Source organism: Bos indicus, chromosome 10 (genome assembly GCF_029378745.1).
Source record: "Bos indicus isolate NIAB-ARS_2022 breed Sahiwal x Tharparkar chromosome 10, NIAB-ARS_B.indTharparkar_mat_pri_1.0, whole genome shotgun sequence".
Taxonomy (NCBI): domain Eukaryota; kingdom Metazoa; phylum Chordata; class Mammalia; order Artiodactyla; family Bovidae; genus Bos; species Bos indicus.
This window is the reverse complement of record NC_091769.1, coordinates 80482669-80624218: the sequence shown is the minus strand read 5'-3', so window position 1 is coordinate 80624218 and position 141550 is coordinate 80482669. Positions and strand designations below refer to the sequence as shown.

At 50.0% G+C, this 141550-nt stretch overlaps 1 protein-coding gene, 1 long non-coding RNA gene and 2 other non-coding genes across 7 annotated transcripts; 3 read left to right on the top strand and 1 right to left on the bottom strand.

The window, feature by feature from the left end:
- The first annotated feature begins 21201 nt into the window (after nucleotides 1-21201).
- Nucleotides 21202-21311, top strand: LOC139185475 (U6 spliceosomal RNA). Its single transcript, XR_011569062.1, has one exon. It is a non-coding gene; the product is annotated as a U6 spliceosomal RNA (small nuclear RNA).
- A 12631-nt stretch (nucleotides 21312-33942) lies between these two features.
- Nucleotides 33943-43012, bottom strand: LOC139185349 (uncharacterized). Its single transcript, XR_011568975.1, has 3 exons — nucleotides 42167-43012; nucleotides 35970-36153; nucleotides 33943-34412 (listed from the first exon to the last, which is right to left on the bottom strand). It is a non-coding gene; the product is annotated as an uncharacterized lncRNA (long non-coding RNA).
- Nucleotides 43013-43211: 199 nt separating this feature from the next.
- On the top strand, nucleotides 43212-141316 carry ACTN1 (actinin alpha 1). Of its 4 annotated transcripts, XM_070797758.1 has the most exons (22): nucleotides 43212-43604; nucleotides 97771-97885; nucleotides 102145-102264; nucleotides 110431-110517; nucleotides 112352-112439; nucleotides 112952-113030; nucleotides 116582-116663; nucleotides 117884-117969; nucleotides 124793-124885; nucleotides 126134-126364; nucleotides 128085-128232; nucleotides 131441-131591; nucleotides 132037-132145; nucleotides 132642-132782; nucleotides 133534-133716; nucleotides 133986-134120; nucleotides 135114-135293; nucleotides 136046-136192; nucleotides 137140-137220; nucleotides 137733-137798; nucleotides 138944-139102; nucleotides 140571-141316. In XM_070797758.1, exons 1-22 carry the CDS (start codon nucleotides 43500-43502, stop codon nucleotides 140727-140729), a joined length of 2745 nt encoding a protein of 914 aa, XP_070653859.1. In that variant the 5' UTR covers nucleotides 43212-43499; the 3' UTR covers nucleotides 140730-141316. The 4 variants fall into 4 exon arrangements, with proteins under 4 accessions (XP_070653859.1, XP_070653858.1, XP_070653857.1 ...); XM_070797757.1 differs by lacking the exon at nucleotides 137140-137220 and having other exon boundaries at nucleotides 137736-137798; XM_070797756.1 differs by lacking the exon at nucleotides 137140-137220.
- LOC139185479 (U6 spliceosomal RNA) lies at nucleotides 66066-66172 on the top strand. The gene has a single exon (XR_011569064.1). It is a non-coding gene; the product is annotated as a U6 spliceosomal RNA (small nuclear RNA).
- Nucleotides 141317-141550: the final 234 nt, after the last annotated feature.

The following is a 141550-nucleotide window of genomic DNA, read 5'->3' as shown; positions in this document are numbered from 1 at the left end:
CAAATGGCAAATGTTTCATAAACCCTTCAGGCTAAAGAAGCCTCACTTCAAAGAATGTAGAGTCAACCCTGTGGCAAGTGAGATGGTGGTCAACTCAGAGTGGGTAGTATTTGGAAGGCCCCAGACTTCCGCCTAAGGACCTGCCTTTCTCTCATTCAGCGATTCTCAAACTGAAGTGAATACAGAATCACTCCAGGGAATTAATAGTTAGGCATGTAATTTAATACGAAATGGAGGAAAACGACAAGCCTATTAAACTAGGGATGGTACAGCGCTCTCCACGGCAGGTCCTTTGGGACAGCGCTGGGCCCCACCACCGCAGGCAGGGAGCTCCAGCCCCGTGTCCATCTTTCAGTCAGTCCACTCCGGGCCCAGAGTCCTGGGGGAGGGAGCTGGACTGACATCCCCACCAAGACGCCCATGAGGAGAGACATTCCTCCTAAAAAGAAAATGTGGGTGCTGCTTTCAGAAGCAGGGCAGAATATATGCTGGACAGATGGATAACGGCAAATGTCCTCAACTGGTTTCTGTGAGAGGAGGGTGGTGCTATAGAAATTTCAACATGGACTCCAGGGCAGAGACACCTGGTTAAGACCCCAGCCTTGGCACGTCTGCCCTGTAACTGTGGGCACCCACCACTCATAACTGCACCCAGACTTTGGCTGCCCCTAGGAAAAAGCCCCAGATATGTTCAAGGTTTGGTGTGATCATGTTTCATGTCTCTCATCTGTCCCTGGACGCACGGCCTGGGCCTGAGCCGTCACTTCTCCCTGCAAAGCTCTTCCTCTCCCTCTGTCCCTCTCTCGTGTAATTAATGTGTCCTCAGCCTTCAGACCCACTCAAACACCCAGCTGCCTGAGGAAGCCCTCTGTATGAGTCAGGGTTCTTCAAAGAAACAGAGTGTCTCTGTCATCCCCATCTCTATCTCTATAGATATATAGAGAGATTTAAGGAATTCGCTCACATGGTTGTAGAGACAGATAAGTCTAAAATTTGTAGGGCAGGTCGGCCAACTGGAAATTCTCATAAGAGTTCACATGGCAGTCTTGAGTCCGAAATCCACAGGGAAGCAAGTTGGAAACTCAGAAAAGGAAGGTTTCTATGTTACAGTCTTGAAGCAGAATTCCTCCTTCTGAAACCACAGCCTTTGCTTGTAAAGGCTTCAATTAATTAGATGAGGCCCACCCACAGTGTGAAGTGCTGCTTTCCTTAAAATTCACTGATGGTAAATGTTTGTTTTTTTTTCTTTTTGGGCCACACCTTGTGGCCTGTGGGATCAATGTGCCGACCAGGCATTGAACCTATGCCCCCTGCAGTGGAAGTGGGGAGTCTTAACCACTGAACTGCCAGGGAAGTCCCTGTAAATATTAATCACATCTTCACTGAAACATCTAAGCTGATATTTGACCAAACAACTGGGTACCATAGCCTAGCCAAGTTAACATGTAAAATTAATCATCACGCTTTTCCTGACCTCTAGGCAAGATCAGCACCCTCTGCCCTGTTCTACTTCCTACTTACATGCTATTCTAGGAGTGTGAATTCCTCTTCAGAGAACTATGACATTTTCTAATATTATCTGCTTAGCTTTGCTGTTCTCTTCATTTTCCACTGTGTGCTTAAGGTGTGAATTTGTGTTATTCTCAGAAATTGGGTTGGGGTGCTTATCTGAATTTCAGGTTTTTCTTCAATTCTGGTCAATTCTCAGCCATTGTTTGGGCTCCCCAGGTGGCTCAGTGGTAAAGAATCCACTTACCAAGCAGGAGACCCAGTTTCAATCCCTGGGTCGGAAAGATGCCCTGGAGAAGGACATGACAACCCACTCCAGTATTCCTGCCTGGGAAATCCCATGGACAGAGGAGCCTGGCAAGCTCCATGGGGTTCATGGAGTTGCAAAGAGTCGGACATGACTTAGCGACTAAATAGCAGGAGCCACTGTTTCTTCAAGCATTGCTTGTCTCCCATCCGCTCTGTTCTTCTGAGTACGCTAGCTAACGTGTTCTAGATCTTGTCATTTTCCCCCTCTGTGTCTCTTAGCCGTGGCTGGTTCTCTATTTTTCTTTTTCTCACTGTAATACTGTCAGAGTGGTTTTTTCCCAAAGGTATCATCCAACTTGCTAAATGTCTCTTTTTAGCTGTGCCTTACTCTGATGTTTAGTCTACCCATTTTAATAAATGATTTGTTAAAACTGTGTTTTTCTTTCTAAAACTTCTATTTGGCTTGTGTTCCATCAATTTTTCCCCCATAGTATCCTATTCTTTGTAATTATTTCTTTTCTTTAAAAAATTCTTAATAATTACTTCAAGTGTGTATGTTTTCAAGTTTTTTTGTATTATTACCATTTCTTAGGGGGTGAATTTTTTTTTTTTAATGTTTTTGTATTTACTGTTAATTTCTTATGGTGGCTTGTTTCCATGTGGGAACTGTAATTTTTGAGTGGGATCTCATCTTTAGTGGGAGTTGTTTTGTTGTGGGATGTCTGTGAAAATATCCTCACGGAGTACTTTAGATTTTACTTCTGTCAGGACCCTAAGTTCTGGACTAACCTTTATGTTAACTTTTTGGCACAGGAGTCCCAGGACCAGGGCACACCAAGGAGGGGATACAGTGGGAGCAGTCTGGCTATCCCCGCTATGTGGGGCACGCCTGGACCCTCCACCTTTCCCAGGAAATTTTCTCCCACCCAAGCTCATGACAATGAGAAAATCTTGTTGCTCCTCCTACAGGCCTGGTTGCTAGAGTTTTCCCAGCCTTCTTTTTTCCTGACTGGTTCTCCCTTTAAGTCGCTAAGCCTTTAAAGGATAAGTTTAAAGGGATAAGTTCCTGCCTCAAACAGCCTAGGGCTGCCTCCTATCTTTAAATGGGCCTTAGAAGTCCAGGCTCCAGGACTTAAATGGCCTTTATCTAGTCAAAACCCCATGAATAGGCTTGACTCTCCCTCCTCAGGCTGGCTTGGAGTTCTCACACTATCTCTGGAATTCCTTTCTTCTTTTTGAAATCAGCTGTGTATTTCCAAGTGTTTCACTTATATTTTATGCAGCTATTTTATACGATAGCAAGAGGAGGGGTGCCTGAAATCCTTCAATCTGGCATGAGGCCAAAATTGTTCTAATATGTTGATCTGTGTGTTATCTATGCACTATCAGTCTGTCTCCCAACTAGATGGTCAACTCCATGAGACAAGGATTGTGTTAGATTTACTCTCAAAAAAAGACTGAGCATATGGTGGGAGTTCAATAGAGTCTTGAATGGGACTTCCCTGGTGGTCCAGAGCTTAAGATTCCACGTTCCTGATCCCAGGGTCATGGGTTCAATCCCTTGTCAGGAACTAAGATTCCACATACCATACGGTGTGGCCTAAGGGGGAAAAAAAAAAAGTCTTAAGTGAATGAAGATACTGTCTCTCGAGACATTAGTACCTAATTCATAGGGCTGTTGGGAGAACTTGGCAAGACAAAGTATATCAAACGCTTGGCATATCTTAGGAGCTCAGAGAGGTTATTTATTAATCATGTCTATTAAGGCAAAGGTTCTACCATGATGTGATGTGTGAAAGTCGCTCAGTCGTGTCCGACTCTTTGTGACCCCATGGACTGTCCATGGAATTCTCTAGGCCAGAATACTGAAGTGGGTAGCTTTTCCCTTCTCTGGGGATCTTCCCAACCCAGGGATCGAACCCAGGTCTCCCATATTGCAGGTGGATTCTTTACCAGCTGAGCCACAAGGGAAGCCCTCTACCATGATGGTTTCCCTGTAATTCAGCTCTCACCCCTCCTCAGACTCTAATCCTGGCCTAGGATGGCAGACAGGTTCTGTGGGCATGACTTCCTGATTTCCTCAGAGTACAAAGGTCAGCCCTTCCCATCAGAACACCCCTAGAACTAGGTTTTAACCTGAGTCCTGAGGCCTGAATATGAATTAGGTCAAGTCCTGTCTTGTCCAAGGACTGACCACCCATTACCAGTGATCCCCTGTACAGCTGATTTTCTCTGGAAATCTCAGCTTTGAGAGGTTTGTTGAAGAAAAATGCACTTAATAGGTAATCATTAATTGATTTTTGCATTTTAATTAACCAAAGGCATTCAACTGCCAGGGCTTCCAATCAGCATGATAGGGTGAGATAATTTTAGCCCAAAGCAAAGAAACATAGTATTGATATTTTAATCAGACTATGCTGCTTTTCCTGGGTGAAAAGCATTGAGGACACTCTCCTCCCATTTCTAAGCCAGGAATTTGAAGATTCCAAATGAGGAAGTCCTGCCCCATTGGAGCCCACCCACAGCAGCAGTGCCTTGCAAATCAGAACCAAAAAGGACAGGCAGGGACTTCTAAGATGGCATCCAAGGGCAACCTTTTAAGCATTATAATTTCAAAAACTAGGTGACCATGGTGAGACTCAAGAGGGGAACTGACAAGGCTTACAGTACAATTTATGTAGCCTCAGAAAAGTAATTAAAAATGTGATGTGGGTTGGGGGTGGGTTCCACCTCCTTGGGCATATTGGAAAGTGTACTCAATCAACAAGGGCAACTTTGAGCTATGGACTAAAAATAATAAGCTATATTAAGTGCCTATTACGTATCAGCCTATTTAACTTAATGAAATTCCTCAAAACCTCACTGAGAGCTTGAAACCATCCCCCACTTTACAAGTGAAGAAACTGAGTCAGCAGGATCTTGAGGAACTTGCCCAAGGTCATGTAGCTGGTAGGTCAAGAGTCAAATTGGTTTGAATCTCATGCTGAGTCTCTGGCCACCAGACAACTGCCTCTCCTGTGCATAAGGAATGAGTTTCAAGCACTGGTTCCCAACTTGAGCAGCTTGCTGGAATTTCAAAAAGTTCCACAGGAGATTCTAACATGCAACCAAGGCTGGCTTCCTGGGTACCATGTTTTCTGGGTCATTGGCTGTAAAAGTCACCTGCCTGACCCTCCCAGAACTAAGAAAGGGCAAGAGAAGTCCAGATCAAGAGCCTAAGCTCAGAGTCAGGGCTGGCCCAGAGCCTAAATGGGCAATTCCTATGTTGCTGTTGCTAAGTCGCTTCAGTTGTGTCCGACTCTGTGCGACCCCATAGACGGCAGCCCACCAGGCTCCCCCGTCCCTGGGATTCTCCAGGCAAGAACACTGGACTGGGTCAAGATGACAAGAACAATAGCAATGGTTAGAACAAAATTTTGATAGTTTATTGTGCTGCTCCAGTCTCTCTACGTGCTTTATCTCAGAGCAACACTCCTCATAGAAATGAAGTAGGCGCAATAGTGCCATTTTATAGTCTCCATTTTATAAACAAGGATGCAAAAATCCCTGGTGGTCCAGTGGTTAGGACTCCATGCTCTCACTGCCAAGGACCTAGCAATCCTTGGTCCAGGAACTAAAATCTCACAAGCCACGAAGGGCAGCCCCAAAATAAAATGTATAACTAGATGAGGATGCTGAGACACAGACAGGCTGAGTCCAGGGTCATTCAGCTAATCTGGGCTGGGCTATTTGCTCCTGGCTTCTCTGTTTTTGTTGTTGTTCAGTCACTAAGTCATGTCTGACTCTTTGAGACCCCATGGATCGTAGCACACCAGGCTCCCCTGAGGTGTCCCTGGTGGCTCAGATAGTAAACAATCTGCCTGCAATGCAGGAGACCTGGGTTCAATCCCTGGGTTGGGAAGATGCCCCGGAGAAGGGAATACTACCCACTCTAGTATTCTTGCCTGGAGAATTCCATGGACAGAGAAGCTTGGTGGGCTATAGTTCCATGGGGTTCAAAGAGTTGGACATGACTTAGCAACAGAACAGCAGGCTCCTTTGTCCTTCACCATCTCCCAGAGTTTGCTTAGATTCATGTCCATTGAGTCCATGATGCTATCTAACTATCTTATGCTCTGCCGCCCCCTTCTCCTCCTGCCCTCAATCTTTCTCATCATCAAGGTCTTTTCCAATGTCAGCTCTTCACATCAGGCGGCCAAAGTATTGGAGCTTCAGCTTCAGCATCAGTCCTTCCAATGAATATTCAGGGTTGATTTTCTTTACAATTGACTGGTTTGATCGCCTTGCTATCCAATGGACTCTTAAGAGTCTTCTCCAGCACCACAGTTTGAAAGCATCAATTCTTTGGCACTCAGCCTTCTTTATGGTCCAACCCTCACATCCATACACAACTACTGGAAAAACCATAGCTTTGACTATATGGACCTTTGTTGGCAAAGTGAAGTCTCTGCTTTTTAATATGCTGTCTAGGTTTGTCATAGCTTTTCTTCCAAAGAGCAAGCATCTTTTAATTTCATGGCTACAGTCACCATCTGCAGTGATTTTGGAGCCCAAGAAAAGAAAATCTGTCACTGCTTCCACTTTTTCCCCATCTATTTGCCATGAAGTGATGGGGCTGGATGCCAAGATCTTAGTTTTTTTAATGGTGAGTTTTAAGCCAGCTTTTTCACTTTCCTCTTTCACCCTTATCAAGAGGTTCTTTAGTTCCTCTTCACTTTATGCCTTTAGAGTGGTATCGTTTGCATATCTGAGGTTATTGACATTTCTCTCAGCAATCTTGATTCCAGCTTGTGATCCATCTAGCCTGGCATATCACATGATGTGCTCTGAATAGAAGTTAAATAAGCAGGTGACAATATACAGGCTTGACATACTCCTTCCCCAATTTTGAACCAGTTGGTTTTTCCACGTTCAGTTCTAACTGTTGCTTCTTGACCTGCATACAGGTTTCTCAAGAGATAGATAAGGTGATCTGGTATTCCCGTCTCTTTTAGAATTGTACACAGTTTGTTAGGATCCACACTGTCAAAGCCTCTCAATACCACCCCTCCAACAAGGGCCCACCTCCAACTGTGAGTCCCCAGGCCCCCTCAGAACTCCCGCACCACCAACAGCTCTCTGGTGCCTGATGTGGTGGGGCTTGCTCTGCACTGGGGGAGTGCAATAAAGTGCATAGGGGTATCCTGTCCCCTACTCCCATCAGGTCTCAAAGTCTGGTAGGGGAGGTAAAGCCAGAGCACCCAGGCTCTTGGAGCAGGTAGAGAGCAAGGGTCTTAGGTGGATAGGAGGGCACATGGACCCGGAGAATTTGTCGGGGTGGGGAGTTCTCCCCCTCAACCCCCAGATGATGGAGGGATTCTAATTCCTGGGTAGCAAGTATCCAAGGCCTCCCGAGCCCTCAAGGGGCTCCCTGGGCCCTGTTTCTGCCCCTATATAGCTCTTAGATGGAGACAGTATAGTACTTAAGATTTGGGTTCAAGGCCAGACACTCCAGCTCTGTGGGCCTCACTTCCTTACCTGTAACAAGCCTTACTGGAAGGTTTGCCATGAAGACTGAACCAGCCTGACACAGTCAGCTCCAGAGCTGGCCTGGTTCTGGGTGATGCCCCTCATCAGCAGCCACTTCTTGCCTTTCATCACCAGAGCCCAGCGTGAGGCAGAGGGAGGTGAGAGAGGAGGGGTGATTGGAAGAACTGAGTGTTTTGCTTGGAAGGAAGACTTTTTTTTTTAATTGAAGCAAAATTGCTTTACAGAATTTTGTTGTTTTCTGTCAAACCTCAACATAATCAGCCATAGGTATACATATATCCCCTCCCTTTTGAACCTCCCTCTCATCACCCTCCCCATCCCATCTCTCTAGGTTGATACAGAGCCCCTGTTTGAGTTTCCTGAGCCATACAGCAAATTCCCATTGGCTATCTATTTACATATGGTAATGTAAGTTTCCATGTTACTCTTCCCATACATCTCACTCTCTCCTTCCCTCTCCCCATGTCTGTAAGTCTATTCTTTATGTCTGTTTCTCCATTGCTTCCCTATAAATAAATTCTTCAGTACCATTTTTCTAGATTCCATATATATATGTTAGAATATGATATTTCTCTTTCTCTTTCTGACTCACTGCACTCTGTGTTATAGGTTCTAGGTTCATCCACGTCATCAGAACTGACTCAAATGCATTCCTTTTTATGGCTGAGTGATATTCCACTGTGTACATGTACCACAACTTCTTAATCCATTCATCTGTCATTGGGCATCTAGGTTGCTTCCATGTTGTAGCTATTGTACATGGTGCTGCAGTGAACAATCAGATACATGTATCTTTTTCAATTTTTGTTTCCTCAGGGTATATGCCTAGGAGTGGGATTGCTGGGTCATATGGTGGTTTTATTCCCAGTTTTTTAAGGAATCTTCATACCGTCTTCCACAGTGGCTATATCAATTTACATTCCCACCAACAGTGCAAGAGCACTCCCTTTCTCCACACCCTCTCCAGCATTTATTGCTTGTAGACCTTTTGATGCTGGCCATTCTGACCCGTGTGTGGTGATACCTCATTGTGGTTTTGATTTGCATTTCTCTAATAATGAGTGATGTTGCACATCTTTTCGTGTGTTTGTTAGCCATCTGTATATCTTCTTTGGAGAAATGTCTGTTTAGGTCTTTTCCCCACTTTTGGATTGGGTTGTTTGCTTTTCTGGCATTGAGTTGTATGAGCTGTTTGTATATTTTGGTACTCCTGCTTTCTTTTGGTCCCTATTTGCATGGAAAATCTTTTTCCAGCCCTTCACTTTCAGTCTGTATGTGTCCCCTGTTTTGAGGTGGGTCTCTTGTAGACAACATATGTAGGGGTCTTGTTTTTGTATCCATTCAGCCAGTCTTTGTCTTTTGGTTGGGGCATTCAACCCATTTACGTTTAAGGTAATTACTGATAAGTATGATCCCGTTGCCATTTACTTTATTGTTTTGAGTTCGAGTTTATACACCGTTTTTGTGTTTCCTGTCTAGAGAGTATCCTTTAGTATTTGTTGGAGAGCTGGTTTGGTGGTGCAGAATTCTCTCAGCTTTTGCTTGTCTGAAAAGCTTTTGATTTCTCCTTCATACTTGAATGAGATCCTTGCTGGGTACAATAATCTGGGCTGTAGGTTATTTTCTTTCATCATTTTAAGTATGTCTTGCCATTCCCTCCTGGCTTGAAGAGTTTCTATTGAAAGATCAGCTGTTATCCTTATGGGAATTCCCTTGTGTGTTATTTGTTGTTTTTCCCTTGCTGCTTTTAATATTTGTTCTTTGTGTTTGATCTTTGTTAATTTGATTAATATGTGTCTTGGGGTGTTTCTCCTTGGGTTTATACTGTTTGGGACTCTCTGGGTTTCTTGGACTTGGGTGATTATTTCCTTCCCCATTTTAGGGAAGTTTTCAACTATTATCTCCTCAAGTATTTTCTCATGGTCTTTCTTTTTGTCTTCTTCTTCTGGAACCCCTGTGATTCGAGTGTTGTAGCGTTTAATATTGTCCTGGAGGTCTCTGAGATTGTCCTCATTTCTTTTAATTCGTTTTTCTTTTATCCTCTCTTATTCATTTATTTCTACCATTCTATCTTCTAATTCACTAATCCTATCTTCTGCAATTAATCTTTTGTCAGTTGTTTCATTTGCTATTATTTTCTCCCTTTCTGAGGGTCATCTTTTCACCTTGCTTATAGTTTCCTTTGCTGTGCAAAAGCTTTTAAGTTTAATCAGGTCCCACTTGTTTACTTTTGTTTTTATTTCCATTACTCTAGGAGGTGGGTTGTAGAGGATCTTGCTTTGATTTATGTCATCAAGTGTTCTGCCTATGTTTTCCTCTAAGAGTTTTATAGTTTCTGGTCTTACATTTACATCTTTAATTCGTTTTAAGTTTATCTTTGTGTGTGGTGTTAGGAAGTGTTCTAATTTCATTCTTTTACATGTAGCTGTCCTGTTTTCCCAGCACCATTTACTGAAGAGGCTGTCTTTGCCCCACTGTATATTCTTGCCTTCTTTGTCAAAAATAAGGTACCCATAGATGCATGGTTTATTTCTGGGCTTTCTATCTTGTTCCATTGGTCTATATTTCGGTTTTTGTGCCAGTACCATACTGTCTTGATGACTGCAGTTTTGTAGTATAATCTGAAGTCAGGAAGGTTGATTCCTCCAGCTCCATTTTTCTTTCTCAGGACTGCTTTGGCTATTCAGGGTCTTTTGTGTTTCCCTATGAATTATGAAATTTTTTGTTCTGTGAAAAATGCCACTGGTAATTTGATAGGCATCACATTGTATCTGTAGATTGGATTTGGCACTATAGTTATTTTCACAATATTGATTCTTCCTACCCAGGAACTGGAATATATCTCCATCTGTTTATGTTATCTTTGATTTCTTTCATTAGTGTCTTATAATTTTCCGTGTACAGTTCTTTTGTCTCCTTAGGCAAGTTTATTCCTAGACATTTAATTCTTTTTGTTGCAATGGTGAATGGGATTCATTCCTTAATTTCTCTTTCTGATTTTTCATTGTTAGCACATAGAAATGCAAGTGATTTCTGTGTATTGATTTTGTATCCTGCCACTTTGCTAAATTTGCTGATTAGCTCTAGTAATTTTCAGATACTATCTTTAGGGTTTTCTGTGTACAGTATCATGTCTTCTGTGAACAGTGAGAGTTTTACTTCTTCTTTTCTGATCTGGATTCCTTTTATTTCTTTTTCTTCTCTGATTGCTGTAGCTAGGACTTCCAGAACTATGTTGAATAATAGTGGTGAAAGTGGGCACACTTGTCCTGTTCCTAATCTTAGGGGGAAGGCTTTCAGGTTTTCACCATTGAGATTAATGTTTACTATAGGCTTAACATATATGGCCTTTACTATGCTGAGGTAGGTTCCTTCTATGCCCATTTTTTGAAGCCTTTTAATCATAAATGGGTGCTGAATTTCGTCAAAGGCTTCTCCTGCATCTATTGAGATTATCATATGGTTTTTATCTTTCAATCTGTTAATGTGGTGTATCACATTGATTGATTTGCATATATTGAAGAATCCTTGCATTCCTGGGATACACCCAACTTGATCATGGTTTATGAACTTTTTGATGTGTTGCTGAATTCTGTTTGCTAAAATTTTGTTGAAGATTTTGGCATCTATGTTCATCAGTGATATTGGTCTGTAGTTTTCTTTTTTTGTGTTGTCTTTGTCTGGCTTTGGTATCAGGCTGATGGTGGCCTCACAGAATGAGTTTGGAAGTGCTCCTTCCTCAGCAATTTTTTGGAAAGAGTTTTAGAAGGATAGGCACTAGCCTTTCTCTAAATGTTTGATAGAATTCTCCTGTGAAGCTATCTGGTCCTGGTTTTTTTGGGGAGATTTTGGATCACAGCTTCAATTTCAGTGCTTGTAATTGGGTTGCTCATAATTTCTATTTCCTCTTGGTTCAGTTTTGGAAGATTGAACTTTTCTAAGAATCTGTCCATCCTTTCAGGTTATCTATTTTATTGCCATATATTTGTTCATAATAGTGTCTCACAATCCTTTGTATTTCTGCATTGCCTGTTGTAACCTCTCCTTTTTCATTTCTAATTTTGTTCATTTGATTCTGCTCTCTTTTTTTCTTGATGAGTCCAGCTAAAGGTTTGTCAATTTTGTTTATCTTCTCAAAGAAACAGCTTTCAGTTTTACTAATCTTTACTATTGTTTCTTTAATTTCTTTTTCATTTATTTCCATTCGGATCTTTATGATTTCTTTCCTTCTACTAATTTTGGGGTTTTTTGTTCTTCTTTTTCCAGTTGTTTTAGGTGTAAAGTCAGGTTGTCTATTCAATGTTTTCTTGTTTCTTGAGGTAGGATTGTACTGCTGTAAACTTCCCTCTTAGAACTGCTTTTGCTGCATCCCATAGGTCTTGAGTTGTCGTATTTTCACTGTCATTTGTTTCTATAAATATTTTGATTTCCCTTTTGATTTCTTCAGTAACCTGTTTGTTATTTAGAAACGTGTTGTTTAATCTCCATGTGTTTGTGTTTCTTGCAGTTTTTTTTTTTCCTTGTAATTGATGTCTAGTCTCACAGCGTTGTGGTCAGAGAAGATGCTTGATACAATTTCAATTTTCTTAAATTTACTGAGGTTTGATTTGTGACCCAGGATGTGGTCTATCCTGGAGAGTATTCCATGTGCACTTGAGAAGAAGGTGTATTCTTCTGCATTTGGATGGAATGTCCTAAGGATATCAATGAGATCCATCTCATCTAATGTATCATTTAAGTCTTGTGCTTCCTTATTAATTTTCTGTTTGATGATCTGGCCATTGGTGTGAGTGGGGTGTTAAAGTCTCTTACTATTATTGTGTTACTGTCCATTTCTCCTTTTATGTCTATTAATGTTTGTCTTATGTATTGAGGTGCTCCTATGTTGGGTCATAGGTATTTACAATTGTTATGTCTTTCTCTTGGATTGACCCCTTGATCATTATGTAGTGTTCTTCCTTATCTCTTGTAATAGTCTTTATTTTAAGGTCTATTTTGTCTGGTATAAGGATTGCTACTCCAGCTTTCTTTTGCATCCCGTTTGCATGGGATATATTTTTCCATCCTCTCACTTTCAGGCTATATGTGTCTTGAGGTCTGAAGTGGGCTTCTTGTAGACAGCATATATATATATATATGTCTTGTTTTTGTATCTATTCAACTAGTCTGTGTCTTTGTTGGAGCATTTAATCCATTTACCTTTAAAGTAATTATTGATATATATGTTCCTATTGCCATTTTCTTAATTGTTTGGGGTTGATTTTGTAGATCTTTTTTCTTCTCTTATATTTCTTGACTATATAAGTCCCTTTAACATTTGTTGTAAAGCTGGTTTGATGGTACTAAATTATCTTCACTTTTGTTTGTCTGAAAAGTTTTTATTTCTCCACCAATTTTGAATGAGATCCTTGCCAGGTACAGTATTCTTGGTTGTAGATTTTTTTTCAGTATTTTAAATATATCCTGCCATTCCCTTCTGGCCCACAGAGTTTCTGCTGAAAGATCAGCTGTTAAGTCTATGGGGTTTCCCTTGTATATCACTTGTTGTTTCTCCATTGCTGCTTTTAATATTCTTTCTTTGTGTTTAGTCTTTGTTAGTTTGATTAGTATGTGTCTTGGTGTGTTTCTCCTTGGGTTTATCCTATATGGGACTCTTTGCGCCTCTTGGACTTGACTGACTATTTCCTTTTCTTGTTGGGGAAATTTTCAATTATAATCTCTTCAATTATTTTCTCATATGCTTTCTTTTTCTCTTCCTCTTCTGGGACCCCTATAATTTGAATGTTGGTGTGTTTGATATTGTGACAATATCAAACACACCAACATTCAAATTTCCTGGCAGTCTACAGGGTCTACAGGGTCTCAAAGAGTCAGACTATACTGAAGCGACCCTGCATGCGTAGATGCAAGACTATTTTTGCTTGTGGCAGCTCTGCCACAGTGAGAGTTGAGCGTAAAAGTGGCTCAAGCTGCTTGGCTTGTGGGGACTCTGGTGGTGCCTGGTGTGCAGGGACACGGACTGCCTTCGCCGCAGGAGTTATGGCCCTATCAGAGGTTTTTTCTGAGCCTCTTGTAGCTGGTGATCGGAAGGCCTCTTTGGCCACCCTTTCTCCGTAGCTCTGCCCATTCAGGCAATTAGAGGGCTCCCTTGCCTGGGGTCCTTCTCTGTTGTTCCGCACATCAGGCACATAGAGGGGGGCCCCCTGGCTGGGGTCCTACTCTGTAAATTGGCAGGTCAGGCACTTAAAGGGGCACCCTGGGTGGGGTCCTGCTCTGTAATTCAGTGCATCAGGTGTTTGATGGGCCAGCCTCTCTACTGTTCAGCTGCTGATGCTGGCAGTGATGGGAGAGAGAGACTATGGTGGTGGCTCCACCCCCAACACGTGACTCAGCTGTATCACCTTGCTTCCATGGCTGCCGGAGTTTTTTCCACAGATATTTCCCACCACCATCTCCTCCCTCACATCCCCTAGATCCATCTCTCCGCAGTCAACAGCAGCCCTTGCCCTGGGATCGCTCCACAATTCCTAAACTCCAGCTCCCAGCCACCAAACCTTCCAGGGGACCAGCGTCCCTGTCTGGGGTATGTATGGCTGCGGCAAGGACTGTCTGATTCTCATTCCATTTAGGCTGCTACAGATTAACCATTTCACTCTCAGCCGTAAATGTTTCTCCTCTAACTCAAACAATTGCCCCCATGTGGGGATCAGACCCCTGCTTCAGTTCCTCCACCCTCTGAGGGCAGGTCCAGTCTTACTAACACTCCTGTTTTTTCCCCTAGTTCCTTCATCCTACCAAGTTTTGCATGGTTCTGTATGTGCTTTTCCACTGGTCAGATACTCCTGTCCGCTCTCAGCTGGTGTTCTGCATGCACTTCTGTGTCTGAAGGTGTATTTCTGATATACCATGAAGAGAGATGTACTAGACGTCCACCTACTTCTCCGCTATCTTGTTATCCAAGCCTGCGGAGGAAGACTTTTAAAGTAGGGGAGGGGACTTCTCCAGTAGTCCAGAGGTTAGGACTCGGCGCTTTCACTGCCATGGCCCTGGGTTTAGTCTCTGGTTGGGGATCTAAGATTCCACAAGCTGCATGGTGTGGCCTAAAATAAAATAAAGACAGTGAGCAGAAGCCTGAGGGAAGGAAGTGGGCCATGCGGATCTGGGGAAGGTGTGGAGGTTCTGCCAACAGAAGAAATTCGGCATGTCTGAGGCATAATGAGGAGGCCAGGATGGCTCCAGTGGAGGGAAGCAGAGTGTGGTAGCCCATGGGGGTGGAGAGATAGGCAGGGCCGCATCACTGGGCATCTGGAGCCTGACCTTTTTCTGTGTGTTTGTCCAGAGGTTCTGGACAGAGGAGTGCCAAGAGCTGGCTTAGGTTTGCAAAGATATTTCTGGCTGCCATTTAGAGAACAGACGACTGGCAGGTACACCCTGCCAGGAGGCCACTGTTGTGGGTCAGGGATAGAGAGGTTAGAGTAGGGAATTCAATTAGGACGTGCTAGTAAGAATGCATTGGAAAGTTGCTGATGTATTTCGAAAGTTGAGCTGACAGGATTTGATAATAAAATGGAGGTGAGCAAGAACAAAGAGTCCCATCACTTCATGGCAAATAGACGGGGAAAAAATGGAAACAGTGACAGACTTTATTTTCTTGGGCTCCAAAATCACTGAGGACAGTGACTACAGCCATGAAATTAAGACACTTGCTCCTTGGAAGAACAGCTCTGACAAACCTAGACAGCGTATTAAAAAGCAGAGATATCACTTTGCCAACAAGGATCTGTCTAGTCAAAGCTATTGGAGAAGGAAATGGCAACCCACTCCAGTATTCTTGCCTGGAGAATCCTGTGGACGGCGGAGCCTGGTGGGCTGCTGTCCCTAGGGTCACACAGAGTTGGACACGACTAAATCAACTTAGCATGCATGCATGGATTGGAGAAGGAAATGGCAACCCACTCCAGTATTCTTGTCTAGAGAATCTTAGGGACAGAGGAGCCTGGTGGGCTGCCGTCTATGGGTCGCACAGAGTTGGACACGACTTCATGGGAAATAGATGGGGAAACAGTGGAAACAGTGTCAAACTTTATTTTTGGGGGCTCCAAAATCACAGTAGATGGTGATTGCAGCCATGAAATTAAAGATGCTTACTCCTTGGAAGGAAAGTTATGACCAACCTAGATAGCATATTCAAAAGCAGAGACATTACCTTGCCAACAAAGGTCCATCTAGTCAAGGCTATGGTTTTTCCAGTGGTTATGTATGGATGTGAGAGTTGGACTGTGAAGAAAGCTGAGGGCCGAAGAACTGATGCTTTTGAACTGTGGTGTTGGAGAAGACTCTTTAGTGTCCCTTGGACTGCAAGGAGATCCAACCAGTCCATTCTAAAGGAGATCAGTCCTGGGTGTTCTTTGGAAGGACTGATGCTAAAGCTGAAACTCCAGTACTTTGGCCACCTCATGAGAAGAGTTGACTCATTGGAAAAGACTCTGATGCTGGGAGGGATTGGGGGCAGGAGGAGAAGGGGTCGACAGAGGATGAGATGGCTGGATGGCATCACTGACTCAATGGACATGAGTTTGAGTGAACTCTGGGAGTTGATGATGGACAGGGAGGCCTGGCATGCTGCAATTCATGGGGTCGCAAAGAGTCGGACATAACTGAGCGACTGAACTGAACTGAAGCACCTTAGCAGCAGCAGCAGCAGCAGTCAAAGCTATGCGTTTTCCAGTAGTCAGGTATGGATGTGAGAGTTGGACCATAAAGAAGGCTGAGTGCCAAAGAATAGAAGCTTTCGAACTGTGGTGTTGGAGAAGACTCTTGAGAGTCCCTTGGACAACAAGAACATCAAACCAGTCAATCCTAAAGGAAATCAATCCTGAATATTCAATGGAAGGGCTGATACTGAAGCTGGACCTCCAATACCTTGGCCACCTGATGAGAAGAGCCGACTCATTGGAAAAGACCAAGATGCTGGGAAAGATTGAAGGCAAAAGAAGTTGGTGGTAGAAGATGAGAGAGTTGGATAGCATCACCGATACAATGGATACAAGTTTGAGCAAATTCCAGGAGAGAATGAATGACAGGGAAGCTTGGCATGCTGCAATTCATGGGGTTGCAAAGAGTCAGACACAACTAAGCTACTGAACGATAACAGATGAACAAAGAGAAGGCAATGTGATTCCTAGGTCTGCCACGTGAGCTTCTAAGTCAATGGTGCAGGTGAGGGGAAGTTAAAAATTCTGTTTGGGGGGTTTCTCTGGCAGTCCAGAGGTTAAAACTTCACCTTTCAATGCAGGAGGTCTGGGAGCTAAGATCCCACATGCCTCATGGCCAAAAAATCAAAAACAAAAAACAGAAGCAATGTTGTAACAAATTCAATAAAGACTTTAAAAATGGTCCACATTAAAAAAAAAAAAAAAAGGAAAACAAAAAAGAACTCTGTTTGGCACACATGAAGTTTGAGGTGCCCATTAGCTAGCTACCCCAGTGGAGGTGTCGGGTGGGCCATTGAAGATATAAGGCTATGAGTCTGGACCAGGGGCGGGGCCAGGGTTGGGAGGTAAGGGTGGAGATAAATTTCATCAGCTGTAGAGGGAACTGACAGCCATGGGAGAAGTGGGATCCGGGAGAAACTTAGAAGGGAGGGAAGGGGAGTGAGGACTGGGGCCCAGGCTTCTACCGTGGAGAGGTCTCCAGGAAGAGGAGGCTGAACCAGCCTGGGAGACTGTAAAAGAGGAGCCAGTGAGTAAAGGTGAAATCAGTGGGGTGTGCTGATGTGAGTAAGCTCAGACAGGCAGGAAAGAGGGAGGGCTTAACTGTGCCACAAACTGTGATGATTGGCCGGTAAGATAGGGACCAACCTAAAATTCTTCGATTGCTAAGTTGCAGGTCACGGGCCACCTTGGCAAGAGAGCTGAGAGGAGTGATGGGGACTTAGGCCTCACAAAAGTGCGCTGGGAAGGAGATGGAGGTGCAAGGGCAGGCCAATATACCTAGGGATTTTGCTGTAGAAGGGAATAGAGAAACAGGATGACAAACTAGCCCACTGGACCCGCAGGGAGAAGGAGAACTGGAACGGTCACGGATGACCTTGCCGAGAGTTTTCAGCGCAGCAGAGGTGACAGACGGGACTGCTGTGTCAGGCAGGAGGCTGGCATGTCTTCCCTGAGATTGGAAGGAAAGGGTAAACATGTAGATAACCTGAAGGAAATGGAGGGCTTCTGCCAGCATTCTTTCTCTGTGGCCTCGACTTTTCACCATCACTGTTTTCAGAAGCCTGACTTTAGCAACCAAAGAGAAAGATGTTACCTGAACAGTAGAGCCACGATGGCAGCAGGTTGAGGAAGGTCCTGAAGGAAAGGGTGAGCTCTAGTTACAGCCCCTGTTTCTAAGGCTAAATCTGTCTAGGTGGGTCTGGTCAGAAAAGCCTGTCTGTCCAGGACAGCAAGTGCAAGACAGCACATCTGAAAACAGTCCACAGCTTCAGGACCCAGGACTTCACTCCTGGATGTTGCATTAATTTAGGAATCCTCCAGTCCTGACTGAGGAGCTGGTGATTCACAGGGGCTAATGGACCCTCAGCAGGAAAGAATTCTTCCTTCCATTTCATTGTTTCCAAAGCCACACCTGTGAAATAATGAGGGTGATCTTTGAACCCAGAAAAAGGATGTACCAATTAAGAAGCCTCATGCCAATAAAATGGTGATGCTGTGCTACTCAAAGTGTGGTCCCTGAACCAGCAGCATCAGTATCAACTGGGATCTTGATAAAAATACAGAATCTCAAACCTATGGAATCAGTCTTACTTTAACAAAATTCCCAACTGATTCTGATGTGCTAATTTAACCACTAATGTTGAGAACCATTAACTTAAGCCATGAAGATATTTATCTGGAGAGTTAAATCTACGGTATATTCAACAGACTCCCTGATATAATTGAGGACCAACCATTATTAGAGTTGTTTTTTTTTTTTCTGATGCTGTTTGCCTCATGGTTATAAATGGCTGCCACAGCTCCTAGAGTCTTATGCACCAATGTGACAATATTCAATGACTGGGAATGGGGTTCAGGGCGAAGGTGATAAGAACTTGTTTTGTGAACTCTCTCCTTTTGTCAAACAGGGGAAAAACTTTCCCTGCAAGAGATGTCCCCTTGCTTCTTACTGGGCAAAAATTTGTCACCCTCTCCTGCTAGGGAGTCTGGGATGTTTTGGCTTTTTCATTGTCCATAGTAGGAAGCAGAAAATAAGAAGGAGGTTGGAAAGGGCTACTGGGCAACCAGTCATTAGCGATGCCATAAAAGGCAAACATGAAACATAAATGTACATATGGCAAAGTTAACACATTAATTAAGTAATTAGTTAAGTAATGAGAGAAAACAAGGAAGATCAGGGTCTCCCATTTATTTTCTGTCTTTAATTTATCTGATCAATTAATAAATCATTTTTTTCTGTTTAATTGATTTGCTTCATGTTTGTCCAGGTCAAAAATGAAAAGGTTTTCTTTAAAATATAAGTTCCTTTGAAGACAGAAATTCCCATCTGAATGTAAACTTTGTGTACTGTTCGTAGCTCACTGTCACTACATTCTGTAAAAATAGAGATGAAGAGACCAAAAATAAGGTAGTCAACCACATTTATTAATGCTCTTCAACATATAAATGTACTGTCCACAGCAGTTGTGTATAAAAACTCTTAGAATTTTACATACCCTTTAACACAGAAATCCCACTTCTGGGAATTAGTCCTAAGGAAATAATCAAGGATGCATTTCAAAAACAGCCATTAACAAGCCTCCTATAAAAACAGGGGACAACCTAAATCTCCAATGACAGGGTGCTGGTTGATGATACAGCCGTACAATGAGATACTAAACAGCTGTAAAAAAAAAAAAAACACAGTGTTGAGTAGTATTGGATGTCATGGGAAAATGTTCACAATATATTATTAAGTGAAAAAAGCAGTTTATAAGGCAGTAAGTATATAGCATAACCACATGTAAGTTTTTAAAAATATAATTATGCTAAAGAAAAAAAAACAAAACAAAACACTGCACACTACAAAATATTGCTTTCTGGATGGCCCGATTATGTGAGGTTTGATTTTTCTTTTGACTCCTCTATAGTAAATATGCTTTACTTTGCTGTGAGAAAAAAAGAGGGTTTGCGGTACTAGATTAAGATCTAGGCTTCCCTTTCTCACCTCTTCTCCCTACCTCCCTACCCCCAGGCTAAGCAAGACATTCCACCCCCCACCCCCAACTCAGAATGCTGTGGAGGCTTCTGGGGCTCCCTCCCACTTGGCCAACTTTCTGTTTTTGTGGAAACTCTTAATGTTTCCATTGTCTGATTTGAGAGTGTTCAAATTATTCATCGTAATTAAGTAGGACTAGGTGTTGTTTTGACAGAGACTCTCACCCTGCAGATATTCTTTACCACTTGTTTGTTTTAGAAGCCAAGAAAGAACAGGATTGAGAGGGAGGGCAGATGGCCCACCATGCACTATCTACATCTGAAAGGCAGCCTTTCAGATGCTGGAAGAAAGGACCGGATGGCCCCTGGCTGGTGCTTCCCACACTGCCAGTATCTTAAGAGTCTTGAAACCCCCTGCAAGGAGAGTTTCTTTGCAGAAGTGGCTTCCTGGGTTCCAAAGTGAGTCAGGTAATACTCCCTATCTAAGTAGTCTGGTGGTGGCTTCACGACTGCACATTTCTCCTCTCAACTCGAAATGTACGTTCCTACTCTGTGCCACTTGATTCTGCGGAGTGATGGAGCCAGTCTAGAGAGTGACCACCAGCAACCTGTCAGAGGCGTTGACATCAAGCGGAGACTCGAAGGGCTTCCAACCGTGAGCAAGTCTGGAGGGACCGGCTTCCAGACAGAGAAAATAACAAGGGCAAGGACTTGTGTGGGAATGAGCTTGGCCCTTTCTAGGAAAGAAGGGCATCCTGAGAGGTCTTTTCCTGAGATAAGTGCCTACAGTGGGGTGATGGGACCAAAAGTTAGACATTTTTATGACTCTTGATATATATATATGGATTGTTTCCAGAATGAATGTAATTAAGATTTTGTGTCCAATTGTTGACAGCAGTTATCCTTGGAGAGTGGGATTCAGAGGTTGACAGGATGAGAAAAGAAACTTAAAAATTTCCATCTTCTGGGTGATTTAAATTTTGAGCCAAGAGTATGTCATTTTTATAGCTTGAAGCGACCTATTGTTTTAGAACGCTGGACATAAGCAGGGTGGTAGATACAGTGTTTTATTATTCTAAATATCATATATGTGTATTTAAGCTCCATTATATGTATGAAGTATTTCATACTAAAAACCTGATTTTTATAAAATGTATTAATTTATAGACTGCCAGCTAGCTCTAAATATGATAGTTTCACCACCATTGCACAAATATCGACCATTATTCCTCTTTAACATTTTTGCCTCTTTGAGTTCAGGCTCTGGCCTGCTCTGATGTTTTACAAGTCACTTCATCTTCTGTAGGTTTCAGTCTTTTGTCCAATGAGAAGGAAGATCTGACTAAGTTCTCAATTCCCTAATAGAATTGTTCAGGAAGTTAAATGAAATAGTACATGGAAAGGCACTTAGCAAATTTTTTAATGTAATAGACTAGTGAATTCCCTGGTGGTCCAGTGGTTAAGATTTCATGGTTTCACTGCTGAGGGCCTGTATTCGATCTCTGGTCCAGGAACCAAGATCCCACAAGCTGTGCAACTTGGCCAGAAAACAAAACAAAACTGAAATGGATTAGAACAAAGGAATGAGAACTAAAGAAAGAATTTCCATCTGAAATGAATTCCCTCTTTATCCACATCTCAAACAAGCTAGTGGCTTCTCAAGACAGATTTTCTAGACTCTCTCATTCACCCTGCTCTGCCTGTTATCTATATTTTGTCTCAAATGTTCCTCACTTCAGCAGCACATATACTAAAATTGGAATAACATAGAGAAGATTAGCATGGTCCCTGGACAAGGGTGACGTGCAAGTTTGTCAAGCGTTCCATGATTTTTATGGGCATCAAGAGGGAAGAGGGGCCCTGTACGTGAGACAGCAAAAGAGACACAGATGTATGGAACAGTCTTTTGGATCCTGTGGGAGAAGGCAAGGGTGGTATGATTTGAGAGAATAGCAGTGAAATATGTATATTATCATATGTGAAACAGATCGGCAGTCCAGGTTTGACGCATGAAACAGGGTGCTCAAGGCTGGGGCCCTGGGATGACTCTGAGGGATGGGCTGGGGATGGAGGTTGGAGGGGGGTTCAGGATGGGGAACACATGTACGCCCATGGCTAATTCATGTCTATGTATGGCAAAAACCACTACAATATTGTAAAGTAATTAGCCTCCATTTTAAATAAATTAAATTTTGTTTTAAAAATAGGGAAGAGGGGAGTGGGAGGAATTGGGATTGACATACATACACTGTTGATTTTATGTATAAAATAGATAATTAATGAGAACCCACTGGATAGCACAGGGCACTCTACTCAATGCTCTGTGGTGACCTAATGGGAAGGGAGTCCAGAAAAGAGGGGACATGTGTATACATACAGTTGATTCACCTTGCTGTACAGCAGAAACTAAGACAACATTCTAAAGCAACTATACTCCAGTGAAAATTGAAAAGTTAATTCTGTCTCAAATGCTCTTAACCCTAAGTCTGCACAGTGTGACACATTCATTGTCTCGCATGCATTAATGACGAAATCCCCCAGAGGAGGGTCCAGTGAGGGTGTGGTGTCCTGAGAGCAGCATTTTAGAGGAGAGGAGACAGTCTGGATGGAGAGGAGGGATCTTTCCAGACTGAAGTTACTGAGAGCAGGATGGATTGGGAAGAGCTTCAAATGAGCTTGTATATAAATTAAGTTCTAGTCTGGGTTTTTCAATGACTAGCTCTGAGTATGTCCAGTTTCTTTTTGGTTTCAGTTTCTTGAGAAGTGGGGATACAAAATTTTCCCTTTTTGTTTGGTTATGTTGTTTTAAGGATTTGATGAACCAACATACTTTAAGAAGCCTTGAAAACCGGGGAGGCTTTGTACAAATACAAGGACCTATTACTGCTATTTAAGGCAATGGTTTTTTCCAGTAGTCATGTATGGATGTGAGAGTTGGACTGTGAAGAAAGCTGAGCGCCGAAGAATTGATGCTTTTGAACTGTGGTGTTGGAGAAGACTCTTGAGAGTCCCTTGGACTGAAAGGAGATCCAACCAGTCCATTCTGAAGGAGCTCAGTCCTGGGTGTTCTTTGGAAGGACTGATGCTAAAACTGAAACTCCAGTACTTTGGCCACCTCATGTGAAGAGTTGACCCATTGGAAAAGACTGTGATGCTGGGAGGGATTGGGGGCAGGAGGAGAAGGGGACGACAGAGGATGAGATGGCTGGATGGCATCATTGACTCGATAGACGTGAGTTTGAGTGGACTCCGGGAGTTGGTGATGGACAGGCAGGCCTGGCGTGCTGCAATTCATGGTGTCGCAGAGTTGGACACGACTGAGAGACTGAACTGAACTGAATGACTGCCTTTGGGCATCCCTTGTGGCTCAGTTGGTAAAGAATCTGCCTGCAATGCGGGAGACCTGGGTTTGATCCCTGAGTTGGGAAGAAAATCCCTGAGTTGGGAGAAGGGAAAGGCTCCCACTCCAGTATTCTGGCCTGGAGAATTCCATGGACGATACAGTCCATGGGGTCACAAAGAGCTGGACACAACTGAGTGACTTTCACTTTCACTTTTGTCCCCAGCAGGTTATGCAAGGGTGCTCACACAGGCCCGCTTGCTAACTGGGCCTGGAGGGAAGGAGTCCTCTTACTGGCTCCAAGTGTCATGGACAGAGTTTGAGCTTTGATTCCAGGCAGAGCTCACTTGATACCTGAGTTCTGCCAGCTGCTACCCTGTGCTTGGTTGCTCAGTTGTGTCCAACTCTTTGTGACCCTTTTGACTGCAGCCACCAGGCTCTTCTGTTCATAGGATTTCCCAGGCAAGAATACTGGAGTGGGTTTGCCATTTCCTCCTCCAGGGGATCTTTCTGACCCAGGGATCAAACCCGCATCTCCTGTGTCTCCTGCATTGCAGGCAAATTCTTCATCCATTGAGACATCAGGGAAGCCTCACTACTTCCTGCTAGGTATTAAACCTGCCTGTGGTCAGCATCGCCTATGCTCACCGCTATCCTGTGCGCCTCCCATTCCTGGCACACAGAAGACTCAGTAGGCGCGTGGGGACAAGGTACTAGTTCTGGCAAATGAACTGACAGCAGAAGTTCACTTCTGGGCTGAAGGGGAAACTCATGCACAATCTTCCAGTCTCTCTCTTCCCCTGCCATGGCAATTGCAGTGGAGGCCTTGAGTTGACATGGTGGGGCAAAAGATCAAAGCAGTCAGCGTTTTGGAGCAACTGCACGGAAGGCTTCTGTGAGTGGCAAATACACTCTAATTGCATAGAACCACTGAGATTCTTCAGACTGTTTGGTACTACAGCACAGCCTTGCCTCTCCTGACCAACACGCAACGAGTCTCGGTTTCCCCTCCCCTGTCTCACATGGCTGTAGCGAAGATTTACTAAGAGAACTTGTGTCAAGTTGTTAGCTCAATGTTGGCTCCTGGAAGGGACACTCTAAATGTTTGATTCTTGCCCACCGCTAGCAAGATGGTTATTCTTGGCAAAATCACACAAGGCTACCTGACTAGGCCTTCCCATGGACCTCTGGAGCATAGCAGTGATGTCAGTAGTTTCTCACGGAAGCACACAATCCTTATTAAGCAGCAGGTATTATGTATTATGAGTTCTCTCTCTCCACACTTCCCAGTTCTTTCCATGGCAATCCCAGGGCGGTAACGTGGGTTTGTTGAGCGATACGGCACTGACAGCCCCTGGCACCCACCTTCTGCTTACAAGCTGTGACAGCTCCACTCTCCCTGAAGCATTGCCACCAGCAGCCTCCATCCACAGCAGGGAGAGGGGAGAGATGGGGCTTGGGGTTGGGGTGCTGGGGGGAAACTACCCTTGCCTCTCAGTGCCAAGCGGCACGAAAGAAACCTTTGGGAATATCAACACGCAGTAGCACCTCTGAACCTCACTTGGTCTGTGCTTTGACTCTAACAACAGCAAATAAGAAAGCAAATTCCAAACAAAATTCTGAGCTGTGGGTGCCCCCCCCTTTTTGAGTGAAGTTTACTGAAATGATGGTGGTTCTAGAAGCAAAACATGAATCTGAATGCTGAAGGAGGAGAAACAAAACGCCTATGGAAAATCACCTTTCCCTTCTCAGTGTTGGCTGGGTGTATTTGGGGGGTGGTTCTGTGTGGGGGTTTCTGCAACCAGGCTGATACTTTTAGCTCCATCAGGAAAGCAGTTTCTTGAATCCCACAGTGAGGGAGAGGAGCCTTTAGAAAGTTATATCCGGGCTCTGGTGGTATTTTCCAGAGCCAATGACTCAGGATTGCTCACCTGGACACCTTCCCCAGCAGTATTTCCCCTACACACATACTGTGTTTCACACATACACACACACACACGCACGCACGCACGCACTCATCCAGTTATGAAGAAGAAGATGGGAGCAAGCAACTTGGAGATGTTTTTAGCCTAACCTTGGAAAACACAAAAGATATGTAAGTCCATTTTCAAAATCTAGGTCTGGTTGTGGAGGGCCCTGGTCCTCCCTCCGCCCCTCTCCTGACCCACAGGAGCTGTGCAAGAAAGCTGAGGAAAATGGACTCCGCTTCACCACTTTATCTTATGAGAAACTAATGACTCCTTCCTCGGAAATGGCGAGTGCCTCCAGAAACCCATCCTCGTTCCTTTGTTCCAAAGCAAACACTTGCCTTGGCTTCTGTTCTTGTGCTCAGACAAGATATACAGGAGTGGAGCTCCTGAGCCAAAGGCCTGGGACTTGAATGGAAATCAACACACTTTCCGGAAGCTGTGACCACAGAGAGGTGGGGCAAGTTTTCTAACAAACCTTCCAAGACTTTTACACATCCACGTAAGCCTGGTCTCCTTCAAAACAGTCAAAATGTAGGGATTTACTTCAAGGGTGATAATGATTAACAAGGTATCAATACGTATGGAGCATTTGCCAAATGTCAGACTTTTTGCTAAGATCTGTGTAAGTATTTCCCGGTTGATCCTCCCAATTCCATTAATAGATGAGGAAACTGCGATCCAGGGAGGTCAAGTCAGGTCAGTATTGGGCGATGATGCTGGAGTCCAACCCAGGCCCAGAGCTCTCCAGTCCAGGCTTAGAGCTACTTTCAGAACCAGGAATGAATGCCATTTTTCAGGTCCTCACCGATGGCATGAGGATTCACCTTCATTTAGTTTCAATCAGCAGAATCTGGAGCATTCACATTCCTTTCTTATTTCACTGAAATCTCACCCAGGTGAGGCAAGTGGGTGAGCCTCACAGTCCTCTTAGGGCGGGGAGCCCCGGACACTCAGAGTTACGGAACTTGTGGGAAGTGACTCTGTGATCGCTCTTGGGGATGGGTTTGATTTTTTGGAAACAATCAAAAGCTATTTGGAGTAAAGTCTGCTAAGCTAGCTAATTTATCTCTGCAAAATCAGGCATGTTCAATATAAATTTACACATGGTGGATCATCTTATGTGGTTCATAGACTGATCATTATGAAGCCAATTCCAGAAAAGGCATTTCATGAATGGTCAGAAATTTCTTCTGAGTCTCATCCTAAATCTGCCTCCTTGTAATTTGCTCCTGTGACTCCAATTTGAATTCTGGAGCCATGTAAATCGGTCTCATCACTACCCATCTCCATGCCACTCCATCCTAGAAGCTTGGCTATCTGATTGCCAAACCAGTAGATTAGAAACTGGGAAAGAGAAAAGATGGGCGTGCACATTAGAATCACCTGGAATGTTTCTAACTTACCGGTTCATGGGTTCTACCCCCAGGGAGTCTAATTTCCTCCATCTGGCTCAGGGTCCAGGTGTGGTTGTCTTTTTGAAGTTCATCAAGTGATTTTAGCCAAGGATGAGAAAGATTGTCTTCAGAAGAGAGGATAAATTAGACCCTGAGAGGCTGGGGAACTAGCCCAGGGTGGCACAGGAACCATACTCTAGAGCTGAGCGTTAAGCCCCTGCCCACCTGCCCCTTGCTTCCTCTGGTCATGCTCATCCGACCTCACCCAGATGGCTTTCCTGAGTGTGGGGTCCCAGCAGGGACAGCAGGGGAATGACAGTGTTTGCATTCTGCCCAGTTCTCAAGCGTTGCTCATCACCCACAGTAAATTCGTTTTTTTTTTTTTGGCTGCACTGGGTCTTTGTTGCAGCATGCCGGGGCTTTTCTCTAGCTGAAGTGTGCGGGAGCTTTTCTAGTTGTGGTGCACAGGCTCACTTGCCCCGGGGCATGTGGGGTCCTAGTTCCTGATCAGGGATCCAACCTGTGTTCCCCCCTGCAGCCTCCTGCACTGAAGGCGGATTCTTAACCACATGACCACCAGGGAAGTCTCCACCCACAATAATGTATGATTTCTTGTGACAAAGGAATGCTGGCAAGCCAGGCACAGGTGAAGCCTGGGGACTCCTGGGTGTTGACTCTGCTTAGCTCCACATGAGGATGTGGCCTTGGGGCTGTGGAGTCTGGTCCAGAACCAGGAGAGGCCTGTCCATGTTTGTGAATATTTCTCTCGACTTGCACTTACCTTGTCAGAAGTACATGCTTCTGGAACCATGACCCCAGCCCTACTATAATGGAGTGAGAAATCCAACCTTCTAGGGGATCCTGGAAGGGATTAAGGCAGGTGCCCTGTGCATCTCCTCCAGAATTTTGAGGAAGCTTGTGGAGTGAGGCTGCCTCTGGCTGGCTAGCTTCTGATAAGAAGGACTTTGTATCCTCATCTAATTTAATTTAATCTAAACTTATAATCTAACCTCACAGGGACTGTGTATGTATGATGATGACGTTTTATGGAGGACGTGTGGAGGTTCCTTAAAATAACTAAAAATACAGCTATCATATGACTCTGAAATCCCACTCCTGGGCATATATCCAGAGAAAAATATGGCCTGAAAAGATACATGCATCCCAGTATTCATTGCAATACCATTTACAATAGCCAAGACATGGAAGCAACCTAGATGTCCATTGACAGATGAATGGGTGAAGATGGTGCATACATCACACCACGTCTCCTTTACCCATCCACACACACACACACATGTATACACGCACACACACATATATGAATGTTACTCAGCCATTAAAAAGAATGTGATAAGGCCATTTGCAGCGACATGGATGGACCTAGACAGTGTCATACTCAGTGAATCAGTCAGAGGAGAAGGATCATATGACATCCCTTATATGTGGAATCTAAAAAGAAAAGATATAAATGGACTTGCAAAACAGAAAGAGACTCACAGACTTAGAAAAGGAACTCATAGTTGCTCGGGGGCAGTGATGGTGGGGAAGGGATAGTTAAGGACTTTGGGAACGTCATATACACACTATATTTCAGTTCAGTTCAGTTCAGTCGCTCAGTCGTGTCCGACTCTTTGCGACCCCATGAATTGCAGCACACTATATTTAGTACATACTATATTTAAAAGGATAACCAACAAAAACCTATTGTATAGCACTTGGAACTCTGCTCAATGTTATGTGCCAGCCTGAATGGGAGCGGGGTCTGGGGGAATAGACACATGTATATGCATGACTCAGCTCCTTCTCTGTTCACCTGAACTATCACTACATTGTTAATGGGCTATACCCCAATACAAAGTGTTTTTGGTGTTAAAAAAATTAAAATTAAATATGTATATATAAAACCTTATAGAACTGTGTGTGTATGATGCTGATGTTTTATATAATGTTAAAGGTACTGTGTACGCATGATGCTGATGTTTTATATAACCTTATGGGGACTGTGTATGTATGATACTGATGCTTTGTATAACCTGTAGCTGGGGATATGAGCATAGGTGGCCCTCCTGGCTGGCCCTGACACTGAGACTGAAACAAGCAGGCCTCAAGGAACCAAGGCAGGGGTTGTCGCCACTGGGACTTGCTGGGGGAGAGTCCACCAACTTGCCAAGGCCTGACCTCAGTCCCCCTCCCTAGGAGCCCTGTATTTCAGCTTCTCTAGTTGTCTCTTTTTCTGTTTAAATATTTATTTGGTTGCACTGGGTCTTAGTTGCAGCACGTGGGATCTTTAGTTGCTGCACGCAAAATCTTAGTTGTGCCATGCGAGATCTAGTTCTTTGATCAGGGATTGAAACCCAGCCCCTTACATTGGGAGCACAGAGTGTTAGCCACTAGATCGCCAGGCAAGTCTCAGGTTATTTCCCAGATGCTGTGGTCCCAGCTCTGTTACCCTCTGCCACTAACAGAAACACTTCCCTGGTTGCTATTCCCCTTAGCTTTCCCTTCCATGACTCTTTCCACCCCCTCAGTTCCAGGGTGTACTTTACTTAGAAAACAACAGGGAATTTCAGGTCAAAGAACAAGGTACAGTTGTAGTGATTAACTCAATTGGGTACCATCTATGCCCCTGAATTCAAATATATTGATTCACAGATGCAAGTTCATTTGGTTCAGCCTCAAGGTAACCTTGTATGATGGTTAATTTTATGGGTTGAGTTGAGAGGGCCTCAAGTGCCCAGACATTTGTCAAGAATTATTCTGGAGATGTCCGTGAAAGTGTTTTTCAGATGAGATTAACATCTAAATGACCTGACAAGTGAAGCAGCTTGCCTTCTTTAATGTGAGTGGGCCTCATCCAGTCAATTGAAGGCCAAATAGAGTAGAAAAACCTGACCTCCTCTGCATGAGAATTCTTCCTTCCTGATGGCCTTCAAACAGCAATGTTGGCCCTCTTTTTCTGCCCTTGGACTCACGCCGAAGCATCGGCCCTTCCTGGATCTTGAGCTGCTGGCCTTCAGACTGGAACTACACCATCATCTCTCCAGCTTGCCAACTCACTCTGTAGATCTTGGGACTTGCTCACTTCCTTAATCACGTGAACCAATTCCTTGTAACAAGTCTCTTTCTCTCTATATATACATCTTACCGGTTCTGTTTCCCTGAAGAACCCTGACTCATCACCACCTTGCCTCAGAGATATTGCCAATATCCCCATTTTGCAGATGGAGAACGTGTGTGAGAGTCAGGGCCACCACCAGCCCTCTCTGAATCTTGATCATACTAGCTCTGCTCACCTCCTTTCTCCCTTTCTCCCCATGTCATGCTCCCTTCTGGCTCATTCTAGTTCTGCTCACTTCTTTTTCTCCCTTCCTCCCCGTGTCATTCTCCCTTCTGCAGCCTACCTTGTCCAGGTGGCAGCTCTGTCTCTAACCCCTTCCCCATCTGGGCCAGCAGGTACCTCAATCTCGGAGCTGTGATTCTTTTTCTGGTTCTTTCACAGGGAGTTGAGCAAATCGATATTTATGGGGGAGTTAAACACACATGCTGGTCTTCCCTGATTCTGCAGTCACTTCTTTTTTTAAACACTTGAAAATATCTCAGAACCCACATTATTCCATTTGGTTGTCAAGCCACACCATGGTTTTGTAGAGAAGGCTGTATATCCTGGAGACTCTAATCTTCATTTCTTTTCCTACCACTTTGCATTTTCCTTTCTCACTTCAGATAATCTTCTCCTGCAGGTTTATTTTCAAGATAATTCAGGGAAAGGTGTTTGGCTCACACATTTTGACCTGCTGTAGTTTCCAAAATATTTTGGAGAGATCTAGGGGGTAGGTCGGAGAAGGCTATGGCACCCCACTCCAGTACTCTTGCCTGGAAAATCCCATGGACGGAGGAGCCTGGTAGGCTGCTGTCCATGGGGTCATGAAGAGTCGGCCATGACTGAGCGACTTCACTTACACTTTCCACTTTCATGCATTGGAGAAGGAAATGGCAACCCACTCCAGTGTTCTTGCCTGGAGAATCCCAGGGACGGGGGAGCCTGGTGGGCTGCTGTGTATGGGGTCACACAGAGTCGGACACGACTGAAGCGACTTAGCAGCAGCAGCAGCGGAGGGTAAGTTAACTTCTTTTTGGCCTAGTCTGAGTAGTTTTGATGTGACAGTGAATGTATTCTGACTTGCAGATGGTAGAAAGAAAGGAAGGAAGAATAAAAGAAATGAAAGAAAATAAAGATATCAATAGCAGCGCCCAACAGCTAAATTTATATGAATAATTCTCTAAGGATAACTTGTACTTTACCTTGGGCCCCTGATAGCTCAGTTGGTAAAGAATCCACATGCAATGAAGGAGACCCCAGTTTGATTCCTGGGTCAGGAAGATCCCCTGGAGAAGGGATGGGCTACCCACTCCAGTATTCGTGGGCTTCCCTTGTGGCTTAGCTGGTAAAGAATCCACCTGCAATGCAGGAGACCTGGGATCAATCCCTGGGTTGGGAAGATCCTCTAGAGAAGGGAAAGGCTACCCACTCCAGTATTCTGGCCTGGAGGTTTCCATGGACTGTATGGTCCATGGGGTCTCAAATAGACATGTCTGAACGACTTTCACTTTCAGCCAGGAGCAGTGGGAACCAACAGCCACAGGGAGGAATATACTAGCTTCAAGATTACGTTCACCCTAGGTTCTTTTTCCATCCTTCAATTGCCCCCCACCTACCCACCCTTGAGCGGCTTGTGGGATCGATCTTAGTTCCCCAACCAGGGATTGAACCTGTGCTTCCTGCAGAGGAAGTATGGAGTCTTAACCACTGGACCACCTTGGAAGTCTCTATCTTTAGTTTGAAAACACTTCAACACATTCACTATTAATAATTCTTCTTTCTTCTGAGCATCTAGAGAAACAGGTCAGTAAGAGATTTATGTGAGATGATGAGGCAAATGGGAGCCAGGAAGATCTTTGAGTCCTGGATAGTGTCCTTGATGAGGCTTCTCCTCCACACTGGAACCTGGGAACATGGTATTAAGCTAGAGCCAAAATAGAGTGAGAGGGAATGTGGAGAAGGGCTTCCCAGAAGACAGAATGTGGAAGAGAGACTTGAAGAAAAGGCTGGTGGGAAGGTGCCAGGAGGGCCATGAGGTCATGGTTTCAGCGTCCTCCAGCCCTCTGGCTAAAGAACCATTTCACTGTGAATTGTTATCCCTATTTGTTTGTGTCTTTAATAATAGCCATAACAATGGATGCCACGAAGGTCAACCCTGGGGCTCCTGTTGGGCTAATGCATTTAGTAAGGGTTGGAGGCGGAAATAAGTTGATGAAATTGTTGTTGATCCAAACACAGTTTGGCTGGCCTAGGCGGCGGAGGCCTGTGAGAAACTCCAGATGGACTTCATCTCCTCTGGGGTCCTAGGCAAGGACAAGAATGGCAGCTAGAATTTAACTTGAACACATTTAAGGTGAGGCATATGGGATGAAAGCTCATCTCAGCTTCTTATATGAGATGGAAGACTCTGAGTGGTGCCCCGAGAAGCTGGGCTGGCCCACAGGCGGTGGATACTCATTCAGTCTAGGGCAGAGGCCCACCTTGGTAGCCAGAGCAAGCATCATGCCAGTTGTAGAGGAGTCCTAGGCCCCACAGGGGTCTGGACTGCCCCTTGCTGTGTGGGGTAATCTCAAATCCCATCTGGCATGGCTTGCTGGGATCTTACCACTTTCCCTTCAAACGACATTAGGAAAGGAGGCCCCATGGGGTGGAAAGACCCACCCAAGGTCACTTGGTTGGATGGAAGCTGAGTCAGCACCAGAATCCGGCCCTTGGCTTCCCGTTGGAGTATTTCCACTTGTCTGTAAGCCCCCGACTCCTCCAACCCCAGCTCAACCAGAGGCAGGTAAACAGCAGCCTCCCAGGCTGGAGATGGTGGGGGATGGGGTGCCTGGGGGCTGGCCAGTTTTTAGTCGTGCCCTCCGATGAATGCACACCAGGAGCTATGCCTCATGCACTGTTATCTATAAGGGCATGAATCCTAGAGTCAGACCTCAATCATTTAATTCCTCTGAGGCTTTCTTTCCTTATCTGGAAAATGGACAACATTAATAAGTGTGTCTAACACATAAAGTGAAATGCTCCATGAAGGATCACTGTACAAGATGAGGGACCCAGGACCCCAAAGAAGTTCATGGTATCTCAGGAGAGCCAGAGTCACCTATAACTGTATTCAGGGTATATGAACATGGTGGTTTAGGAGAAGGGGAAGGAATAACTAACTAACTAGAGTGTACCAGGAGAAGGCAATGGCAACTCACTCCAGTAGTCTTGCCTGGAAAATCCCATGGACAGAGAAGCCTGGTAGGCTGCAGTCCATGGGATCGCTAAGAGTCGGACACTGAGCGACTTCACTTTCACTTTTCACTTTCATGCATTGGAGAAGGAAATGGCAACCCACTCCAGTGTTCTTGCCTGGAGAATCCCAGGGACAGGGGAGCCTGGTGGGCTGCCGTCGATGGGATCGCACAGAGTCGGACACGACTGAAGCGCCTTAGCAGCAGCAGCAGCAGGGTGTACCAATGTCTGTCCTACTACTTATCAGCTAGATGACCATAAACACATTTCTCAACCTCTCTGGAGGTGACTGAACTTCTTATGTGTAATACGGGAAGATTGAAACAGCACATACATTCAGGGGTATGGATTTAAGAACTGGATATAACAAATACGAAGCACCTGACTCTTGCCTGGAGAACTCCATGGACAGAGGAACCTGGTGGGCTACAGTCCATGGGATCACAAAGAGTTGTAAACGACTGAGCGACTAACATGGACATCCATAATGTAATATTATCCTTTTGGGAAATAAAGCCAAAGAAATCTTGACAGAGGAGGTGATGTTTGAGTTGGGTTTGAGAGATGAGCAGAGTTCTACAGAGAGAACTTAGAGCAGCATGGACAAGGGGATAGAGACATGGAAATATGGCTTATTCAAAAGAGAGCAAGCAGCCTGGAGATTCTGTGGCAGGGAGTTTGTGGGAGTGAGGATACAGGGACAGGTTTTTGTGGACTTTATGCCTGATGTAAAGAAATTTAGACTTTAGGACAATGAGGGCCTTTGGAGATTTTTGAGCCTAGGTAGGACAGGATCAAATTGGCATTTATAAGATATGCTTAGTTGCCACTTTCTTAGATACTGGTTTTTTGTTCGTTTGTTTTGCCACAAGCCATGTTACAACAGCACTAAAACAATAGTGTTAAACTCCTGAATATCTATGAGAAGCCTATTGGTTGCAAGTGACAGAAAACCAAACTCAAACTAGGTGTGGTGGTTTTAAAATAGGTCCACATTCTTTGGTGGTCCTCCTCCCTTCAAGAGGTAAAGACTGATACCCTCCCTTTGAGTGGGAGGGAATCAGTAACTTAGTAATGATTCTAACTGGACCGGACTTAGTAACTCACTGCTAACAAAGAGAATAAGTGGAAGTGACAATGTGCAATTCAGAATTGAGGTAATAAAAAGCCCTTCTCACTTGCTCTTTTGAGTAACTCATTCTGGAGGAAGTCAGCTACCATGTTCTAAGGACAAGCAATCAGCCTATGGAGAGCTCAATGACAAAGAACTGAGGCCTCCTGCCAACAGCCACATGGGTGAAAGCCCAGTCAGGCCTTCAGAGTCTTTGCTAACATCCAGACTGAAATCCAGTGAGAGACCCTGAGCCAGAATCATCCAGCTTATACCACTCCCAACCCTCGACCTATAGAAACTGTGAGATAGTTAATGTTTATTGTTTTCATCCAGTTTCACAGTTATTATGCATCAATAAATAATCCGATAGGCCAACTCAAGCCAAAAAAAGGAAATTAATTAATAAACACAACTGAGAAGTCCGGAAGTAGTACAACTTCATACAGGGAATCAAGAGATGTCACCAGAACTCAGTTTTTCTTCACTCCTTAGAGCTGCCATCCTCTGCACTGGCTTTTTCGTTTAGGTTCCATGTAGCTCCCGAAAGCTCCAGGCTGCAGTTATCCTCACTGCTGGGATCTCCAGGGGAAAAGACTGTGTGCCTCTCTCCCGGCAGTGCCTGCAACAGGCTTATTGCCAGTCATGCATTCTGATTGGCTCTCATGTCCAGCCCAAACCAATCGTTGTGCTCTGATTGGCCCTTTGTTGCTCAGCCTTGGTGGTTAGGGGTGTGGTCAACTCTACCTGCAGAACAGGGCCTGCGGTAGAGGAGGTATCTCCCTAGAGGAAAGTCAAGGTACAGTTGCCAGGAGAGGAAATGGTTTCTGGGCAGTGAAACAATGAATATCTATTATGCCCACACTTGCCCTGTACTTTTCCTCATGTGTCTCACACGCATTGTTCCATGCCAGCCTCCTGGCTGTTCCTCAAATGCTTTTCCTTTTTCATGTTATTTAGGTCTTAAATATTCTCTACTCAATGAAACCTTCCCCAAACACCCCATTTAAAAGAGTAACTGCCCTCTACGTCTCCCCTGTGATGTTGTGATTTATAATAAGAAATATATATTTGCTCTTTGTCCTGTTTTTGGCACAGAGCTCCTAAACCCCTCAAAATTTCCTAAGTGGTAAGAGCAATAAAGATGTCTTTATATTCATAACAAACCCCTTTCAACCACACTAGAGTTTATGTTAATTGTATGACTTTTGGAAAGCACCTAAGGATGGGGGCTGGTTGCCAGGGGAACCAACTGTGTTATTGCAGGGTTGGAACTTTCAGCCCCATTCCTGTGACCTCCAGGGAAGTGGGAGCTGTTGGAGGTTGAATCAATCACCAGTGGCCAATGATCTAATCAATCATGTCTATGTAATGAAGCCTCCACAAAATCCCAATAAGGACAGGGTGTCGGGGTGTGTTTCTGGACGGTTTCTGGGTTGGCGGACATATGGAGATTTGGGGAGAACGACGTGCCCCAAAGAGGACTTTAAAAACTCTGTACCCGTTCCTGCATACCTTGCCGTATGCACCTCTTCCATCTAGTTATTCCTGAATTATATCCATAGGGTCGCAGAGTCAGACATGACCTAGCGACTAAACAGCAGCAGCAGTAGCGGCGTAATAAACTGGTAATCTAGTAAGTAAAATGTTTTCTCTGAGCCACTCTAGGTCAGAGGGGGTCGTGACAATCTCAGAATTAATAGCCAGTGTGTCAGAAACACAGGTGGCAACCCAGACTTTTGTTTGGCATCCGAAGTCATGTAGGATTGAGCCTTGACCTGTGGGATACGATGCTGTTTACAGGTAGGTAGTGTCAGAATTGAGGTAAATTATGTGGAGGACATCCAGCTGGTGTTGAAGAATCGTCTGGTAGTGTTGGAAAACCCATGTATCAGATCCCTACACTCTCTATTCCCCTTCCCTGCTTAATTTTTTTCCCCTGAATAATATCATATTATTTTCCTCATTTATCTTAGTCTCTCCCTTTGGAATGTGAGTTTCAAAGGCAGAGATATTGTCCATTCTGGTTCCTGCTATATCCTCTGTGTCTAGAACAGTATCTGGCCCAGAGTGGGTACTCAGTACATAATGGTTGGATAAATGAATGAATGGGGTTCCCTGGTAGCTCAGCTGGTAAAGAATCTGCTTGCAATGCAGGAGTGCAGGAGACCCAGGTTCGATTCCTGAGTTGAGAAGTTCCCCTGGAGCAGGGATTCTTGGGCTTCCCCTGTGGCTCAGATGGTAAAGAATTTGTCTGTAATGCGGGAGACCTGGGTTTGATCCCTGGGTTGGGAAGATCCCCTGAGAGGAGGGCATGGTAACCTACTCCAGTATACTTGCCTGGAAAATCTCATGTCCAGAAGAGCCTGGTGGGCTACAGTCCATGGGATCGCAAAGTCAGACATGACTGAGCGATTAAGCACAGCAAATGGATGTTCACAGCCATCCTGGGAAATAGGTGGGATGAAGGTGATTCTTCTTCTGTTAGAGGTAAGGACATTGAAACTCGAGAGATGGCTCCTGTTGGCAAAAAGATTAAAAAGAATTTTTTGGAAACGTTAATTGTAGAGTGCTAATGAGAAAACAGCAGAGGGGAACTTAGTGGATTACAGTGTGTTCCCACCAAATGAAGGTTAAATGATGCCCTGATCAGTGGTTCAAGTAGAGAAACTAGTAGAACTGAGTCATCCTCTGGCACTGTGGCGATACAGGCCTCCTGAAAGCAAAAGAAACACCTGCTCTATCACAGTCAGAACTTACATCATGCTGGGAGTCGCAGTTTAATTTCAGCAAATAGCAACAGTCACATTTAAATGAAAATGGTTCGTTTAAATCTTATTGGTTTTGCCATTTCTGTTAAATAGAATCTGTAACCTTGTTTTGATTTTATCTTGGTGGTAAACCTTAAGAAGATTGTACCTAGTTTTATATTTGTGCACATTTAAGGACCATTAAAACAAAAATTAAGTAATTTTGTGAGAATTTGTATCCTTTATAAAGGGACTTACTTTGTATTTCAGATCGTGAAACACTGTTTCCCAAGGCTCAAACCCTCTTGTCATTGAAGATCTGAAGGAGGAGCCTAAGGATGTTCTTAGCACAGTTCTTAGAACTTAAAGACCATCTGGCAAAGTCCAGCTCTCTCAATTTGCAGGCGAATAAACTGAGGAGCTTGGAGAAGGAAATGGCAACCCACTCCAGTGTTCTTGCCTGGAGAATCCCAGGGAAGGGGGAGCCTGGTGGGCTGCCGTCTCTGGGGTCGCACAGAGTCGGACACGACTGAAGTGACTTAGCAGCAGCAGCAAACTGAGGAGCTCAGGTCTTTTGACACCCCACCCCCACCCCTGGGGCTCTTCCTTTGATGTTATCCTGTGCTCAGTTAAGGACACCTGCTCTCCAAAAGCTATACCATTATTTCCACGGAGTGACCTGAGCAGGCCTCTAAGGATGAGCTTCTATGGAAGACCAGTGGGGTAAGCTGGGATTGATAAGACCCCTGAGGAACTCACTCCCCTAGCCTGGGGTCTGCCTGTCCCTACCAAGGAGGTGGGGGTGGGAGGGTACTAGTCACCAGGAATTTCCCAGTTGTGACTTGGGTGTTTCACTCTGGTAGTTGCTGGGAACTAGAGGTAGCTGGGGAGAGACCCCCACCCTCCTCAGAGGGCTCAGGTTGGGGAACCCACCAGGCACAACTGTCCCCTGATTGGAGCTGACCTCAGGGTGACTCTCTGAAGAGGAGATTTCTGAGGTTTCTATTTGGATTGACCCCTGGACTTTGGGGTAGCTCCCACGTAGCTCAGTGGGTAAAGAATCCACCTGCAATGCAGGAGACCTGGGTTCGATTCCTGAGTCAGGAAGATTCCCTGGAGAAGGAAATGGCAACCCACTCTGGTATTCTTGCCTGGAGAATCCCATGGGTAGAGTAGAGGAGCCTGGCGGGCTACAGTCCATGGTATCGCAAGGGTCGGACATGACTTAGCAACTAAACCACTACCACCTGGACTTTGGGGGAGAGATATATGCAAAAAAAGATGAAAACAAGGGCACCAAACCAGCTAGATGTTCCACCACCCGAGATCTAAAACCTGAGAGCTGGGCAGAGCATGAGAACCAAAGAAACATTTCTGCCTGCTCCAGGCCAGTCTTTTAGTAAAGATTCTGCAAGAGGGACCCTGCCCATCTTCTTCTTTCCTCCCCTGATGAGCCTGTGGTGGGAGGGCCAGGAACTGGGTGCGGGTGGCTAAGGACTTGGGCCTGAGGGCTGAGAGCTGCCCGCAGGGATGAGAAGGATGATGACCTGGTCAGTTTCTCCAGCGCTGGTTTCTGGGGGAGGTCCAGGACTGACGAAATGCTTATGTGGATGATGGCAAAGCCTCCCACAGGTTGAAGGGGGAAAGGGAGGCCCAGAGATGAAATCTGACTCAGGTCATTTTTCATTCAACAAAGACTGCATTGGATCTTTTGTGTTCTAGGTGCTGTGGTAGGTGGGGGGTGGGGGCGGAGTAGAAGGGTAAGACTGCATAAGGGCTGTAGGAGATGAAATGTGGGCAAAGGACTACAACAAAGCAAAGCAAAGCAAAAAAGAAAAAAAAGCTCTTTTCACTTACAACTGATGTGCTGTAGAAGCTCAGGGGAGAGTGACTTAATGCATTCAATTGCTGATGAGTGATATCCCCTCTCCTCTAGCCTTCTACAAATACAATCATTCCTTATGAGAAGCCCATAAGGAACCTTAGTCTGTAAGTCAGAGGTTCAGGACACAGTGAAGGAAACCCCCAGATCTCTGGGCTTGTGAAATCCGTGGTGCTTTTGGTTTCCAGAATCTTACAGATCCTACTTGCGTGTTTCCCCACAGGGCCTTGTGTGGTCATTTCCAGACTTAGGAGAAGATGGGCCTGAGGAGCACTGGAGTGGCCGTGGCAGCAGGACAGGCTCCCGGCTAGAACTCTGCATTCTTTACGTTCCTGGCATATGTCAATCCAGTTCATTTTTATCAGAAGACTGTGTTATTGGTAACTATCTGTTGGATGGATGCATTTTAGGGGATAAAGCCTATGGTTTGGTCCCAGCTAGACCAAGAGGCTTGGGAACGCCAGGACTCTTCTTGGTGCTGCCTGGCACAAAGTGGGGGCTTGGTAAGTACTCCCAGAACTCATAGACATACCATTCCTCCCTCTTTCCAAGGGAAAATGGGTCATCACCACCAGAGCTAGGTTCTTTCAGCTACAAAGCACTTGTGGCTTTCTGGGTGACTCATCACTGGCTGGAGTGGGGCTGCCTGCAGGGCTGGTAATGGACTAAACTAGCCTCTCAGAGCTGGTACTGAGCCAGGAGTTCCATTCCTCGAGGAGCTGGGGAGAGAAAGCCCCAACTGGTGGAAAGGACCTGAGTGTTTTCCTGACCACTGACTTGAGACTCCTGCAGTCTCGATTCACACCCACTGGCCTATAGAATGGCAAGACCTCTGCCCACAATCACAGTTCCTTTGTCATCGCATCCAGAGAAATCCAAAAGGACGGAAAAGGGGCTGGAAAGGCTGAGCCTCTGGGGAGAAAGGAATCAGTGCTGTTCCAGATGAACCCTCCCATTTTCCTTCATGATCTTGCCTTACTCTACTTGGGTTGCTGATGTGACCCCAGGGATTATTTCTTTTTCGTTATTAAAAAAATATTTATGTGGCTGTGCCAGTCTTCTTTGATCTTTGTTGCAGCATGTGAATTTTTTTTTTTTTTTTTTTTTCAGTTGTGGCATGTGAATTCTTAATTGCAGCTTGTGGAATCTATTTCCTTGGCCAGGGATCAAATCTGGGTTCCCTGAATTGGGAACATGGAGTCTTATCGGCTGGACCAATGGGAAGTCCCTATTTCTTTTTAAAGGAGCTGCTTTTCTTAAACATTTTTATTGAAAAGTCATAATGGACCTGTACCAATGCAAAACAAAACAGCTCCCACAAGGGGCCAAACAGCCTCCCCAAACAAGCATTTCTGGAATATTTGCTAAGCATCTTCTACCTCCTCTAAGAGAGGACCACATCTTTCTTCTTTGCTTTTATATCTTCATAGAGCAATTGCTTGATAAATATTTGTTGAATGAACTAATTAATTAAATTTGGGGAAATTAATAAAATATGCATGTCATCATCTGTTATCTCAAGCAGCTAAAAAATAAATTGCTGGGACTTCCCTGGCAGTCCAGTGGTTAAAACTTCACCTTCCAATGCAGGGGGTGTATGTTCGATCCAGGGCCAGGGAGCTAAGGCCCACATGCCTTGCAACCAAAAAACCAAAACATAAAACAGAAACAATATTGTAACATATTCCATAAAGCCTCTACAAATGATGCACATCAAAATCTTTAAAAAAAATAAATAAATTGCTATTATCAATGGCAGTGGGAATGAGAGTTATTGATTCAAATGGTCAATAGGTATAGGACAGATTAAACCCATAAAAACAGACCACTACTCACCAATCTTCATGACTAAAATTTAAAAAAATAACACTGAGTGGTGGGAGAACATGGAGCAACTGAAATTCTCACATTCTGCTGCTTGGAGAGTAAATTCTTAGTTGGTTTGAAAAATTAGCAATATCCACTAAAATGAAACATATACCTCTACAATAGGATGACATAATTCTCTTCCTAGGTATACATGTATAATTTCTCTTGTATGTGATATATATGTGATATCTCCAGGAGAAATTATTTTCCAAGAGAAATATGTTCACCAAAAGCACACATAAAAATATAAAACTTTATAGCAGTTTTATTCAAGTTTCAAACTGTAAACAGTACAAATGACAGGAGAGTAGGTAAATTACTTAGCATATACTTATACAATGGAATACTGCACAGGAAGAAAACAAACAAACAAAAATCAACTGCTGATACAAGCCACGACATAAACAAATCTCACAGACATTAAACTTAGTGAAAAATCCAGAAACCAAAGTATGCATACTGCCTGATTTCAGAGACAACTTTTCAGGCCTTACTTTCCAGGCCTTTCTGCCACATCTGATGTTGCTGATGCCCCTCACTTTGATGTTTCATTCTGGATTTTCAGGACACCATGTTGTCCAGGCTCCCTGCGCTTCTGCGGACCATTTCCTGTCTGTCTCCCCCAGGGGTCCTTGTTCTTTACAGTTCCTTTCTAAGTCCTGCTCCTCTGGGCGCTCTTAGCTCCACCGAGGCATTCTCCCTGGAGTTCCTCATGGTGTCCATGCTATCCGTAGTCAGATGACTCTCAGATTCTGTTTCCCCTCAAGTCAGGGCTGTGCCATCACCTACTTACTGGACAGCTGACTCCGGACAGAGCACTTCCGGTTCCAGCACTACCTGGATTATTCCAACTCCTTTTTTTAAAATTTCATTTTATTTAATTTTTGGCCACACCGCACAGCATGTGGGATCTTAGTTCCCTAAGGACTGAACCCATGTCCCCTGCATTGAAAGTGCAGAGTGTTAACCACTGGACCACCAGGGAAGTTCCCTCCAACTCCTTTGCAACTGGTTGTCACAGCTTCCAGCCAGCCTTGCTCCCCTCAGAGAGGCATGTGGCTGAGAAGGCCTTCACTGCCTGGCTGCTGCCCACCTCTCCAGCCCTGTCTCTGGTCCCTCCTGGCCTTGAATTTCTAGTCTGGCCATGTTGAAAGCTAGCATTCCCTTTATACCATGCAGCTTCCTGCCCCCATGTATCAGCTCACACTGCTTCTTCTGCCTGGAATAATCTCCCACTCTCCTCTTTGTCTGGCTGGCTCTTGTTCTTTAAGGCTCACTTGAATTCCCCCTCCTCCAAAAAGTGATACCTGGAGCTTCCTTTCCTACACTGGGCTCAAAGTCCACCCTCTCTACCTACCTCCCTACAGTTCCCTGGCTGAGGAAGTATCTATCTCCTTGCAGAATATTTTTATTTCTGTGTGTCTCTGGTGGACTGCCAGAGGCAAGGAGTGTCTTTTTCATCTCTAGATACATAACATCTAGCATGTCCCCTGACACATGGATGCGGCTCCACACATATTTATTGAGAGAATGAATGGCTGCAGCACCATCATTACCCTCGATATCAGGTTTAGAGCCATAGTTTAGAAGTGGATATAAAATAGTCTATAAATCTGCTGTCTCCGTGGCTCAGAAGCAGTGCTTCCTCAGCCAGGGACTTGTGGAGGGCACAGTGCTGACCAGTGACACTTGTATAAATGTGCGAGATTGAATGGTGCAGGCAGTGACACATCACCCATATCTGCTTAGGACAGCAGCAGCTGGCTCTCCTGGGAGTCACAGGCACTTTTTTCAACTTTCCCATCTGTTGGCCTTTCAGGTAACCTAATTCATTGCCCTTTCTAACTCCTTCAGTCACCTCTGAACTGACAGTTGTTTTCACAGTAAACCCAGCCATCCTTCAGGAGCATACATGGATTAAGCACTACTCTGTGCAGACGCTACTGGAGGCCTCTGGCTCCCGTTCTTGAGTCCCGGAGCTCTCAGAGGAGCCCACCAGGGTGTGAGCCCACTGGGGAGATCCGCCACTTACTAGGACAGGCGTAGAGCAGGCAGGCTCCACGAACTTAAAGGTGTTTCTTCGCTCTTGCCCTCCTTCCTCCAATAACAATAAGGCTTTGTTTGTCAGGCATAAGGTTACCGGGTTGGCTTGTGGAGCTCTGAGAACCCGAAAAGTCCCCGTTTTAAGCTCATCTTCGGGAAATTCAGTTTCTCCGTCGGGTCAGGGGTGTGTATTGAGGGGGCGTGGAGTAGGTAGATCGCTCAGAGCTATTAGGGTGCTGCCCAGGTGTGTATAAGGATAGCTCGGCCCTGCCAGCCCGCGGGAACCCGCAGCGGAACCCGGGAAGCTGGGCGACTTAGACCCTGAGCCCAAGGGAGGGCGGCAAAGGAGCCTGGGGCGAGGCGGGAAAGCTGTGTGGCTTCGGAGGCCGATGGCTGGTTAGAAACCTGGCTCCGGGAGGGCAGGGGTCCGCCGGGTCGCGCCGCGCGGGGCGGGGCCGGGGGCGGAATCAGGAAATTCCCAGGAAATTCCTTAACATTCCGGCACTCCCCGCCCCCCTTCCCCGGGTGCCGATCTCTCCGGACCCTGGGAAACAGAAAATGAAATGCTTTTCGGGTTTCTTCGCGTCGGTCCTCCAGCCCCTGGCAGTTGTGGGCTCTGGAGCGCGTGGGAGCGCAGGACGCCGCAGCAACGGAGTACCGGGCCTTCCTGCGGGCTGGGAGCGTGTCCAATGCCCCGGCGGTTCCTCCTGGGGCTCCCGAGCGCGCGGCCGCTCGGTCCCCGAGCTCGGGGAGGCGTCCGCCGGCTTCGGTCCCGTTCAGCTTAAGCTGGTGTCACATGAGCCGCGCGGGGGAGTGGGAACCCGGGGAGTGGGCGGGGGCGTGTGCGCCGGGAGGGGGCCGCCCAGTCCACCTATATGCGCCGCGGCCCGGCTGACGGATGCCAGGAATTCCCAATGAGAGGCGAAGGGGGGAAGTTTGGGCAACTCGGCCTGGCCAATGGAGAGCCTCCGGAGGGCTCTGCCCCTGCCCCTCGCCCCCGCCCGCCTGTGCGCCCGCAGCGCTAGTGTGTCCGCCTCGCTCAGTGTGCGTAGAGATTAGGTCTGAGCGCCGGCGCGAGGTAGGCAGTCCGCGAGCTCCAGCCGCCGCCGCCGACGCCCCCCAGCAGCCGCCTTCGCTAGCAGCGCCGTGGTGGAACCGGGCGCAGGGGAGCTAGCCCGGCCCCGCCAGCCCAGCCCAGCCCCAGCCCCAGCTCAGACCGTCCCGACTCCCTCCCCACGCCGGGGCAGCAAGCCGCAGCCGCCGCCGCCCGGAGAGAAGGTGGAGGAAGAAATCCAGCCCCTAGCACGCGCGCACCATCCATCATGGACCATTATGATTCCCAGCAAACCAATGACTACATGCAGCCCGAAGAGGACTGGGATCGAGACCTGCTCTTGGACCCAGCGTGGGAGAAGCAGCAGAGAAAGGTAAGCAACCTCCCCGGCCCGTCGCAGCCCCCCGCCCGGGGCAGCTCGGCTTGCGGGGCTCTGGGGTTCTGGGCTGCGAACCGGTTCCAGGCGCGCACGAGCGGGGGCGGGGGATGCGCGGCCGCAGCGAGGTGGGGTGTTGGGTTACAGGCGCGGGGAGGAAGGGGGAGCGCCCCGGCCCCAGAGCCCGCGAACGCCGAGGCTGAGCGCTGGGAGGTGGGGCCGCCCGCGGGCAGGTCGCCTTGGGGCGGGCTACCCAGGCTGCCCGGCTGTAGTCCCCGCGGCCCCGCGAAGGCAAGGCGCGGGGGCGGTCCTCTGGAGGCTGGGGCTGAGCCCTGGGCTCGGTGGCAGTTAGCTCCGGATCGATTTTCTCTTTCCTTCCCCGCCCCTTGACCGCCTTTCCATATGGCGTGCGGTGGCAGCGCGCTTCCTGGGTCGCCTTGGTACCTGAAGGGGACAAGCTGCATGGGTCCTCCCAGCCTCAGTCCGCCGGCCGAGGGGGCAGCGGGCGTGGCGGGATTGGCACCCACCTCTGGGTCTGTGTGGATGTGGACCTGCCGGAGTGGGGTTAGGGCCGAGAGAACCCGGGACCAAAGCGGGCTCCCCAACGGGCCCTGTGGAGGCGGGGTCAGGGCGGCAAACCGTTTTATTGCTTAACTCGGTGCTTGGTAGCTGCGAACCGACATGAGCTTGCGTCTGCGTCCTGCCTCTCCGATCCCTGCTCATTCCTGGCAGATGGCGAATTTGGGCAACTTGATCTGAGTTGAGGGGCTCGGTAGGGCAAGGCATTGTCTCTGGGGATATTTGGGGTCAGTCCTTGGGGTTCCATGCTTAGCCACCGAGGCGCGTCCCAGTGCCGGGTGCGCGCTCTCCCACGGGCGCTGGGCTCAAAGCTGGCGAGGCGACCCGGGCACAGCGGCCGGTGGCAGGAAGAGGTCAGAAACCACTCTTGTTGGGGGGGAGGGCGCCCCAACCGTGCCTTTGCTTCCTGCCTGCGCGGTGAGCTCTTGCCCCAGGCGGCCACGTACCCTGAACACCCTTTTCCCTCCTCCCCCGCGGCCCGCTCCCATCCGGTCCCTTCTTAACCCCCACCCCCACCTCCACCCCTCCGCAGATCTGGGAATGGGGTGGGGGGGACACACAGGATGGCGCGTCCCCCTGGATAGTGCGGTTAGGGCTGGGCTTGAGGGAGAACGCTTATGTCCAAAAATGGTAACATTCATTCCCTTTTTTAAACTTAAAAGGGGGGGAGTTTAGGGAGCCGACTGAAGTTTTTTTTCAGCCAAAGGCATCCTGTATTAGCTCACTCAGGAATCCTAAGCCCTGAAACTGGCGCCCTTTTACTCACTTCATCAGACAAGCAGAGGTAATTTAAAACAGCGCACAAAGGGCTTCCCAAAGCAGGGCGACCTGAGCCCCAGGGTCTTGGCTTCTGCTGGGCCCAGCCCTCTGCAGCCGCACCAGAAGGTTGCCCTGCTTCTAGCAGACTTCTTTGCCTTGCGGCCGTTACTTAAACACCCCTCCCCCTCTACCTGTCGGGCCCCTCGGGGAGGGCTGGGGGAGAGGTGAGTCCCTCCCTCACCTGGTTTATCTCCTGGGTCAGTTGTACTGTTGGGGAGTTGAGAATGGAGTAATCTGGAGATTCTCATGGGGGTAAAGGTTGGGGAGTTTCAAGGTGCACCTTCCTTGAGAATAGGTTTTAAATTGGACAGGAGGAGTGGGATTAGTGTAGAAATTTCTGTTTGCCTAGCACCTACTGTGTGCCTGGTGGGGTGGAGTGACAGGACTACCCAAGAATTAGGAATTAGGTCCTTTTAAGGATTGTGGGACTAAGCATTGGACCTGCACATGGTTTCATTATTATCAAATGAATGAGTGAGTATATTAAAAGCAGTGGGGGAGAAAAATTAGTGTCTCTCTTTCCCTACACACACACTCAGAACTCTGACCTGGGTAGTAATGGATGTGTACCAGGCTTTTGGGCAGCCAGGTGGGAACAGGGTCACCTGGGAAGGTTGGTTACCCAGGGACAAACCCCACAGTTCCAAGAGCTGGGACTGGCTGATGTACGCTGGGACTGTTCTAATGGTATATGTGGTTTCAGTTGTTACTCCCAGCAGCAGTGGGAGCTGGGCAACGGGAGGATGAGGAAATGAGGGCAGAGGTGGAAGTAACCAGCCTAGCGTCCAGACAGCTGCATGGTGGGGCTGGGTTGCAGCTGTGCTCCAGCAGGCAGCTTCCCCTCACTTGTTCCTTAGTTGGTGAAAGAGGCCGGAAAGCTGGGTCTGGCACTCAGAGCCTGCAAAGATCTTGGACCAAGGGGAGCCAACCCCTGCTTTGGTGGGGTTGATGGAGAAGGCCCACAAGCTCTGAGCCTTGATTGAATCTGGTCCACAGCTTTTTTTTTTGTTTTTTCTGGGCCATTAAGTCTCTGTAATCTCAGTTTCTGCATATTTCCCCTAGTTCTCAGCAGGCTGGTCGGGATCTAAATTGGTATTATAACGGGAAGATCAGATTTAAAGTAACTTGGTGCTTTTGACAGTCTCCCTGCTGAGGTGAGGTGAGGGTTGAGTGGGTCAGAGGCTGACGGTTCCAAATGGAGGCGGGAGAGTGAGGGTGGGGGGAGGAGGGGCGGAAGGAGGTCACAGTGCTATGAGATACAAAAGCCACTGGGCAGGAGGCTGAAGACCCCCGTGTTCTGTCCTGGACTAGACAACCTGGACTGCGGGTAAGACTTCGGGCCAGTCATTTCGCTTCTCTGAGCTTTTATTAGTTCAGCAAGTACTTTTGGAACCCCTACTCTGGGCCAGGCTGGTATCCCGGTGCAGAGGGTGGAACGTGAACTAGGCAGGCCAGGTCTCTGTCCCCGCCGGCCTTCCATTCTGTTTCCTCCTTCGGCCTGCCCTGCCCACCCCTCAGGGCTCCTTACAAGCATCAGATTAAATGACTTCTTGGGTGACGCCAAGGCTGATGCAGATGCTGGTAAAAGTCTGTGCAGGTAGCAGGCATGACTCAAGAGCCTGCCCTGGGTTGGCCACGGCTTGTTCCTTCAAAGAGTGCTTCAGTGCAGAGTTCATCATGCTGGGCTCCTTGCCTCAAAGACACAAAATGCCGTGGCTTGGGGGAGTTTACTGGATTTCACAGTCTTTCCGATGTTGGAGGCTGAGAACTGAAGCCGTCTTTTCTAGGGGCCCCAGCTCTGAACGCCCATCTTTGGGGAATGGCCAGAGTCCTCAGTTTATTCCCTTATGTGACTCTCACCCACGTCCTCATGTGTGCTCATGTGTGCCTGGAGTCAGCTTGGCTAGATTTTGAGTAAAATCCTGGCTCTACACTTGTATGCTTGCAGCCCTGGGCAAGTTACTTATCCTTTCTCAGCCTCCAATTTCTTATTTATAAAAAGATGCTAATACCTCCACCCTACCCCACCCCCTCCACCGACCCTCTTCACTGCTAGGTCGACAGCAGAGGATATGTAAAAGGGCCTCTTCTGCTGTTAAGTTTTATTCTCTCTCTTCCCTCTAAATCTGGGAGGCTCTGGTGTACTGTGTATTCCCACAGGTGCCAGCCCTGCGTTTTTGTTCTGTTTTTCACATGTAGGACCTTAATTAATATTTGTTGAGCTGATGGATGTTCAAACAGAGAGATGGCCCTGGCAGGTGAAAGAAGGTAGTTGTAAATAAGCCCAGATCCTGATTCCATATCTACGTCAAGCCAGGTTGTCAAGCTATGTGGCAGGAAGAGAGGCTGCTTTATTTACATTTGCTTCTGGACTTTGAGGGGCTTCCTGGTGGCTCAGCGGTAAAGTGTCTGCCTGCAATACAGGAGCCACTGGACACATGGGAGGAGAGCATGGCAACCCATTCCAGTATTCTTGCCTGGAGAATCCCCATGGACAGAGGGAGCCTGGCAGGCCATGGTCCATGGGGTCACAAAGAGTCAGACTGAGCATGCACGCATCCATGTCCTGGACTGTGAGATCATCATCAGAGGAGCTACCAAGGTTACCCACCAAGGTGGAGGATTGCAAAAGGGGAGAGTCTGCCATAGGTGGGTTTATCTGGGGAGGATCAGGATGTCTGCCTACCTGAAGGCAGGAGGTTAGGAGTGAGTGATGCCTGGTAGCAATAAAGCCTGAGAGAGAAGAGAATTGGCCTTCATCTCCATCCTCATACCGCTAGGGTTCTTCCCAATTCATTCCTTGTCAGTGTCCATGGGGGCAGGACCCAATCTGTCCTGTGCTCTGCAGAATCCCTAGTGCCTAGCACAGAGTCAGACCTATTGCATGTGGTCCAGAAATGATGATGAAATAATTGGATAAACATCATGCATGGCTTCTAACTCCAAGCCAGGGCAGTAGAGATTGGGATGAAATGCTTTACATTCCAGATAAACCATCCCTTTCTGGGACTGGATTCTGGCTCCAGCCTCTGCAGGTGGACATGCTCTGGGGACCCTGGTTCAAGTCTTCACCCCTCCACTGGCTAGCAGTGTGATCCAGGGTGAGTCACTTACCTGCTGTGTGCCTGATGATGCCAAGAGGGAAATGGAGATAATAATTGTTCCTGCCTGAAATAGCTGAGTAGAAGCTTAAAAACCCAGTAAGGTATACAGGGAATTTAGCATAGCACATGGGGTATAGCGAGTGCTCAGTAAATGTTAACTATTTTGAGGAACCAGAGCTGCTATGGCCTTTTTACGGTGATGCTTTGAGATAAGATGTAGTATATAAATCTGCTTCTGAAGGAGGCCAGAAGTGTGTTGGAGTTGTGTTGTCCTTGACCTTTGACCCCAAATTCAGTGCTGGCTCATTGAGTGTCACCCGACCTTTCCGTTTGCTCAATCCCTTGACCTATAGAATGGTATAAAATCCTTTGCCTACCCTTTTCCTACTTCCTGGGAATCCAGGATGAAGAGGTGAATGCCGAAGTGCTTAAAAAACATTGTCAGCTGGTTGTAATACAGGTAAAATGACCTCAGAGTGTCTTCAGGCCCCTCTGATAATTAACTGATGAATGCCAAAGTGCTTAAAAACATTGTCGGCTGGTGGTAATACAGGTAAAATGACCTCGGAGTGTCTTCAGGCCCTTCTGATAATTAACAGCGCGTTCTGCAGGCCCTGCTCACACCCTCAGCAGCTCGCCCAGCCCCGCTTGGCTCCAGATTGCAGCTGCTTCCTCTCTGAAACCCGGCCCACGTGGGTGCTCTGAGTGCAGGTGTTCCGCTAGTTGGTGAAGTGGTGGACAGAACCTGGAAGAGAGATGGGAGAGATGGACGGGCTGGGAGCCTCAGGGCTGCCCTGGAGAGATAGGTATGAGAGGGCCTGGGGCAGAGGGCTGGCCAGACTCTTCAGTTCTGAGCAATGATGAGACCTTGAGGGGCTGCTGAGATGGGCTTTAGGATTCAGCCTCTTCAAAAGGAGGAATCTCGCTTCCTGAAGTCTGACTTCTTGAGGAGGGCTGCCAAGGCCTCCTTGCTCAGTGGGATGGGGCCTGGGAGAGGACCTTAACCCTGGGACTGTCCCTGGGGACGGTGGGCGGTTCTGTGCGAGGAGGTCACACCAAATGGGCGTCCTGTCCCCTGGGATTTGTGGTTGGGATTTGGGGCTCCTCTTTCCAGCTTCTCGAGGAAGGCCTGGGGCTGGGCGCCTGGCCAGTGGCCACAAACCATAAACTTGGCTTGAGGACTTGTCACATGAGACCTGGCACCTCCTGCCTTGCCAGGGTGGGGCAGCCTGAGACATGGCCCGGCCACAGACCTGCTACTGTGTGCCTGCTTCTCACCTTCTAGTCCCTGCATAGTGTGAGAACAGTGGCGAGGTCTCCTTGTGGAGGCAGTCTGAGTGCTGATTGAACCCCCTGTTAGGTAGCAGATGCTCCATCCAGGTGGGGCTGTGACAATGACAGGTTAGATGCAGACAGACAGAAAATCCCCCCAGGCCATACCAGTCACAGCCAGGGGCATGGCACTGACCACTGCGGGGCAGGAGGTGACAGGGAAGGTTCTGCTGGGAAGCCTTTCCTTTCCCTGGCAAATATCAGGGGTGATGGTGGTGGGGGCGTGTGTGTGTGTGTGTACAGGGGGGTAGGGCTTCCCCTACTGGAGGGGAAAGACTGGGAGGAGCAGGGGTGCCAGTGAGTCCACCTGCCATTGTTTCCCTCCTTGTCCTCCTTCCCCATTCCCTCTACCCCTCCCAGAGCTGACCTCTCACCTTGCTAAGAGGCCAGGCTGTTTGTACAGCTCATAGGTTGGACTCTGGAGCCCCACACCTCCGCACAGGTGTTGTCGTGCAGGTGTTGGGACTGTCCAGCACCTGAGCTGCCCCCATGTGTGACCCACCCCCACTTTTCCTGGGGCCTGGTGTGCAGCTCAGGGTTGAAGTGTCAGGGCATGTTTCTGGGACCCTGCTTTTATCCCCTGAGTGTGGTCAAAGGGCCCATGTTGCTGCAGGAAGGATCTGGGGAGCCAGGCTGAGTTACTCACCTGGGGTACTGAAAGGGTCCCAGAGTCCACCAGCAGCTGGATATGGTTTGGACAGTCCAGTCAGCAGCTCCCCAGAGGGGTCACAGCTAAAAGGCAGTAGGCAGAGGGACCCTGTAACCTGGGTTCCATAGTCCTGGTCACACTGGGTCACCTTGCCGGGACTGGGGATTTAGCCCAGGGTGTGCTGGCTCCTTTGGCAGTGGCACAGTATCCTAAGTCCTGATTGCCCAATCTGAGGCAAACCTGGGGAGTGGCCAGGGCAGGGGGTCCAGCAAGGGGGGGCTCAGCCATCCTGGGAGCCCCTAACACAGGGCCAGGATTCCTTCTGGTTCTTGGGCCGAGCATCAGGTCGGGGAACCCTCCCTCCTCAGGGGGTAGAGGGTCACCTTGGGGAGAGGGCTAGTCCTTCGCTCTCCTGCTTGTCCCTCCTGGTCTTCCTTCGCCCGTATCACCCCCATCCTGGCTGGGGGTTACTGGCAGGATCTTGCCGTGCAGGGCACCTTGTGAGTCTGGAGTAGTCACACTTGGCCGCAAAGATACGGCGACGACAGTCACAACCTCACTCTGCCCCCTCCTCATGCTTGTTCGGCCACCCCAGGTGGTGCCATTGCTTGCAAAGGGGTTGGGTGGGTGTAGCAGGGCCTCCAACTCTTCCCAGACAGAAACTGGCTGTCCCAGCTGCCTGCTAGCAGAGCTAGGAACGGACTGGATTTTTTTTTTTTTAAGTTGAAGAAATTCTTTTTCTTATGATAATCACAGTGGCTCACCCTTTCTGAGCATGTGCTCAGCATTCCGCCCTGTGCTAAGGACTCCACATGCATTAACACATCTAATCCTGCGAGGGGGATACTCTGACCCTGTTTCGCAGAGGAGAGAACCGGCTCAGAGCAGTCACATACTTATCCAAGAACCCACAGCCGGCGAGAGGTGGAGCTGGGGTCTGAAGCCGGGTGGCGTTGCCTCCTCAGATTTTGCTCTGCTGCTTATAAAGCAAATGCTTGCATTTCTAGCAACATTTACCCAAAGCCAAAACATATACAAAACAAAACCCAGTGATGAAAGTGTTCTGGAATTAGATAGCGGTGGCGGTTGCACAACCTTGTGGATATACTAAAAACTGCTGAACTGTAGGCTTTAAACTGGGTGACTGACGGTTTAAGAATTATATCTCAACTTTAAAAACCCTCAGCTAATGCTAATTTAGGAAGAGAATGACAGTTTCCTGTCAGCCCACCTCCCAGAGGTGAGCTCTCTCCATCCTCGCCCCTCTTTCTCTCACTGTGAGTCCACCTTTTCTCTCTCGCTCACTGTTTATGAAAAGGTCAGGGATCCTGGTTCATTGCGAATGAGTGGGAGAACAGAAGAGAAAAATAATCAAGAAGGATAGCTTTCATAAAAAGCCTGATGTGGCCCTTTTCTTGGAAACTGCTTAAGACTAGAGCCCAGATAAGCACAGGCAAACAGAATCCTGGGGTGGAGGTGTGTCCTTCCTCATTGATCAAAGGCTGAGCCAGTCCCATGGGACCTGCCTGCTTGGCCTGGGATTACTTCCCACCTTCTGCCATCCCATGGTTAACAGGGAGGGTCTAAGTGGGGCAAATTTCCCTAAGTCCTGAGGCATGAAGAGGGGAGGGTAGGGCCAGGGTCCTCCCCCAGGAGACAGCTGCCCATTCTCAGAGGTTGCCTAGCAATAGTGGGAACAGGTGACTTAGCCCACTACAGAGGTGGGAGGAGAATAAAAGGCAGCTGGGATGGAAATCGGGAGTAGATGCAGAGGATGCTGTTACCCTGGAAACCGCCTGCTTGGTCCTTGGCTGCAGTGGGCTACTTCTGGGCTGGGATCCATTCTTCATTGAGAGATTGCGGGGACCTCTCCAGGCCTGTCACCCACAGGGTTGGGGCGGGGGAAGGGGATGTAGAGAAACCTCTTGCACATGGCCTCTGTGGGGGATATGTTCTCTGCAGCCTCGTTTAACATTCACAAGAGCCTTGTAAGGCATGTCGGATGATCACACTTGATAGATGAAGATGCTGAGCTTAGAAATATAGAATAACAGGCTCACACCCAAAGGCTCACAGTGAGAAGGGGCTGGTACCCTTGGTCCTTAAAGCAAACATTTCATTTTGGCTTAAAGCATTTCACGTGCCCAAGATCTGGGAAGGAATGTAAACACTATCCACCTTCAGGGAAGGGAAGAGAAGAAGATGAGAGAAGCGAAGGCTAGAAAGACGAGTTGTCTGTTTTATATCCAGTGATCAACCAATAATATTTAATAAGATGTCTTGGTTCTCCAAATAAGTAAAAAAGACCGTAGTTTACACTGATTGAAGTTTGCATGGTTTAGATTATCTCAATCTTAAAAAAAAAACCCTTTGAGAAAGATACTGTTAACTTCCCTTGTTACTATAGATGGGGAGATTGAAGCTCAGGGGGTTTAAGTAGGTTTCCAAAGATTGACCAGCTAATAAACAAGTTTATGAATGAACCCAGGCAGACTGACCTTGAAATGCCATCCTTCACCAGAAGTACAGATGCACCCATTGCTATCTTGGAGTTTATGTTTTGAGACAAGGCTTACATATATAAAATAATATGGAATAGCTTAAGATGGAATATAGTGATTCCCTGGTGGCTCAGACCATAAAGAGTCTGCCTGCAATGCAGGAAACCCAGGTTTGATCTCTGGGTTGGGAAGATCCCCTGGAGAAGGAAAGGGCAACCCACTCCAGTATTCTTGCCTGGAAAATCCCATGGATGGAGGAGCCTGGTGGGCTGCAGTCCATAGGGTCGCAAAGAGTCGGACACGACTGAGCGACTTCACTTTTAAGATGGAATATAACCGAATACTCATTAGATGGTTCATGATTTTTAACATTTATGCTTTCACATGTGTCCTCTCCTTTCACTGTGATAAAAAGACTTGTGAGGTCTTATTCCCATTTTATAGACAGAGAATGTAAGGCTCAGAAAGGGGGAGTGGTTTAACCAGGGTCTCTTGAAGTCCAAATGGGGTAGAGTTGGTTTTGAATCCAGGTCTTTGACTAGAGGGTCTGTGACACTAAAGGGGTGCAGGCCTTTCTGAAGTTCCTTTTCTGGGTTGAAAGGTCGCGGAGGATTCTAGTTGTATTTCTCCCCACTTTTCAGTAGAAGGAGTAACTTCGGGGAATAGACTCCTGAGCCTGGTGGCCTCTCCTGAAGCTGACTCCAGCTGTGGAGGGCTGGCTTCCCTGCGATGAGAGTCATCCATGCCCCCTCCTTCTCTCCTCCTTGGGACCCTTCAGCTTCAGCGGCTCCTGCGGGCCCCTCTGTTTGGTCTCCAGGGACACCCAGCACCTTTGAACCAGGTAGCTGATGCTCAGTGTTTATTTTGACTTTAGAAGCCTGTGCCTGTAAATACAAAGTTGCAGGTTCTGATTTGAGCCTTGAGGCTGTTAAGAAAGGGGGTGAGGGTGAGTCTGAGAGCTTAGGTTGGGGTGAGCTGTTTTGGTTTTCAGTGCTGCAGGCCCGGCTAGGGGACAGCATTGAGGGCGGGGAAAGACCATGCCCTTCCTGTCCCATCCCATCACCTTGCAGCTGAGGGTCTAAATCAAAGGCCATGATGGTGGAAAAGTGATGGGGGTGGGGAGGGTAAGGAGCCTGGTCTCTACCTTGTTTTTCCTGTTCTGTGGTGGTTGGTACTTGGGGGCTGCGGAGTGTGGTTGCAGGCCTGTGATTTGAGGCCAGGGCTTACAGGGGAGCATTTTTATGGGCCTGAAGATTTATTTTTTAAAAGTCATCTGCAAAGCTGATTATAACCAAGAGGAATAGAACAGAGTGGTGCCGGGCTCCGTTTTCAAATCGTCTGTAGGTGAAGTGACCGGAGGGGAGGGTACGGCAACGTGGGTGGCCCCCTTCAGGCAGGTCTCCTAATGGAACTTGGCTTTCGATCTTGCAAGAGAGGCGGCCAGTCCTGCCTGTGGGTGGGAGGGGGCTTGTTACTGTCAGGCTCTGTCTTTCTCCTTATGTCCCATGTGGAAATGTGCACATGTCACAGCCTGTGGTTTGAGGATGGAGAGAGAAGTGGCACTTTTAATTCTTCTAAGTCCCCAAACCAGAAAATGGGATCTGTGCCTCCCCAGTGTGAGGCTGTACTGGGGGCAGGGCCAGTAGCTCTGAGATCCCAGGTCTGTTTTGACTTCCGGGTCTGTTTTGACCTCCAGGTCTGTGAGCGAGGATGTGTGTGTTGGTGTGAATGGAGGTGTATGTACGTGGGTGTGTGTATATATATGTATGTGTGTGTGTTTGTGTATGTGTGTATGTGAGTGTGTGTGTGTATGTGTGTACATGTGTGAGTGGGTATGTGTATTTGTATGTGTGTTTGTGTATATGTGTGTATAACAAGTGTATGTGAGTGTGTATATATGTATATTTGTGTTTGTGTTTATGTGTGTATAACAAGTGTATGTGAGTGTGTATATATGTATATTTGTGTATGTGTGTACACGTGTGTTTGTATGTCGGTGTGTATGTCTGTGTGTGTGTGTGTACATGTGTGTGGTGTGTGTCTAGCTCTGAGGAGCCCCTCTGTTATTTTTGGCCACTGCCTTGACTTTGGCAGGGGAGTGGCTCCCTTTCAAACACCACAGACATCCTCCAGATAATGTCTAATGGCACTTTCCAGTAGAGTTCCCGATATTCGGAAAGGCCTTTCCAGGAACCCAGAGTGCTTTTCCAGACTTGGCCCTGGGAGCTAGGAGCTGGGAGCTGGAGGAGGTGGAGCAGGGGAAGCGGGGGTGGGGGTGGGGGCCCAGACCCCTGGTTTCCTGCCCTTCATCCTGGATGCTGTGCTAGCTGGGCTCTTTGGAGGTGTCTTTCATGAGTCCTGAGGACTCACTTTAGAAATCTGGATAATTTTCCAAACTCTAGCCACCTAGCTTTTCTTTTTTTTTTGGTAAGTTAAGCAGTGGTAAACTTAGAGATTCATTGTGTATAATTAGCTTTCAGCTTTTTTACAATGAAAGAACTCCACATTGGGATTTTAATTCCCTGGGCCTGTCTGGATAACTGCCCCCGCCCCCGCACCTTTTCCTTTCCCCCTTAACGGTCTGCTTGGTGCAGGCAGCAAGGCCATATTGGGGCCCAGGGGTGTCCAGTTAGGGCACTTGCTCCCAGTCCCTTTCCATGGAAGCTGCTGGCTCAGGACAAGGCCAGCTTAGGTCCACCTTATGGCTCAGGGAGTGTGTTTGGAGTTACAGAGCTGAGCACCCACCCCCTCCCCTGAGCAGGAGCCAAGCCTGGGCTATGCTGTGGACCAGGCACATCTCTGAGTGTTTCACAGATATTAATTCATTTAATCCTCAGAACACCCGTGTGAAATGATTTGGCTGGGAGAGTAAGGAAATTTAGACCTGCAAAGGCTCAGGCGGTTACAGCTGTTATTTCTATATTTTCTGCTCTGAGGCCCGTTTGCAAAGAAGATGAACATTGCAGATTGGAGACCCTGGCCTTCTTCTCCCCAGTCCTGTTCCTGTCCCCCAGTGGAACTGATGACTATCGAGCTTGGTGGTTTTCATTCCTAAGCATCCATTTATACAGTTCCTACCTGTCTGGCTGTGTGCATAACAGATGGTGTCACACCCAGCGTATCACCGTGCACACTGCTGTTTCTGTGCTTGTCTGTCCCACACCCCACTCGGTAGGAGCTCTGACCCCATACCATTGATGAGACGGCTGAGACCAGGAGGGGTTGGAGGATTTGGGGGATGTTTACAGGTGGCAGGTGGGGCCAGAAGCCAGGCTTCCTGCCTTTGCGGGTGGCTCTTTGTGTTCACCTGCTGCTCCTGCCACATCGGAGTTCAAAGACTGACTGGTATTTGGTGAGGGAGGGCAGGGGCAGAGAGTCTGTTTTTTATTTTCTTCCCTCCCACGTGTGTTTTTGACACCTGGTTCTCATCCCCTGGGGCATGTGCTCGTTTGCCCGCTGCCCTGGACTCACAGTACTTTGCCATTTTTTTCTCTTCCCAGGAGGGAGCCCTTCTGCTTTTATTGTTCCTGGATGAAGTAAATATGCAATGACAGAAAAGCTACTGTGAATTAAGGCATGCTTCTAAATGAATTTGTATTGTATGTCTCACAGTGGCTTCTTGCAACATTTGGAAGTTAGTTGTTCTTGCACATAGTTTTGGAAGAGGCGGGAGGTGGGAAGCCGTGGCTGGCTGAGTCCATCTTGGCTGGGTCCCAGGGGCAGCCAGTGGGATTCCAGTTATGTCTGTCTGTGCATGCTTGGTTTCCTGGCTCTGGCCCTTTCTTCCTTCTGCCCTGGCTCTGGGCCACTCAGCCCCTTGCCTTGCTCACTTAGCGCCTGGGTAGAAGATGGGTTGGAGAGAGCTGGAGAGGACAGACATGTTGGCAGCCTCTTGACAGCCTTTGCCACACTTGCTTAGGGCACTGTTGTGAGACTCTTAGCTCTGAGGACATTTGGAAGGTTCTCAGGGGGTGTCACTCATCTATGACTGACTGGGGACTCCTTGGATGAGTGAAGGTGAGTCTGTAGGGTCTCCTGGGGCTTCCTAGTAAGGAGTCCATTGCCTGGGGCTCCTGAAGCCTGCGGCACTGGCATCTGGACACTCATGCCACCTCATCCCAGAACCTTGAAGCCTAGAAGGATAGGAGTGGTTTAACAGTGGTTCTCACTTAAATGCATCAGCGTCACCTGGAGGATTTGTTACAGCACTGGTTGCGGAGCCTCATCCTCAGGGTTGGTCATTCACTGGGTCTGGGGTGGGGCCTGAGAAATTACGTTTTTAGCAAGTGAGATGACACTTTAAGATGACTTGCAGAGGCGGGTAGATGTAGGCAGGGGTGAGGAACTGGGGCTCCTTTTGCAGTCTGCTACTGAGATCTTGAACCAGACTGTGACTTTGCTGGTAATTTCTGCCTCGTACCTCCTGACTCTCCCCCAGAATAAAGACCACGTTCTTTTTCTCTTTGGGAGGTCCAAGTTTGGGGAGGGAGGTGTGCTCTTGCACCCCGAGAAAAGGGGACTCCTCAGGGAGCTCCGATGGGCACGTGGTAGTCGGTGGTCACCAAATGTTGGACGGACAGTGTCAGCGGATGCCTTTTGAGGGGGTGTGGGAGCCACAGTCCAGCAAGAGACGTCTGCAGATGAGAAGGTACTGGGGGTGATGTCCCTTTGAGTCACCAAGGTTCACTCCAGTGATGGGGCTGAATCCGGGGCACAGAGCAGGGCTGGGGAGGCTCCTGAGATTCAGAAGGGTGCCCTGGAGTCAGGAGGAGGCCGGAGGCTGGGGAAGCTGGCCTCTAGCTCGGGATGGGCTCTGAGCCTGCCACGCCACCTGGCACCCTTCCCTGCGTGTCCTGTTGCGGGCTGGTGGGAGCCAGCACAGGCCTCCAGCTCCCTATTAGGTAGTCCAGCTGCGTTTCTTCCTCTTTTGGCCAGCGGCCCACTTCACATTCCTCTCCCGAGGTGCTGGCCCAGCTGACACGTCTCTCCACTCCCTGCCCTATTGCATTTGGCGGAGGCCTCTACTTCAGAAATTCTTAGGGAGTTTCTGGTCCTCTTGTGAGGGTTTGGGACCTCAAAGGAAGTAAACTTGGCCCTCGGTTTTCCTTCTCTTTCCAGTCCCAGGGCCGAGGGAGTTCTCAAGTATTGGACATGGGTGGCCTGCTCTGCTGTCTTTAGGCTCAGCCTCCTGAGGGTGTGGAACCAGACAGAACCTGGGGCTCTGCATCTATCAGGATGTGGGGTCCAGTAGGACCTTGGTCTGCTTGCCTTCTCCTCCCTTTCAGCTTGGACCTTGGAGGGGTGTCATTTAGGAGAAGAATCGGTATGGAGATACTGCTCCTTTTTTTTGCATTGTTAGGCCAGACAGCTGCTTTGGGAGACCCTGTCCTCTTTCCTCAGAGCAGAGAGAACAGTTGTGCGTTAGGTTCCGGGGCTGTGGGAGACCCGAGGTCTCTTAGAGCTTCCTGTGGCCACTGTGTGACGCTGGACAAGTCACAGCGGATTGTTACCTATAAAATGAGTTGTGTTAGTCGCTCAGTTGTGTCCGACTCTTTGCAGCCCCATGAGTGTATAGCCCACGAGGCTCCTCCGTCCATGGAATTTTCCAGGCAAGAATAGGAGTGGGTTGCCATTTCCTTCTCCAGGGGATCTTCCCGACCCGGGGATCATAAAATGAGGGGACTGGGTTATAGGGTGACAGTGGGGCTCTGTTGTAAGTGTCCTGCTTGGATTATCGCGTGGAGATGATCTTTAGGGTCTGGGTCAACGCCAGTATCCTGTGTTCTTGTCCTCTTTGTGGGGACGGGTTACTCTGCAGTCTAATACTTCTTGAGGTGACCTTGAGGTCGATCCCTGGGCTTGCAGTCTGGCCCTGAAATAACCTGCTAAAACACTGTCTCATATCTGTAGGAGTCTTCTGTGTCCTCATCCTTCAGGAATTTGTTCCCACCCTCTAGGGAGGGTATGGGTGGGGCCAGGTGAATGAACTTCCCTTAGGGACCCACAGTGCTCTGTGTCTTGGGCCCTGCATGGACTCTCTTGCTCTGGAAATACCTGCTTGGGGTGTGGCCGAGTGGGAAGCCCAGGTGCCTGGGGAGGGGAGAGTGGAGAGCCTTGTTTAGGGTGGAGATGGGTTTCTTAGCTTTGCCTAAGGATGCGCCAGGTGTGGTCGGGGGGTGGGAATGCTGGGGGTGGCTCTGGAGGGGTGGGAGGGCATCTGTGCCCTCTGCAAGGTGGGCCACTCATAATCAGCCCTTTGTGTGGCTTGGCTGACCCACGGCCTGGTGGGAGGGAGGCGGCCTGCCCGTGGGTTCTGTGGGTAGAAGAAACTCCAAACTCCTGCCGGAGCCAGGGAACAAGGGTTTCAGCCTGGAATCTGCCCAAGGGACTGGTGTCAATGGGCAGCCTTGTGTTTCACTTTGTTTACTCCCAGAACCCAGCTCTATCCTTTCCCTGGTAGCAGTCTGAAGAAATCAAATCACAGGAGGCCCAACCAGAAGGGAACCCGTGCTGTCACCTGACTTCTGCACATCAGATAAAGAGACTGAGGTCCATGGTGGTGATCTGTCTTGTCCAAGGACACACTGCTTTGAGTTCATTCCTTGTGGGGCTGGTTTAAGTAAAAAAATTATTCTGGGGACATATAAATCAACAACTGAAGTCATCCTTGCCAGTGGGCTCCAGAACACCTGCCGACAGATAGACGAGGTGAGCCTCTGTGCTCTGAAGGCAGGTGGGGCTGCTGGGGATCTGTGTGGGTGGTGGTCAAGTTCAGGTGAATTTCACACATGCTGACAGCTGTGCTCTACTGGGTGGAGGTGGTGATGGATAGACAGGTGGGCCCTTTGCATGGCTGCCCTTACGCTCAGATGTTCCTGGCACCGGCTTCTGATTTTGCAGTTGAGGAGGGAGCCAGAAATGGTCAGAGGGACCAGTGCTGGTGATGCTAGTGGTCCTGATGTTAGCACTTAGCACTGAATCGTCATAACCACCCGTAAGATCTAGGTGCTAATACATTTTCATCTCCACTTTACAGAAACACTTAAGCATTATTGAGATTAAATAATTTGCCCAAGCCATAGACAGAGAGGGGCTTGGCGGGCTACAGTTCATGGGGTCGAAAAGAAGCAGACATGACTGAGCACACAGCATGCACACCCAAGTTCTTGCGTGGCATTCTGGCCTGTGAAGCCAGAGTTGCCCAGCCACAGCCTGCAGTCCTAACCACCACTTTGACCATCTCCTTTCCTCTCTGCCAGGGCATGCTGCTTGATGGCAAGTCGGCCTGATTGGAGAAGGGGAACCCCTCGCTAGAGAAGGAGCTGGGTCTCCACCCTCCCTAGGCCCCAAATACCTCTCTCCTGACACACACATTCCTGTGCATTCCTGAGGAGCCAGGAAGTGACTGTCTCTGGTCCCTGCAGGTCCCAGCGCTGAGGCAGCAGTGGAGGTGGGGCAGCTCAGCCCAGATGGGGGCTTTTTATGAACCCCTCCATGCTTCTCTCTGCCTCCCTCTTTTCTTCTCCTCGTCTGTTGTCTCTCCCTCCTGCCCCGCAGTGGCACCCCAGGCACTGGCCACTCCTGAGATTGGCCTTGGGAGGTAGGCTTCGCCAGAGGGATGGCTTTCTTTGCCTTTCTCGGGGTGCAAGGTGCTGGCTGCCTTTGCGGGCTGCCCTGGAGCAGGGCTATGTCAGGGTTGGGCTGCTCCTGTGTCTGCAGGGGGCTCCAGGCTCCCACCCTCTGAAACAGCCACGGTCGTGTTTCCCTGTCTCTCTTGCAGCTACCATGCTGGCTGTTACACATCCTGAATCTTATTTCATCCCAACAACAAGGTAGGAGGTATCAGCCCTGTTTACAGGCGAGGGAATCAAAACCCTGCAAAGTCAGAGACTGCACTGAGGCTAGTTTATGGCAGATAGGGGTTAATGCCCAGGTCTGTGGACCCAAGTGTCCACGTCCACTGATGCCCAGCATGAGCAGAGAGTGGCAGCAGAACAGAACCCCTGTCAGACAACAACAGTAAAACGCTTCCCAGCCAGGCTAGAGTATCCTGGGTCCGGGTGGGCTGGGTGTCTCCCTCATGAAGGCGCCTTGCTGGTCTCCTCTGAGAGTAGAGGCCAGATGGAAAGCATTTACAGGCTCATGGGCACTTCTTACTCATGAGTCTGTGGCCGAGGCATTGCTCAGAAAAACTCAGGCAGGAGAACACGTGATGCACAGGCAGCCAGAAGCCAGTCGGAGCCTGTCCCTCGCATCTGGCCCGGTTCTGTGATTCCTTCTTTTCAGAGAGTTTCAGCGCCCATTGTCATTGGAACTTGTTAATAGCGGCTGTGGGAGCCTAGTGAATGATAATAATAATGATATGATAATACTGTGAGAGCTATATGCACTAACTCTTCTAATGCTCTGCCTCGCTGTGTCCTTAGCTTTTTGCTTGTAAGCACTGGAATAAGGACTTTCCATGTATTAACCCATATATTCCTCACAATAACTTTGTGAGGTGGGCACTAATACCCCCATTTTATAGACGGGAAAACTGAGGCCCAGCGAGGTTTAGTTGTTCATCCAGGGTCCTACAGCTAGCAAGGGGCAGAGCTGGGGCTTGAATCCAAGGATTTCCAGTCAGTAAGACCATACATGATTCCCTTGAGGTCAGGGACCTCCCCATGGCTTTTATTTCTGTCCTTTGGCCTAGTACCTGATACCAAGTGGACTCTATGAAGAGTCGTAATGATAGAATGAAGGGTGTTGGCATCCTGCCCTTTGAGGGGAAGTTGCCTTTAAGTTTCAGGGATCCCGGCATGGCTGGCATGACTTTCTGTTGAGGAGTGAGACCCGGAGCCCCACCCTTGGTCTCCTGAAGCCACTTACTTATGAGGGGAGCCCCTTGTATGGGGAAGGCTTCAAGTGCAGATGGAGTTGGCAGGGCTGGGAAGATAAGCCCAGGAGACACAGGGCCCAGAAAGCCCCTCATTAGCTACTTGTTCCTGTGGGGAGGTCTCCCCTGTCTTCATGTTATAAGTGCCAGTAGGCCTTTAACTACCAGGGAGGGATAGCAGATAATTTAGAATTTAATAAAGTTATCATCAATTCATAGGGGCAGGGGTTGTTTTTTCTTTCTCTCTTTATCCATGTTTCCTGGCATGTGGTGGGCACCTAAGGAATGTTAGTTGTGTGAATGAATGAATTAAAATAGAATCTTCATATGGAAAATTCAAGCACAGAAATAGAGAAGAGTATAATGAATCCCCGTGTACCCATTACCCAGCTTCAGCAATTAGCAGCGGAACCTGCTGGTCGTACGTAGCCACCTGGGACACTTTACAGTGAGATTAGCACGCTAGGATGAACTGCTAAGAGCTTCTCGAGAGGAAAAGGACACACAGAGATGAGATGATGCTATAGGACTAGTAAGAACTCGCTTTCACGTCACTGCCATGAGACATGTGCCAGGCACGCTGGAGGTGCTTATTTGAAGGTTTGACCTGACTGCACTGGACCATGTGGCATTGGGCTCCAGCCCCAGAGTGGGAAGAAAGTTCCTGAGGGATGAGTTCAGCAGATCCATGAGATGTTCAGACACATACGCTGTGGCTAAAGGCAGTGCAGCCAACAATAGTTCATCTACTCAGTTCATATTTATTATCTCTCTTTTTAAATGGTGTTCAAATACTTTCAAAGTACAGAATAGTAAAACACATAGCCAGGTGCTTGCCACCTGGATTTAAGAGATATTAAGCACTCGCTCTTTTCAGATCACGGCCAGATGACGCAGGACATGTGTCTCTGAAGAGGCCAGTTGAGTGAGAGACCCACCACCTAGCAGTTCCCTGTCATGATCAAGGATGTCACAGCCTCTACAGTGAAGGGCACGCAAGGAAGGCCCCAGGCTGCCTTTGAGGAAACCAGTAAGACCTCCCACAGGAGGTGATACTGTGAGCTAAAATTTAAATCTAGAATATATAAGAGTGAGTCAGGCGAGGGGGGTGGTGGCAGAGAGTGGGGGAGGTGGACCAGGCAGAGTGTGACCAAAAACATGAGACAGTGAGTGTCAAGTTCTGGGAAGGGAAGGGCGGGGAATGAGTGTGAGGTGGGGCGGGGAGCAGCTGGAGGGGAAGAGGCCTGGGGGCGGGTGACGGTGAGCCCAGAGGGTCTGTGGGGGCAGTAGCGGGCTCCGGGCCTGTCTGAACTGGACAGTGTAATCTTCAGTGGAGGTTTGGGAACGGGGCAGGGGAAGTGGGGGAACCGCGTCAGAGGAGTATTTGGAGAAAGCTGGCTGTTTAGAGCAGTCACCAGGCTGGAAGAGGCTCTGCTGGACTTGGCGTGTTGAGTGGGCCCCAGGGCTTGGAGGAGCAGGACTTGGGGGAAGTTGAGTGGAAATGGAGTTAAGCTCAGAATTTCTACTAGTCATACTTTCCAAAGAAGGAATGAACTGTTAGGTTGGGAGTTACCTGGTCTTAAATGTGTTTAGGTCTGCTGAAATGGAAATGGGGGGAATTCCCTAGTGGCCCAGCGATTAGGACTTCGTGCTTTCGCTGTTGAGGGCCGGGGTTCAGTCCCTGGTTGGGGAACGAATCCCACAAGCCATGTGGCATGGCCAAAAAACAATACGAAACAAAACCCTTCTAATTGAGGTATTCAACTAACTCTAAAAGAAATGAGATGGGAAGGACATGGAGGAAGGAGGGCACTGGCCCTTCACGGTCTTTTCTTACTCCGTGTTCTAAGAATATAAGCTGGGAGAGAGTTGGTTAAGTGACCCGTGGGCACAGACAAGTGGTGCTCCAAGGAAGGCGGCTATGGAGGAGGTGCTGGCCTGTTGCCATGGGAACCATCTCTGCTGTGGGTTTCCAGTTCCAAGGATGCCCTGAAAGGAATGAGCTCACTCCACCTGCAAGGTGATGAGTCAGCCTGCTCCGAAGTCCTGCTTGCCAAAGAGGGCTGAGCAGGACCCTGCTTCTGCCCCTCATGGACCACTGATACTTCTCTGCCTGATGTGAGCCGTTGTCATTAGACAGGAGATGGAGGCAGAAGAGGCAGCCACATGCCATTCTGGTAGCCCTCAGGATCCTGACTTCAGTAGACGCAGGAGAAAGCCTCTATTCCACTTGGCCAAACCATGGTGCTCAGCAGGGCTGAACTATCCTATCTGCAGGCTGCTCACCTCACATTGACAGGGCACCAGATACACCTGGGACCTTGTAGTCCCGGCACGTAGGCTAGACGGATGCTGTGTGCTGAGGGCGTTGAGGAAGTTCAGGCTGTTCGTGGATGTCTATTGGTCAGGTGTAGGGGTGGTTTCCGAGGGTGGATGAAGAAACCTTCTGGGATTTGATTGCACACTGGAAGGATTAGGGGTCACTAGTTTGCCGATCGAGTCCTAGGTATATTTTTGGAGGCCTGGGCTTGTGACTCGTGGCCCTTGCCTCCCTACCGCCCACGTGTGCAATTCATCGATCTTATGGGGGAGTGTGCAGAAAATGTCCACTGACTGCCAGGTGAGGACTAGCATCTCAAACAGCTGTGATTTCAGAGCACGAGGCATCTTCCTCAAGACCCTACTAAATGCAGACCATCATCTACTGGGTTCTAGTTCCTCAGAATCCAGATGGGCGCTGGAGCCTGTTCCCTCCCTCCTTGGGGCAGCCTGGGGATAACATTGAAAAGGCCAGGGGAGGTTGGCTTTTCTAGTTTCTCACTGCCTGCCTGCTTCACCTCCATGGACCTCTGTTTCCATCTGAGAAGATAAATGACTTTGGGGGAACGGTGAATGACCACTTTAACCCTTTCACCTAAACACAACTACTTAAATTTCGAGAAGCCGGTTTTGTTTTTATCCTCACGCTTGTGTTATTTTGATAACGGTGGTTACTTTTATATTTCCTTTTTATATTTACTTTTATATTTAGTTTACTTTTATATTTCCCCACTTGGCATTTTTATCAAAGATACCTTTTCTTATATAGCCACACAGCCTTTATCTTCCTTCCCTGGAGCAAGTGAGATCCAAGTGTACAGACTGTTTCATGAATACGTATTTATTTGTACTTTCCTGCATCTTTTTCTAAAAAGCATTTGAGGAAAGCATGAAAGTGAGGAAGGTGCTCTGTGACATCCTAGAGGGGTAGGGATGGAGTGGGAGATGGGAGGGAGGTTCAAGAGGGAGGGGATATATGCATGCCTGTGGCTGATCCATGAAGATGGATGGCAGAAACCAGCACAATATTGTAAAGTAATTATCCTCCAGTTAAAAAAAAAAAACAACTTAATGCAAGTGTAGCGGAGGGAACTCGACTCTGTACTCTGTAATGACCTATATGGGAAAAGAATCTAAGAAAGAGTAGATACATGTGCATGTATAACTGATTCACTTTGCTGTCTACCTGAAATTAACACAACATTTAAAATCAACCATACTAAAAAAAAAAAAAGCTCCAGAGCTTTGTCAGGGTGGTTGTAGGTGGGTGAGGTAATTGAGAAAATAATGTTAAAAGAACTTAGTTTTTGTAAGCACTGACCCTAGTTTTGAGCTGCCCGGTAGCTAAAACAAAAGGAGAAATTGGAATTATCATCTACTTCCTAATAAAGGGAAGTGTGCTGGTTCGTGAGAAAGAGACACCTTGTCTCTTAGCGTGAGCACCGAACACCAAGGGCTTTTCCATTTTAGGAGAGCAGTGTGCTGATGATGCCATCAGTGTTGGTTTCATGGAGCTCACAGAGACCTTTTTGTATATTGGTTCTTAAATCAACCTGCGGTAGAGTCAAAGGCACGGTGTTAAATCATACTGGTGTGAAGGTACTTCTGTGGGGAGCTGAGAAATGAAAGCTGGTTCCACTGTTTCTAGAGCTGCAGCCTGAGCGAGGCCCCGGTCCTTAGAGATGCTCGTCAGCGTTTCCTGGAAACTCACTTGCACTTGTCTGATAGGGGCTAGAGGGCGGTCAGTGTGGACTCCTGGGCTGTGTTCAGAGGTTTTCGGAGGCTTTTCTGAGATGAGAACTTATGCTTCCAACTGCTGGGCTGTCTGAGGCCAAAACTGCTATTTCATTAGGAAAACAAGAGTTTGGCTCACATCACCTCTTTAGAAGGAGAGCCATTGAAGCCAAAGCTGTCTTCTGGAAGCACTTGGTGGTCTGCTCAACAAGGTGCTCCTGGCCCCTGACTCTTGGCTGCAGAGCGGGGATGAGGCTGTCCAGTCAGGCCTGGGCCTGGACCTCGACTGGCTGCCCGACTGTTCCGCCAGGTGACAAACTGCTCCTCTTAATTCTCCCATCCCTGGGCATTTTCATAGTGTCCAGCTTTGAGCGCTCATAGATAATTCCTCTATAAATACTCCTTTCACCGTGGACCTTTTCCTGCATTTTAGGATAATATCTAGGAGCTGAGTAAATTGGTTAAAAGAGATGATCATTTCTATAAGTGCTTTTACATACTAATCAGTTGCCTTTAAAATGCAGACTAATAAAAAATCAAATGGTGCTCGCTGTGGCAGCACATATACTAAAATTAGAATGACACAGAGTAGATTAGCGTGGTCCCTGTGCAAGGGTGACGTGCAGATTTGTGACGCAGTCTGTACTTCTGTGCTCTGACAAACTAGAGGGGTGGGATGGGGCGGGAGGTGGGAAGGAGGGTCAAGGAGGAGGAGATATATGTATACCTACGGCTGATTCATGTTGATGTTTGGCAGAAACCAACACGATATTGAAAAGCAATTATCCTTCAGTTAAAAATAAATAAAATTTTAAAAATAATAAGAGAAATAGAAAGGGCAGGCTAGCTTAATGTGCCATCCATAATATACAAGCTATTTTTTGTTGAAGTACAGTTTCAGGTATACAACAAAGTGGTTTAGTACTTTTATAGCTTATACTCAGCCTATTTTTTTAAACTAATTGAGATGAAAAGTAGTATTTACTGCAGCAAATTTAAAAAATACAGCAAAATACAAAGAAGAAAATAAGGATCGCCTAGAATTCCCTCCGGAGAAGGCAATGGCATCCCACTCCAGTACTCTTGCCTGGAAAATCCCATGGACAGAGGAGCCTGGTAGGCTGCAGTCCGTGGGGTCGCTAAGAGTCGGACACGACTGAGCGACTTCACTTTCACTTTTCACTTTCACGCATTGGAGAAGGAAATGGCAACCCACTCCAGTGTTCTTGCCTGGAGAATCCCAGGGACAGGGGAGCCTGGTAGGCTGCCATCTATGGGGTCGCACAGAGTCTGACACGACTGAAGTGACTTAGCAGCAGCAGCAGAATTCCCTCACCCGAGAGCATGGAGGTGTGTGGTTTGATGGGCTGCTGCGGTGAATCTGTTGCCTCTTATCAGATCTGCGACAGTCCCCCCCTTAATGGCCATCCTTAGGGGACCCCTACCTGGCAGAGGCGGGGGTGCCTGGTTTTCCTTGGACCCAAAGTATCTTCTCAGGCATTGGCCCGTCCCTGGCTGTAGACTTACATTTCTAAGGTTCTCAAGGGCTCGCTAACCTTTTTTTCTAGTGCTAGATACATAAGAAGGTGACTGGGAAACTCTCAGGATTTAAACATTTGAGAGGAACATGTGAAATATTATCGCCTGTTGGCAACTTAGCAGTAGCTGCCCCTTGCCAGGCAAGACCTAAGGGTCAGGGGTATGGCTGCTGAGTGCTGGGGGGACAAGCAATCAAGAAGTGGGATCTGTGTCTGCGAAGATTCTGCCCGGTCCTGGCTCCTGACCGCATTCCCCAAGTTCCTGTGAGGCTCGTCACAAGAGCCAGGGTGTTTGGTGAAATTGAAGGGAAGTAGGACGAGTCGTAAATGAGAACCTGCGCCTGCCGTCTCCGTGCGGGTTCTCACTTCCCCGTTCGCTTCTCTGAACCGAGTATCCTGTGGTCCAGGCGACCCTCTCCTCTGCAGCTCGTCCTTAGGAGGGGGCCTCCTGGCGGCAGGAGAGACCGCTTCCTGATCTGGGCTGGCCCTTGTTGACCTCTTGGCTGGGGTGCCGGTGCTGGGCTGAGGGTGGCTGACACCTCCAACCCACAGCGAGATGTCTGTGACCCGAGCAGTTACGAGTCCGCTCTGAATACTGGGGTGGGAGGAAGAAGAAGGTCTGTCCATGGAATGACTTAACCTCAAATTGGGATGGAGGTCTCAGTCCCCAGGAATTCCAAGAACTAACACTTTCTTATGCAAAGTCGCTTCAATCATGTCTGACTCTATTCAGTGTCTTAGGGGGCTTCAGATGCCAGAATGGGTGAATATGCTGGGAGCGCTTGGTACTGTGGCCACAGTAGGGCTCACCTGGATGGTTCTGTTACTTTCGGTATGGGGGAGGTGGTGCACAGAAGCTTCCTTTTTCCTGCAACTTTGGACTTGCCTTTGAGTTGGGTGGGATTTGGGCAGGACCATAGCTGCCCTTGTTATGGGAAGAAGTGATGCTGAAATGATGGCTGCTTAGAGCTGCCTATCTGTGGAATTGTCAGGCCCTTGAGGAGGTGCACTTAGAGGAGGCTTGATGTTCCAGTGCTGTTTTTCCTATGGTTAGCTCATCTGACACAGTTGGGGAGAGTTTTCCTATGTCTGGGGGCTGTGGATGATCAGAACTTTGGAACCATGAGATCCACCACAGAGAGTCTTGGTGTTGGGACATTTCCTTGGGGAGGCCCTGAAGGGGGACACCACCGTAATGTCTCAGCTGCTGTTCTAGTTGTTTGGGTAAAGAGCTCCCTGCTGGAGCCTTGTAAGGCTCTAGTTTGTGGCCACGTGGAGAGGCTGGGATTGATTTATTCTGTCTGGTTGGTTAGACACTCTACCCTCTGCTTCCCCCCACCCAGAAAACCACAGTGAACTGTCAAGGCTGGTCTAGTTACAATTCATGGTAATTGGGAGAGGGAGAGGGACTCCTGAGGAGACCATGGCTTGTGCTTTGCTCTGTGAAGAGAGAGGATCTATGCTGTGAGAAGTGGAGGCAGGTAGCAATTAAGGGCCTGCTGCTGCTGCTGCTGCTGCTGCTGCTGCTGCTAAGTCGCTTCAGTTGTGTCCGACTCTGTGTGACCCCAGAGATGGCAGCTCACCAGGCTCCCCCGTCCCTGGGATTCTCCAGGCAAGAACACTGGAGTGGGTTGCCATTTCCTTCTCCAATGCATGAAAGTGAAAAGTAAAAGTGAAGTCACTCAATTGTGGCCGACTCTTAGCGACCCCGTGGACTGCAGCCCACCAGGCCCCTCTGTCCATGGGATTTTCCAGGCAAGAGTACTGGAGTGGGGTGCCATTGCCTTCTCTGAAGGGCCTACTACTTACACGTTATTAAATGATCATCTACTACTCCAGGTGGCCATGACTTCCCTGTAGAATTCTGGTTCCTGCAGGCACGTCCACCCTCTGCCATACAAGTGGAGAGTTTCACGCCAAGGCTGTATTCCCTAAAGGGTGGTCTGTGGGCCACCTAGCATTCATATAAAAATTGTAGCTTCCTGGGCCTTGCCTAGACCTGCTGAACCAAACACTCTAGTCTCAGAGCCGTGGAATCTGCATTTCTAGCAAGCTCCTACCTCAAGTTTTAGACAACACTAGAGCCCACTCCAGTACTCTTGCCTGGAAAATCCCATGGACGGAGGAACCTGGTGGGCTGCAGTCCATGGGGTCGCTAAGACTCGGACACGACTGAGCAACTTCACTTTCACTTTTCACTTTCATGCATTGGAGAAGGAAATGGCAACCCACTCCAGTGTTCTTGCCTGGAGAATCCCAGGGACGGGGGAGCCTGGTGGGCTGCCGTCTATGGGGTCGCACAGAGTCTGACACGACTGAAGTGACTTAGCAGCAGCAGCAGAGACCTCTGTGAAGGATGACCTGGGAATGTTGTTGCCTCAGGCTGAACGATAGGTGTTCAGCCAAACGAGCTCAACTCTTGCACTTCCCCTGGGACATCTTGGTGATGCTTTGTCTCCTCATAGACTGCAAATTCACTAGCTGCGCCCCGCCCCCGCCGCAAATGTGAGTCGGGTATCTCTTCTGGACCCCGAGCCCAGAGGGGAAGTATTGATAGGGGACGGGAGGGAAGATCTCCTCCTGTTTCCTCCTGTGACGGTTTTGGCTTTGGAGCAGGTGGGCCGGTGGGCTATCTGCAAGCACTGTTGGGGTGACCATGGTGGGTGGAAGCCGCTTTCTCATCCTGGACTTGCAGAGGGGGTGTCTGTACCAGACAGGCGGCCCACCCTGTCCTGGCCACTAAGCACAAACATCTGTGTCCTGCAGTGACCTGCCAGCCCCGTTGTTTGGTTTCCTGTGGAGGGAGGGCTTTTCAGTGTTGTGTATCCTGCTCTGCCTGCCTCCCCTCCCCGTCCACCTTAGTGACCTCTGGTCCTCTACTCTCAGTTGAGCCAAATTCTGACTGTGGGCTGTTGTCTGGGTTCTAGCTTTCCTCCAGACAGCGTGACAGGAGGGGTTTGGGTTGGCCCTAGACTGTGTAAACGCCTCCTCATTGTTATGGCCCTGGATCATTTCAGCCTGGGGGTCTGCCAGCAGCAGTGTGTTTGCTGGCCCAGACTCAAACTGTCCCCTCGAGATAGGGGCCCAGGCAGCACAGGAAGCTCGAAGGCCTGTAGGACTCAGCTTAACAGGCAATTCCCTAATGACTCCACACCCTTAGGGGGTCATCTTGGAGGCTCTAGGTCAAGAAACCCTCTGGCAGCCTTCTGCCTAGCAGAGGGGCTGAGAGTTTTGCAGGGGAGATGTGGCACTGTGGGGGCCACAGTGTAGAAGGGGATCAGGTAGGGAAAGCTTTAGGGGAGCTACAAGGTCTACTGATGTCAGAGTGGACTGGGGTTACAAGAAGGACGGGTATAGAGGACTCAGAGGTCGGATTTAAGAAAAAGGATGTCCAGAGCACTGAGCCTGGAGGCCCAGAAAAGACGAACTCTTCCAGTCAGAACAACTGAACTTTAAAAAGTAAGAAGAGAATCTGATCAGGGCAGGCTTCTAGTCCAGTGCGTGCTTGTGGTCTTTTCTGAAGTCCTTGAGGATTGGTGCAGCCTGTGGGTTAGTATCTGGGGCTTGTTTACGTAGCAGAACTATGGAAATGTTCTTCCCCTTGGGCCGGGTAATTCCACCCCCAGGATTGTGTCCTGAGGAAAGCGTCCAACTAAAACAAAGAAAGGCTTCAGAATAGTCTCTGTGCTGTCCATAGGAGCAGAAGGGAAGGTTCCTGTGTCTCACTCACGTCAGGGGAGGAATTTAACAAACCGTCCTGACACATGATCGTGGTGGAACATTTTTTCAGCCTTTAAGTGACATTTAGGATGATCACACAGGAATAAAATGCTCAACAGAATGTTGAAAGCAGGAGAACTTCATCTAGTATGTACATTGTAATCGGGTGCAACTGTAAAAATCTGTGTAAACAGGAAGATAGCATACAAAAGTGAAAATGACTGTGTCGAAGTTATAGGATTAAATATGTAAAAAAAGATAGTACTCTTTTTTTTTTTTTTTTTTTTTGCAAGTCAGAGAATTGCTGTCTGCAGCAACATCCCTCTCCAAATGTTTTTCTGCCATCACCTGCCCTTTTTCTTGAGGAATGGCAGCTCAGTGAGATTTAACTGTCTGTTCTGAGCACTTTGCTGAGTGCTGTGCACTGTTGGGTCCCATGAAGCACACAGAGTGGGTAAGACACGGCCCCCTGAGCTTGAGAACAGGGTGTGTGTCCGCTTGCTGCGGTGACTGGATGTGCTGAGCAAGCTGATTGGTGCTGATTGCTGGGGCGTGGTCCTAGCATGGCCAGGAGTCACGGGGAGGAGAGGAGGCAGGTAGATGGACGGTCTGGGCCTTCAGCCAGAATTGGACATACATACAGGACCAGAGGACGAGATGGTTGGATGGCATCACTGATTGAATGGATGTGATCTTGCAAACTCCAGGAGATGGTGAAGGACAGGGAAGCCTGGCGTGCTGCAATCCATGGGGTCGCAGAGTCGGACATGACTGAGCAACTGAGAGAGAACAACAAGGAGGACCAGGAGAACTTTCATGACCAGGGAGTCACCTGCCTGGCAGCTGGGAAGCCCGCAAAGCCCAGCAAGAGTCCAGTTCTCCTAGGATGTGTTTTATCCGAGTCATCACTGCTTTGAATGAGATCAGAGTTAAATAAATGCCCATGATTCACTCCATTTTCTCGAGAGACTGGAAACTGAAGGCCAGGAAATGAACTCTTCCAGGAATCTCCAACATGCCCCCCGGGACCAGGCTGCTGCTCAGGCCTGCTCCCTTTGGGATGGCTGTGCTTGTCTGCCAGCTCCGGCCGTGCCCTCCCCGGGGGCAAATCCCCTGTTCACGATCCCCACCTGTGAGGCTGCACTTTGGTCCCTGTTGGGCTAGTGGAGCGGGGTGGGGTTTCAGCGTTCCTTCCCCAGTGATCTCTCCTTTTAAATCTGTCCCTGGCCTGCAGGGCTGCTGGGCACTCCTGGGAGGCCGCCCATCCACACTTTCCATTTGGGGACCTTGACATTTTGTTTAAGAGAGGATGTGATTGAGAGTGTGTGAGGGTGAGAACCGGAGGTGCTGGCTCTTTAAGGCTTGGCCTTCAAGTGAATTTTGGCAGAGGGGACACTGAACGTTTAATTTTAGGGCCAGGAGAGGGTGGGGGAAAGTCCCTGTGCATCTGCTTTGTGTTAAGTTCTTCCCTTCAGAAAAGGGCTGTGTTTGTGGTTCAAATCCGGCAGAGATGGGGCGAGCAGGGCTCCACTTCCCCGTGCTAGACAGTGGGGCACAGGGAATGCATAGAGCTTCCTTCTGGTCCTCTGACCCCATCCCAAGATAAAAGGTTCCAACTCCGAGACATCTTGGACATCCATTTTATCCCGGAGGTTGAAGCAGGCGTTTGCCTCCAGCAGCTGGGCTTTGCACGCCGAGCAGTGGAGCACCCAGAGTTGGCTAGCTGTCAGCTCGGCTTGTCTGGATCTGAGGGTCCTGCAGGGGTCAGCAGTGCTGCTGGTTCCCGCAGGCATCCCAGCTGTGATCCCGGGTTTGAGGGCTTGTGTATAGGAGGCCCAGGCTGTCAGACCTTGAAGGTCCTGCACAGACCAGATGCTGGATCTGGTCTCACTCTTGACAGATGAGGAAACTGAGGCCCAGAGGGCCAAAGAAGCTTGTCCAAGGTCACATAGTGAATCAGCGGCGGACTCGGGATTTGAACCAGACTTTCCTGACTCTCAAGTTTGGTTTGGTACTCTCTTGGGGGTGCCATCAGGCTTCCCTTTCTGCCTGCTGTTTGTGTGACTCTTCCAGGTTCTGCTTCCTCAAAGGGCTGGCCTTGGGGATATGGGTTGTGATGGCAAGTCTTGAAACTTGGTGGCAACATTCACGAGGCTGTGAGCACCTCCAAGGCTGGCTGGCTCACTGCCATTTTCCAGCACTGTCTCTGTCCCTGCACAGGGTAAGAGCTCAGAAAAAAATGAAATGAATGGATGAATGGGTGGCTTGGCCTGAGGGTGGAGGTACTGGTGTTCCAGTTAGAAGCATTGTGTTTCCTTCTGAGCATCTGCCCTGAAGCTGTCCTGTTCCAAGGCTGGGTCTTGTCTTCCCAGCCCTTTCTTGGTTCTGGCCCATCACCCAGCTTCCAGGGAAGTCTAGGGTTTCAGAGCTAAAAGGAGCCTTTGATAGAAAAGGGTCCATCCCCTTCGAGTTACAGATAAGGAAACTGAGGCAAGGCCAGTTGTCTGGGGTCTGCAGGTCCTGGATGGATCAGCAGGGACTAATCAGTGGGAACACAGGACTGAAGGCAGAGCCTGGTGTGTTATGGAGGGAGCTATGGGTTCTCTGTACCTCCCTCATCCCGTGTCTTCCTCAGTTGGGCAGATGAACCATTTCCTCTGCCTCCCTCTTCAGTCTAGCTTCCTCCCCACTGTGGAGGAGGATGGTGGGATGGTTTCACCAGTGCCATCTCGGGAGAGGCTAGGGCATGCAGGGATGGGCCAAGTCATTCCCTTGTGCCGTCCTAGAAGGGGAAAAAGGGTGCCCAGGCTCGTTTCCTCCTGGGGAAACCATAACTGGAGTCATCCTGGAGTCAGAGCCCAGGGAGGGGCCCTCCAACCCCTCCATCACCTCTGGCTTGAGGGGGTACTTCCCTCCTGCTGGTTTCATGGGAGCAGAGGAGGGCCAGGGGACACATGTGGTACACCTGGCCAGCACCCAAAGCCTGACTTACTGCTTTTGGAGGGGTATTTCTCATGGTCCACTGCAGACCAGGCTGGTGGTGGTAGCCAGAGGAGTCAGGCAACATCTTTGTGCCATTCTAAGAACCGGGAGTTCTTAAATCCCATCGTGGGTTGCAATTTGAAATCTGTTTGCCTTATAAGGCTAAATGTCTTTGTTGGTTTTATTATGAAAGTATGACATGCTCATGGTAAAAACAAAACAAAACAATAAACAATTCCCCACACGTAACAGGTTATTTTTGTATGCCACACACAATATTTCATATTTAATTTATATATATGTATATATATGCTGCTGCTGCTGCTAAGTCGCTTCAGTCGTGTCCGACTCTGTGCGACCCCAGAGACGGCAGCCCACCAGGCTCCCCCGTCCCTGGGATTCTCCAGGCAAGAACACTGGAGTGGGTTGCCATTTCCTTCTCCAATGCATGAAAGTGAAAAGTGAAAGGGAAGTTGCTCAGTTGTGTCCGACTCTTAGCGACCCCATGGACAGGCTCCTCTGTCCATGGGACCTTCCAGGCAAGAGTACTGGAGTGGGGTGCCATTGCCTTCTCCGATATATATAATTTACTTGACTGTAAATACACGTAACTTAAGTTTACCATTTTGACCATTTTTAAAGTGGGCATTTCAGTGGCAACAGGTACCTTCACATTGTCGTGCTGCCATCACCACCTTCTCATAAACCTGAAACTCTGCACCCACGGAACAGCAGCTCCCTTTAGTCCTCCCCCAGCCCCTGGCCACCACCATTCGTTCTTCTCTGTGAACTTGACGGCTTTAGGAACCTCATTAAAGTGGAATCCAGCAGCATTTGTCCTTTCACGTCTGGCTCATTTCACTCCGCACAGTGTCCCTAAGGTTCATCCCCGCTGTGGTGTGCCAGCACCTCCTTCCTCTTTAAGGCTGGCTGAGGTCCATTGCACGCGCACACGCCTTTTGTTTACCTGTGCATTTGTTGATGGATATTTGGGTCATTCCACCTTTTGACTATTGTGAATAATGCTGCTAGGAATGTGGGTATGCAAATACCTGTTCAAGTCCTTGCTTTCCCTTCTGTTCTGTCTATACCCAGAAATGGAATTGCAGTATTTTACGTACTGACAGTTTACTATTCGCAACTCTCAGGTACTTTGAGCCTCCATGGCAGGGGTGTTAGGTCAGCACAGCGCCCTGGGCCCTCCCCCACATCCCCTTGCTCGTCCCCCAGGGCCGGGTCCCTGGCTGGCTGGGCCTGCCGTGGTAGCTGTCAGCCGAGGTGGGTGGGCTGGCCAGCTGGGTCTCCTTGTTGTTCTGTGTCCAGGGCCGGCCGCAGCACAGCTCTGGGGAGAGCTAGTGCGAAGCTCTGGATCTCCTGATGGAGGAGGGCCTGTGGTGGCCAGATCCCCATCCCTCTTCTCTGTAAATCTGGTGAAGCAGGGTGCAGTCTGCTGGGCACCCTGGAGTGGAACAGGGACCCCAGAGCCAACTGGCCCCGTTTTCCCACACTGGCTTTTTCCCCCAGTTCTTCCTGCCCCAGGCTGTTTGTCTCCTAGAAGGTTACTGTGTGATCCCTTGTCTTCCAGGGAGTTCCAGAGACTAATGGCACACTTCCTAAATTCCCGTGGAGAAAAGGTCTATTTCTTGCTAACAGAGCGAGCTCTCCCCTCCGGCTTCCTGCTCTACTCGGGTCCAGCACTGTCTGGAGTCTGGCCCCCAAACATGCTCACCCTGCAGAGCGAACTGGCTTCTGCCTGCTGTCTGGAGTGGACCTCCACCATGTGCTGTGTGCTGGCCCCTGGCCAGGATCTGTGTTGTTATTTCCCGATGCTTAGTCCGTGTGTCACTGGTGGGGTGTGTAGGTACCTATCGGCTTGGCCGTGGCTCCCTGGGAGCTGGGCTGTCTCTCTTGTTGTAGCAGTCACTGGTCTAGGACCCTGTACTTAGAGGTGCTCAGTGAGAGAAAAGAGAAAGTAAAAAGAGTTTGGGATCTGGCTGGGAAATGCCTGGTTTGGGGTTTGGGGCCTGCTCTTTGCCAGCTGGGTTAATTAATCTTCCAGAGTCTATCTCTAAAACAGGGATCAAAATCTCCCTCTTAAAACTTGTTGTGAAGAGTGAATGTGACGATCAGGACAAAGTGCTTAGTGAGTGTCACTAAATGTCAGCCGTGTCATCACTGTGCCCTCTAAGTGGGAGAAAAGTCACCCGCTGCCAGGTCTGGGTGAGGAGCCTGGGGGAAGGCGAGGTTTTAGGAGGGCCATGATGCTTTCCTCTGCTTCTCAGTTGTCTGGTCCCTGGAGAGGCTGGGAGAGGAGCAAGAAGCTGTGTGATGCCGTCTGGCTGGGTGGCGGCATTTTCCTCTGCAGGAGGAAATTACTTCCTCTCCAGGGAGTCCGGAGTTGTGTGAAACTCTCCGTGCAGCCAGTTGCTGCTTGCCGAGCAGTGATTGTGTGTTGGGGGAAAGGAGGAGTCCAGGGTACCTTGGGCTTCATTCCAGATGTAATGTCTTCTGATCTTGGCACCCTATCCTGTTAGACCTTCTGGGAGCCCTTCTCTCCAGCACCAGGAGGTCTGGCTCAGAAGTCCCCCTGCCCTGGGCTGACAGGCCCCTGTCCTGACTATTTCTTACGTGGGTCCTGTGTACTTTTGTGGACTTCCGAGGTGGTGCTATTGGTAAAGAACACGCCTGCCAATGTAGGCGATGTAAGAGATGCAGGTTTGATCCCTGAGTCAAAGATCCCCTGGAGGAGGGCGTGACAATCCACTCCAGTATTCTTACCTGGAGAATCCCATGGACACAGGAGCCTGGCAGGCTCTGTTCCATGGGGCCACAAAGAGTTGGACATGACTGAAGCCACCTGCCTTTGTAGATTGCAGGCTCCAGGATCCTGTCTCCCTCACATATGGGCATAGGATGCAGCAGCCTCTGTCTCCATGCAGTAGAGTGCACCTTTATCCTACAGGATAGGATGCTTGGGACCACCTGGGCACAGGTCATGTCCAAGCTCTAGGGTGGGAACAGTAGAGCGAGTCCAGCTTGGGGTTGCTGGTTCCTTTCTGCCCCTCCCTGCAGGAGAGTCCATCTGGCAGAGGTTTCTGGGTACTGAGAACAGCCTTTGGAGCTGCCAGTTCTGGGCTGGAGGGGAGCTCTGCTGTCTTACTAGCTGTGTCCTCCGACAGGTCCTTCTTCTGAGCCTCGGTTTCCTCATTTGTAGAAAGAAGGCGATCTCTCTTGCAGGATCACTGCCAGGACTAAACGAGATGATGGCGTCCTGCACCTAGTGGGCTCTCTAAGCAGGGGTTGTTATTTTGTAAGTGTGCCCAGAGCCAAGGAGCATTTACACAAACTCTTCTTTCCCTTCTCTGCCCAGAAGGCAAGGTCATAAAGACTTCCGGTGTGTTTTCAGAGCCCAGAGTTGCCGCAACACGTCTGATTCTAGGATTTACCTGGAGTACTTGTTACTTGCTAAAATACTGATTCTTACTGCAGAATTCCTGAACCAGAATGGCAGTTGTTGGGGTGGGGTCTGTATTTTCATCATATTGTATGATTCGGCCAACTTGGGAAACCTCACCTCCCTCAGATTGCTTTCCCAGTGGCTGTATCACTTGTTCTTCACAAGAGCCCTCTGGGGCAGGTCTGAGGCAGTATGGCCCCACGTAAGGTGAGGGGGGCTTTACAGGTGAGACGGTGGAGTGGAAGGGTCAGAGGTGGTGGTGGTCTGAACAGACGGCTGGTTCCCTGGTGGTGGAACCAGAATTAGAACTCAGATCTCCCAGTGCTGTGTCCATTGTGCCTGCAAACATTCTAGTAAAGCATGGAAAAGGTGGGGGATGGAGAAAAATGGGGCAACTGGAAGGAGGTGAGTAACAAGGCCGCAGTGGTGGCAGGGGGAGACCCGCGACGCCCCTCCGACCCCCTTGTGGGAAGCCTGCAGAGGCCAGCACGGGAACAGGTGGCAGGCACGCTAGGACACTTCCCCAGGTGTGCCTTCTGAAAACCCGGGCCCAGGTGAGCTTGACGAGCAAGGGCTTTGTCCCAGGGTCGCTGGGAGTCAGCAGGTGTGAGGAGTTTAGGGGTGGCTGGGGCCAGGTGGGCAGGGCCCGAATGAGACACACACATACACACACCCTGGATCGAATTGCTGTTGTTTGTTGCTCAGTCGTGTCTGACTCTTGCGACCCCGTGGACTGGAGCCCACCAGGCTCCCCTGTCCCATGGCATTTCCCAGGCCAGAATACTGGAGTGGGTTGCCATTTCCTTCTCCAGGAGTTCTTCTGGGCCCAGGGATCAAACCTGTGTCTCCTGCATTGCAGTTGGATTCTTTACTGCTGAGCTACCAGGGAGGTCCCTGGACTTAGGGGCCCATTTTAGCCTCATATCTTCCATAAATTTTTCTGTATGCACTGAAGTTCAGTTTGCAAATGTATTTTTATTTATATGAGTCTTTGATTAACATTTGTCATCTTTCTTAGACCAATTTAGGGGCTATGTCTTTACTTGGCCCAAAGTGGGACCTTCCCAGGGCCATTGGCAGAGTCCTGGGCAGGTAGGTCTACTTCTCTCCCCCTTCCCCCTTTTTATGATTAGGTCTGGAAAGCCTTCTAGAAGCACAGGCAGGGCTGGCTCCTCTTCTCAGATGGAGAAGTCAGAGTGTGCGGGAGAGAAGAATGGACTTGGCCAAGGTCAGCTGGCCATGGCAGATGCAGGGGCCCATGGCCTCCCTTCTTCCTTATTCCCGAGGTTGGCCTGGTGTCCATGATCGGTCCTCTGTGTACCGGATCCCCTTCCAGTTTCCGCCAAGAGGCTCCTGATGATGATTTCAGGTTGATTTTTCTCCCTGTGTTGGTGGAGAGGTTTGGGGAAGGGGGTTGGCGGGAGGCATTGGAATTGCTCTTTTAAGGTGTTCCAGGGTGAGATGGGCCACCCTGACTGCACAGCAGGGTTACCTCTACATGGACAGGGGGCTTCAGCAGCTGCCTCTGCCTGGACCCACCCCCAAGAGCGATCCGATTGGGCTGCAGTGAGGTGGGCTGTGGGCAGTGAGAGAGGAGGAGCACTGCCCGGGCTGGTGCCTGTGACCTGCTGCTGGGCCCGCGGGAGGAGCAGGAGGGAGGAGGGCCACGCTGAGCCAGTGTGGGTTAGAAGCATGAGCTCTGCACTCCTCCAACTGGCTGTTTGATGTGACCGTGTGAGCATCTCTGTCTCAGTTTTCTCCTCTGTAGAATGGATTGAATGACAGCACCAGCCTCATAAGGTAGCAGTATTGAGGGCTGGCTGTCTCAATAGTGACAGAGCACTTGGGGCAGTGGGCTGCGGAGGCAGCCTGCTCTCTGAAGTCCTCTGTGCTGACTTCAGGTTAGATTGTCAGGCTGCAGACGGTGGGCCTTCTGTAACCGTGGTGAATGCTGTGGATGTCTAGCACCTGCTGCCTTCCTCTGTTGGCTTGGATCCACAACCTTGGTGTGACCTCTGAGCCCTCCTTCCCTCCCTCGCTCTCTCCCTGAGTATCTCTCACACCCACCCACTTCTCTGTCCCTGCCACCACCACCCTGGTCTAAGTCACCTTTGCCTCTTGCCTGGACCTCTCTTGCCATGGCCCCCTGACTGGTCTCTCCTGCCATTCTGGTCCTCCTCTGATCTGTTCTTCACACTGTGATTATGTAACTCTTTCTAAAATGTAAGTATGTATAAACTAGCACCTGATTCCTGCACACCCACCTTACCCTACCCTTCAACCCTCAGCTGAAATCAAATAAAACCTCTCCCTTGTTCTCAGGAGACACCATCCAGCGTCCTGGGGAGCTCCGTGCTCCTGCGGTCTGCTGGCTCCTGGCTCCCTGCTCCTCTCTTCCTGCATCAGCCTGAGTGTCCATTTCTCAGTGGCTTCAGCAGCCTTCATCCCTTCCCCTGGGGCCATTTATATTTTCTTTCCCCTGCTTGGGTGACACGACCTTCCTGGCCATCCCTGACCCCACACGTGCAGTGGGTGCCACGAATCTCGGTTTGCACCTGTTGTCCGGATGTAATTATTAACAGCCTCTCCCTTTGTTTTCAAGTGCCCTGGTTTTGCTGATAAACTTTATGGTCCCCCTCCACACTTACAGTCTCTTCATCTAATTAAAATTCCTCAGCTCTAAAAATTCACTTACTTCCTCAGAGCAGTGGTCAGAGACACACAGACAAATAGACAGACAGACAGACACACACACACCCTGGACCAGGTTGTTGTCGTTTAGTTGCTCAGTCGTGTCTGACTCTTGCGACCCTATGGACTGTAGCCCACCAGGCTCCCCTGTCCGTGGCATTTCCCAGAATACTGGAGTGGGTTGCCATTTCCTCCTCCAGGAGATCTTCCTGACCCAGGGATCAAACCCATGTCTCCTGCATTGCAGGTGGATTCTTTATTGCTGAGCCAATGGGGAGCCCCTGGACTTAGGGGCTCATTTTAGCCTCATATCTTCCATAACTTTTTCTCTACGCATTGAAGCTCGGTTTGCAAATATATATTCATTTGTATGAGTCTTTGATTAACATTTGTCATCCTTCTTAGACCAGAGTCTTCTTGATTTAGGGACTATGTCTTTACTTGGTCCATAGTGGGACCCCCAGTTCCTGATCATGCTCAGTAAGAATTTATTGAATGAGTGAGTGAATGGATGGATGATGAATGAACCTGGCTCCAGCTGACTGGCAGAGGGAGCCTGGGGCCTGGATGGTTCAGGAGCATCTGCAAGGGCCTGCCTTGAGGGAGGCTGCTGACATTGGGCCAATCCAAGCCTAAACAAGCCGGTTGTCCACACCCTGGCATACACATCCCCTGACTTGGCTGCCCCTATAATTATTCATGGCCTTTCTCAATGGGCTTTGTGTTCAGGAAGCCAAAAGAGACAAGAGTTCAAACCCTTTTCCCACCTCCCCAAAACTGAGACCTAGGAGAAAGAGCTGCCCGGCCCATTCTGCATCTCTAGGGAGCCACAAGATCCAGAACCTTCTCTCGTGGCTGGACGTGAGCTCTGGCATGATTCTCATCCAGTGTCCTGGGCTGCCTTCCCCGAGACAGGCCCAGGGACTGCCTGGGGACAGCCGTATACATGCTCGTGTGGTTCTCGGCAGACCCGAGACTGGTGCTGGCCGAGTCCTCATTGTTCTCCAGCCTGAGTGAAGAACCTGGAAGGGCCTCAGTCCCCCGCAGAATGGAAAAGGCTCAGGCACTGGCATCCTACAGAGCCCAGTTCCGATCTCAGCTCTGCCTCTCACTAGCTGTGTGACAGGGAAGGTTGTTGAATGCTGCTGACCCTCGCTTTGCTCCCCTAGCATAGGGTTGTTGAGTAGGTTTGCTGAGATAGCGTGTGCCTCACTGAGTGGCAATAATAGTGCACATCTTTGAGCAACTCTGAAACCGTATTCAGTCTCTCCTCCCCTCCTCTAGGGGCTCCCAGAGGTCCACTTTGCCTCCATTGTCCCCTCCTTAAATTTGAGGGCTTAGTGCTGTCCTTTCCTCTAGAACAAGGTTTGGGGGAGGCTGCCTCTCTCATGCCTTGCACACTTTCTGAGCAGAAGTCCGGAGGTGGGAGACAGTGGGTGTGGATCTCGCAGCTCCCTGGAGGCTATGCACACACTCACCCGCAGACAATAGCCCCGGTCCCGCCTTCTCCCAGCAGTCAGTTGGGTGGGCCTGGCCAGATCTGCTCTTCCTCCCACCCTTCCAGAGATGTGGAAGTTTCCACAGACATTTCGGTTCCTCAGTCTCCCCTCCCCGTTCCTGATCCCCCTGCTGCCCTGTCCCTTGAGCCGGGCTGGCCACACTGAGGTGTTGGCCGGCCGCCTGGCCAGCAAGCCTGCTGTGCGGGGCTGCCCACATGCTGGGTCACGGCTGGGAGGGTGGAGATGGCTTTGGGCTACGTCCACCTGGGCCTGGGTGGGGTTTTTCACGGCCCAAAAGTTGCCCATGATTTCTTAATAAAGGGGTTTGAGGGTTTCTGTGCTGCTTTACGGAGGGTCTTCCCAGGTGGTTCTAGTGGTAAAGAGCTCTCTTGCCAATGCAAGAGACATAAGAGATACAACTTTGATTCCTGGGTCAGGAGGATCCCCCAGAGGAGGGCGTGATAACCCACTCCAGTAATTCTTGCCTGGAGAATCCCGTGGACAGAGGAGCCTGGTGGGCTATAGTCCATGGGGTTGCAAGGAGTCGGACACGACTGAAGTGACTTTGCACACACGCACTTGCGTGCTGCTTTATAATGTGCTGTGTCTGTATTTTGGGAGAAGAAACTTTATTTTCCTGGACATTGGGTGAAAAGATTGACTTCATTAGGCCCCTTGACTCATGGCCCACTTGCAGGTCCATCCATGCAAGGCCACTGCATAAAACATGTCACGTTTTACCCTAAAATCTCCCTGCGGTGGTCATGCCGTCGGTCCCCCACCCCTCCCCTTCCAACACAGATGACAGAATGATGCATGTTCTCCCAAGGACCCCCGTGTTCACTGCGTGAGAATTTCTTCTAGAGATTTCCTGGGTGGATTGTTGGGCAGGTACGTGTTGCACTGCATAGCGTAGCAGTGGCTTGCTCTCCAGTATGGCTGCACAGCCCACCCTCCAAGCCAGGCACGAGGGCTCCGGGATTCCTCAACCATAGTGGTATTTGGGGTGATCACCTCTAATTGTTTGCCGGTCTCTTGCGGGTTAAAGGCGAATTATTGTTTTATATGCAACTGAGGAGGAATTCTTAAAGTGCCAAGCCTTCTGTTCCCTTCCTCCATTCAGTGTTCCTGAAACCAGAAACTTCCTCTTCGGTATGGAGTGATTGCAGAAAGCTCCGACTCCCCAGGGAGTGGCGGTTTATAGACGATCTGTTAATGCTTCATCCTCCCCACCCCCACCCAGAGTGCACATCACTGGCGTGGTTCCTTGTGGCTTGCAATGCTTGTGCAGCTGCTGGGTTCTCAGCTTGTACCCCCTGCCACCTGCTTTCTGCTTAGGGCATCTCTGGTACCCTGAAGGCTCTGGGTTCCCTGGAGCTTTGAACTTTCTTTTGGGAGGTTGTTTCTACTTACATTCGGTGTGAGGGCATGTGGTAGTCCCTTGGGAGGGAGGTGTGGGTTTGTGGGCTGAGGTTGTCTTACTGATCATATGTCCTTGATTGGGTCAGGGAGCCCAGGGCCAGGGATTACTGGGGCACAGTGCTGGCTGGTGCGTGCTGGCCCAGACTCAGGCACACACCGGGCACCCGGGCAACCTCTGTAACCCTTGGATGGTCCAGGTGACCATCTAGAACACATAGGCAATTCCATGGACCCTGAGCATTTTCTATTATCTCACTCCTTTCTGTGAGTATCTGTATTTTAGTTCTTGTATTTAAATAGGGAACTCTAGATATTATTAACAACTTAGCATGTGCTAGGCTTTTTGCAAGGGCTTCCCAAGTGCACAGTGGTAAAGAACCTGCCTGCCAGTGTAGAAGGCACAAGAGATACGGGTTCAGTCCCTGGGTTGGGAAGATCCCATGGAGGGAGGGCCTGGCAACTCACTCCAGTATTCTTGCCTGGAGAATCCCATGGACAGAGGAGCCTGGTGGGCTACAGTCTATAGGGTCGCAAAGAGACAGACACGACTGAGTGACTGAGTGCACTCACACAAGCTTTTTGCAAATGTTAGCTCATGGAAACCCCTTAACAGCCCAGGGAGAAAGACTGAGGCTCAAAAAGGGCAAGAATTTGCTCAGGTCTCAGCGTTAGTAAGTGGCAGACCCAGACCAAATCCAAGTCTTCTGCCCCCTTACGCATCCTCTTAAGCATGAAGCCCATGGTCCCTAGTGTGGTCTCCAGGCCAGCAGCAGCAGCGCCAGGTGGATTGTTGTGGGAAATGCAGTTTCTCCACCTGTCCGTTAACTATGGAAGCGGAAGTCTGGAGGGATGCGTAAATCTGCTCTAGCGAGCCCTCCAGGTGATTCTAATGCATGTTCAAGTTTGAGAACCACTGCATGGAGCTACTCTGCTCCACATTTTTCCGTTTGTTTGCTGCCCTGCTCTTGTGTCATTGAGCCGATCGGTGTAAGCTCAGACTTTGGGCCTTGGCCTCTCTTCGGTGGTTTCCTGCTCACTGGAAGAGGTTCAGTGGCTATCTATATTGGGTCTGGGGTCTCTGGGAACCCCTCCCAAGTCCCTGAAAGCATTGGGCAGAGCTGATGCCCCCGCTGCCTCCAGCTCCAAGCCTCTGGAGGTCAGAGTTCCTGACCCTGTGCCAAAGGAGATGCCTTGAGAGGGCAGGGGTCCCAGGGGTGAACTGTGGGACAGGCCAGAACAGAAGCTCCAGTCCAGCGGGTTATTCAGGGACACAGAGAAGAGACTTGGGAAATTTTTTGATCCAAGCAGTGTCTCTTTCTTTTCTGCAAATTTGTAATAAGTGGTTTGGCATCTCCAGAGGCTCCCCCTTGAGGGGCTTGGAGCCCGGGCAGAATCTTTGTTCCCAGTAAGCAAAGCTAGCACACTCATTAGAAATGACCCTGGCGAGAGAGGGGTCGCTAACTGTACTGCATTTTACTTTTTGAGCCCCCACCATCAGTCCAGTACTGTGCTCTTTAATTCTTATCACAACTCTAGGACGGGGTGGATTGATTATTCCCATTTCATGGATGCGACTATCAAGGCTTCAGGCTGTAAAGTTGAGAGTCACAGCTCAACCACACAGAGGAGTCAGGTTAGATGCTTGAGGTGGCCAGACCACAGATTCCCATATTTTATGAATACCAAGCAGGGCTTGAGCCTTGTCATGTGGGGAAGTTCTCTATGGAATTGAGTGGCCCGTGGCTCTCAGCCTCGTGCCAGGAAAACCAAATGACCTCACATGTGAATGGCTTTTCCTTCTTTGGGGAAGGAATGTGCAGGCCATTCCTGTGAGTTGCAGCCCACGTGGCCTATGTGCTGTCAGACCCGCAAGGGCCAGACTCGGACTCCAGACGTGGGGGAGGTGTCACAGGCAGGCCCACCCTTGGCTTGGCAGTGGGGAGCAGGCTGTTCTCGACTTGGGCTCCCCACCGGATGTGAAGTGTGCCCAGGAAGAGCCAACAGGCCTTTCATGGCTAAGCAGGTATCCTGGAGCGTGACCTGCTCTTTGGAGTCACCACTCTCTGGGGGAAGCAACAACAAGACCAGTGGGGGCTAAAGCCCGCAGCTCAGGCCTGGCCCAAGTGCCACACACGGGCCCAGGGCGAGCCCAGGCCTCCCCCCTTGGAATCTTGGTCTCAGTTGCCTCAGTGCCTAGAGAGGACGGGGGTCTGGGGCCTGCCTTTGAGACTGGTTCCTTGCCAGTGGGCCAAATGGGTTTTTAAAAGACTTAGTGGGGTCTTGGAATATTTTCATTAAAAAAAAAAATAGTTTTGTTGATATATATAATTCACATACCATACAGTTCACCCATTTAAAATGTATAATTTAATTTTTTTAGCATATTCAGATATGTGCAACCATTACTGCAGTCAATTTTAGATCATTTTCATCACCTCCAAAAGAAACCCCACCCCCCTTAGCTATCACCGACCCCCAGCCCTAAGCTACCACTACTCTATGTCTGCCTCTTGTAGATACATTTTTGGTTTTTTAACATCCAGGGAGCACTTAGTCTGCGTCAGACACTGAGCTAAGCCTTCTGTGTTAGCTCACACAACCCTCTTTTAGAACAGCTGCACGGAATAAGCTTTTTTTTTGGTCTTTGTCTGAAATGGCAACCCACTCCAGTATTCTTGCCTTGAAAATCCCACCAATGGAGGAGGTTGGTGCAGGCTACTATCCATGGGGTCGCAAAGATTCGGGCACGACTGAGCGACTTCACTTCACTTCTTCACTTCACTTACTGATGTGAAGACTGAGGCTCCGCAAGTCCAGGATCTCAGAGCCCGTAGTGACAGAGCCTGCTGATGGCTGGACCATTGCTGAGGCTCTTTCTTCCTGGGAGAGGCCAGCTGTGGATGGTGGGGGCAGTTGACACTCATTGGCCTGGAGCTGGGAGGGAAACCCTTGTTGCTTCACTGGGATCACACGCCACCTGACTTAAAATGGTCCTGAAATCTCTCAGCAGCCCCAGGTTCAGTCGGCACCTGCAGGAAGGCCCTGGGCTGTCTTCCAGGGGCCTCGGTGGGAAGAGGGGCCTGGAACACTTGGAGGGGCTGGGAGCTCTCTTCTCTCCAACCAGGACACGGTTATTAGGTCACATCACCTCCTAGATGAGCCATTTGGCCCCCTGTGCCCTGGTCTTGTGGCCTTGGCCACCCTCCCGTCATCTGGTGATGTCTCCCCGAGTGGGCTGGAGGTGGACATAAGCCAGAAACACGGGCCCCTGCTCCTCCGCCTCCTGTTCTCCTCACCCTGGCCAGAGGCTGGTCTTGGGGTTTCCTCTTTAGCTGGAGAGATATTACAGACCTCTTTCTTCCTAACTTGTAGAGCTCTGTGAATGATTAACTTTGATCAAATAGAAAGGGAATGGGAAGCGAGAGCAGCAGGAAGCAGACACTGATGGGACTCCCGTCCCATCCTCACGCCTGGCTGTTCTGCCTCCATGGCCTTCACCTGAGAACAGCCCTGCACATCGTGATGTTCTGTATCCCCATTTGTCAGACAAAGCAACTGAGGCCACGGCCGGTTCATTAAAGCCACACAGCCACTGAGGGACAAAGGCTGGCTGGTTTAACATTGTTTAAAGCCTCTGTTGTGAACAGAGCACCAGACTGTCTTTAAGTACAGGAGGTCTAATGTGGTCCTTTTTCATGCTGTGCTAGGCTGTCATAGGTCTTGTTATCCCCATCTTACAGATGGGCATCCTGAGGCTGGGATTGAGAATTTTGTCCGGAGAGACACAGCTAATGAAAGGTGTAGGTGGAGACCTGGCTCAGTCCAGTTACAGAGTCCAGCTCCGTTGGGAGCCTCCAGCCACCTGCCTCTGAATTTCCGGTTCCCCAGCATTCACTCGACTTGGGGGGAGAGCGGGTGGGGAGGTGCCCTCTCAGAGCAGAGGAAACCGCCCGGCGTTCAGCACCACTCCCAGGTGGGTGGAGAGCAAACAGACCTGGGTGGAGATGTTCTTGGGGACTCTGCTTTTCATCGTGAGTGAAGCAGCTGACAGCTTGCTTTGAAAGGCTGGCAGCCAGCCCTTGATAAGTTAACCAGATACTCCTGTTTATGTTACCAGAACCCTGGGCATTGAGATCACTGCTGGCAGGCCTTTGCTTGGACAGCCCACCCAGTGCCCATGCCCTGGCCAGACTGGCCATGTGTGGGGGTCAGAAGGAGAGAGAACTCTCCCTGGCAGGTCCCCAGTGACCTCCCCCGGGGCCAGCAGATGCTGCAAAGACCTCGGCCCTGAGTTCTCAAGGTGCCCTGGCCTGATGCTTGAACATGGCGGCCAGGAGTGGCAGAGGAGGTGGGCTCTGCCTGGCAGCCCTGGCAAGGCCCCCGCCCAGAGGGGTGCGGCGGGTTGGGAGGCTGCTGAACTAATATCTCAGGTGATGAGCCCTAGAGCCTAGACCAGGGTCCTGGTGCCCTCCTCCAGGGAGGAGAAAACCATCCGATGAGAAGCCAGCTTGTATGGGAAGCCCTGCACCACCTTCAAGAGGCTTAGAAGCTTGTTTGGGCTTTTCTGGGCTGCTGGGCCAGGGGTTTCTCCTCTTAATTTCCTGACAGTTTGCTGTCTGACTATCGAGGTGGACATGTGGGTATGATTGCTGCTTTATCTTCATGTCCTGGTCCCTAATTCTGACTTTCCTTATAATATTTTACACTGATAAGGCACGTTAGAGTTTTTCACAACCTTTTCTCTGTATTCTTACTAATTCTTTTAAATAGGTGGAATAATTTTTCCTTTATCAACACTTTTTTTATTTGGAAGCGTGTGTTTTCTCTCTGATCATTCGGAGCACTGACCCCACCCCAGTGCCATTCTAAGTCCTCCTAGAGAAACCGGAAGTTCCCTCTGTCCCATCCCTGAGGTCCGACTTACCAGATAAATGTACACACTTCCAGACAGGCTTTTCTTATATTTGCATAGTTTAAAAAAAAAAACAGACAGATGACTGCACATGGTATAAAATTCAGAAGAAACAAAAGAGTATTCTGTGAAAAGCAAACGCCACGCCCTCCCCTGTCAGGAGCCTCCTGCCTCCCCTCCCTGGAGGCAGCTGCTGGGCCAGGCCCTGTGTGTCCTTCCAGGGATATTCTGGCACGAAGCTTTTAGGGACTATCCAGTGAAATAATAACAGGTATCTTGTTGTGAGGGGTAGGCAATCTTGAGACCGAAACGCTGATCATGCATTGAGTCACTGAGATGAAACTGCCCCCTTGGACTTGACTGGTATTGGCCTCTCTGAAAAGGGGCAGAACCCATCCATTGTGATCAGCCTTACACGGGAACAGAAGACGTCTGATGTGCTCTCCTTGGTTATGGTTTTAACGCTCGCGTGTTACAATGGGACAAGTTGCCAGGCTCTGACCTGCAGGGTCTGAGGGATGCTTTTGAGGTTACATAGGTGGAAAGCGTTGGGGTGGCTTATACCAGGCTACACTTATGCCTGGCTGAACCAGGGCAGGGTGCAGGTTTCCTAACCCCTGTGCCTGGAACAGTAACTCCCCCGTAGTGAGCCGGGGGCTGGTGTTGAGTGTCAGGATCCCAGGGGAGTGGGAGGATATGCCTGGGAGAGATGTGGTCAGCACGTGAGTCTGGGGCCTGGCAGCTGGTGAGGTAGGTACTGCTGTCTCCCACTCGCTGAGCCAGTCTTGATTGGCTGCAGGGGGGGTATCTAGTTTACCCTGCTGCAGGACCAGTGGACAGGTCAGCCAGTAATGGACAGCCTGGACTAAGAGGAGTGAGTGCTGGCAGGCAGAAGGCCAGGGAGGAGATGGGGACCGCCAACCACATTTGCAGACAGATGGGCAAGGAGAAAGAAAAGGCGCCGGCAATTCAGCTACAGGAACACGAGCTCTGCTGGCATTGGGATTTTGTTTCCATCATTTTCTCTCATTCATGTGATCGCACATAGTTTTAAGCCTGTGGTGCATACAGTCTTGTATCCTGCTTTTTTGTTAATTACATGTCAGCCTTTTCCCGTAATAGTTAGTTTCAGAACCCATCATTTTGGCCATCTAATGTTCCATTAAGTGGATGAACCATAATTTACTTAACTAATATTTTATTAATAGAATTTGGGGCTATTTCTGATTTTTTTCCTCTTAAGTAATGCTGGCAAGGATGTTTTTGTCCCCACGGCCCTCCTCTTTCTTGAGTGATATTTACCCAGGAGAGCGTCCCAGCTTTGGGCTCAGAGTCTTGCCCATTCTAGCTCCCCTTGGCGAGGTGCCTGCCACCAGAGATGTGCCCCGCATCGGCCTGCCCACCGTGACGTGTTGTGGCTTTGCCCTTTAATGGGAATTTGCCCTTTAATGGGAATTAGCAGAAAGTCGCTTTTGCAGATGTTATAAATGAAGATTGGCACCTTGGTTTGGGTTCACACAGCATGGCAGTGTGTGTACATGAATGTGTGGGGCACACCTGTTGTGATCCCTGGTGACAGGTGTGGGTCCCTGATCGAGCCCAGATGAGAAGAGCCCCTGTGGCCACTCACAGGATGGACCTTGAGTTTTTGATTGCAGATTCCCAGATGGCTGATGCCGGCAGCGGTCTGCGAGGAATGTTGACCCTGCTGGGCGCAGCTGTCTGCTGAGTGTGTGTGTTAACACACACGTTCCCGTATGGTAACTCTGTTGTTAGGAGACCTAGAAAGGTTTCACGTTTTCCTACAGTGGAACCAGGGACCTGCCTGTATCTTTTGAGGGGGCTTCGGAATGTCTTACTTTTATATTGTCCTGCTACTGCTAAGTCAATTCAGTCGTGTCCGACTCTATGCAACCCCATAGACGGCAGCCCACCAGGCTCCCCCGTCCCTGGGATTGTCCAGGCAAGAACACTGGAGTGAGTTGCCATTTCCTTCTCCAATGCATGAAAGTGAAAAGTGAAAGTGAAGTCGCTCAGTTGTGTCCGACTCTTAGCGACCCCATGGACTGCAGCCTTCCAGGCTCCTCTGTCCATGGAATTTTCCAGGCAAGAGTACTGGAGTGGGGTGCCATTGCCTTCTCCGTTATATTGTCCTAGCGTTAAAAAATTCTAAAAGTCCAGATTTCTGGCTCCTCTTCATTCGAGGTCTGCCACCTGAGGACCCATGTTCCCTTGTGGAGCCAAGGAGAGAAGCCTCCTGTCTCCTCACTGCGCCTGCCCTGGTCCTGAAGCTGTGCTCTGATTGCCACTTACCAGCTTGCAACCAGGCCTTGGTGCCCATGCTGCTCTCCTGAGTAGAAACCCAACGGAGAGCCCAAGAGGGCCTTTGTTTCAAGACGAATCCTTGAGTACACATGGAGGAGGCGAGGTCTCACCAGTCCCACTTTTCTTACGCTTGCCCATTGTGCTTTTATTAAACCTCTTTGTGCCTTAGTCTCCTCATCTGTAAAATGGGGAGAGTAACAGCATCTGCCTCATAATGTTGTCATGAAGATTGAGTTAAAAGGGCTATGCAGAAGGGGATCCAGCACAGAGCGAGTGCTCAACAGATGTTAGATGCTGCTGTTATTATTATTAATGGCATATGTGTCTGTTTCCTCTAGACTAGATTCTCAGCCAAGGTGTGTTTTTTGGTTATCGCAGCTTGAGGTGAGGGATGTTCCCTGCATGTCGTGGGAAGGTCCAGGAATGCTGCTAAACATCCCATGATGTATGGCACAGGCCCCAAACCCTGAACAAAGTAGTAGCTGACCCAAAGTATCAATGGTCTTGAGCTTGAGAAACTCCGCTCAGACATTGAAGCGTGTAGTCTTGCTCCAGTTGAACTCTTCAAACACATCTCTGAACCAACTTTTCAAGGGCTGCTTTGCACTCTTGAAGAATCAATATTATAAGGGACCTACTTAGCTCAGCCCTGAGGGGGTGCTTGGTTGAGTCCTCTCTCAGCACCTTCACCAAGCACATGCCTTTGTTGGGTAACACATCCAGCACTTGGTCTGTCCTTTATTACATTGAGCTCTGGTCTTCCTGTTCTTCATCCTCGTAACAACAGCTCCCATTTATCGAGCCTTATGTGTGGGTGATTGTGCTTAGCACTTGCTGCGTGTTGCTGCACTGATCTACAGCACCCTTCCAGGCGTATTCTATTATTATACCCATTTTACAGATGTGGGGGTTGAGGGTTGGAGAATTAAAGTCATTTGCCCGGGGTTACTCGGTCAGAGGTGGGATTAGAACTAGGTCAGTCTTGCTGTAGAACACACGTTCCTCGCCGTTGCTGCCTGCCTTGTTCTGCCCAGGGCTGCACCCAGCACGTTTATTTGCTTGTCCATAGGAGGGTCTTTCAAATATTTGGATGAGCCCCTGAGTCCACTCTTCTCTCTTCCTGGTCAGGGAGCCCCACTTCCCAGAGTTCTCCTCAAAGACATATGTTTCTGACCTGCTCACCATCCAGAATATTCTTCCATCTCTGGACAAGCAGCTGCCTGCCTCGGGACTCCCCTTTCCTCTCTCCATCATGCTACCCGCAGAGAGGCAGCCCGCCCCACGCCAGCTCTCCTGATGGTCCATCAACTCAAGACGCTGTCTGCCAGTGCTGACCGGAGTCTCTCGGGGTGGTGTTTTCACTTCACAGTGATGAGTTTCCCATGACATGCCACAAGATTCGGTTCACCTGTCTGCCCTTGGTTCTGCTGTTCCCTTCCAGCACCCCACCCACACCTGAAGTCCCCATGGTCGTGGTGGAGCAGAAAGCATGTGGGGCTGGGACTCAGGAGGCCAGGTTGTGAACATACCCCAGCTGTGTGGCTTAGGAAAAATCACTCACCCTCTCTGGTCCACGTGCCCCAGTTGTAAAGTGAGGGTTTGGCTCTGATGTGCCAAGCATGTCTTCCAGCTCTAACGTTCTTTGATGGCATGTGTTGAATAGCATGAACTTGTAATAATTATCTCTAATTATTGTGGTAACAGTAATGAGAGGTAATTACGGAGCAGCCCCTGTGTTCCAGACCTTCTTTTCAGTGTTTCTCAGGAAATTCTCCACTAATCCCGTGCTGTCATTACTCCATTTTACAGACAAGCGCCTTGAGGCAGAGCCACTTGAGTCGCTTGCCTGAGGTTATCACGTGGCTAGAAATGGATGAGCTGGGGTTTACCTTGTCTTCTTCAGAGTAATCGAATCCTTCCCCTCTCTTGGATTCCTGCTCTGTGAAGTGATTTTTATTTTCAGTTAAAAAAAAATTTTTTTGGCCGCACTGTGTGGCTTATGGGGTCTTAGTTTCCCAACCAGAGATTGATCCCATCCCCTCAGCAGTGAAAGCGCGGAGTCCCTCCAGGGGTCCCCTCTGTGGATCTTAAGCAAGTCCTGTGACCTTCCTGTGCTCGGCATCTTGTGTTTTGCTCATTGTGTTTCCCTCCTCCCACCAAGGTCACGACCCTAAATACCGCTTGACTTCAAAAGCTCAGCCCCTGACTCATGCTTACGGGGTAATCCTCTGTACCCCAGATCCCAGCTGGCTGTGATTATTCAGACACCTTTTAGAATCTAAAATTTAGTCAGTAATGATGGTAGTGACTACTACGTCATACTTAATATATTTCAAACCACATTAGTATTAATATTATGTTATCATAATTAATAAAAATTAACAACTTAGTATGTTAATATTAGCTTTTCCTGATTCTTTTTTGTGTGTGTGGTAGATACTCTGTATTGTTTAATCTTCATTGCAGTCCTGTCTGGTAGATGCTATTGTTCCCCATTTACAGATGTGAAAACTGAGGCTCAAAAAGGCCTGTGGGGCTAAAGTCACATGCTAGTGCATCTGCTGGGAGGGATTGGGGGCAGGAGGAGAAGGGGACGACAGAGGATGAGATGGCTGGATGGCATCACTGACTCGATGGACGTGAGTCTGAGTGAACTCCGGGAGTTGGTGATGGACAGGGAGGCCTGGCGTGCTGCGATTCATGGGGTTGCAAAGAGTCGGACACCACTGAGCAACTGAACTGAACTGAGTGCATCTGAGCTGGGAAGTAGGGAAAGCATGTTCTCGAAAGCCATTTGCCTTATTTTAAGGAAATGTAGGGAATGTCCTGGCAATGCAGTGGTTAGGACTCAGTGCTTTCATTGCCAGGGGCCTGGGTTTGATCCCTAATCGAGGAACTAAAATCCCACCAGCCACATGACTCGGCCCCACCCCATCCCCTCAGCTGCAACAAAAGGAGATATATGGACAGGATACTTGTTAAAGATGTAAGGGAAAGCCCTTAGAGGATCTCGTGTGAAAGCAGGATTGTGAGACCCAGCAGAGAATGTAGACAGAGATGCTTCTCTCTCCATCATCTCCATGGACCTTGACCAGCTCCTGTGTCCCATACTCCCCGACCCCCCATAGGAGCCGGGCCAGGACCATTTACAGCCTTGAACTACAGTGCTGGATAGTTACCCTCTTTGTTTCCTAAAATCACCTTCATGCCAGATTACACGTGGGCAGATGCTTCCAGGTCAGTGAGAAGCTGAGCAGCAGTTGGGGTCCTCTGCCAGCCCCTCCCTCTCTGTCTAATGTCCTCTGAGGCTGTGCAGTGGGGCTTGAGGTGGGTGAAGGATAAGAAGGGAGTGAGCCCCACTGTAGCTCTGGCTGCCCTTCCACCATGGAGCCCAGGCTCTTTCCCTAAGACCTGAGCTGTCTGCACACCCAAGCTCATTCTACAGCAAAGCAGGTCCCGGTAAAGTCTATCAGCTCCTATCTCCTTTGTCCGAGACAAAGCATGGACCCCCTGAAAGACCTCCTGGAGCAAGGGGAAGCTCGGATGGGGCAGGGGCTGGTTGGGAGTGAGGCAGCAAGATGCCATCTGCCTTTATTTGAAGTCAGGATGGATTGTAACCCTACTACGGCAGCCCTGCCTGCCACACCGGGGCATCTGGGCTGGAGGCCATGGGGCCAGGATCTCTAGCATGGGTGTCCCCTGTGGCTGGTGGCTTTTCCTCCTGTCCAGGGGCGGGTGCCTCCCTCAGTCATAATTTGAGAGCTGGGGCTTCAGGACCAGGGCCTGCCCACGCCAGAGGAGGGTGTCTGTGCGGTGTGCAGGGAGGACCTCACTCCTGACTCTGTTGTCTCCTCTCCCGGGGCCCTGTCAGCCTCCTCTGCTGGGGATCCACAAGGCCACGGTCAAAGTCATAGGCTTTCTGCCCCCACAGCGCACTTTTAGCCCTCTTCCCATAACACATCGGGGCCAGTTCAATAAAAGTTCTCAGACACAAGGTTGGTCATCTTGGGGACACGGTGCATTGCTTGCATGGATGGAACCCGAGCTGGGTGGCTGGAGGAGGGAGGAGAGTGTGGGCTGGGAGCACACAGGGCTGAGTCCTCCGAGGCCCGTCCCTGGGGAGGTTGTGGAAGAGCTAGTTTTCTCCTTCCTCTAATCATTTATTGAGCATGTTCTAAGTGGCAAGCACTTTGTAGATGTTTTCCAGTTAATCCGCCTGATATTTATAAAGTGCCGACGCTACCCCCATTTTGCGGCTAAGGGACCTGTACCTGAGGTTTGCAGGCGAGCCTGCACCTCACGTGGCTGGTGAAGAGTGGACCTGAGTGCTAAACCATATCTGGTTCCCCCAAGTGCATGTTTTTGATCACTGAGTTTCTGTTTCCTCTGTGGCCCGAGCTTCGAGCTGGGCGCTGCTTGCTGGGGAGGCGCTCAGAGACCCCTTCCTGGTAGTCACCCTGTTGGGGTCAGGACGAGGCCTTGGGGTCTTAGCCACGTGTGGCCCCCCGCGGCCTCCGAGGCAGGCCTTTGTGGGAGGGAGTCTGGGCAAACACAGGTGCGTCTCAGCCTCCAGGGCTCTGGGACTGGCTTCTCCAGGAAATGGGGCTGGCTGCTTTCAACAGCACTTTTCCTCTTGCAAAAGCGGTATCTTTTTATCTCTTCCTCCTGCCTCTCACCCCATCCCCTCTCCACGACTGTGTGGTAAACAGTGAGATTTCATGGTCCCCCTAACTGTGAGGGTGCTGGCAATTCCCACCAGGACCCCAGCACCACTGGACCTGAAACTCCATCTGAGCTGCCGGGGTGATCCACTTCCTGCCAAGTCGGCAGAAAACCCCAGGCAGAAGCTGAAGGTGGGCCTGGGAGGGAGATGAGGGGAAGGTACTGTGGAAATGCAAGGTGGTGGTAAATGACCCGCCCTCGTCAACGTAGAGTGTGGTGACATCCTTTGTATATATGGACACATGGCATCTGGGAGAGAACAAGGAACCACAAACAAAATTATACTTATTGTAAAGATTTAAAAATTCTTTAATGTTTTTTTGCATCAAAAAATTTACAGCAAAATGAAAAGAAAAACTAAATAGCTTCTCATCCCCAGCTAGGTTTGCAGTGTCAGCACGAGAGGAAGGGGACCCAGTGAATACTTTTTTTTTTTTCCCCTTTATTAAAATTATTTATTTGGCTTTGCTAAGTCTTAGTTGCAGGATCTTTGATCTCCATTGCAGCATGTGGGATCTAGTTCCCTGACCAGGGATTGAACCTGGGGCCCCCGCATCGGGAGTGTGGAATCTTAGCCGCTGGACCGCCAGGAACGTCCTGTAACCACTCTTTCCTGCCCTGCTGTATCTTCCTTCCTCTGGGCCAGAGGCTTCCTGGGGCCTCAGAGAGCTGTCAGTCCCTCGCCCTGACACCTTTGAGGTGCGGTTGCATCTTCCTGGATCCTCGCACTTTGTATCGGTTCCTCACTTGCTCCTTCACTCACTCAGTTGTCTCATTTTTACATCCACCGAGTGTCTGTCGCACAGGGCAAGGATTTTTGTTACTTTGCTCAGTGCTGCATCTGTGACTCTGTGCGCTGAGACTCTAGGGTGAACACTTGAGTCCAGGTGTGAAGCTGACCAGCAGCCACCTTGCAGTGGGATTAGAGCAATGATGGAGGAGATGCAGGGTGTCAGGGGCTGACACATCACCCCATGTGGTGGGTGGCTACTCTGAAGGCTTTCTGGAGGAGGTGATCTCTTAGCCCAGTCTTAGAGTGTGAGTTGGCCGAGCCTGATGTAGAGGACACTCCAGGCTGAGGAGTCAGTGTGCATCCCCTGCCCACCTTCAGTCTATATGTCGGGTTCATCAAACTTTGGGACAGCCCACACATCCCTCTTGCCTATCATGGGAGTGGGCTTGCCTGTAGAGTGGAGATGTGTTTGCAGGGAGAGAAAAAGAGTATCCTGTGTTGCTAAGTGCCTAGTGAAATGTGATTTAAGAACGAGGCCTGGACTTTCCTCGTGGTCCAGTGGATAAGAATCCGCCTGCCAGTGCAGGAGACCTGGGTTCGGTCCCTGGTCTCAGAAGATCTCACATGCCTCATGTGCCACAGCTCCTGAGCCCGCTTGCTGCAACTACTGAAGCCTGTGTGCCCTAGAGCTGGCAGTGAGAAGCCCACGCCCCTCAGCTAGGGAGTAGCCCCTGCTCATCACAACTGGAGAATGCCCATGCACAGCAGCGAAGACCTAGCAGAGCCATAAATAAATGTTGGCGGAATGTTGTAACACAGCCTCCTTTCCCCTCCTTGTGTGACTGCTGTCTCCGCTTCTTGCTCCAGGCTCTTCAACTCTTGCTCATAAACCTGCTCAAGCCTTTCTTCTCCCCAGTGCTCACTGGTGTGGCATCCTGCCCTCCTCCTGCCCATTTTTGCCACTTCACTTTGGAGTTTCCCAAGAGGAAGTGGTGGTGGGGGTCATGAGTCTGGTGACCCTTCCAAAGAGGAGGAGGATTTCTAGCGTGGATGCTGCTGTTTTGATGAATAGCTCACTCTCAGCATTGCCACTTGGCGGCGTGAGTGGGGAGAGACCTGGCTGGCCCTGCTGGGGGTGACTGGATGTTGGCTCTTGAGTCCCTATGTAACTGAGATTACCATTTGGTGCAGAGAAGTCTTGAGTCACCAAAGAGTAGTTTGGATCTAAAGCAGGAAAGCTCTTCTCTCTGTTTGTGAGCTGGGGAGAGGCACTTGCCCAGGTTTTGTTTGGATGGGCGAGTGAAATTGAAGCGCACACTTTTTATTTCTCGTCTTTGTTGAGCCACCCTCTTCCTTGAGTGAGCCACCAGGAGGTGCTTTTGGCCTGGGACAGCTTGGTTGGTGACCTGCCCGGTCATCTGCTTAAGACAGAATACAGAAGCTTCAAGGTTGCTTTTCTCTCCCCACAGATTAGAAAATTACAGTGATGATGATCTTTCATTTAGTCTCCTTACAGTCCCTTTTTAAAATTCTTGCTCATACTTGTGCAGTTTAAGGTGCCTCCACCTCCCACCCCCAGGATACACACATACACCATGGGGTACTTACCTTTCTCTCTGCTTATCCAGACACTATTCCTCTGAACTCTGTCCCCAGTAAACCTGATTAGTGCTCTCCATTAGCTAGCTGCCAAGTGGGCAAGGATTTAATAAATTTATTTACCCTAAGGTGTTAATGAGGCTTAATATTTTACCTCTGGGATACTCCACCTTGTAACTGTGAAGATCGATACTAAGCTTTAAAACCTAAGAGGTAAACTAGTAAGAACAGAATCATACCACTTCTAAATGTAGGTGGGGATAATGGTTTTGGAAGAAGGTCGGGAGGGTGGACTTTAAAAGGAGGGTGTTCCTTTGTCCATCCCACTGTGCCCACCTGTGCTGCTGGCCCTGCAGGGCGACCCCTCAGCTATTGCCCTGCGATGAGTAAAGGAGATTGTGTGGGGAAATGATGCTGAGAGGTTTTATGGGCTCTACTGAGGGCTCTTTCTTGCCCTCTTTGACCCCGTCAGATATCTTAACCAACAAGGATGACAACACCAGCCCACTCGGCACCTTGCACAAAACAGCCAGAAAAATGACATGAGGCAACAGGGTCCTGGGGACACAGTGAGGCCCTTGTGAGAGCCTCAGAGACCTTGCGGCTTGTGGGAGAGCCTGACCACTTGCTCGTCTTTCCTTCCTGCAGACGTTTACAGCATGGTGCAACTCCCACCTCCGGAAGGCAGGAACACAGATCGAGAACATCGAGGAGGACTTCCGGGACGGCCTGAAGCTGATGCTACTGCTGGAGGTCATCTCAGGTGAGCTGGACCATGGTCTTGGGAGTGCCGGGGCAAAGGTGATGCCAGACGGGCAGGGTCACCAGGGTGTAGGATCAGACATTGCCCACTGGGCTCTGCCCCTTTGGAAATGCTGCCCCGACACCTCTGCTTCTGCTCCATCTTTGGTTGGGGCTAGCTTTGGAGCTTTTGAAAAAGTGGGAGATAGCGTGTGATTTCAGACCCTGAGACTGAGTATGGGCTTGGCTCTGCTGCTGACCCTCTGTGTGTCCTTGGACAAGTCACTGCCTTTCTGCCTCAGCATCCTCATTTGCATACAGAGCGGTCTGAAGGTTGGTCTCTGGGGTCTCTTCTCCTCCAAGGCTAAAATTCTTTGGTCAGGAAAGCAACCACATCTGACTGTCTCCAAATGCTGGCTCCTCTGCTGCCTGTCCACCTATATCAAGGTGATCCTAGTTCCTTATCCAGTCCCCAGTTTGGGATTTGGATGTCCAGATATCTGGAGGGACAGCTCCTCTCTCCAATGCCTGTCTCCACTTTCTTATAAATACCTTTCCTCCACCATCCCTTAAGGGTTGGAGGTCCTTGAGATTCTAGCCTTGGCTTACACACTGGTCAATCTAAGCTGCTTTCTTCACTTTATCTTCCATCTTGACGCCAGTGAGTCCTAGACTAGGGTCAGTCCAGCCTTCTTGGAGGCTCCAATTCAGGCTTAAATCCTGAGTTGCACTGGGCATCTCCACCCATTTGTGCCCCAGGCTTCAATACTGTGTACCACACCTGGCCCTTGCAAACCTCTTTTTCCTCCTTCAGTCTTCATCTTGTTCTTCTAAGCCTCATTCAGGAATCTTAGATAGCTCTTCTTTGGCATTTAAGTTTCATTCATTCTGTTTTCTTCTTCTGTTCTCCTTCTTTGACCTCTGCTACACAGATATTGTGCCTGCATCAGCTTTCTCCTAGATGATGTCCAGAGGCCTTTGACCCCTCCTCCCAGCTCCCCCCTTCTCACTGGCCCCCATCACCCACACGTAGCCAGAGGGTCCATCTAATAGCCCAAATGTGGTTGCACTGTTCCCTGCTTGAAACTTTTCAGTGCCTCCCTGGGGCTTTGTACCTGCAGCTCACATTCCTTAACATAGCTAGCAGAATCCTTCATGAGCTGGCACTTGCTTTGTTTTTGACTAACTGTTCCCCAAAAGGTGTCAGACTCTCTGCCACAGGAAGACTTGCAGCCCCCCCCCCCCCAACGTGTGTGTCCCCCTGCTCTTTGTTTTCGGTGCTTTTGCACAAACTCTGGCTGGCTTCTCTGCCCCTCGGTGCTTTAAAATATTTCCACTGCAGGTGGGGGTAGGGGGTGTGTGTGTTCAAATATACGTAACTTAAAATTTACCGTCTGGGCCGTTTTTAAACGTGCACAGAGGCATTGAGTGCATTCACATTATTGTGCTACCGTCATCACCAGTACTCACCTCCAGGCTTTTTCATCATTCCCCACCGAGATGCCATGCTGTCATTAAATGCCAACTTGCCATCTCCTTCTCCCCCCAGCCCCTGCCCACCACCATTCTACATTCTATCTCTGTGAACTTGGCTGTTCTAGGCTTCTCATATTAGTGCAACCCTGTAGTATTTGTCCTTTTGTGACTGGCTTATTTCATTTAGCATAAGGTGCTCATGTTTCCTCCATAAAGTAGCATGTACCAGAATCTCCTTCCTTTTTAAGACCAGACAATATTCCATTGTGTACATATGTTCCACATTTGTTTATTCAGTCATCTGTCATTCACACTTGAGTCGTTTCCACATTGTGGATATTGTGAGTAATACTGCAAAGAACATGGATATACAGATACTGTGTAAGTCTCTGCTTCCACTTCTCTTGGGTATGTATCCAGAAGTGGAATTGTTGGATCCTAGGGTAATTCTGTGTTGAATTTTTTCAGGAACTGCCATATGTTTTCCTCTAACTGCCTTTTATTTATTTTTTTAAGTTTTAAATGTATTTTTTCAATTGAAGGATAATTGGTTTACAGAACTGAATTGGTTTCTGCCAAGCGTCAACATGAATCAGCCATAGGCACACATATGTCCCCTCCCTCTTGAACGTTCCTCCCATCTCCCTCCCCATCCCACTCCTCTAGGTTGTTACAGAACTCTAAATGCCTTTTAGAGTGTCCTTATTACCTCTTCCTCCAACATTTCTTAGTTTAAGCAAATCTGGCATTGTTCTTTTTCATTTTTAAAAACTCGGTTTAGGCATCTCCTCCGGGAAGGCTTCCTTGACCATCACCCCTTCTGTTCCTGCTTTGGGTGCCTGCCCTCCTCTGGGCTCCTGGAACACACTGTTGATCCCTCTAGCACGTCATTTGCCACACAGCAGGATTGTTCTTGGCTCGTGTGTTTTCTCCCCACTGCACACCTGGCCCCGGAGGGCAGGGACAAACTCGTCCATGTCCCAGGTGCTCAGATCTATATACTGGGCAGGTAGGGATGCTCAGCAAATATAGAGTGACCGACCGCCCAGCTGGGCTTTCTGAATACCCACCAGGTGCTTGCACTGAACAGGCCTGTGCACATCTGTGAGGCGGCTCTTCTGTTTCCTGGGGTGGGGAGAGACTGAGTCATTGAGATGATGCCTTTTCCTCCCTGAGTGTCTCTGGAGATGGTTAGGATGGCAGGAAAAGGAAGGGGGGGTCCCCCCCTCTGCAAGGGGACCTCTGCTGTCTGTAGAGGTCCTCTGAGTGTGGTCCCTGGACCACCCAGCAGGATCAGCAGGACTACTTAGCCACATGTGGGTTCCCAGACCTCCAAAGTCAGAAACTCAGGAGGAAGGGGGAGGGGGCCAGACGCCTACCGTCAGCAGGTTCTCCAGGTGATTTTGTGTGGACCGAAGTCTCAGGACTTTGCTACCTCCCTTGTCTTGGAGGAGCCTGTTCCAGCCAGTGGATGTAGCTGGCAGTTAGGCTGGCGAGCTCAGGCTTAGCAGGACCTAAAGGCTGGGCCTCTAGTGGGAGCAGCCCTCGTGGGGCGCGGTGGGGTGTGGGGGGAGGGCCACAAGGTACTGGCTCCATCCCACCTATTGGAAGGGAGCCCTGGGGCGTCTCATCTGCCCAGGGGGGCAGTAGGATACCTTCCCAGAGAGGGTGGGCTGTGGCCACAGCCTTGGGAAAGCCACACATGGGAAGTCTTGATTTAATAATAAAAACCCAGCTGGGCTTCGCTGGATGCTGCCAGGCCAAGTGACATCTGTAGCAGGAAGTCTGTTCTGTGGAAGTCGGGTGGGGGCTCTGGGGAGGGGGCTCCCTGGAGAAGTTCTGCTCTTGACAGGATGAGCATGGCCAACATCAGGGCCACCATGGCCCTTGGGATCTCTCAGCCAGGCTGTTGATGTGCTCAGAAGTGGGGTGGAGAGGGGGCCGCTGGGCTGGGCTGGAGCCTGTGGTGGGTGTGACGTCCTGAGTTCGAGGATGGTGGTTCTCAGACCTCTCAGAGACTGAAAGCTGTGCGCCCCTTCCCCAGGTCTGGGCACACGTTGCATGTATACATTTTTCAAATGGCTTCAGGGGATCCTTGGACACCTCCTTCCTGTGCTCTGAGCAGGGTATTTGGAGAGCCAGCTTATCACCCCCTGCTTCCCTGAAGCTCCTGACCGTAAACACTGAACAGCAGAAGCTCTGTGTGGGAAGCAGGGGTCAGGGAAATGGCCGCTGAGTGAGGGTGGAGGGTTGACTTGGAGCTGAGCTGAGAGTGCCCCTGGGCAGCAGTAAACGGATAAGAGCTGTGGTTCTCAAATGAGAGAGGGGCTCTGTGGGCAACACACAGGGAGCTTTCCCCAAATACCCTAGCATGACCCACACCCTCCCCCGGATCGGCCTTTGCAGATGCTGTTCCTTCTGCCTTGATCGCTGTTCCCTGCAGTCTGGGTCTGTTGGCCTCCCAGTAAGAGGCCTCCCCTGCCCACCTCACAACTCTTTCACCCTCCTACCTGCCCTCCTCCTCTGCAGTCTCTTTTAAAGCGTTTGTTTTAAGCATTTCTCCTTTTTGGCTTTTTGTTCATTTGTGTATGTTGATGTATGTTGAAGATCTGTCTGTCCCCCTGGACCGTAAGTCCATGAAGGCAGCGAGCTGTTTTGTTCACTCCTGTATTCCTAGCACACAGCCAAGTCCTTTGACATATACTCAGGGCTTAGTACAGACTTGTTGAGTGGCTGCAAGCAGTTAGAGCTGAGAAGTAGGAGAACAGTGTTTCACTTCCCATTCCTCCCTCTCCGTCTGTTCAGGTGAACGTTTGGCCAAGCCCGAGAGAGGCAAAATGAGGGTGCACAAGATCTCCAATGTCAACAAGGCCCTGGACTTCATAGCCAGCAAGGGGGTCAAGCTGGTGTCCATAGGAGCTGAAGGTGAGTAGGGCCTGCCCCCTGGCTGCCCCCCACCCCCATCCCACCCCTCTGCATCCAGCCAGATTTTCTGCCCCCACCTCTTGGTTCTCTTGGCCTTTTCTAGCCTGACTCCTAGACCCACACATCCATGGGCGCATTTGGAAGTAGGGCTCCCAGCACCTGGCTAGCCAGTGGATCCTTCATGTAAAAACATCACTTTCCATCTAGTCTCTGTACCTTGGTGACCGTGACCCCAACCCCCCCACCCCTTTAACCCCCCACCCCCCGCTGAAGCCCAGCACTGTCAGATCCGTGGGATCCACATGTGTGGAATGCCACATCCCTCTTCTGCAGGCCTGGCTGTGCTCCCCTGTCCCAAGCACAGAGTTCTGCAGCCTGGGGAGAATGTGTGGACATTGGTGCGTACCGGGAGCCCCTGCAGGATGGGTGTCCAGAAGGCTTTAGGTTTCTTTTTTTGGCCACACTGCGAGACATGAGAGATCTTAGTTCCCAGACCAGGGATCGAACCCGTGTCCCCTGCATTGGAAGCATAGAGTCTTAACTGCTGGACTGCCAAGGAAGTCCCAGGAATATTCTTAGTAACATTTCCCTGCAGAGCAGCTTCTTGAATTTTTTCCCTTTTACTTAAGAAAAAAAATTTGTTTATACACCTGAAACTAACACCAGCTTGTCAATCAGCTATCCTTCAATCTTTAAAAATTGTTTAAAGTTCAGTTTAAACCATTATTAGCATGTTCTTAATGGTTAGAAGGAGGTGGCACAGTTTCTTGTGTGCGGTTCTGAAGGACTTGGAGAGGGTCAAGGTGATTAGAATAAAGTACCATAACCAGGCCCCATGAGGACTGTGTCCCACGGATTCATCAGTGGATTGGGCACCTCTGTGGTGCCAGAGACTAAAAGGTGAGTAGTACAGTCTCCATTCATTCATTCATTCATTGTAGATATAACCTGGACTGTGATTACTGATCACTTGCTCTGCAGCAGGCACTGTGCTAAAGCCTTTTGTACCAGGGATCTTATTTCATCCTCGCCATAGCCCTGTGAGATGGCTCGAATTGTTATCCCCATTTTACAAAAAGAAAACATGTGCCTAATGAAGATTAACTTGTCCAAAGTCCTGTCTTCAGCAAGTGGTAAAGCCGGAACTCAAATCCAGGTCAGAGTGACACTAGAGAAATGCCCCAGAGGGTGGCCTTTCCTTACAGAGGGTGCGGGGTGTTGTTCCAGTAAATCCATGCTGCTGCTGCTAAGTCGCTTCATTCGTGTCCGACTCTGTGCGACCCCATAGACGGCAGCCCACCATGCTCTCCCGTCCTGGGATTCTCCAGGCAAGAACACTAGAGTGGGTTGCCATTTCCTTCTCCAATGCACGAAAGTGGAAAGTGAAAGTGAAGTCGCTCAGTTGTGTCTGACTCTTAGTGACCCCATGGACTGCAGCCTACCAGGCTCCTGTGTCCATGGGATTTTCCAGGCAAGAGTACTGGAGTGGGGTGCCATTGCCTTCTCCGAGTAAATCCATAGCAGCTGATCTTTTTCTCTGGTTGATGATCTGAAAGTCCTCCTCCTTTTTTCTGAAAATTGAGGGGTTTGATATAGCAAACTCAAACTGAGAAACTTGAGCACAGGAGCTGGCAAACTATAGTCCATGGGGTCAAACCTGGCGGACCCGGGCTTTTGTAAATATTGGAACACGGCCACACCCGTTTGTTTACATATTATTGGCTGCTTTCCTGCTGCAGGCAGAATTGAATAACTGTCTCAGAGACCATATCCCTGCAAAGCTGAAAATATTTCCTATCAGGCCCTTTACGGGAAAAGCTTGCTGACCCTTGCCTTATCAGGGACTCAGGCTAGTCCTTGAGGTCATTGTGGGTGGTGCCTTTTGTGTCCCACCCCCTGAGCTGTGAGGCAGAGATCATGTCTCCTACATCCTTGTGGCCCCAGCTCCCAGTGGCATGCTGCCCACAGTCAGTGCTCAGTAAATGTTTGAAGGGCTTGTGTACAGCAAGGTACCAAAGAAGAAAAGAATTGTTTGTTCTCTTAGGGAGGAATCAAGACTTGGCAGAAAAAGTTTCAGCTAAGCAGGGATGGGAAGCCAAAGAAATCACCACTCTGGTAGTCTGCTACAAGCTCAGATGCTCCCTGGGGCAGGGAAGTGGAGGATGTGTGAGGTGGGCCGGAGACAGTAGGGATGAGTGGGGAGTGGGGAGAAGTGGGAAAAACACGTTCTTCTAAACAGGGCAGCTGCTGTGTAGATCTAACCAATTGTTGCTGAGTGGGATACATATCCAGTGTTGCCAGATGTTCTGAATTTTTCGAAAGAAGCCAGAAATCCAGACTTTTAGAAAGGAGAATGTAACAACTACCATAATATATATATGTGTGTATATATATATAGAGAGAGAGAGAGTCCCAGGTGGTGCTAAAGAACCTGCCTGCCAATGCAGGAGACATAAGAGACTGGATTTGATCCCTGGGTCTGGAAGATCCTCTGGAGAAGGGAATGGCTTCCCGCTCCAGTATTCTTGCCTGGAGAATCCCATGGACAGAGGAGCCCGGTGGGCTATAGTCCATGGGGTCGCAAAGAGTCAGACACAACTGAAGCGACTTAGCGTGTGCGCATGCACACACACACGTATATATGGTAGTAGTGTTAGTTGCTGCATCGCAGGCAGATTCTTTACCATCTGAACCACCAGGGAAGCCCGTGTGTGTGTGTGTGTCACTGAATACCAAAGGGAAGGAAGAAAGGAGAAGATGGGCAAGAATAGCACTTGCTGAGGTCCAGATCTGTGGCTGGCCAGACAGGACAGAATGCTTTGACAGGCTTGTAGTATCACCAGCCATATTTTACAGTCTAGGAAACGAAGGCTCAGAGGAGCTGCTCGAATGGAAGTGTGCAGTGTGTTGGCCACAGGCTCTGGGCCAGGTGGCTTCCATTTGGCAGAACACAGATTCAACCCTGGGGGTTTGGACTCCAGAGCTGAAGTCTAAACCTCTCCAATCACCAGGGCACTGCTGCCTCTCTGCAGGGGTCTAGGACAGAACCTTCACGTCTGATTTTCCTCAGCTGTGAAGTGGCGGGTCACACTAGCTGTGTGGTCTCAACAGAGGGGTAAGGAGCACAGCCAGACAGGGGCATAAACTCTAACCACCACCTCTGTTCTCCCAGGAGGTCACTTAACCTAGCTGGCTGGAGTTTTCTAGTTCCCTTAACACAGACGTTGCTTCTTGAAAGATTTCTAAAGCTGCTTTTAAAATGAGACATTCCAAGCCTTCCTGCTACCTTTAGGCCAAGGCTTCCCTCTTTGAAATCCTCTCTCCCATTTTAAGCCAATGCATTAATAGTAACCTATATGGGAAAAGAATCTGGAAAAGAATGAATGTCTCTATGTATAACTGAATCGCTTTGCTGTACACCTGAAATTAACACATTGTAAATCAACTATACTGCGACTAAAAAGAAAGAGGTCGAGCACCAAGATCATGCCAGGACGGCCCGCTGCTGAGCCAGGAAACCGGATGAGGCCCAGAAAGGGTTTTGTTTATTTTAATGAAATGAAGTTTGCTGCTGTAGACTATCAAAGACAGTGGAATGGATCACCCAGAAGGAGCTCTCCTGGGGTTGGGGTGGGAGGAGACGTTGCCATTTATCCTGGCAGGGGAGCCTTGGGGACCAGATTGGGGCCCCAGTGAAAGATCCCAGACCTTTGAAGGATGATCACGTGGGACAAGGTCTTGACTCCGGCTGACCCTGGTGGGAAGCACCAGGCCTGGAAGGGAGATCCTGTGGGTAGGCAGACTGTGGAAAACATACAGAACCTTAGGGGATGGAGTGAGTGCTCTGGGAAAAGCATCAGGTGTTCAAAGTGAACACCCAAAGATGTTCAGGTGGAGGTCGGAGGCAAGGAGCATCCATGCCACAGGAGAGGTTAGAATAGATCCATTTCTTGTGTGATACTTGGTTCTAGAATGTCTAGACTTCATGGGATTGAGACTTGACCTGGGTGAGTGGTTGGGATTTAACCAGATGAGAGCACCTGAGAAGGAATTTTCATTTTAAAATCTAGAGGCAGGGAAAGCCTGATAGCTTTGGGTGCCAGAGCCTGGGAGTGGGCTTGATGATTTAGTGTCTGTCCTTAGGTTGGATGGTGGCCACTGGTCTGGGCAGTGGTGACCCCCCAGGGTGGAGGGTCTAGTTTTCTACCACATGGAGTTTCTTCAGCATCATTGATTCCACCGTCTGAATACTGCCTGCCTGGAGTGGGGCCAAGAGAGAGGCAGGTTCTGAGTAAAAGCAGGATACGAACAGCTTCATAGGTAGCCGTGGTTTAGGAATGGCATCTTCCCACACCCACAGCAGACATTTGTTAATCTGTCATCATGGGTTTCCCCCAGGGGCCCGGTTACAGCCATGGCACCCCCCTTTTGGACTCAGTGTATCAGCCATAAAGACACCTGTGAGATGGACAAACTTACTCCAAACATAGAGCTGCCTAGTGAAAGGATCCATTCTGGGGAGGGTTTTTGAGGGTGAGGGGGGCTCAGGTGGACACGGGGATGAAAACAAATCGTTCTCTTTGCCTGTACTCGGCTCCTTTGTTTTCTGGCATGCAACTGCTTCCTTGGTAGGCGTTGAAAATTCAGTAAGCAAACTCCTCAGGGGTTGGTTATTTCTGGAAGAGAAAAGAAGTAAGTTGGCAAGACCTAAAGAGGAAGCTGTCTTGTCTTCCTTGGTATTGGGAGGATTCTGAGCTCAAGGCCAACAGGAGGCTGGGTTATTTAGCCTTTATGCTGGCAAAAACTGAAGGCAGGAGGAGAAGGGGGATGACAGAGGACGAGATGGTTGGATGGCATCACTGACTCAATGGACATGAGTTTGAGCAAGCTCCGGGAGATGGTGAAGGACAGGGAAGCCTGGCTAGCTGCAGTCCATGGGGTCACAAAGAGTCGGACACGACTGAGCGACTGAACAACAGATGGGGGTGGGTGGGTACACACACACACCCCTCCGCCCCCAGGTCAAGAGGGAGTGGCATTGCAGCCTCGACTCCCTAGAAAGGCATTACCACCTGGAGCTTTTTCTTGATGTTAAAAAAAATTTCTCCTTGATTTGAGATGGTGTCCATACAATTTAATACCTGATTTTTGTCTTCTGTAATTACAAAGATTTTTTCCAAATCATCAAAAAATTGTAATTATGATTTTTAATGGCTGTGTTAATTATCTGTTTGTTGAGCACAAGTGTGCTGTGTTCCAGATCTGCATCCAGTCCTCGAGGAGCCTGAGTGCTGTTGTGTTCTCTGCCCGTTCAGGCGTCTGTGGTTGGTGTCCTCCATTCATTCGTTCGTTTAGCAGACGTTGATGGAGGGCTGTTTCTGTGCCAGGCACAGTGCTGGGCTCCAAGCAGTGCTGGAAAACGAAAACATCTTTGTCCTCAGGGAGCTTATGTTCTGGAAGAGCGAGAAAGAAAATACGTGTATCAGTTGCAGGAGAGTAAAGAGGGAGATCCAGGAAGGGCTTAGTGAGAAGGTGCAGGGTGAGTGGAGGCAGGAGGGAGGTGAGGGACTTAGTGAGAAGATGCAGGGTGAGTGGAGGCAGGAGGGAGGTGAGGGATATCCTGGGAGAGGGGAGCAACAGGGAGGCCGTGGGACTTCAGGGCGAGGGGGACAGGGGTCCCGGAGGCCCCAGCAGCCGCTGCTCTGAGTGGGGCGGGACGCCCTGGACGTTTTGAGCAGAGGGAGTGGCAGGGTCTGGGCTGCACTTGGTCACACCTTGTATTTTGTACCTTCACAGGGTTTCCAGGGTGGGGTCATGATAAGTAACCTGGCAGCAGGTGCCTTTATACGCCAGCCTTAATCTACATTTCACACCACTGGCTGACTGGGGCTGGAGAGAGAATTTTACTCTCAAAAAGTTGAGCAACTTCAAGATGCCTTGCTCCCTGTTGACAAATTATTTCCCCAAAAGGTGTTTCTTTAAAACTAATTTATACTTCTAGCCACAGGGTGAGAGCCACACGGCTATCTATCGTTAGACAGATAGATCTGTCAATCTAACGATAGATCGTTACCATCATTATGTGTATTTGCTTGTTTTTAACTTTGTTCATTTAATAGCTGGGAAAATGGTATATCTCTAATTACAAGTGGGTTTGACATTCTTGTAAGATGGTGGTTTGTATTTCGTGTTTTGTGAAGTGTCTGTTCATGTTCTTTGCCGACTCCTGTATTATGAATTTAGACTTTTTTATCTTATCAATTTATATAAGCACTTTGAATGTTACAGATGCAATACTGTTGGGAGTCACAAGTGAAAGAGCATTTTAAGCATAGCAAACCTTTAGGAGGGGCTTTCCCAGCAGTCCCGTGGTTAAGACCCCATGCTTCCACTGCAGGGAGCCCTGACTGGGGAACTAAGATCCTGCATTCCATGCTGCTGCTGCTGCTGCTGCTAAGTCGCTTCAGTCGTGTCCGACTCTGTGCGACCCCATAGACGGCAGCCCACCAGGCTCCCCCGTCCCTGGGATTCTCCAGCCAAGAACACTGGAGTGGGTTGCCATTTCCTTCTCTAGTGCATGAAAGTGAAAAGTGAAAGTGAAGTTCTCAGTCGTGTCCGACTCTTAGCGACCCCATGGACTGCAGCCTAGCAGGCTCCTCTCGTCCATGGGATTTTCTAGGCAAGAGTACTGGAGTGGGGTGCCATCGCCTTCTCCGTGCATTCCATGAGATGTGGCCAAAAAATAAAATAAAAAATATTAAACTTTTAGGAACTGATTCTTGACTGATTGACTCCACTTCCCCCTCAGCATGCTCTGCAGAGTGTGTGCAGCTGTCTCAGTTGTTGAGGAGGATGGTTGTATGCTGCTGCAGCTCCCTGTCTCTCTAACCGAGTTTCTCAGACTTGGGTCATTGCTCTGGTGATGCCTAGAGTTCTGGGAGGGACATTTCAGCCCCCCTCTTAGCAGGAAGAATCACATCCTGTCCCATGCCCAAAGGGGCCACTGTTCTTCCTTTGCTGAGAACCCTGGTGCAGGCTCAGCAACTTTACCCCCACACTGCCCCCCGAAGCAGCTGTGGGCCAGGCCTCACTGCCCAGTGCCTGCACCTTGCCAGTCACAGAGCAGCACGCAGTTTTGCCCTCTCTTTTGTGGAAGGGGATGAGGTATTAGAATTAATTTCCTTACAGGAATCCACTCTTTGTTTAAAAGGTTTGTGGGAAGCAAACCCAAGTGGACGTTGGCTCAGGGGATCAGGGGTCCTTGGCCGTTGTCTCTTCTCATGGTCTTGTTGGGTGTCCCCCAAATCTACTGTTGTCAGGAGGGAAAAATGAGATACTCTTTCGATGCGAGAGTCTTAACTGAGAGTAGCTCACCACGGGGCCAGGTTACTGTCTCCTGGCCTGGGAGCAGGAAAGGTAAGGAGTCTGTCTGTTATCTGCTCAGTCTCCAAGCCTGTAAATGACTACATCTTTTAGGATCCTTAAAGACAGGGCTTATTTATCTTTGTATGTCCTGCCTCTAAGCCTGGGGCAAAAAAAAACTTCATAGAATTTATAGCATTAAAATAAAAACCTAGAAGGTGCTGCTTAGATTGAATTTAGTGGGGTATCTCTTAATTTTGATTTTGAAGCTGCTGTTTGTTTTTTTATGAAAAAATACCAAGTTATGGCATCATGAACTTGATTTGTGAGTTAGCGGATCCTTCTAGTAGCAGTTTGTAAACCTTTGTCAGGTTGGTTAATTTCTGTTGCCTGCACTGACTTCCCAGGTGGGTGGGTGGGTGGCTGTTGTGAGAGCTGTGCTTGCCCAGAGGTCCTCCGCTCTGGAGGTGCCAGGACATTTGCGATGGCGTAGAAGTCCTTTCCCTCTTCTCTGTTAGGCTTGTGGACACTGCCCAGGTTCAAGATGCCCCCTTCTCTGTTGCCTTTCCTGTTGTACCCAGTTGAACTGACCACACTCTCCTGGTCCCCCAGGACACCCCCAAATAGACTTCCCTCCTGGCACCTGCGATATATAATTGTGCTGACTTTTTGACTTCCCTCTAGAAGTGGAATGTGTGGCCTTTGACTTCCTAAGTGGTGCACAGAGTGATGTGAGCACTTAGGAAATGTGACCTTTGTCCCTGCTGAGACCCATCCTAACGTGTCCTGCTGCTGTTTCTGTAGAAATCGTGGATGGGAATGTGAAAATGACCCTGGGCATGATCTGGACCATCATCCTCCGCTTTGCCATCCAGGACATCTCTGTGGAAGGTAGGTCTTCTGCTCTGCTCCATGCTGTCCCCAGGCTTCCACCTCTCCCATGCCTTCACCATCACATCTTCCTCCCTGATCCATGGGGCAAGAGGTCCTTCATCGCAAGCTGCATCCTGGGCCGCTTGTCTATCAATGGCATCCTCGCTCTCTCCTAGTCTACAGACAAGTAAAAACTGGAGTGCTGGCCCCTAGAGTTGCGTTGGCCTCCTCACTTTGAGAAAGCCCGAGATGGCTGTGGGGAAGTGTACTGGAACCACTGCTCTGGGGTTGTCAAATCCCAGAGTAGGGGAATAGCAGTCAGGAGAGAGCCATGAGAGAGATAGGGCCTCCACTTTGCTCCCATAGCACCCTCTGGTGGCCACCTTGCACGTCCGCAAGGGGCCACCATGGTCTGGGGCCGTGATCTCTCTAAACTTTTGGTTTCACACTCCCGCAGTTTTTGACCTTTATGTCTGATAGGTGTGTATTTATTTTTCAGCAAATTATATTCATGTATTTCTATATCCTGGAGAAGGAAATAGCAACCCAATCTGGTATTCTTGCCTGGGTAAATTCTCGAGTACAGCGGAGCCTGCCAGGGTACAGTCCATGTGGTCGCAAGAGTCAAACGTGACTTAGCGCCTAAACCACCACCACCACCATTGCTATACAAACACATCAAACCAGGTTTTTAAAAGATGAGATTGGAGGTATTTTTAAAGTATTTTTGAAAATTCATTTTAATGGCCTAGAAATTAATTTTTAATGAGGACAGTGTGGATTAAATTGCTTTGTTATGGGAATCTTGGTTTGACAGTGATACAGCAATGTGAAGGTCTTAAGTTTGGTTTATAGATACCTGGTTATTAGGGCTGAAGTGACTAAATAGATACCCACAGTAGTTGCTTAGGGTTCTTGTTCGTGATAATAGATACAAATCTGGTTTTCAAATAGCTTTCTTGATGAGTTTATTCTTTTGGGTAGACTTCCTGTCAGCTCTGAGTAAATAGTTGTTTTTATCTTACAACTGAAAAGAGCTTGAACTAAAAGCGGAAGCATTAGCTTTGAAGATTTTTATCATTTTCTTGTGCTTGAATTACTATATTATCTTTGCAGGAATTGTTGAGCGTCATTTTAAAGTCCATTTTGTGAACTGAAACCCACTTCACTGAGTACCGCGAGCTGCTATTCACAGATGTGAACACATGGGGGCAGTGTGGTTTGCGGCCCTCCCGGGCCGGAAGCTTCTGGGGCCCCCTCAGATACCTGCCCCACTTACTGACACCTGTCTGCTTTACACACAGCAGCAGTGTCGATCCATGCATTAAATATGAGGAGACCTTGTTTTTTCTTCTTAGATGAACAGTAAATGTGACTGGGAGTCCTAATGCTTTCTTCTTACATGACTGTGTGCAATCCACAGGGCACACGGGCCCTCCCTGTCTGAAGAGTCCTAGATTTCAGATTTCACAGACCAGTCAACCCTTCCTCCCCAAAGTGGCTGCCCGACAGAGGTTGCCGACTTAATTTTGTGTTGTTGCTATTTCTTTGCATAAAAGGGAGTGAGGGGGAGAGAGTCTGAAAGTTTGAAAGGCCATTTTCTCATTATTTTAATGTATCAGGTGGCCAGTTCTGAAATGATACCTGGCTTACTTCTGTGTCTCAAATAACGTCTCAAACTTTGTCCAGGAAATAGATTTAATGGCCTAGAAGCAGCAGGGTTGAAATCTAGGAGTCTCTGTGTGGACCCCCGTGTGAAGGACCCTGTGGTCACAGGGGTCCTTCAGGAGCCCACACCCTCCTTCCACAAGCCAGACTCTGACCTCTCTGCCCGTCATCCCCTGCCCCACAGAGACTTCAGCGAAGGAAGGGCTTCTCTTGTGGTGTCAGAGAAAGACAGCCCCTTACAAGAACGTCAACATCCAGAACTTCCACATAAGGTGCGTGGCAGGGGGCTGAGGGGCTCTTGCAGAAGCCAGGCTGCTTCCCCCAAGGACCCCTGGGGCTCCTGGGCTGGGTCAGTCTCTGCTCTGGAACAGAACACAGAGCCTTGGGGAAGGAGTCGCTTTTCTGGAAAGGGAGTGTTGCCCTTCGAGGCCCACTCTGTTCTGGCTGCTGCCTGATACATCTTGGGTTGAAGCTCTTGGAGCCCCCTCAGGAGAGTGTCGGGAGAGTTCTAGCCTGGGGCTCTGAAACAGAGCAGACAAGGGCCCCAGACCTTGGTGGGAGGCTTGGGTGGGACGTGACAACTCACCAAACCCCATGGAGCCTTAACCCAGTGCCTGGGATTGTGGCAGCAAGCAGGCTCCTTCCCACTCTGTTCTCCCAACTCCTGCTCCGAGGGGTTGTGGGTTCATCTCTGGAAAAAATGAGATCCCTGCTTGGCACTTTGCCCTGAGTGCTTGGCTCCACTCACCCTCTGGCCACCCCCCACCACCTCTCCCCTGGGCAGCTGGAAGGACGGCCTCGGCTTCTGTGCCTTGATCCACCGACACCGGCCTGAGCTGATCGACTATGGGAAGCTGCGGAAGGTTTGTGTGCTCGCCTGACCCTCCCACCTGTCCCCGCCAGCTCCCACCCAGCTGGTCCCCCTGGAGTGGGTGGGGGAAGGGCGGGACTGGGCCACCTGCTCTGAGAGCCCACAGCCCAGCGTGAGAGCGTGTCAGTCTTAGACTAGCCTAGGAGACGGCCCCTCTGGAAGTAAGAGGAAAACACCTTACATCAGGGCTCCTTGAGTGTGTATATGCTTGCCAACATGCCCAACCTGCCAGGAAAGGCATCAAAAGCGCCACAGAAATTCTGTTAGGATGCTGAGATCCTCAGTGGCATTTCCCCGTTCTGAGATCCTCAGTGGCATTTCCCCGTTCTGGTTTTCTGGGTTTCCCAAGGTGCGTGCCTTACTTTCCTAATTTTAGATTCTCACGTCCTTAGAGATGTGTATCCCAGCCTTGTCTGAGACGTGCTGCGCAGTCCTGGGCAGGTCCCCGCCAGGGATCTGCTTTCCCTCCTGGTCGAAAGTTGGAGGGGATTTTGTTGCCGCTTGATTTCATTTGCGCTTTTGGCGTGAAGCTGCTGGGGGATTTTCTTGAGCGTCTGTGTTGAGGAGCAGACCGGGAGGTGGGAGCTGTGTGTCTAGCTTCATGGTGGTTCTTAGCGTCCGGGCTGGTTAAAGGACACTGGCCTGACCTTGGAGAGGGCCGTCCAGGACACTCTGACTGGACTCACTGCCCTCCCTCTCAGCCCATCCCGGCACAAGAGGCCTCGTGGAGCAGGCATCCTGGGAGAGACCACCCTTGGTGCCCTCCCCACCCCACCCCAGTAGACGGTCTGGAGCTCAGGTTGGAATGTCCCCTGTCGGTGCTTGGATCTCTTGACAAAAAAGGCTTCTAGGAATGACTGTTCTGGTTTTTGTCTCCTTGACCTCAGTACTTGGAGATCTTGGTTTTCAGCCAAGTCCCCCACCGTGGCCATGCCAGGCTTGATGTTGCAGGTAGAGTTGCTGCTCTGTGGCATCAGACCCTCTGTTTGGGGGGATGTGTGTGTAGGAGGGGGCTGCCGAAAAGGATTTGTGAGGGGAGAAAAGAGTCTGGTGGAGTTTCCCACACTCTCCAGAAATCCTAAGTTGGGCCTGAAGCTTGAGGCTGGGCCCCTGCCTTTCTGGAGGGGCTCACCACCTGCCGAAGGAGGGGAGCCCGCTGACTGGCCCTGTGATAGCTGTGTCCAGGTATATGTGGACGGGGGCCGGCTTACCTCTCGGGGGATGGGGAATCCCAGCCCTCTAATTCAGCCACTTTGCAAAGAAAAAAAGCAATTTGAGAACCCACCACCACCACCCCACTCCCCACCGCCCCAGCTGACAAGTGTGCGGCCAAACCAAACAGGGGCCGACGTGGGGGAATCCTGGAGATGGAGACTTTTTTAAAGGCGTCACCATCACAGTCCTCCTAGCCGGTCAGCGGATGCACCATGGTGACGGGAGTGTGTGCGCCTGGGTCCCTGCGTGGGGGGCTAGGGAGGCAGCACCCAGTTGATGCACAGCTGTGCCCAACCCTGTGTAAAGCGGGGCCTGTGCTGACTGTGGCTCTTCAGTCTCACCCCACACACCCCCGCCCTGACTCCAGGAGCCTCAGCCATTCGGGGAGGGAGAGTCCAGGGGCCTTTGTCTCATCCCCGGCCAGCTCTCTCCCCACCCTCTGCCCTCTCCATGTCTTTTCATTTCTCCCGGCTCATTTCTCTGTGTTTCTCTGTGTCTGTCTCTTCTCTTCAATACAGTAGCAATAGCGATACTAGAATCCTAGCACAGACCTGTTCCCACTGAACCGTGGGCTCTTACCAGAAAGCCCAGAGGTTGCCAGAGCCTCTGGAGCTTGGGAACAGCGGGGAGCCAAGGGCTCTGACCAGGGAGCACTTCCTTCGGTGGGCATGGGGGCCTGGTGGTCCCTGGGAATCTGGCAGGGTAGGGACGTGCGCACCCGGGGCCTGAGGATGGCCTAAGGCCTTGGACGGATATGACCACTGCCTCTTGGCAGTGGTTTTTATCATTCTGGAAACTGTCAGAAGCTTTCCCAGAAGGACTCCACCTTCTCTATTTTGAGCAATTTCTTCCTGAAAGTGTCCCAAATGAATGGATGTATCCTTTTGTCCCCTTTGATTCTCACCTTAGCAGATGCAGAAGCTGAGTTGCAGGCTGACAAAGCCAGTTTGCTTTAGGTTAGGCTTAGGAACCAAGAAGAGAGTGGGAGGTCCAGCCAGGAACTCTCTACTAAGTTGTGGCTCTTTTTCCACATTAAATTTTTTTTTTCAATTTGGTCAAATGTACATAATATGAAAAGTACCACTTTTAGAGGGGTGAGAGGGAGGGGATATTTGTATACATACAGCTGGTTCACTTTGTTGTATAGCAGAAACTAAGACAACATTGTAAAGCAATTATACTCCACAATTCTTTTTTTCAAGTACCACTTGAAACATTTTTAAGTGTACAGTTCGGTGATATTAAGTATATTCACACCACCACCGTCCATCTCCAGAATGCTTCATCTTGCAAAATTGAAATTCTGAAGCCATCACACCATCACTCTCCACTCCTGCTTCTGCCAGCTCCTGGCAGACCACCGTTCTGCTTTCTGTATCTAGGAATTTAGGAGTAGGTACCTGTATAAGTGGCATCATATAATATTTGTTCTTTGAGTCTGGCTTATTTCCCTTTGCTTAATGTTTTCATGGTTCATCTATGTTGTAGCACGTTTCAGGATCTCTTCTCTTTTTTCCGCAGAATAGTATCCTGTGTCTGTCTATCTGTCCATGAACATTTGTGTTATTTCCACCTTTTGGCTATCGTGTATAATGCTGTTATGAACGTGGATATACAATTATTTGAGTCCCTGTTTTCAGTTCTTTGGGATATAGACCCAGAAGTGGAATTGCTATGTCATATAGTTCCATGTTTAACTTTTTCAGGAACTTCCATACTGTTTTTCCATAGCAGCTGTACCATTTTACAATCCCACCAAACAGTGCACAAGGGTTCTGATTTTTCCACCTCCTCACCAGTCCCCGATAAGTTTTCTTGAGAAGGTAGCAGAAGCCAGAATGTAGTCAGAAGACTGTGGCTATTTGAAGGAGTCCCCAAATTTCATGGAATGTGAGCACCAAAGGGGCTTGAGAGCTCCTAGTCCAACTTTTGAGTAACAGATGGGGAGACTGAGGTTAGGTTGTTTGCCAGTCCAGCTGGCTGGTGGCAGAGCTGAAACCAGAAGTCAAGACTGATGGTTCCCAGGCCAGTGCCCCTGTCTCAGCTTGCATTTCTTAGCAATTCTTTCTTGGGCTGCAGGCTAGTATTCTTCACTCTATTTCTTTGACAAAGAAACTGCAACTTGAAGAGGAAAGATGGCATTTAAGTCCCCCAGCTAGCAGATCCTGGCCATGAGGCCAGACTTCTATACCCAGAGCTGGCCCCTGAGGACTGAACCAGGGAGGGGCCACAGCAGTACCCGCTTGCCCCCGAGTCTTGATGATCATGCAGTGGGGGCATCCAGAAACTTCTTGTGCTTCTCACCCGCCTCTTCTTCTTCTCCCCTAGGATGACCCACTGACAAACTTGAACACAGCTTTCGATGTAGCGGAGAAGTACCTGGACATTCCCAAGATGTTGGATGCGGAAGGTGAGAGGCCCTTCCCTCTGAGCCTTCGGCTTTTCTCCCAGCTGCATGCAGCGGCCAAGGGGCTGGGCCTTGGCACTCTGAGGCCAGACGGGAGAAGGCCTGGTTCCTGGGATCTCTTCTGGGGAGCCTGGGGATCACTAGTCTCTCAGGGGTTCCACAGATAGACAGATACCTTGAGATTTGGAGGGGGAGGTGGTAGCTGGTGCTGAAAAGGGCTGCCCGAGGGTGATGCGTATCTTGGTCTTGGAGTTGGGGTGCTGGGTGTTGGGGTGGAGCACAGTGGTCCTTTGTTGTTTAGGGGAGAGAAAAAGGTTTATTTACATGTGCTTCATGTCCATACATGGGAGCTTGCAGTGATGGGTAATTCAAAGAGATGATTTGAGTTTGAGGTCTATATGCATATCTAACTTCACAGGGGAAAGGGAGGGAGAGAAAGAACACTTATGGGCATGCTAATGACTTTTTGGAAAGATGAATGGACCCTTAGGAGAAGAGATGGAAGGTACAGTTTGTGACAATGTCTGTCAAGTTGTGGGGACATTTTCCAATGTGCAAAAGAAGGGAAAATAATATAAGGAACTTCCATATACCCACCGTCCAGATAGAACAATTATTGCGATTTTGTCACCTTTTTTTTTTTTCTATTTGTCTTCTTGTTGAAGTATTTTAAAACAAATCCCATTCACATCATAGCATCTCACTACTACATACTTCAGAATATAGACCTTAAAAATAGAAATAGTTTCATTCTATTTTTCAATCATAAAATAGTTTTCACACCAAGCAAATGGACAGTAATTCTTGGATACATCTGCCACTTGGTTCAAAATCAAAATCTCCCCATTATTTCTCTTTAGTTGGTTTGACCAGAGTGTGCACGTGGCATTTCATTGTTCTAGTTCTTGTATCTTTTCTAATCTGTAGCATTTCCCTCTTCCCTCCAACACCTTTGGTTCCTGGCATTGAACTTGTAGCCTGACGACCAGCTGTTCTGAGCGCCCATTTCTCTGGTTTGTCTCGTTTCCTTCCTCAGGTACCATTTCACTCCTTCCTCTACCTCTTGTGTTCCTGTGAGTGGAAGTTGATGCCAGATGCTGGTTAGATCCAGGCTCAGCGTCTTGGCAAGAAGACTTATGGTTCTGAGAGCTGCTTTTCCCATCACATTAGGGAGTGTATCATGTGTTCACCAGCTGGCTTTAACTCCAGATTTTTCTTGACAGACATCGTCGGAACCGCCCGCCCGGACGAGAAAGCCATCATGACTTACGTGTCCAGCTTCTACCACGCCTTCTCTGGAGCCCAGAAGGTACCTGGGGCCCCTTGCTCCTTCCTTGCCCAGCGCACCTCATGCCTGAGCCCAATCCACGCCCTCCCACCCCTCCTCTCCCCGGCGACAGAGTCCGGACGGTCTGTCTCTTCAGTAGCGTCAGTCCCCGGTGCCAACGTGGCGTGTCATATTCTTGCTCAGCTCCTCTCCTGCCCACCCCCCACCCCACCCCAGCCTCTCTGCTCTCGCTCATCTTCCTCTATCTGCTGTCTCAGAGAACACTGGGAAAGAGCTCACCTTCTGGGACCCAGATGGCAGACTTCAGCAGGAAGGGGCGGCATGGGTGAAATTAACCAGGAGGCGCCTGGAAGGCGACGTGGGCAGTAGCCCTCCTTGCCCACCTCTGCTGAAGCTATGGCTTTAGCAGAGCAGCACGGTGGCCCTTAGGGAGGAAATCTGACAGGGGCACCTCCTGTCTTCACTGACCTGTCCTGCAGCAGTGCCACGAAGCCCCTCCCTTTCTCCCGCTCACAACTGTGGTTTAGCCAATCTGTCCACAGCCCCCTTGGCCCTTGACACCTTCTATATCTTGCCCGGGGCCCCCAGGTGGGGTCAGTACACGAGGGAGGGAGGGAGGGAAAGGGGGAGCAGCTGTGAGCCCTGCCAGTGTCCTGACCTAGTATTGCTCAGGGAGGTCTGAGGTTCCAGTCCAGTGGTGCAGGCTCTGCACTCAAATCATTGACACTGAAGATTTGAGTATTTCTGTTAGCTGGCAGCTGACGCCCCTCCGCTAGACCTCCCTCACAGGCAGGACCCCAGAAACACAGCATCCAGGTTGCTGTGACCACAAGCAGCAGGCTTGCCTTATCAGCTCTGGGCCTTGGACCTGCCTCACACTCAGGCAGATTTCCTGCCCTCTGCATGGAATTTGAGTGGCCTGTTTTGAAATGCATGATGGGGTGATGCCCCTTCCCCTGCCCCCAGCCTTCCCCAGCCCCCACCTTTGCTCTTTCAGCCTGGACTCTCTCACACCCTGTCCCGTTTGTCCTGCCAGCATCTCATTTTCTCAGTGTCTGTCTGTCTGTGCTCTCTGTCTACCGTGGCTGTTGGGTTGATTCTGTGCTGTGCCGCCTCCTTCTCCTCTCAACCTCTTCTCCTTCTCTGTGCAGATGTATAGGCACGCTAAGGCCGGATGGGAAGGCCCCGTGACCTAATGTTTCATGTCACGGCCACGCCTTCTCGGTGCGCAGAAGGTGAGCTCTCCCTCGGCCTCGCCCACTCTCCCAGCGCCCTTCTGCCCACCTCTTCCATCCTCTCCGAATACTCCAGCAGCAGCCCCTTGGAACTGCAGCCCTGGAATGAAAGGAAGGATTAGAAAAGACCCCACACACACACAACCCCGACGTCCTGCAGGAGGGCAGGATGCTCTCTGAACTTTGGCCAGGACACTTAAAGATGCTGGAGAACGCCCGCTTCTGGATGGCCTTGGGCATCTCTGTCCCCACACACTGGGCATAATGGGTGCCACAAACAGGAAAGAAGTCTCAGCTCTTTCCCTGGACTGAGTTGAAAGCCCTTATCCCAAGCAGTGCAGTTTGGGGCTCTGCTTGTTTTCATAAATATTGAGGACCCTGTCACTTCTCTCTCTCCCTCCTTCTACTTGAGCAAGACCACCCTCTAAAATTACCCAGCAGTCAGGGCAGGGAGAATTCTTTTACCTTCCTCCTGGTGTCCAGGCCCTGGGCTTAGAGTCCTGCCTGATCCTTCCCACCCATGTCTGCCAGGGACAGTGGTGCAGGTTGCACACTGTACAAGGGTGCCATGTGTACATCATAGACCATGAAGATTTGAATATTTTTTACTAAAATAATCTTGGAAATGGCCCTAAAAATGTCTTCTAACAGAATGAGAATGACAGTTTTCTAATAGAAGTGCCTTGAGGGAAAAGGTGCCTTTAAAAAAAAAATTATACATAAAAGCATGAGGTGAGCTAGCAGCAGGCCCATCCCCTGCCTGGATGGGCACCCGTGACCTTCTTCACTTTCCTTCCAGGTCTCATGGGCGCTGCTTGGCAGGAAACAGCCCTGCCTGGAGGCTCCCTATTCTGGGTGTCCCTGCCCTCCCAGGAGGCCCAGACCTTTCCAGCCTCTTCTCTGGTCTGCATCTTGCTTCTTCTTCTTTCTCTTTGTCCCATCTCTGCTGCTGCTCTTTCTTGTCAACTTCTTCTGGCCCCTCTTACACCCCACCTTTTAGGCAGGATGTGAGCACCATCTATCTACTTGTCTCGGGGGACCTCCAGCCCCAAGAACCGCATGGAGCCCTGCCCGCGCCCAGAGCTAGGCTGAGCTGCCTGCCATGGTCTTTCCAACTCTCCTTCTACCAACTCCTCCTCCTCTCCTGCTCTTGCAGGATTCTGTCCTGGGCTTCATGCCTGTTAACACTGGCCTTCCCTGTATCTGGAGCCTTCCCTGTGTCCTGGCTGATGATGCTCGGGGGGGAGCTTGTGCCTGTGTGGGTGTCCGCGTGCACGCGCGTGTGCGTGTGTGTGTGTGTGTGCACGTGTGTAGCAGCCTGCTATTCTCCTTCCCAAATCTCATACCACCTCCTCCCCATGCCCTCTTCCCTCTCACTCATCCTTGTTGCAGTCATTTCATGCTACTTTGGTCCGTATCTGAGGACAGCGTCATCAGCTTGGGGGGTATGGGGCTGGGGGTGTGGGTGGTGTTCCTTTCGTGTTCTGGGTTGGGGGCCTCACCCAGAGTTGCCCCTGCCAACCCACTTCGAAGGATTCAGGCAACTGCTTAGAGCCGAGCGGGCTGGTGGGCGGGGACTCTTCCCCCTCTCCCGTGGAAGGAGGAGGAGTCTTTCCTACCCTCTTCCTTTCTTGACTGTCTTGTGTCTGAAGCCAATGTGGGAGAGTCTCCTGAAACCCGTGTCTGGTGCCCTGCGTCCTCTCCACTGTCCTTCTCTTGTCAAGCCTTGGGCAGTGGAACTAGAAAGGCAGCCAAGTCTGGAGGACGTGTGCACGCCTGTGTATATGTATTTGTGTGCCTGTGTGGATACGAGTGTGTGTGTGTGATTGACGTTCCTAGTCAGATGAGACCAGCTTCTGTGTGATGCACTGGTTTAGGTTCTAATTCTTTCTCAGCCTCTCCTCTCTCTTCTTCTTCTCCGTAGGGATTTAGAAGGTGTTGTGAGCAACCAGATTTTGTTTTGTTTGTTGCTTTAATGTTCATGGCCTGTGAACTGTTTCTGAGAAAACAGCCCTTTAGGGTGTGAACTGGATCTGCTGTGGGGTTCTGGATGCTCTTAGAAGTAGATGATGCTGTTTGCATCATTCCATTTGTCATCTGTCGGTTGTGAATCTTCTAATGCAAAGAAATCCTGTTCCTGCCCTCGGGAGATTCATGGTCCATCTGGGAAAACTTTTAATAAAAGAAGCTCACAATGCTGTGGTCTAATCTCTGCTGTGCTTCAGACCTGAGCAGGGGAGGGGTTGCTGCAGGGCTGTGGGACATGGAGACTTTCTTGCTTGCTTGCTTGCTTTTTTTTTTAGTTTTGGCTGTGCTGGCTCTTCACTGCTGCTTAGGCTTTTTTCCAGTTGCAGCAAGCGGGGGCTACATTCTAGTTGCAGTGAGGGCTTCTCATTGTGGTGGCCTCTCTTGTTGCAGAGCACGGGCTCTAGGTGCTAGGGCTTCAGTAGCTGCAGCTCAAGGATCAATAGTTGTGGCTCCCAGGCTCTAGAACATGGGCTTAGTAGTTATGGCACACCGACTTAGTTGCCCTGTGCCATGTGGGATCTGACCAGACCAGGGATGGAACCCATGTCTTCTGCATGGGCAGGCAGATTCTTTACCACTGAGCCACTAGGGAAAGCCCCATGGAGGCTTTCTTGAGTAGGAGACACTTGAGCCTGAGGGTCTTAAGGGTTGAGTGGTGGGGGAGTTCTGCAAATGAAAGGCTCAGGGAGGTTGAGGAAGGCGGTTACGATTTGTGGGTAGCTTCGTGGTGTGACCATGCAGCCTCAAAGGGAGAGCAAGTTAGCACTGGTCTGGGTCTCATCCTGCAAGCTGGAACAGGGAGTAGGGGTGAAGCCAGAGTTGGCGACTGGCGTCTGGGGGTGCTGCTGGCAGGAACACCAGGGCAGGGAACTCACTTGGATCGTGAAGGAAGGCTGAGCCGAAGGAAGCTGTGGGAGGAAGGAAATGGGCAATTCTAGCTAGATTTGGGAATTTTTTGACTAAAAGTGTCGCAGATGAGATCTTCTTGGCATTCGCATGACTCTGTGGGTGGCAGGTGGCAGAGCCATGGGGTTCATTTGGCCACATTTGGCTGTTTGATGTCACCATCATTGAAGCTGCTTCCTTTCAGTTTGACCTGGGATAGCAAGGGTTTCATTTGGGGGTAGCTAAGTGCTCTGGGAATAATAATCCATAACTTAAAAATCCAGATCTCCAATATTGCAGGCAGAATTCTTTACCGTCTGAGCCACCAGGGAAGCCCCAAGAATACTGGGGTGGGTAGCCAGTCCCTTCTCCAGGGGATCTTCCTGACCCAGGGATCGAACCCAGGCCTCCCGCGTTGCAGGCAGATTCTTTACCTGAGCCACAAGGGAAGCCCTAACTTGGAAACAACTAATGTAAAACTAAGCACATTGTTTTGTATGACACTGTTTAGTAATACAAATAGTGGGTCATAAAAAAAACATAAAAATACTTTCCATGGAAGGGTCAGAAATTTTTTCCTTTGGTACTTGGAAGTCACCCTTTTGCCTGTTTCCATAAAATATTTTCTCAGCCCATCGATGATCTTTGTAAAAAGTCCCCAGAAGGCCCACCCGGAAACTCCCCAGACTTGATCCAAGAGGAGCCCCCTTTGACCCTGGATCAGACAGCCGGCTCTGAGGGGCGGGTGAGGCTTTTGAGGCCCAGAAGTCACGTCTTCCAGAATCCCATGAGCATGCAGGCCTCATTCAGTCCATCAAGTCTGCAAATTGACCCACAAATCAAAGTTTATGTCTTCCAAGCTTAGGATCTCAAGATGAATCAGAGGATAACAAGGTGAAGGCGGGCTTGATGCATTAACTGTCACAGCGATGTTGACTCTTGCCTGCGATTCTTACCTGCTCGGTCAGCACTTTGGACCGGGGACTTTGCAGCCCCTCATGTTCTTACATACATGTCAGCACACAGGAGAGCACTGGCCTCTGCCAGGGTCCCCCTCCCCAGCCTTTGGGAAACAACTCTGGTGACTTTGGGCAGATTCATGGGGTACATCAGCCAGTGCCCAGGACCCTACTTGTTCTGTGGCCTCTCATCTTCTGAGACAGGTCCGGGGAGGCATTTCCCTCCTCGTCACCTCTTGGGATTCCCCACGGTTGCCTGTTGGTTCTTAAGAGGAAGGATGATCAATCGGGGGTTCCTGATTGTCCTGTTGAGAAGTGGCTTTAGCATCTCCAGGACAGTTAGGTGGCGGGGCCAGGGGTGAGGGTCTAAGGATGTGATGGCTTGTCTCTGTTTCTTGAGACCTGGGACTCCCAGCTCCTTGCTCCGCGGTCAAGCCACAGCTGCCCTGCTGGAGGCTCACCCACCCTGACACCCTGCCGTGGAGGGTATGTCTTCACTTTGAGCTTGAAAGGTCCTTTATGGTGATCTCATCCTGCCCTCGTGCACATACCTCCCGGCACAGTCACCCACGCATCACGTGGTCTGGTGGGTGTGTGTCCTATTTGAAGAATTCCACGAGGAAAAAAACATTTACATCTTCTCAGTCATTCCTTCCCAAATGAAAGCACCCTCTTTCTCAGGAACTTCTTCCTGATGCCTAAACTCGGTTTATCTTGCCGCAGTTTGAAACCCATTGTTCATCAAGTGGGTTCAAGGTCCCATCTTTCTCCCTCTTCAACCTTTGCCATCTGCAGGGTCACCCTTCTCCTGGGCCCTAGGATGTGTATCTGTTTACTCATCATGATTGCCTTCTGCCACACTCAGGCTATCTTCCTTCCTATCCCAGGGCCCAGATGGCTTCGAGTTCCCCTCCCCTTGGAGCTGGGTTAGGACTGTGAACGGGAATTGTATTTAGAGATCACCTGAGCCAAGTCCCTGCTGGCATCAGGTGCAGAGGGCCCTCTGAGCCAGAGAAGCCGTGTCCCCCGGGTTTCTGGGCCTTTGCATCTGATTGCCATTCAGTCTTCTTTTATTCTTCTTGCCACCTGGCCCACCTCAGGTGTCTGCTGGCCCAGCACTCGGTGTGGGATGTGTGTTTACCTTTCCCAGAGGTGCCCAGGGTGGCTTTCTGGGCATCCTGTCTATGCTGGGTTGATTCTTAATTCCTGCATCTTCTCTAAAGTTCTTTGGGCCAGGAGCCTTGAGATTCTGCAAGGATCCTGAGAGGCCCCACTCCCTCTCACCACCTTATTCTAGGATGCCCAGATTTAAATTCCTGCATCTCCAAAATCCTGGCAGAACCAGTCTGAGAGCCTGAACCTTGGGAGTCCCAGGGTCTCTACTTGGAATTCCAGGATGGGCATAGATTTTCTCACCTTCCACCTGAGCTCAGCATCTCAATTATATCAACCATTGGCTTAGTTTCTTCCCAACATACATGTTGGATCTCAAACTTATAGTCTTTTCTCCAGGGGCCCCCAGTTCAGCCACTTAGGTCTTTGTGTGTGCTCACTTGCTCTGTGGGACTCAGCCTGGGCTGGTAAAGAGAATGATGAGGAGCCTGTGAATTCAAAGTCTTGGGAGCTGCCTTCCAGCCATGTGATGCTGCAGGGGTGGGAGGAGCCCTTATTGGCGCAGGCGTGTGCCAGGTGCTCCCGCTGTTGCGAGGCTGACCACCACCCTCTCTGTCTTGTCAGGCCGAGACAGCAGCCAATCGCATCTGCAAGGTGCTGGCCGTCAACCAGGAGAACGAGCAGCTCATGGAGGACTACGAGAAGCTGGCCAGCGACGTGGGTACCCTTGGCTTCTCCTGGTCTGGCCCTGGCAAGGCCTTGCCACCCTGTCCTGAGAGACCAGGGAGCCTGCAGTACCCATCCATTCCTCCAAATCCATCTCCGGGCACAGTCCCAGCCTGGGCATTGCCCCTCATCACAGCAGCTGACCGAGGGCGGCTTGGGCTCCCCCAGAGATTGGGGGTGGGGGTGGGTCAGGGGCCAGTCGGGACTTTGAAGAGCTGAGTTCCGCGCTTTTTCTATCGCCTCTCTGCTCTTGATTTTTTTTCACTTGACAAATGAAAGCTGTGCCAAGAGACCTCAGAGGCCTTTTGGGCCCAGTGTACTGTTACTCTGGGAGTTTCGTTTGAACTTAAAAGGAGCGTGCAGTTCTGAGAGGATGTGAACCAGGGATAAATCAGGCTGGCTCAGGCTAGCTTAGTGGCTGGGCCCACCCAGAGGACGGGGGGGACAGGATGGGTTTGCTGTTCTGCCACTGACTGCATTTGGGTTAGAGCACCACTTGCTCCTTCCTTAATTCAGCCCCTGAACAGCTTAGCCCGGCCTCTTGGTGGACTTACTGTCCCCCAGCATAGTAAGAGCCCAGGTTCTGGGGTCCCAGTGCCTGGATTTAATCCCTGCCCTACTTCGGTCACCTTGGCAAGTCACAGAAGCTCACCATGCTTTGGTTATGTCCTCCGCCACTGGTGGGGACGGTCACAGCACTTAATCCCGTGATGACTTAGCTCGTCATCATTATTCAGATGAGTTAGTCTGGGCCACGTGATCCAGTTGCAGGGGATCACGAGTTTCCTCTCATCGTTTCCACTCCTCCACCCCCCGTCACCTCATTGAAGAAACAAAATTCAGGCTGTCCTCTGCAACCTTTTCTCTTTTGAGTCAAGGACCCACATTCTAGAATCCTCAAAGGTCAGATGGCAGGGCCTCTGGCCAGCAACCATTCACCCCTCCATGGTAAGATAGGGAAATTGAGGCCCAGCCAGGTAGTAGATGAAGAACTAGAGCTCGGGTCTCCTGCTGAGTTGAGCCATCTTGCCCCCAGGTTTCCCCTTGGGGAGCAGGGAGGTTGAGTGATGCTGGCTGTGGTTTGATATATCCTAGTGGCCAGGCGTCATGGAGCCTTTGATTCTCAGAGGCAGCCTGGCCCTGTGGCCTGGGAACGGCCTGGGGTGATGGTTGGGAAAGAGTGTGCCCTCAGGAGAGATGCGGCCCCCCTCCCAGCGTCCTCCCCTTCTCCCTCCACAGCTGCTGGAGTGGATCCGCCGCACCATCCCATGGCTGGAGAACCGGGCACCCGAGAACACCATGCACGCCATGCAGCAGAAGCTGGAGGACTTCCGGGACTACCGGCGCCTTCACAAGCCGCCCAAGGTGCAGGAGAAGTGCCAGCTGGAGATCAACTTCAACACGCTGCAGACCAAGCTGCGCCTCAGCAACCGGCCCGCCTTCATGCCCTCCGAGGGCAGGATGGTCTCGGTGAGCACCCGGACTGCCCCAACCCGGAGCCGCTCCCAGGCGCCGGCAAAAGACGCACTGTGGGCGGGGTGGGGGCGGGGCGTGTGCTCATCTCCTGCCCACACTGCTCCAGGGATGGGTTCTCTCTCCCAGGTGACCACCCGGACTCCAGCCCACACTCGGCCAGGTGGGGCTCCCCCTCGCCCCATAGAGAGAGCCCCCTTTCTCCTCCCCACGCCGGGTCATACTTGCCCTTTCCAGACACCTGCTCATCTGCTTGGATCTGCCCCGGCACTTTCCTCCCCACCCCTCAAAGAGTCATCTCTGCCAACAAAATCCCACTTGACATGTTGACCCAAACAGAGCATAATTCAGGAGCTAAAAGGATAATTTTCACTTCCATGGAATCTTTTTTAGCACTTAAAAACTTTTTTTTTTAATACCTTAATAGATTTTTTTTGGTAGGACAGTTTCAAATATGTAAATAAGTAAAATATAGAAAATAGAAATTCTTCATAATCTTCCTACCCAGGATCAACTTAAAAGATTTTGGGGAGAAGAGATTCTTTTAGACTCTGTAAATGTGATTTTAAAGGGAATCCGAAAGCATCTTTTATTTAATAAGCTGCTTAGAAAAAAGAACTTACAGGGACTTCCCTGGTGGTTAGGAATCCACGCTTCCAGTGCAGGGGGCACAGGCTCAATCCCTGGTGGAGGAACTAAAATCCCCCATGCTACATGGCATGACCAAAAAAAAGGAAAGAAATAACTAATTATATCGTGACCAGCTTTCCATGTCATAACTTTTTTTCATTTTTGTCATTTTTTGTTATTCCTCCCTGTTTACCCTTTCCCCAGGACTTGAGATATGAGCCAGAGAAACATGCAAACAAAAATGTTAAAATAAAAAATTGACCAGGATAGAGCTTTTGTACTTTGCAGAGGAGAGTTGACAAGGAGACACAGGCACATAAGGGAAGCGTGGAAGGGGCTGGGAGAAACTTGTGAACAGCAGTGGAAGGAGGGAGGACCCTGGGGGAGTAGAGAAAGGCCTGACGTTGTGCATGCGGTTTGGAAAACTGTGGTCCTTTTACAGATTCCAGGCCAAGTCAGCAGCTTCTATATGGCTGGAGCTGCTGCTTGACAGGGGCGGGGTGTTGGGGGTGGGTGGCGCTCCGTGCTTTAATGTGCCCCTCCTGTGGCAGATGCAGTGTGGCCCCTGGCACATGGCGAGGACCTGGGTGGCACACGAGTCCGATCAGCCTGTCACTGCCCGGGGGTGTCCTTGTGCTAACTGTAGAGGGCAGCTCCATGTCTGAACGCCTGTGGGTTTGTGCTCATTACCTGTCACCATCTCTGGGTGACTCTGGGATGGCTACTGCCCAGAGCCCATGAGTAAACCCAGAAACATGAGGAGGCTGGGAGGCTCCCACCCCTGCCTGCCTTGTTCAGTTTGTTGCTCTGTCTCCCTGGCTGCCCCTGTGACCTCTGTGGTTGCTCAGAATCCTGGCAGAAGCCAGTCTTGGTGCCCAGAGGGCCTTGGGCTCTCTCCCCACTGGGATGCACTGCTAACGCCCCATAGCAGCATGGACCCACTTCCCTACCCAGGAGGCCTGGTGCCTAGGAACCCTAGGTCATACCAGGGGGACTGGGTGGGGAGGAGGCTCCTCCTGGAATGTATGAAGGAGCCGTGGGGGCTCGGGGGCCAGGTGGGCTGACCCTGTGCCTCCCATCCCTGCAGGACATCAACAACGCATGGGGCTGCCTGGAGCAGGCGGAGAAGGGCTATGAGGAGTGGCTGCTGAATGAGATCCGGAGGCTGGAGCGGCTCGACCACCTGGCAGAGAAGTTCCGGCAGAAGGCCTCCATCCACGAGGCCTGGACGGACGGTAAGACCAGCCTAGCCCCTGCCCCCCACCCCAAGCTTGGGTCTAGCTTTCGTGCTAAACCACCAGCCATAACTCCTTTCTCTCTCATGTTTTATTTTTTTGTCTCTTACTTGTCCCTTAACATTAGGTGAGTTCATGACCCACCCCACTCCCTTTTTTATTGGCCACACCCCATGGCACATGGGGTCTTGGTTCCCTGACCAGGGATCGAACCTGCCTCCTCTGCATTGGAAGTGTAGAGTCTTAACCATCAAGGAAGTCCCTCATTAGTATTTTGGTTGCTTCAGTTTTCTCCTCTGCTAAGTGGGGACAATAATAGTATCAGCTTAATATGTTTATGAGGATTAAGTGGCATAATACATCAGAAGCAATGAGAAAGGTTCCTGGCATACCATGTGCTATATGTGTGTTAATTATTCTCGTCACTGTAGTGGCTTCTCTTCCCTGGGTCAGGTTGGGGCTCACATGCTGATTCCACCACCTAGAGGTGGCGTATCTTGGACCAGTGGTCTTGTGTTCTTGTCTGTTACATGCAGGTGATGATGTGCCCTCCTGTATTACTTTCTTAGGGCTGCAAATTGCCATAAACTGGGTGGTTTTACATGACACAAGGACATTCTTGTTCAGGAGACTAGAAGTCCTAATTAAGGTGCCGTCAGCACTGGCTCCTTCTAGAGCCTCTGAGGGGGAGGCGTCCCCTGCTTCTTCCTAGTGTCGGGTGGTTTTACTGGCACTTCTTGCTGTTCCTTGGCTTGTAGCAGCATCACTCTAATCTCTGCCTTCCATCATCACCAGCTGCTTCTCTCTGGGTCTCAGTGACCAAATCTACCTCTCAGTTTTCTGCTGAAGATACCAGTCATTGGATTTAGGGCCCACTCTAATCCAGTAGGACTTCCCAGGTGGGACAGTGGTAAAAAATCTGCCTGCCAGTGCAGGAGGTGCAAGAGATACGGGTTCAGTCCCTGAGTCTGGATGATCCCCTGGAGAAGGAAATGACAACCTGCTCCAGTATTCTTTGCTGGGAAATCCCATGGACAGAGGAGCCTGGTGGACTACAGTCCACAGGGTTGCAAAGAGACAGACACATCTTAGTGACTAAACAACAGCTAATCCAGTATGACCTCATCTTAGCTAATTATATTGGCAGAGACCCTATTTCCAAATAAGGTCAGACTCTGAGGTTCTAGGTTGCCATGAGCTTTAGAGGGACACTATTAACTCAGCATACCTCCTCATGCGGTTGTTGTGCATTTTATGCGTAGCTGAGTGCCTGGCACATGAAACACACTCGGTAAATGGGAGCCTTTGATACCTTCCCCCCTCTGCCTTCTCTGCCGTTGTAGTAACCTGTAGCTCTGGCCTTAGCACCTGTGTGTCTCCATCACTCTGACCTGGAGCACTTGGCCATGTCTGGTGTCTGCTTGTTGGCAGATAATCTTCCCCAGAGAGAGAAGATCACACCCAGAATGGTCTTTTCCTTAGAACCTGGGCTGGGGCTGGAGAGTGAGCCATGCTACCCATCTCCTAGGGCCCTGCGGTCATTTCAGCTGAAGCCCCTGGAACAGACCCATTGGCCGGTAGAGCTCAGTACGCTGAGATGCCCCCATTCAGCTCTGTGGTGGTCCTCAGACAGTAGACTAGAGATGAGTAGGGACAGCCACACCCTGGGGCCATTAGGGAGTGGCTTGGAGCAGGAGGGGATAGGTGTGTGCTTGACTCAGCAGAGGGGTTTACTGGGCTTCATATACGATGATATGAGGTCACTGCTGCACCTTCCACTGTGCCTGTATGAGCTATCTATCCAGGCACGGATGGAGGGAGGAGAAAGGGGGTGGTGGAGTTTGCACCGATTCACCCACACGCTTCTATTGTGTTCTCTCTGGTGCTAAGGAACAGCTCACAAGAAGGTACAGAGCAAAGATTGGCCCCGCCAGCCACCAGCAAAGGCATGAGAAGTGCTGGTGTGCCTGCAGCAGACGCCGACATAGCAGTCTGGCTATAAGTACTCACAGCTGACAATGCTGTTGCCCACTTACCTAAGAACTGCATTTCTTGAGGCTGTCTAAAACCCCTAAACATGGCTGAAATCACGTGTCTGGGGTGTTTGCATGAGTCCATCTACAGTCCTGCCAGCTGAGGGGCCCACAGGCTCCATGGTAGTGCAGTGTGGTTACGCCACTGGGGGTTCAGCCGCTCGACAGAATGTTACGGGGCCATCGGAGTGACTCGTGTGATGGCCGTGGTGGCAGTGTAGAAACTGGTGATGCGCTGCTGAGTATTTTAAAAGCAGGATATGTAATTTACATACACCCAATGGTTTTAACACAACATCCATAGGAGGCGAGACTGAAAAGGAGCAGATAAATAGGCTCATCTGTGATTTTTTACCCTCTAAACTCATCATATTAATATTCTGACAAAAAGGAGTAGAGAGAAGGAGAGAAGCTATCACCTCTTTGGCCCAGCTCTCATTTCCTGAGAGTTGCTGAGCCTCCCTGACGGTGCAAACACCGGAGGTGGGCGTGCGGGCAAGGCCAGGTCAGCCTCTGTCCCGCAGCAGCCGAGTCACAGGGCAGCTGGGGACCGTCATCTAACAGCGATCTGAGAGCTCGATTCTCATCCTCTTCCCTTTGGAAACAAAAATCCAAGAAATGCAAGCCTTGCCTCGCCCCTTAAAAGAGAGGGCAGTGCACCTGATGCTTGGAGAGGGTGCTGGCTGCTGATGGCTTCTGTGCAGAGTGCATTGGACAGGCTGCCCACACTGGGTGTAATTGAGGGGCAGGGTCCCTGCAGGGCTGCTGGGGGCAGCAACTGTAAGTGGAGAAAACTCTAAAGATGGGGCACCCCTGAGGAAGTTGTTTTCCCCAGGTTATACCGCAGGCGTAGATCGTTGTTTCCTGCTGTTTATAAAGTTTGTGTTATACCCTGACTGTCCACTTAGCCTCATCGTCTGTATATCACCACTCCTGGTGGCCCTGGCATACTCCATGAAAAGGAGTGACTTTCCCGCCCTCTGCCCCATCACGCATGTTCCGGCTGCATATCTATTTTCTCGAACTGCAGATAATTGATCATCGTATGGGGCACATCTATCTCCTTGGGATATACCAGAAGTGGAGCTCCCGGGCCCTGAGGTGGGGGTGATTGTGATCAAGAAGGTGGGCCTCCCGGCTCCTGCTCAGCCTTGTGCCCGACCTCTGACCCCCAGGCAAAGAGGCCATGCTGCGGCAGAAGGATTACGAGACGGCTACCCTCTCGGAGATCAAGGCCCTGCTCAAGAAGCACGAGGCCTTTGAGAGTGACCTGGCTGCCCACCAGGACCGCGTGGAGCAGATTGCCGCCATTGCCCAGGAGCTCAAGTAAGCCCAGCGGGCACTACAGTGCTGTGGGAGGTGGGCTGTGGCCTGAAAAGTGAGCCGGGTCCTGGAGCAGGAGGTCATTGATACAGAAGACTAAGAACGTCCTCGCAGGTGGGGAATAGCCTGCGACCATTCTGTCACAGGCCTTCGGTCCTTACCTACAGCCAGTGTGGGACCAGAGGGTGACCGAGTATGGCTCTGAGATCTTGCCTGGTCTTAGTGGCTTCCTGTCACTGGGCATTGCAGTCAAGGCTGGTGTGACTTCCAGGCGAGGCTGGGGCGGGGGCCCTTGCGGAGGAGAACTGTTCTCCTCCCAGCAGTCTCCTGAAAGCCCAGAGGTTGAGGGTGGGAGTATGGGTCCTGGAAGGTCTTGAAGAAGTGCGCAGGAGAGCAGGCCGCAGAGGTAACCTGGGTCGCCTGTCTCTTCCTCTCTCCTCCCCTGCAGTGAGCTGGACTATTACGACTCACCCAGTGTCAACGCCCGGTGCCAAAAGATCTGTGACCAGTGGGACAATCTAGGGGCCCTAACCCAGAAGCGAAGGGAAGCTCTGGAGGTGAGAGCCCCTGAGGAGACAGAGACTCGCCTCCAGCAGCCCTGTGTGGCCTGTCTGCTTCACGACTCCCTTTGCTTTGGGCTGAGAAGCTCCACTGGGTTCCTCAGACCTTCCCCAGTCCTGGTCTGACCGTGGAAAGCTCACATTGGCACTGGACTTGACCTTTGCCCTGATGGAGATGCCCTGATCATGCCTTCTCCTCCTCCTGATTTAGTGTACTTGGACCAAGCCCCGCCTGTTTGAGAACCTTCCTGTTCTCTAAACCAGACTCTCTGGGGCCTAGGCGGGTGACTCCAGTGTGGGGTGGTCCATACACCCCATATTAAGAACCAGCACTCTGGGAGAGTCTGTTCTGAGTTATCTGGTCCTTCCAGACCTGAAACTCTCGGGCTAGCCAGAAGGATCTTGAAGTCTACTGGGTTGGGTGGGGGGTTGGTGATTCTGGACATGACGTTACTAAGCACCTTCCTATCCCCATGCCATTTGGCACTCCCAGCGCACGGAGAAACTGCTGGAGACCATTGACCAACTGTACTTGGAGTACGCTAAGCGGGCTGCACCCTTCAACAACTGGATGGAGGGGGCCATGGAGGACCTGCAGGACACCTTCATCGTGCACACCATCGAGGAGATCCAGGTGTGCTGCCGACCCCCTCGTCCATGGAGGCTGGGTCTGCACGGCCCACACACTGCCCTTGTAGGGAGAGGGCTGAGGGTAGCCTCCCCAAGGATGTTCTAGATTTGAAAGCTTTGTGTTTTATTTATTTTGACTCCATAATATATGCATATGGTATCAAATCTACAAGCTAAAGAGACTGTGCAGTTTTTGTCCCCCAGCCCCCAGTGCCGCTCCCCAGAGGGAGCACATTTGTTTATTAATATGTTCTTCCCCCACTTTTTACGTAAAAAGTAGCTTTTATTATATACTGTATCCTGAACCTTTATTTCTAACCTCATAATTATCTTGGAGCTCATTTCACTGCAATAAGCCATTCTTTTGTACAGCTGCAGAGTGTTAGATGAAAAAGATTTTGCAGAACAATGAGAAAGTGTGTTAGGACAGGTCCCTTGAGCAGACCCAGGGCACCCCTTGTTCCCAACCTAACTGTGGGGTGGTGAGCCCCCAGGGAGATTGCTGCTGGATTCACCAGGCCTGCGCATGAAGCTGTGGCACCTTCCTGTGGCCAGCCCAGCCATCCTGGTTCTCAGCTGAAATAGTCCTGGGTTGATGCCTCCAGGCTGCCCAACTGGTGTGAGGCCGGCCTCCAGTGGCCCCTTCACCCACTTCTGCCCTGGGACCTGCAGGTCTCCCTTGGCTTATCTTGCCCATGGGAGGCATTGGTCCCTCCCAGTCATTGTGCTGCTTCTGCACGCCCGTCTCTCTCCAGGGACTGACCACAGCCCATGAGCAGTTCAAGGCCACCCTCCCCGATGCCGACAAGGAGCGCCTGGCTATCCTGGGCATCCACAACGAGGTGTCCAAGATTGTCCAGACCTACCACGTCAACATGGCAGGCACCAACCCCTACACAACCATCACGCCTCAGGAGATCAATGGCAAATGGGACCATGTGAGTCCAAGGGCTGGGTGGGGCGCTGGCAGAGCCATTGTAAGTTTCAGAAGGGCAGGGATTTTTGTCTGTCTGTATTCTGATTGTCATTGATTTCAGTGTCGTTCAGTAAGTACTCATTGTCTAGCAAATGAATGCATTTCTAGAACAGGTCAATGTGTTCACTCCTATTACTGCCTGGCCTCTTCCCTTCATGGCTCCTTCACTTCCTCTGACATGGAGGCAGATGGCCGGCCCGTCCCAATGTCCCCTGACTGTTCCTGCCCCAGGTGCGGCAGCTGGTGCCACGGAGGGACCAGGCCCTGACGGAGGAGCACGCCCGCCAGCAGCACAACGAAAGGCTACGCAAGCAGTTTGGGGCCCAGGCCAATGTCATCGGGCCCTGGATCCAGACCAAGATGGAGGTGGGTCCCAGCACCGAAGGCCCGGCAGGGGCTTCCACCCTTCCCTGCACCATCCCAGACAGTCAGGCTTTCCCTGTCTCCTCCTGGACGGGACCTGTGGCCACTGTGGGTCCTGAACCCACAGCTGGCCTGCTGCCCCGTGGAGGGTGTGGGACCCGTGCCCACACAGGGACACCACATGAGACAGTCCCACGGAAGGATCAGTGCCTAGGTGACTGATTGGGCTTGCCCTGTGGCATATGTGGTTGAGCTGGTCTCCCTTCCTCCTGAGCCATGAGCTTGGCCAGAAGGAGGTGACCTCCCCAGAGAGAGAACTGTGCTTTGGGCAGGCGTGAGATTCTTTGCTGTATTGTTGGACCAGGTATCAGGGTGATGTAGGTAAGGAAGGAACACTGCTTGGGTTAGAGCGTGGTGTCCCTCTGAATTCCTTGAGGGCAGAGACCATGTCAAGTTCCTCTGTGCTTTTCTGGACCCCATCTCTACCTGCTTAGCACATTATGCATGGTAGTGGGTGCTCCAGAAATGCTTGCCAAGTTGAACTGAGTTCCCAATGAGAGACAGAGATGGGGATTAGGCCTGGACCATGGAGACAGGTGGGATTGAGGTGGGCAAGGCAGGCCTCCGAGGAACCAGAACAGCAGGATCGAGTTCATTGAGAAGGTGAGCCAGGTGCCCTGAGGCTGTGAGGAACCCAGCTCAGTGGGAAAACTTCCCTGAGATGGGTGGTAGTCGGGAATGGGCCTGGGATGGGAGTTTGAATGGCAGGTAGAGGAGTGAATCTTTAAGTTAGCAACTGACCTTGCATCCCCTTCCTGAGGCTGAGGGGTAGCCGGGAGATGGGAGGTATTCATCTGGTGATAACAGTCAGTGCCGGTCAGATTCCTTTATGATGCTATTTCCATGCCAAGAATCATCAGAGGGGTTGGCCCCAGTCTCCACCCTGGGGGCCCAGAGTGCATAGGTCTCACAAGAGCCTCCTTTCTGGATGAGCAGGAGATTGGAAGGATCTCCATTGAGATGCACGGGACCCTGGAGGACCAGCTCAACCACCTGCGGCAATATGAGAAGAGCATCGTCAACTACAAGCCCAAGATCGACCAGCTGGAGGGCGACCACCAGCTCATCCAGGAGGCGCTCATCTTCGACAACAAGCACACCAACTACACCATGGAGGTGGGCACCACCAGCCTTGCTCCCCTGGAGAGGGAGCCCCGGATCCCCCTTCTGCTTCCCTCGGCTGGGGAAGTGGTGGTGGGGGGGGTCACCCATCATTCCAAGCAGACTGGTTGCATAGTAGGATAAACCCTAGCTTTTAAGTGAGAGAATACTCAACTTCTCCTCCCTCCTGGAGCTCTGAGTCTTCGGTCCTCAGTGCCTTTTGAATTTCCCCAGGAGCTTGCTGAGAATGCAGATTTCCAGGCACCGTCCCAGAATTTGATTCACTAGGTCTGGGATGGGACTTGGGTATCTAAATTTTTAACAAGTACCCAGTGATTCTGAGACTGGTGGTCACCAGACACTGGTTTGGCCTCTGCTTTTTAAATGACCTACTTGTTTTGACTATGAAGGCATGGGTGTGAGGTTATAGAGTTGGATGTTCAGGGAATTACCTACTTTTTTGTCCTTTGATCTTCCCCACTGTCAACTTTGCCCTTTTTCCTGACCTGACCGCACTGGTCATCCTGGTTTCTGCTGTTCCAGGCAGAAACCATCACCCTTCTGTGCTTCCCCCTTCATCATCTGGGTCCTCTGTCCTGGTTTGCTGTCCTTGTCCTGGTTGCCCAGCGCCTGTTGACTCTGTTAATCCGGGCAGAAGGCCTGGTTTGATTGCATTGGCCATTTTGATGATCAGGGGAGGGAGTAGGGAGGGGTGACCTGGGCCCAGGCCTGGGACCCCTTTGCTGACGGGCCTTGCCTGCCTGCAGCACATCCGTGTGGGCTGGGAGCAGCTCCTAACCACCATCGCCAGGACCATCAATGAGGTGGAGAACCAGATCCTGACCAGGGATGCCAAGGGCATCAGCCAGGAGCAGATGAATGAGTTCCGGGCCTCCTTCAACCACTTTGACCGGGTGAGCTCCACCCCTGCACTCGCTGACGGCAGCCCCAGCCCCAGGGCCCTGGAGGGCACTGCCCAGGGCATGGGCCCACTTCCTGGGCGAGTGAGGAGGAGAGGGGGGGGAGGGAGGAGCTGCAGTCAGCCTGCTCTGACTCTCCACCGCCCCAGGCTGGCCTTAGAAGCTGTCCAGGTGTCCCACGAGCATCGCTGCTTTCCTGGAGAGAGTGCTCGTGTTGTGGGTGAAGTGAAACCCTCAGACCCCTGACTCTTGCTCTCCTACCATAAGGAGTCACGCCTTGGGGGCAAGGCTGCCATAGCCTCAAGGGAGGGTCTGCTGTCCCTGGCTATGGCGACCATCCCCTGCCTGTGCCTGGGGACAGAGCAGAGCCTCCCTCCTCCCCGAGCCCCGGGGGGCCTTTCGGACCCCTGGTAGAGGTGCCAGAGCTATCAGTCCTCCTGGATTCTCATCCAGTTTTGTGTGGGCTGCCCCTCCCAGTGCCTTGGGGCTTTGTGGTGGCCACAGGGGGTGGGAGCATGGGCTTGGGTGCTGCCCACCACCCCTGCCTGCTTCACTGCCCTCCAGGCACCTGGGTGGGTGGCGTCCTCCTGGAAAACCCTGCTCAGGGCATCGGGGCCAGAGGTGGGCTGGGCACTCTTCTGGGGGAGCTTCTTTCCCCATGGCTCACCATGCTTCCCTCCAGCCTGCTCCCCGGGGCAGGACAGCTGCGTGTACCGGGGAGAGGGCCCCCTCTGGGCCACGGCCGTGTGTCTAACCTTGTGCACTTTTATTTCCCTCCTCCCCCCGCCCCTCCGCCCTCCACCTTCCCCATCCGCATGCCTTCGTCCCTGTCTCTCCCCACACACGCTACCCTCCACTGGGGCATGGCCCACCCCTTCCCCCTCACGGCCTCCACCTCCCTGGCACCGCATGGCTCGCTGGCTGGCGCACGGCGGCCCCAGGATCACTCCGGCACGCTGGGTCCCGAGGAGTTCAAAGCCTGCCTCATCAGCTTGGGTTATGATATTGGCAACGACCCCCAGGTACTCGCCTCCTGCATGGAGCACGCTCAGGGGTGGCGTCCGGGGCGAGAAATAACGCGTTTCTCCTTTTTTCTTTTCTCTCTCTCTCTCTTTCTGGATCTCCTTGCCTCCCCTTTCCTGTGGGCCGTGGGGCTCGTCTTCTGCTGTCCCTGCCTGGCCCCCGGCGGGCTCCTCCTCCCGCTACTCCGACCTCTGACCTCTGCCCTCGGTTATCTTTCGTGGGAACCTGCGCGGTGCCCACCTTCTTCTCTCCTCATCGCTCTCCATCCCATGGACGGATTTTTGCATCTCCCTGCTCTGTCTTCCTCCTTCTGTGGATATCTTCCCCGGATGTGTATTTGCATCTCTTCCTCCTATGTTCCTTTCCCCTTCCTGACCGCCGCCCCCCCTCCCCGCCCCCCGCCCCCTAAAACCGTACACCTCGACCTCCCCTCTGGCCATCTATGCCCTGTCTTCCTGGCCCCGGGCTGGCCCTTTCTCCTCCTTGTGTCTTGGTGCCCCTTGCCCCACAGAAGAAGACAGGCATGATGGACACGGATGATTTCCGCGCCTGCCTTATCTCCATGGGTTACAACATGGTAATGTAAACCCCACCCTCTGCCCTGGTGAGCGGCAGCCAGCCAGCTGACTGGAGAGGCCGAGTCCTGGCCGTGGTGGGCTGGAGGCCCTCAGGCTCAGGGGCCCCCCTCCCTGGAGGGGCCTCAAGATTCTGGTCCATGGGGAAGATAGTGTACTGAAAGGCTGGGCCCCAGCTGTGGGGCCTGTGTGTGTCCGGGAGACCTGGCCTTCTCGCCTTTCTCTGCCAGTTTCTCTTTTGATATTTACAATTGAAGTGGGCTTTTTGTGTTTTGGCTCCCATCGTGGATGGTGGGGCTGACCCCGAGGCTGCCAGGCAGGACTGTGGTAGGCACTCTGGGTGGAGGTTGGTTCAGTTCTATCTCACGTGAGGCCTGGAGAGTTCCACCTCTGTCCTGGTGATGGCTTCAGCCAGGCATGCCGCCCCTTTGCTAGTTGCCCCAAGCCCCTTCCCAACCTTCTCAGCTGCCTTGCCCTCATGCAGGCCTTCTGAGCAGGCCAGGCAACTCCTGGCCTACCTTGCAAAGCCCAGAGCCCTTGGGCCGCCCAGCACAGGAACACGGGCGTGGGCTTTAGAAGCAAGGAACCTGGGGATAAATCTCGGTTCTGTCATCCCCTGCTTGGAGGCCCAGATAAGGTGAGGGGAGCGCTGCCGGGCCATTGTAACGGTTAAATGAAGCAACTCAACGTGAGTGCTGTGCCGTGTCTGACACTCAGAACGTGCAGTGTGGTGGAGGCCCAAGTTCATGTCTCAGCTCTACTACCCCCTGGCTGTGTGGCCTTTGGCAAGTCACTAAGCCTGTCTGGGCCTTAGATTTCTCCTCTGGAGACCTGATGAAAGTAATAAAATAAATAGCTACTTCATGGTTGTGAGGAGGGTTAAATGAATTTTACACAGCACTTCAAATAGGGCCTGGTGTATAGTGTATGCTGTCTGTTAGCCAGTGCTGGCATTAGTTATCATCAGCATTATCATTTTTGTTCCAAGAGGACCACGTGCATCCGTAGAGGGTGGGAAACTGAGACATCTCAGGTTAGGTCAGGGGCCCTCTCTGACAGCCTCAAGCACTCTGAGCCCCCAGAGGCTTCAGGTCCATAGAGAGAGGGGACTGTGGCTGACAGGCCTGGGATTGGCTTTTCCCTCCAGGGAGAGGCAGAGTTTGCCCGCATCATGAGCATCGTGGACCCCAACCGCCTGGGGGTGGTGACGTTCCAGGCCTTCATCGACTTTATGTCTCGTGAGACAGCTGATACAGATACAGCAGACCAAGTCATGGCTTCCTTCAAGATCCTGGCCGGGGATAAGGTGGGTGTGCTGTGGCGTGGGTGCCGTGCGGAGGTGGGCTGAATTGGAGGAGCGGTCATGAGCAGCTCCGCTGTTCCTTCTCCCACCCCGAGCCTCACTGCTGTCCACCTCTACCCGTTTCTGTAGCATTTGGGCATCAGCTAAGAGGTTAGGACACTGTATTAGCTTCAGGGAGTCCCTTGCCACGGACATTGCATGTCATACTTATGATGAGATACTGGTGATGAAATGACTGGCAGTGGAGGGCAGTCCAGTCAGATGGAGTATGTGAGTGGGTGATGAAAGGTCAGTCTGGGAACTTAAGACTTCAGCCCTGCATCATTCTGGGCATGAGCCATGGCATGTGGATGGGAAGCAGGAAAGAAGCATGTTTCTCATTTGTCTACCCTAAGCAGCAGTCAGCTTCAGTTCTCCAAATCTCCCAGGTTCCCTGCACTGCCAAGCCTGACAGTGGGAAAGTAGGCGCATCCCGGGGGATTTGGAGGCAGAGAGATCTAGAGGTCAGATTCCCTTCCTGTAAAATTCATAGGATAATCCTTAGGCTGTCCTTCCTTAGCCAGTAGGGAGAATAGTTTCTGAAATGTCTCAGTCTACATTGAAGTAAAGACTGAACCAACAAAGAGGTTCCTAAAGCTCTTATTTACATTCAAAGACACCTTGTTAGAGTCATAGCACTTTGGAGCTGGAAGGACCCTCAGAAACCACCTCCTTCAAGTGACTCATTTGGTCGAGGAAGTCTCCGGGGCCCAGAAAGGGACCTGATCTCTTGACTCTTGAAGTGACTTGAGGGCCAACCCCTGTCTCCTTCAGACTGGCTCCTTAGGGGACTCTGGCAGAAGTAGGGCAAGTCCCTGAACACGTGTGAAGCCGCTAGCTCCCCAAAGATGCAGGTTCCAAGTAGACTTTGATGGGCAAGCCCAAGACAGGGAGGAAGCAGACATCCCAGACTGGGAACCAGATGGGCTGGGGGAAGGTTAAGAGTCTGTCAGTGGCAGTGATGCCCCAGACTGGAGGCTCCTGTGATTTATGAGAATTGTGTGACCTCCTCAGAGCCCAGCTGAGTTGGGCGTGGGAGTCCTACTCTGTTTCACCAAATATGGTATTGCTAATACCCGCCTGTGGTTGGTGCACACTAGAGAGATACACGAAAAGATTACAGGTGCAATTAGCTCTTGGAATTACTTGGAAACAGGCTAAAGTAGTTACTGAAGTGAAAAACAAGGGGATTGAAATATATGTTATTTAAATATATATACACATATATAGATATGTACATATATAGATAACATTTATACATATGTGTCTATATCATATAACTTATCGTATAATTCATTTATTTACATATATGCCTGATACAGGTATATATAATGTACCTGTTGGAATGGGGGCTGGACAGGGTACCTTACCTCCTGAGTGAGGTTCCCGACCTCCGGGCTTTGCGGCCGCCCTGAGCGCATTGTTTTCGCAGAACTACATCACGGTGGACGAGCTGCGCAGAGAGCTGCCGCCTGACCAGGCTGAGTACTGCATCGCGCGAATGGCCCCCTACACCGGCCCCGACGCCGTGCCCGGTGCTCTGGACTACATGTCCTTCTCCACGGCGCTGTACGGCGAGAGTGACCTCTAACCCGCCCCGCCTGGTCCACACCCTCGCCCCTCGCCCCCCGCCCCATCCGCTGTGCGAGCCCCACCCTGCGCCTCCGCTATACCGCCTCTCCCGCCCGGGTTTGGTTTCACGCTCTGCCTCCAGTGGGCGAGCTGGGACCCGTGTGGCATCCAGCCTCCCTGCCCGTGAAGTGACAGTTTACAAAATTATTTTCTGCAAAAAAGAAAAAAAAGTTACGTTAAAAAAAAAAGTAAAAAATACCAAAAAAACCACATATTTTATTATACAAAAAGTATTTTTTTCTCCACCAGACTTAAATGGAAAAGAGGAAGAATTAACTATTTGCACCGAAATGTTTTGTTTTGTTGTGACATAGGAAAATAACCAAGCACAATGTTATATCCATCCTTTTTATCGATTTTTTTTTTCCTTTCTATCTGTACCATCTGCTGTATTCATTTCTCCAATCTCTTGTCCACCTTGATGTGGGAGTGGGAGGTGAGGGCAGGGGAAAATCTTGTCAAAAGGCACATTGGTGCATGTGTGTTTGCTAGCTCACTTGTCCATGAAAATATTTTATGATATTAAAGAAAATCTTTTGAAATGGCTGTTTTCTTAAGGAAGAGAATTTATGTGGCTTGTTTTCTCATTTTTGAAGTCCAGAGGTGTGTGTAATTACCCTCTTCATCAGCACACACTTTTTGCCCCCAAATACTGCCTATTAAAAATGGTCAGGACAAAACGGACAAGTGTGGACAGCTTTGGTCCTATTGGGCACACAATGGCACCCCACTCCAGTACTCTTGCCTGGAAGGTCCCATGGACAGAGGAGCCTGTCCATG

Excerpts from the sequence above, each read along its gene's own strand:
- ACTN1 (XM_070797758.1), top strand. The coding sequence starts at position 43,500 with ATGGACCATTATGATTCCCAGCAAACCAATGACTACATGCAGCCCGAA. Across the intron at positions 43,605-97,770 it reads GGGAGAAGCAGCAGAGAAAG|ACGTTTACAGCATGGTGCAA; the intron begins GTAAGCAACCTC and ends TCCTTCCTGCAG. Across the intron at positions 139,103-140,570 it reads AGATCCTGGCCGGGGATAAG|AACTACATCACGGTGGACGA; the intron begins GTGGGTGTGCTG and ends TTGTTTTCGCAG.